At 37.3% G+C, this 144,179-nt stretch overlaps 1 protein-coding gene across 2 annotated transcripts; it reads left to right on the top strand.

Moving 5' to 3' along the window:
* The first annotated feature begins 77,982 nt into the window (after positions 1-77,982).
* Positions 77,983-98,226, top strand: DIO2 (iodothyronine deiodinase 2). 2 transcript variants are annotated; one of them, XM_053929009.1, is made up of 3 exons: positions 77,983-78,312; positions 78,582-78,856; positions 92,586-98,226. In XM_053929009.1, the coding sequence occupies exons 2-3, from the start codon at positions 78,635-78,637 to the stop codon at positions 93,171-93,173; spliced, it is 810 nt and encodes a 269-aa protein (XP_053784984.1). In that variant the 5' UTR covers positions 77,983-78,312; positions 78,582-78,634; the 3' UTR covers positions 93,174-98,226. The 2 variants fall into 2 exon arrangements, with proteins under 2 accessions (XP_053784984.1, XP_053784985.1); XM_053929010.1 differs by having other exon boundaries at positions 92,586-93,161.
* The last annotated feature ends 45,953 nt before the right edge of the window (positions 98,227-144,179 follow it).

Raw genomic sequence — 144,179 nt, 5'->3', positions numbered from 1 at the left:
ACAATTATGTCATCCATGTATTCTTTATTATGGAAACACTGATTTTTGGCTTGTCAAGTGTTTTTCTTTTTAGATTGCACAAAAATAATACTATGACCACTTATAATTAATATAATTATTCATGATTGTACTTAAATTTACCATCTCTCTATTGTTTTTACAAGAAACTGTAGAAAACAGTTTCTATCTTTTCTATTTTTTGTCCCTTATCTACTTTCTGTTGTGTTAATTAAATATTTTATTATTCTATTTTATCTTCACCATTGACTGAGTAGGTATACTCTTTTTTCAAAGTGTTTGTTCCTAGGGTATGTAATATACATCTTTAATTTATCAAGGACTTTCTTTAAATAGTAATATATCAATGCCCATATATTGAAGAGCCTCGCTCTAGTATACTTCCCTCTCCCTGTCTTTTATGCGATTGCCATACACTTTGCTTCTGCATATATTATGAAGTCCATACTACATTATTATTAATTTTATTTTAAACAGTGAATTATCATTGAAAGATATTTTTATTTTATTTTTAAAATATATTATGTATTTATTTTTACTTAGAGGAGATGGGAGGGAGAAACAGAGAGAGGGAAACATCGATGTGAGAGAGAAACATTGATCAGTTGCCTCTTGCATGCGCCCCAACTGGGGACCAGGCCCACAACCCAGGCAGGTGCCCTGACCAGGAATCAAACTGGCAACCTCTCACTTTGTGGGACAATACCCAACCACCTGAGCCATGTCAGCCAGGGCTGAAGATGTTTTTTAATATGTTTACTCATATGTTACTGCTTCTGATGTTCTTCATGTCTTTGTGTATAGATTCAAATTTCCATCAGTATCGTTTTAATGGATTTAATTTGATCTTTTTGAGGCTTTTTAAAAGTTTAACTAGGGCAGACCTAAACTATTTAGCCTAAGACAAATTCAGTCCTACTTCATAGGCAATGTTATACTGGGGAGTCTACCTATTTCCCCAAGAATTTGGAGGTATTTTCACTCAGTCTGGTTGAAAAAGAACTCTACTCACCCCTCTGGAAGCTTCAGGAATTGTTCACCTTCTTCTTCCCCCGGCCTTGGATCACTTCCTCTCATACACATGCACATTCATACTCAGACCAACTCAAGACCCCTGTCTTTGGACCACTGGGGGATATTTCTGTGTGGAACTCCATCCTCTACTGTACTCTGCCCCAATAACTCTAGCTGCTTTTGCCTTCTCAAATCCAAACTCTGTCTCCTTAATTCAGCCTGAAATTCCAAGTTCTGTCTCCTTCATTCAAAAAGACCTCTGATTCTATTTGGGTTTCCTTTTTCACACTGCAGCTGGACACTCTCCAGGAAGCAATCTGGGGCAATTATAGAGCTCACTTTGTTTCACTTCTCTTAGGGATCGCTGGCCTTTTCTGCCAGTTGTCAAATATTTGAATATCATTGTTTCACATCCTCCTTCCCAATCTTATTGTTGTTTGAGGTAGGAAGAGAAATTTGGTCTGCATTACTTTATCATGACTGGTATTAGAGGTCCCCTTAAGGGTAGCACTATTTAAACGTTAAGGTAATTTTATCTATTATTTAATATTATCACAATCCTTCCATTCTCACAGATTAGAAAACTACAGCTCAGATGAAGAAATGAAATAATACTGAGGAATGGTACAGCACAGATTAAGAGCATGGCTAAAGAGCTGGCACCATGGGTTCAAATACCGGCTTCGTCACTAATTAGCCATTATGTAGAATACATGGTTATATACATGTCAGGGGCTCAGACAGTGCCTTGCAAATACTACATTCTCAGTAAATGTTATTTCTAGTGCCAAATGGCCTGTGGTACGGCAGGGTCTAACATGGGGCCTCGGTAGCCCTTCAATTCATGTGCTTTCCACTATTTCATGCTGCTTCTGAAGAGTGAGGCTCGTGAACACTGTTCTCAAGGCTTGCTGATAGAATCTGGTAAAAAAAACAAACCAAAAGTCTTACCAAATGCATTGTTTTAGGTTTCCAAGTATTCAAACAATAGAACTAATTTTTTATGATATAAATTTACCCTCGCCCCTAATATAAGTACGTTCATGGGCAGTGACTTTGGTCTGGGAACGTAAAAATTGAAGCTGAAGGGTGCCAGGTGCCTCTGCTGCCTAAAGGAGACCAATACTTTGGTTACTGGGCGAGCAAATGGTGCACATATCTTTGATACATGGTTTTTCTCTCTGCTTTTCCACTTCAGGCCACTCTTTTGCCATATACCTACACTGTACCGATTCAACTCAAATTCAACTCAGAGCCCAGGCAAATATTTGGGATGGCACCCTGTTTGAATTACAATGCCCACGGGGGCTGGACTGTTTTCTGTAATTTCCTTTCAGGTTCAAAAATCTGTAAAAGACTATTTCAATGAAAGATTAATCTTTTTCAGGAGGCATGCTTCCAATTTAGATGTCTTGGGAACATAGTAAAAAAGACATTGGACCTTTTCTCTTTTATGCAAAGAGAGACAGAAAGAAGGAAAGAAAGGGAGGGAGAGGAAAGGAGGAAGAGGAGGAGAAGGAGCAGAGAGAGAGAGAGAGAGAGTAAAAATAAGTGAACCAATAGAAACTTTTATAACATCCAAACATTTATAAGAAACAGAAAATATCCAGGGTACCTCACAGTGATTCTACCTTGAACTTATTTGGTAGGACTAAGACTGTCTGGTGAACTCAGCGTTGGAAACTCCTATAAAAGTCCCCAGGGCCCTAAAGAAATTAAGTAGTGAGAGGATTTCGGAGCCCCCTTCCTTTTTCACCAGCTTATCTACATGGTTAAGCTTTTGAAATTATTGTTATTTTCATACCAATATCGTCTTTTTTTTTCCTTGGAATTCATTTCAGTTTATGTCGCTTTCCTATCAAAAAGATAATTCTTTCAAGGGCAAGCTGTTTTCCTTATAATCTGAGGTCACGTCAGGCCTTCAAGGGTTTAGTGGGTTTAATTTTTTTTTAATGTCTTCATTTCTTTTGTGTCTCTGTCATTTCCCTTTATGATCGCAGCTGAATGGAATTTCTTCTCTTTAATTATAAGTCACTGATGTTCTTCACACTCGCTTCCCAAGCAATGAGGAGCAGCTGGTGCTTCCAAGAGGTAGGGAGGCCCTGAGATGGCCTGTGTCCCCCATGCTGAGAAGTCCTGTTAGGAATGTACCATGTTTAAATGTAAGTTCCTTTGTTTGTTTATCTGCAATTGCATGACTGACCTTAGCTAAGTGAAACCTGATGAAAGAGAAGGGATACTCTCATCACCATCCACTGTTTTTGTTTTCTTGGCCCACTGAGAACATTTTCCCAAGTTTCTGGCATTTCATTTAAAAATTTATTTGGAACAATTTTTTTGTTGCATATTTAAAAACAGAGGCATTGTGAGCTCTTTGGGTTTTGCAAACAAAGCTTTACAAAATGGTTAACTTTGTGATAGAAGAACAAAAGTTGTGTGCCTTTATAACTCTTTTCCTTTTGGAATGGTGGAAGTGATGGTATTTTAAACTATCAAAGCTGTAATCTTGAATGAAAATTGCACCTCAGAAGCACTAGTGGACAATGATGGCTCTTGTATTGGAACTTGGAACACTGATAACCATTTTGCCTTGATTCACAAAGAAATTCCCATTTGATCATTTGAATGCCCTGGGGACCCAATCCGAAGTGGAGTAACTCATTCTCCACACACCGATCAATGCTTGGACAGATGGAGGTGGCCAAGCAAATCGAAGCAAAGTGTTAAATTATATAACATTACCCCCACCGCTGTAGAGAACATGACATGCTACATACATAAGTTACTTGCCCATCTCAGAGGTGTGCCTCTCCACACATTTGAAGTAGAAGTCACTGCATTACAAATGGCAAGATATAGACCCATGCAGGTGGTTAAAACCCTGAGCACATTTTAGAGGATGGGTTTATTTGTTTCCACGGTTTTTCTTATAGGGCACATCTTGGTTTTACAAATGAGTATAAATGTAGAGGAAGTTTCAGTAAATAGTTGCAGAAAATAAAAGACCTTGTAACTGTAGGTCTTAATTTGATAAAGAAGGCTACTGTGTTGAATATGTATTTATTTCCCTACCGATGTTTTGCACGGATTCAGGATAGTGGTGGGATGGAGGCTTACCCTGCCAGGATGTCCAACCTTACATAGTTGTTTTAACAGCAATTCCCAACCTTGTCTGGGCATCAGAAGTCCTATGGAACTTATACAACAATATAGGTGTGTGAGCCTTACACAAGACCTACTGAAAACAAATTTGAGGAGGTTAGGCCTGGGGAATTGATTTTTTGAAAAAGCTGCACAAGTGATTCTGATAAGCATCCAGGATTAAGAATCACTGTGCACACAAAAGAAATTTTCAATTTTTATTTTGGACAAATTTAACTTTCTATCCATTCATGATAAATTTATCAGAATAGCTCAATTAGTAGACAATTAAAAAAATTCTGGCATATCAAGATGGACTTTTTAAAATAGAAATTTCTTAAAAATCTTGTTTGAGAATGACATATCAGGGAGAACATCACTTTTTCCCTCTTTAACCTTTTACTCTAAAATAAACAACAATAATCACTACCACTTCTTTTATTAAGCTGCTCTGTCAAACTCCATGTTGGGTCATTTCATTTAATCTTCACACTTATTTTACAAAGTAAATATAATTACATCCACCATAGGGATAAGACAACTTGGACAAAGATACATGACAAAAGTCAGAATTTAAATCAATGCCCAGCTGGTATCAACACTTGTTCTCTTTTGTAACCAGCCATCCTCTATCCTCATTTCGTTTCATGTTTTCTACTCTTTTCCTCTCAGCTCCTGTGCCCTTTAATTCTTTTTTGTTTTGTTTTGTTTTCTTTATCTTTCCATGTCATAATATGTTTGCTTGGAATATGAGAGAGAAGGGTGCATATGTCTCACAAAAGTTTTTGGTAACAGTGATTGCCTCAGTCTTCTTATAAATATTTCCATTTGGAGAAGTTCTCACAGTCACTGATTTGATGAACTTTGGTTTGGTATCCTTTGACTAATGGAAATGTTTATATGTTTTGACTGCTTCATTTTAAAGAATGTCCTGGACTTGCTCAAGAGAATATAAAAACCTGCTGTCCCTCTTTCCACTTCCAGACCTAGACATGACCCCAGTACATTGAAGCATCTGCATTTAATTTCATATCTTTTCTATCTTAAGGGCCATCTCTCTGAACTAGGGTTTAAAGTAGTTCAACAAATAGTAAATGTAAGATACAGGTAGTGAGGGCAGTGGCTTTGGTTAGAAAGTGGCAGAAATTACAGAGCTATCCATGTAACCTGGGCTGTGATGGAGTCATTGGTACTGATGGGCTTCCACCTGCACTTGCTGTGGGCCCTGGTACATTTAGCTGCTCAGCCACCTGTGCATCTCTAATATCCCTTCTCCTCTAATCCACTCACTTTTCTCTCCAGGAGGCAGTATGGGAGAAAGGGGCTAGGGCTAAATACTACTATTGAAAATAAGAATAGAATTTAAAAATTGATATTAGTTTTGGAGAAATTTCGTACTCTTTCCGAGGCGCTAAAGTGAGCATGTACTTGAGAAGTTAGACTCCAAGTAAAAGTTTATAATATTTGTTTACGAATTGTGGAAGAGACTAGTGCTAAATTCAGGGAGCACAGAGATGAACAACTTTTTTTGATCAATTTCAGAATGGAAAAAATTGACCAAGTTGGCAAGGATGGAATACATCTGCCTGGCAAAATCGATCGCACGGAGTTGGTGCTCCGTAAATATCTGCTAACTGAATGTGCGACCAAAAACTAGAAGGAGATATTAGGGTTTATAACCGGAAGCCACAGTGCAGTGATGTGAAGTCAAATGCCATTTCTGCTCATACGATTATGTGTGATCTTGGGCAAGTCACACAGCATCTCTGAGGCTCGGCTGCTGCTTCGATAAAATGATGTTTATGACATCTACCTCACACATTGTTGTGAGGATTAAGCGAAATGCTACATGTGAAAGTACTTTGTAAATTACAGACTATGAAAAATCAATCAGGGAAATAGGATTAAACTAAGGGATTGATAGAGAGTCATGAAAGAGAAATTAATTGGCAAAACATTAGATTACATATGTTTGGACCTAAATGCTAGTGTTGTCCTTGAAGATAATAACTCTGGCTTAATGTTAGATAATTGAGTAAGGGCAAGGCCTGTGTCTTGTCAATACTTATAGCCACAGTTGTAGCGGAGTCTGCCCTGGACTAGGTGTCCAGTGTATGTCTGAGGGGGCAGATGGATAGGTGAGCATATGGGTATATGGCTATATAGCTCTGGATTTGTTTTTAGGTTCAGAAATGGAAAAGCAGTTTTTGATATTCTCTTTAGCTAGACAAATACAGGTTTTTTTAAAAGCAACATCACAACTTTTACTAAACATTTGGGTAAAATGTGCAGTGTTTTACCTTATTGTCTAGAAAGACAGATGATGGCATGAAATACTGCTGACAGAACAAGCCTTGTTCTGTGTGATTGGAAACCACTTTTCTGAATTAGTATTATAGTCAGCAGATGAGACCGAGCCAACTGTTAAATGTTTGTTTATGCAGAAAAGAGGTATAAAGACTGTGCCATCCTCCTGTTTTCACACATGCCATGGAGTGAGCACTTGGAGTGCCTCTGACAATGGGAACCAATATTCTTATTAGGCAAGGGGGGGAGGTGGGAAGAAGGGAATGATATTTGTTGGGGAGGCAGCTTCATACAGAATTAGGGGCAATTATGAATATGATATTTACACTAAATTCCAAGACTTATTTGAACTGGTCAGAATTTCAAGTGCACCAGTTTGGCAGATCTCACGATTTGTGTGTTCATTTTGTTGGGCGTGAGCTTTTGTGCCCTTACATTTTTCCCATTAACATTTTGCACAGAGAATTGTTTGTGTTTGTAGACAGGCATCCAAACTATTGGTGAATTCGACTGAGATAGCTCTTTGGTTGCACAAACTTCATTTGATAATTTGAAATACCCCATAAGGAAACAAGATACAAAAATTTGACCCATGAAGGCTGACAAGATGGACATGAAGCTGTATGAAAACAATCCAGTTCCTGTCACTGCTCCCGTGGGGAAACTTTATTGGGATGTGCAAATGCATCAGGTTTAAGTCTCCTCAGGAGAAACAGAAGGAGCAGGTGTAATGAAGGAGGCACAGTTATTGGGCTTATCTGTGTGCATAGGTCAACACACATCAGCGAAGGATGCTCCCTGATGACTGGAGAGCCAGTCTCCAGTCATAATATCATAGTTACAATGCCTAATCTGTCCTGGAGAGAAAACCTGGGATTGTGGGCAGTAGAGGATGGCTTCAGGCATGTGGGTAATACTTGCAGCCCACAGTAGTATATTTGAACTTAACAGGTAAAAACCCATTCCCTTATCTTTCCCATCTTGAAGAACTTAAAGAATCCCCAGGGCATTTGGGAGCAAATATGTAATCCTATGGTATTATTAGGTGAAATGTGGGTATGGGGAACCTCTCCACTATTTATTCATTTATTAACAAATGTTTACTGGCCAGATACTATATATCAAATATTATTCTAGGTGCTTGGGTTACAGCGATGAACACACAAAGTCACTGCATGCAGGAAGCTCATGTTCTGGTGGAGAAGACCAGTGGTGATCAACCAACCAGATAAACATATATTATAATGTCAGATAGGGATAAGTATGGTGCAAAAATACAAAGTAATCTATAAAGAAAGACGTAAACTATCACATATTGGGGTAGTCGTTTCAGAAGAAGTGATGAAGAAATGCTTCTTTGAGAAGTTGACATTGGAGGAGAAAGCAGAATGAAATAAGAAAATGTGTCATATGATGGTAGAGGGGAGAGTGCTACAAGATGAAGAGTCAGGTGCAGAAGAAGCCTGGAGGTGGGATCGAGCTTAGGTTCTTAGATTAGCACAAAGGAAGACAGTGTACCATACATGGAAGGATCACAGGAAAGAGAATGAAACTGGAGAAACAGGCAGCAGAGAACTAGGGACCCCCTACCTAGAGAACTAGGTAGATCATGGTTAGAATTTAGGTATCATTCTAAGTGTGATGAGAAGCTATCAAAGAGTTTCAAGGAGGTGAGCAATATGATTGTTTGGTATTTTCAATTCATTTTCGTGCTGCCATGTAGAGATTAAACTTCTTGGGTCAGCCACAGGGTGCAAGCAAGACTAATTATCTATTCCCTCTCATGAGGTCTAACCTACAAAGCTCCTTAAGAACAGAGAAGCCATCTCTACATATTATAGTTCCAAGTGCTTCGCCTTAACCTGATACTTCATAGGTACTTGGTAGATATGGAATATATGCTGGATGGGTGAAGAAGGAATATTTCTAATTTAGATTGGAACAGAAATACCTCAGCCTCACATGACTTAGGACACTTCTTACAGATGGGTCTATCCCCATGAAGAGTGAAATGGGTTCCCTCTGTTTTCTAGAGCCTAAGTGATTCCCTGGGATCATGGAAAGATAATTATAATAATGGCCATGTGGAACATACACAGTACACTGGGGAAGCTGTGACAGCATCATATGAAATGGGGGCAAGGAAGAGTTTGAGTCATACAGAAAGTTTGGCTTGAGGCTGGAAACCTAGACTAGACGGGACAGCTGGTTAATATTTTGTCATGACTTGAAAGGTACTTTGCAGAGTTAAACCATGGAATCATTAAAATTTTTCTTCACCCTTGTCAGTGTAAAATGTCCTTGATAAGATCAGTGAGCGCTGGAGAAGAAATAGGTCTTCTTCAATGGGCCCTTCTGGAGACTTGTCTTGACCTGTGTCCATAAAATCACCCTTTTCTAGCTAAATAAAAGAAACAAATCTGTGCAAGCCTCCTCATAATTTTGACTTGTGGGTGTCAGACAAGTCTGAGCTACTGCCCTTATTATAAACACCATCTCCAGAGGAGGTGAATGTCCCTAATTTTTACAGTCATGATGCAGTCATGCTTTGAGATCATCTGCGAAGTGCTGCAGAAGCACGAAGCATTATTACTATTATTACGGCCGTAATGACTATGATTATATAATGCAGTTTGGGGGAGCTGAGGAGGAATGACAGTTAAGAGCGAGTAAGTTTTACCCCCCCCTCCCCATGTATCAGTAAGATTTGCAGTACCAAAAACTTTGTGTGTTTTTGTATGCATCTGGGGGGGGGGGTGAGGTGGGCCCAGGGAGGCAGATGTGGGTATTGAGGTGTTACTACTGGAAGATACATACTCAAATCCATTTTAGTGAAATTGTGTTTAGAAAATATCATTCTGTTCCATTCACTTAAAACCTCGAGCACGGCTTTGCCTGGTTTCAGTAATAATGTGTTGGTGTGAAATGCGATTTCCCTGCATATCGCTTGGGATGTGATGGTGATCGCAGAAGGTCTGGGTGCAGCAGGAAGTTGTGACATGAAGTATGCATTTCACATATTACTCTAGCTACGCTGGGGAACAAGAAGATGTGGCAGAAGGTCTAAAGTTAGGCATCTCTGTTGTGGCCTCTGCTTTTGCCTTCCTTCATCTTCATTTTTGGGAATCTGTGATTCTGAAAAAGGAATACTTACTCATTCAACAAGCATTTACAGAGTGCCCATTAAATGCCATGCCTGGTGTTAGTTGCAGGCTTAATGGGATGAGTATGATTTGTTCCCTGCTTAAAGGTTTTATAGATTGGTGAGGGAGTCAGGCAAGAATATCAATGGGTCTGGTGTATTCAATTTCAGCTCTCCCATTGCCTGACTGCCATGATCAAATTTGCACCTTGGTTGTCTCCCTCTGGGGTCGTTGCATAGAATGGGCTTAAGTGGGTTGGACTAGAATCAGGAAGAGCCTGAGCAAGGCCATTACAGAAGTACAGGTAAGAGTTAGGTATCTAACTGTGAAGTCCTTTGAAGGATTTGGTTTTTCATCTCTGAAACCCAAACATTTGGCATTATTTATCATGAGACCAAGTGGAGGGAGCGACTGGTTTGCAGGATTCGAATCATGTATGGGGTTGGAATGTTCAGTTCCCTGATTGTGTGTCCTGGCTGTGAGGGGAAGAGGACAGGGATCATTTTGCAGGGGCGGGAGATACCTGGACATTTACTTTGACTTAAGGGACTCTGTGCAGTTGACTTACTCAGCAGTGGTTTGTGAGACATTTTTATAGATGGCCAGAGTTGCATGTGACATTTTGTATATGATCCTGAATGGTGCCTTAACAGTGTGTGCTCAGTGATAACGAATGACATTGCTATCTCTTTTCTACCAGAGTAGATCGCCAGGGGAAATGTCAGAGACCTTCTTTTGGGATTTGAGAATTAGTCCAATGGGGAGGGGACTGAGGCCGGGGTGGGGGCTATGTTTGCCTTGTCTAGGGTAGATACAGTAGGTTTGGGAGAAGATGCTGGTTGTTCATTTCAGGCATAGGATTCAACAAGTAAACAAACCCACAGGGCTACACGAGATGTACTCTATAAATTCTTCCCTATTGTGAGAAAGCTATAAAGCCCATGACTTTATGATTATAGAGTAAAGAAGCTCATTGTTTTGAGTTTATTATTTTGAAAGGCTGAGTGTGCGTTTGTGTCACTGGAAAGACTATAATCTCTATGAATTAATGATGCACAGTACATTTACAGGGGTCATGTTTTACCCACTTAGAGATCAAACAGCTTTTGAGGGACTTCTGGAACTTTGCTTGTGTGCAAATATTTTCTGTTAATTACAGAAGAAGTGTAATTGAAGTCAGTGTAACTTCACACCTGACCTGAGTTGTAAAGTTTGATAAGCTGTTTTCCATTCTCTCACGAGTATGGGAAAGAAGAATGACTTTAAATTGAACCAGGAAAGACAAAGCCAGGAAGCCTCTTTCTTGGTACCAGTAACATAACAGACAAACAGTAGAGGACTGATACCAAGTCGTCAAGAAAAATCTTGATGGCTATTGCTGTGTGACCTGAAAAAGCCTACCTCAGTTTTGCCGTACTCTTCATTTCCTAAGAGTTTCAATAAGAGTCTGCTACCTTTTAGGGAACCTTTCAGGTATGGCTCAGGGACTGGAAAAGCTCTTTAAATTCTGTATTATCCTAATATTATATTTAATTGGAAATTATCTTTGTAGCATTTACAGATGCTTGGGCCATTTTAAATTTAAAGGAGATATCTATTGTCTCTAAGTAAGAAAAGGCCTTCCAACGTTAGTGGCAGTAAACATCTGTAGCAGAGCAGAAATCATATGGATTGCATAGGGACATGCTCCATGATATGAAATCCCTCCCTCCTATGGCTACCTGAATGATCTTCTTTTTATACCTTTAGAAGAAGCAGAACATGGTCCCTCATTAAGATGCATAAGTGTAGTTCCATTGATATTTATTAAATGCTTCTTATAATAGGCACCGTGCTAAATATTTTCCTGTGCATGCTCTCATCACATCATGTTTCATTAAATGAAGAAACAGGTATAAGGGACTGGTGTTTGTTTTTTTCAGAAACAAAGAATGTGGGAGAACTGAGACTTGGAGCTTCTGACTCTGAGGTCCAAGGTACTTTCCTGTGCATGTGTGTCGTCTTCTATTTTACTGCCGCACTGCTGGTAACTCCCTGGCTGTCAGACAAACCGGCAACATTTGTATTCCACCCACCAGCACCTTCAACCCTCTCCCCAACCCCCCAGCTAAATTCTGGCCTACTTATTAAAAGCGTCCACCTTTGCTTTTAATTCCTCAACTGCAATTTTCATCCATGCCGATACTGAGAGATAAAAACTTCAGGATCCCCTTTACTTTCAGAAATGTTGGTTCCAGAGATCTTCTTCACACACTCACAGCTGGAAGGTTAAGAGCTACCCTATAGAGCGTCTGTTTGTTCTGACTCCCAATAAATTTCAAATCTGAATTTCCTTTATGACCACATTTTTCACCCTAGCTCAAGCCACCATCTTGAAGCAGGCAAAATTCTGGACTATTGTAAGAATATTCTCATATTTTACTAACCAGAGCATGGTCCATGGATCAGCATCACCGGGGAGCTCGTTGGAAATGCAGAATCTCTGTCCCACCCTGGACTTGGAGAATTAGAATCTGTATTTTAACAAGATCCCAGGGTATTTATGTGCACTTTAAAGTTAGAGATCTGGGGGGACAGATCTCCCACTCTTTCTTTGTCTTCTTCATTACATTCTCCCCTTTACACTCAATGTGATCCTTTAAAAATGTATGTTCGTACCATTTCTCCACTTTGAGTCCTTTGAAGGCTTCCCATCTCATGTAAAATAAGGCCCAAACTCTTTACAATAACCTACAAAGTCCTCCGAGATCTAATTTCTACCTACTCCCAGGCACGTTGACTTCCTTTCAGTACCTAGAACACACCAACAATACTTGTCTCGTTATTTCCTCTACTCAGAACACTCCCCTTTTGCTCTTGGCACAATCTTAGTTTTCTTAACCTTCCTCTCAGTTTAAATGTCACTTCTTGGAGAAAATTCACTCTTAGGTTCCTCTAGTTTTTCTCTATCATAAACATACTGGTTTCCTTCAGAACTTATATTTCAGTTTGTTGTTATATTATCTCTTTATGTCCTAATCATTGTTTACTTCCTTTCCCAGGCTATATGAGGGTAAAACCCAAACTATTTCCTTAGTACTTAGCATATTGAGCAGCACAAAGAAGATATTCTGTAAATATCTGTTGAATAATTGAGTAAACAGTTATGCTTCCTGCTTATTGAATTCTTTCAGGAGTATATAATTAAAGAGAAATTGTTAGCATATATAATTCTTGTAATTATTACTAGTTATTTGCAGTTTTGCCTGAATTATGTTCATTTAGCTATACAGATTCTGGAAAGCTCCTAATATAGACTTTCAGCTATTACCAGTGTACTACTTTTTGTTTCCAAGCTATTTGCAGATGTGAGCTAGTTCTCATTTATTTACTATAACTAACGAATGTTGCCCTTGTATCAAATATCCAGCCATCTTCATAATGGAAACCCCCAAAAAGGTTGTCTATAAGTATAATTGCTTTTGTCCAAAGTAAATGAAGGAACATATTGGATGAATTTCGTTCCGTTTTTTAAATCTTAAGGGAGAGTGGAGGAAAAAAAGAAGTGATAATGACTTCAAGGGCTGATGTCTGAAACTTCAGGCTACAACTGATGGCTAACCCAGGGTCAGAAAAAGGAAACTCCCTTGTGATGCATCATTGCACAATTGCATAAAGCAGATGTGTAACAGAGACTATATCTTTCCCTGAAACATCTGGCATTAGTCATTATGAGAAGCAGGTGCCTAGGTTGAACAGATCACATGTGTGTTCCAGGATGACACATTTCTGTTGTTTCTGGGTTGCATTTGAATTTTCTTTGGCTCCCGTCAACCCAAGCACATTAATTATCAAAATGATAATGCAGAGAAAGATTGCTCAAGAAAGGTAGTAAACAAGGTAGCTGCTTCTTCTAGCATGATGAGGTTCTGGGTTTCAGAAAAATTAGTATGTCTCCCAGTGATTGACAGCCCATGACAGTCCAGAAGTAATGTTTGTACGTGTATTGCAATAGGTGGAGTCACAGCCTCCATGGATGGGACTTGTTGCAGAAGACAGGGTTTGTCTGCTACTTAGCCAGAGTCTTTGTTAGGATTTAGCCAACCATGGGTCAAGGTGTCATAAAAGTTTACAGAATTGTACCCTTTCTTGTCACATCAGCCTTTGTGTCTCACAAAATAAAGTTCTGCAAAAGTACTGGAGCAAGGTCTACAAATGTACAAAACTTAAACCAGAGTACATCTGTAAAAATTCACTAAGAGGACATGGTGAAGTCACCTGTTCTGTTATGCCTTTTCCCCTTGCTTTCCTCCAGCATGGTGTTAATTCACTGATGGATTTCTGGGATGAAAACCATCTGGTTATTCAGGTCCATGCACATGGCTTGAATTGTGATCTCTCAGAGTCTCATGGAGAGTTTGGCAGGAACTTGTGAATAGTTGAGGTTCTAACAGTGGCCATATTTCTCAAGGTGTGATGTGCTGACGATGTGCTTCAGAATGATCTGGCATGCTGGCGGAAAGTGTGGATTCTTGGGATTGTCCCTTCACATCTACTGAAACAGTTTCTGACAAAGAGTTTAACAGTATGTGTTTTTAACAATGCTCAATGATCCTTATGAATTGAAAAATATGAGAACTATTAGCTTCTGTTGAAGGTAAGTGTGCAATTTTTAAATTATTTCTAAAAGGCATTAAATAGAATAGGGGATTAAAACAGTCAACTCTAAAAAATTTTATGGATCAGCAATAATCTTACAGCCCGTTTTTGGCTTGTCAACTATGATGCTACTGGAATACTCCTATAGTTAACACCAGGAGATTAGGTATATGAGTCCTCAGTAGTGACTCTTTATAGGACAAAGACTTGTTTTCAGAGACAGTTTATAGGAGTGGAGTGCATGTGTGTGTGTGTGTGTGTGCACATGGGCACATGTGTGTAGAAGAAAGGAGAGTTAACTGGGGGCCTGTTTTGTATGATTTTACATCGCTCCTTCTTATCCTTCATATGGACTATGAGGACAAAGAGGATTTGTCTTTTTTCCTTGAGTGAAGTGATTTTTAAGAGATTTTCTTTTGTCTTTTTCTTTTGCAAAAGAATAAATATCTACCATACCTAAGTTCTTCTCAAGAAAACTCTTACTTTTTAAAAAAAAAATCTGTAGTGCAAAGATGCAAACAAGCACATTTACATAACACTCAGTGTGTGTTAGTCCTCACTGTTAGAAATCATTTCTTACAAATACTTATCGAGCTGTAACAATAACAGAAAATACACAAACTGAGTGTCATCGCGTAACCAGTACTGAGAGCACTGACACCCAGAAAGTCCCTCTTTTTCCTAATTCCAGTCACGGAGCCTTTCCAAGAAGAAAGTATTTTCCTGATGTCTAGAATTCACTTTATTTCTAATAAATGTCTACTCACTTTACTTATTTTTCTGTAAACATTAGTCTTTCTGTATATATTGGAATCTTAACATCTTAATGATCAATGTTTATTCAATTTGAACTTTCCTGACTAAATGCTGACCTTTAAAAAATACTTTCTTTATGCTAATTTATAATTATAGAGTTTTTCTTTTATTGAGCGAAATTTTCTAGGTTCAACTTGAACATTTCTGTTTACTCTCTGTTTTGTTTCTAATCTAAAATGTGCAAATCAAAATTTCAGGATGGTATTAAGTGGTCAATATCAATTATGAAACACTCAGGGCAATTACTTGTACTACATTAGCTTAAAACAACTAGTTGACATTTTTTTCTATTTTATCCAGTGGGAAAATTTGGTCAACAAGCAAACCAACTGGTTGGATATAATGGATATGAAGCAGTAGTTTATTGGGACTAGGGAAAATCCAACAGGAATTGATACTTTGTATATTAGGGAGGTACAACTAAAAATAAATACGGAGCTATTGGGGACTTCACATAATGCTTTTCTATTTTAGTAATAAATCAGACTGGTATTGTCAGCAAGGGGTAAGCCTATTGTCTGCAGAATTAAAAAGAAAGGTGTCACATCAATGTGAAAAAAATATTTTATTTGGGGTCTGACACCTGGTTGCATGACCAAAAGAAAGTCACACAGCTCACTTTAAGACTCCGTTTTCAAATTCATAAAATGAGAATAACAATATTTTTTGAGAGGTTGTGCAGAGAAGTAAATGAGATTAATGTTTCTAACCATCTAACAAAATGCCTGAATGCAGTAACTGCTCAAGCACTGTGGGCTTCCCCAATCTTTCAGCATGGCCGCATAGCATTTTCAAGGGAGTTCCAAGGGAGGACTAGTCCAGTAGAATATAATGCAACATTGTACTATATTCTTTTTCATATATATTGTTTATTTGTCATTCCAAAAGAAATGCATGCTAATTCCATAAAATTTCAAAATAGAGATATGGAAAAAAACCCCAGACTCACATAATCTCACACTCTTGGAGATAAACATAGTAAATATTGATTTTTATAGGCATCTCACTTAACACGGTATTTCCTTAGTACCCCTCAGAACACCCTGCTCAGAGTAGGTGTATTCAACATTTTAGAAACTGAACATTTCCAAGAAGACAATAAAGTGGTTGTAAATCCTTTATAAATATTAATTACAGGCTTAGAATTGAATCTGGCAGACTTTTTGGTCTACCTGTTATTTTTTTAGTCCTCAAGGACAGATACTTGTCCTATTAACTTCTCAAATAGCTTCAGGGACAGAGATTACTACCTCTCTTTTTACAATAGGGTAGATCTAAGAGCAGATGTTCATACATTAAATCATTTAAAAACTCTTTTATTAGGCTTTCATTGTATTTTAAGATTAATGGTGGTTTTTTCTTTTTTTAAAGGAGAACAGCATGGTGGGAAAAACTGAATTAGGAATGTCAAGAGATGAGTTGTAGCCCCTGCTAATTCATTTATTCATTCCTTTGTTCATTTCCCTGCCCTGGGATCTAGGTAAGTAGTAGTACAACTCTGCCACCTTGTAGTAACAGGGGGAATAATGCCGGTGCTGCTTTGCTCACATGTGGCGATGGTGGAAATCAATTGTGATGATGTATGTGGTGATGTTTTTCATGTAATATAGAGCTATAAGCTTTTTGTATTGACATGGTAATAATAGGGAAATTAGTGTGTATAACATTAACATAAATATTCTGTTGGGCTCTACTTGAAAGCAATGAGCAGAATTGGCTTTATTTTCTGACTTTATTTCACAAAGCAGTTTATATGTAGGTCCTTAATCATTCTAGATGAGTGTAGCAGGTTGGGAGCTGTACCGAGAAGTACAAAATTCCCCAACTGCTGAGAACTTTTGTGGACTATCATGCCATCTCTTTACTGAGTTCCAGTCTAGAAATTCAGACAGCATGATTAGAACAACAACAAAAGGATAATACATTTTCCAGCCCTCATGGTATCCAGGACTAAAGGACCATTTATATTACCATTTCCCCCCAGTTTTTATCCTTAGATACCACATGATGATAATAATAACTTATTTAAAGCATTAAATGGGCTACATAACATTTGAAAAAAATAAAATTAACCCCCAAATATTATGATCATGCATCCTTGAAACTTGTGGTAAGGCTTCTCTGTTTCTGTGCAGAACGAACATACATTTTGAAGTTAGAACAAACTGGGTTGAAACAAGGCTCCATCTTCAGCTATGTGACTGTGGGGGTAAGTCCTTATCCTCTCTAAATCTCAGCTTGCTGAGGATTCAACGAAAGCCACAGGCAGTGCATCAGGACAGGGCTTAGCCCATTTTAGGCATTCTGTAAGTGTCACTTCCCTTTTCCTTCTCATCACAACACCAAAATGTTTACTTATTTTAGCAGATATTAATGTTTGATCATTTAGAGGAACATGAAATACCTATGTCATTTATTTTAGCTAGGAATAGTGTACAAATGCATGCTTTTATCTACATGAATTAAGATGCCAGGAGTTGCATTTTCAAAAAAATGTTTTATTGGAAACCTGCTTGCCTCGCATAACGTACAAACATAAGCTACAATTGGGTTGATGACTTAAATGTGAAACTGAAGCCACAGGAAGGAGAGGAGAAAGTATGGAGGGGTAGTTTAATGATCTTGCATTGGGAAAAGCCTTTCTTCTCCTGATAGCAACTCAGGTGTCATAAAAGAAAAATATGTCATGTTTTATTATACTAAAATTTAAGACCTCAGTTTGGCCAAAAAAAAAAAAAATAGTAACTATAAAACAAAAGGTAAACTGTGGAAATTTATTTACAATTCAAAAGCAAAGGCTAATATCCTTAGTATCCTGAAGGTGTTTTGTAAAGAACTTCTACAAATCTATAAGGAAAGATAAACAACATAGTACAGTAAGCAAAGGTTATGAAAGGGCAGGTATTTTGGTGACTCACTCTTTCCACCTGAGAGCTTACTTTGGTAGTCTTCAGTCCAAGTGTAGAAAGAAAGGGTTAAACTATCTTTATATGTGAATACAAAGACAGTGGCCCTATATTGGAGCGTTGCGATTAGCTCTGTTTTGAATGAGTGAGTTTTCTTGACTGGCTGAGTGGTTATGCCTACAAGGTGCCTGACAAAATTTGCTTAGAAATTCTAGTTCTTAAAATGGTGATCTTTCTAAACATTTGTGTTTACTTTGTCTTCTTTGTCAGAGCATTTGATAACATCCAAATAATCCTTTCTTGATGGCTTAGTTCATCATTAAGAACAGTGATGACTGTGTTTTGCTAGAACGCAGTGCAATGAGGTTAGGAAGGGCTGTTTATTCTCGTGCTGGTTAGGTTCAGAGTGCTATGCATTTTGAATTCTTAGGGAGATATCAATGCTAGTGACAAAGGACAACCAGATAAACTAAAGTTACCCTTGAAAATCCCCTAGGAAGCTTCCACTTGGGAGAGGAATGTGTAATCGATCTCTCCGGAATAGCCCAGAACTTCTGGAGAGTAAATCCAGAATAGCTCATTTTTCTTCTGCATTGGAGAGGAAAGGATTGCTCTTTCTTTGATTCAGGCTCAGATAAGGTAGTTGGTTCAAAATGTGGTACCAGGTTCTATATATGTATATATTAAAAAAATCTGTATTTAAACTCTGGGGTACTTGCTTTCTGTTTATACTTTACGTGAATGTGATTACATCTTCATACCTATCCTATGAAATATACCCATTTTGCAAGTGAGAAAATGGAGGTTTTGAAAAATTAAATCCCTTACCACCTAATACCTGGGAGCTAATAAATGGAAGAGCCTGTGATTTAGATTTAGGTTGATCCAACGCTATACCAACTTTCTTAGAATTGTATGTAAAATAAAAATAAAAATTCTCTGAGTGAGAGTCTGATGAACTCCTCACCAACTGATATATGGCAATTTGAGGTCTGAGCCTTGGGAGTGAATGTGTATGAGCTGGCCAGAAGCATGGCTGTCTTCTGCTTCTCATCAGCATTCCGTGTATCTGTCGAGATGATAACTACAGCATGAGGTGCCATAGTTTATAGTTTTTGATCACGTATGCAGCTTGCCACACTGTATTATATAGCACACATTGTGATTGAGCAATGAATGAAAATAATTTCATCTTCTCCTGGGGATTTCGCATTTCACACCTCTACCCTGGTGTTGTCCTCACGAATCTTACATTGCACCTCAGAGTTGGGTAATAGAGTTGAGCATATCAGGGGTGGAAGCTTTCCTGCAAGGCTGTGCATAATCAGCTGATGACTGAATACAATTCACTGTGCATGATGTAACTCCTTTCATATACACCCCACAGAAAACCCCGAGTAAGGAAAACAAAGTCACCACAGCATGCTCACTATTTATTCACGATTGCACAGTTTTCGGCTTCAATGCTCTAGACTCAAAAATGGTGATGTAAATAGCAAGAGTTATGGTGAGGCTCTGAGAAATAAGGAATTTTATATAAACCTCTCTTGTAATGATTATGATTGAATTACTTAATGTCCCTCTTTTTCTTCTAAAAAGAGATTAGCTAGGGAATCATTTTCCAAACCTTACCTTAAGCAATTGAGTCAACTACTTGCCCAAATGTTCTAGATTTTCATGATGTTTAAATTTTCCTGTTCTCTTTTCATTGCTCTCAGTGAGAATCCCTTGCATCACTCTTAGGATTAGCTGCTTTTCCTTTCTTCCCAGCCTTTATGTTCTCCCTCCTCATCTTTGGTCTCCTCCTCTCCTCTCTCTTCTTCCCTTCCACCTCCCAGCACCTAGCTGCTCCACAGAAAGAACCAACGAAAACACATTTGTTAAAGTATGCATTTTATCTACCTCATAAAGTTAATTTTATGCTTTTTATTGGCCCCATGTTGCTACAGAACTCCCTTAATTTTTAATTTATGAGCTTCAATGCATTACTCCAGTTTTTTCAACTTTTTACTTTGAATTGCCCTAATTTCTTTGTAAAATCCCATAGACTGACAGCTCTACATTTTATCCTTCTTCCCACTTTCTACCTTCCCTTCGTGTCTAAGAAAATGCGTCCAGTGGCCTCACATTGGAAACCTTGGCTGAAACCACTGGGTGACTTTGGGTTCTTACAGAACCTCTCTAAATCTGAATTTCTTATCTACAAAATGCAGATGGTAATAATAATAATACTTAGGAGTTGATGTGCATATTAAACAAGGTGATGCATATAAAGTTCTTGACACATTGTATGTGTTAAATACATATCAACTATTGTGATTGTCATCATTTTACTTCAGTTATTTTTTACTTGAAATACAATCTGTGTTTTGTAGTTCATATTTGCTTGATTATATATGTGTATATACACACACACACATATACACATATATACACAGTTGTTTTGATTTCAGTGTTCCTACACATTTTGATTGTTCTTCACTAATATCATTCTCTTAAAGCTGCCAATTTATTTTTCTCTTTTTGCTGCCATATAACTTGAAGGAATCTATATTATCAGTCCTGGATTCAGAATTTTAGGAGCCCTTAGCTCTGAAAAGACTGTGGTACTGCTAATGCCAATATCCACCCACATGCAAATTAAAATAAAATAGTATATTTTGAAATGACAAAATTTTGTAATAATTACTTCTCATTTAAAAATGAGAAATATGAACTTTAAGTGATGAAATTAAATTAGCTTTTTTAATTTTATGTTATAAATTTCTGAATCAATTCACTGTACCTGAACTTTTTACTTATTTAGAGGGGCAACTGTTGAGCTGATGTTAGTCTCTGTATTAAGTAATTCAACAATGTAAGCCATTTGCTATTTCTTTAAGAAATACACATACATGCACACATACTACTATATGTAAATGTAAACATATATATACGCATATTATATATATAATCGTGGTATATTTTAAAATACCTAAGTCTGGAAGGAAATGATAAGGACATAAAGACAATTCTTGCATCCATTATTTCCTAGCAGATTTTTTTTATAGGTTTCTCAAAATGTATGTCTCCTTTCCTTATCTGTGAAAATGGGGTCATAGCAATATTTGTTTCTCAATGTAGTTATGAAAATTAGGGAAGATTATGCAAGTGACCCCACTTGAGAAGTTACTAAGCAGTACGTAACTTCAGTGAATTAAAATTAAATATGCAATCCCCTCTTCCCACTTCCCACCCCACTCCCCCCTGGCCAGGTGGGTTCAGCTGGGGTGAGGGGGAGGGAAGGGGAGAAAAGGCATACAACTGTAATTGAATAACAATAAAAATTAAAAAAATAAATAAATAAAAGTAAAACCAAAAAAAAATTAAATATGGCATGCTTCCTTTTTCTCACTAAATCATTCAGATGTGAGATCAGGGTCCATACTGAATAATCCTTCCTTGCCTATCCCCAGCTGTTCAGCAACACATTCCTGGATGCTTAGTGAGCAGTCTCTTTCCCACCACAGTGTTGTTGCCAAGATAAAATGTTATTTCATGACAAGGGAAAGGCCAAGGGGCAGGTGTAAAAAGTTACATCAACATCATACATTTGCTGGGAGGTTTAAATGGGATTATTCTGAAAGTATTCACCATACTGCCAAGTGCAGAGGGAATGCTAAGTAAATGAGACTATGCTGGATTGTTACTGGTAACGTCTGTGGAAGCAGGATCCGTTCTGATTTTTGGTCTAAGTCCTACGTGAGGTATAAGAATTAAAGTGAGGATGAGAATCAAATTGAGGAGAGGACAGCCAGCATTAATATGGAAACAGGTACAATATATATAAACAGTAGTGTCAGTCTGCATAATTTTCATGGACAGTGATTTTTGGATAGCCAAACTTAATTTTTTTAAATACTGCAAGTTCTCATTGGCTGCTATGGAGGGTGGGGGGTATAAATTAGAAGGCCTTTATTTTTCTGAGTGTCATGGGGCCCGGGGTACAATCTTGGGGCAGTACCTGAGGCAGAGCTGGAGTTTTCAGCAATCTGGAGGGGAGAGGTCTATGCAGACCTTGAGAAAACTAGGGAAGGAATAGAAAAAAGTCAAGTTTGGGCAGCCTGTAGCAAAAAAGAAGAGAGAGAGAAATCCTGCTGGTAATTTGGAAAAGAAAATAAATATCCGATGGAAGCCTTCAAGACTTTTTGGAGAGATGTGTGATTTAGATCCCTTTCCCCTCCTTTGCTACACGATCTTTGGTAAAATCACTGCTCATGAATGCTTTGGTGTAGATGAATTCTTTAGAAGAACTATGAGATACCGAGGTTCCACTGACACAGAGCTAGCGCAGAGCTGGTGCATTTGAGAACATCTAAGTCACAGTCTGCCTTTCGCTGGTCCCTTTTACTCTAACACCCATTGTTCTCAGAGGCTTCCATTCTGCAGAGCAGGACTCCTCATTCATAGCTTTGAAGTCCTCAAGTTAGGCTCTGATCTCTGGAACCCCCAATTCTACTTTAAATTGCCCTAGGGTATGCATACTACTTTGATGTGAGGGTTTAGATCTGTAGTTTCAAGGATACAGAGGCAAGATCACAGGGATGGTGGTAGTGGTAGTAGCAATAATTGCTACTAGCTGTAGAGAAAATCATAATGATATAATGAAAAGATCCATGTAATTTTTGAGTTAGATCCACTTGAACTTGAATCAAGTTTCTGTCATTGTTTGCACTTTGACTTCAATTAACTTATATAACTTCTCTAAAACTTAGTTGTTCTCATCCATAAACCCTTTCTATATGGAATTGTAAAAGATGCACAAAGGCAGGTAAAAGTGGTAGGAGAGCAACAGGTTGGAAGAGTCCAATAGAAATTGGCACTGCCTATTAAAGCTAACGTTTTTTTTTTATTTTAATGAAGTGATATTTCTCCTGGCTTAATATTTTACAGAATATGTTTAGTTCTACAATACACCAAAAGAAACATGTACTTTGATAAGTGTTTATTTACTCTCTTTCATAAGAAATGCTTTAATGATCAATGAAGTATTTAGGTATTCTAATTTTTTTTTAATTGTGAATAGTCTGATAAGTTTACATAAGATTCAGATATTCATACTAATAGCTACTATTGACTGCCTATATATGAAATTCAATTTTTAAAAATTATCATTATTAAACTACCAAGAGGATAAACAACTTGCCAGTTTTTTTCAGCATAGTCTTTTAGATATTGGTAAATTTAACACTTCTAACACCAAATATATACACCAAAAAATAGCAATAACAATATACAAAAGAGCAGATAGCAATATATGCAAATGTAGTCTTAAGATTTTTATTATTCAGTTAACACATTGACTTAAGGTATAGTTTCAGTACTAAGGGGAGGACTACTGAACCATTTATTAGACAAAGAACATGAAATTATTCATTCTCCCCAGCCAGCTCTAGTGCATCTGGAGCTAGAAGATGCCAACCTATTTGAAAAGGAAATAATCACCATTTTTCTGCCAATATTTTCTGTCTTAATAGAACTAAGGATTATGGCTGACGTTTTTCATTTAGCTGTGGCTGAGCAAAAATTTACCTTCTATAAATCTTGCTCACATAACAAACAGAGGTTTTATTGAAGAAAATGATTGTTCTAGTATTTAAACATTTTTGGAATAACTAAGGGTGTAACAAAGAAAGTTAATTTACAAATTTCTCAAATCATGATACTCATTTGTCTCTCAGAATATCTTTAGTTTCTATTCCTATTAAAAGGGATAATAAAATACTGAACATAACTAGAGACTCCTCTGAGCAGCCAATATACAATCATTTAGTCAGTAAAATGGAAATTAGGAGACTTATACAATAAAGCACTTTTTTCTAAGTGGAATTTAAAAAATACTTTAACAGGGATGAGATAGCAATTAATAGAATCCATTGCTAAGAATAGATGCCCTGATCCAGTGTTTTTATAAGCATATTTATTCATCTTCAAAACCAAGGGAAAATGCTGTTGGAACTAGGTCAAAGGGAGAAATGGCTTTTCTTAGAGTATTGTATGATCTAATATTGATTGACTTTTATATTGTAGAGTAACAGACCACAACAAAGGTATCACATGATTTGTTTACATTTCAAAGAAACAAATAAAAGATTTTATTTCATTCTGCAGAGTTGAGAGATTATTTGATTCCTTTACAGTTGATTCCAGAGCTTGTTAAGGACTTTTAATGACAATAAGTTTTCTGATTTTTTTCAGGTCTTACCCCAAGTAATTTTTGATGTATTAAAATTAAAATGATCAAAAACACTGTCAAATTTTTAATCAAATAAGCAAAATCTTTGATATAACATTTTAAAATAATCTTGGTTCATCATGTATCAACTCGTATAATTACTATTTAATGTTGTGATATCGATACATAACCATTTCAAGAGTTACGCTGCAATTGACTACTTGTCATTGTAGGGGAGGGAAAATTTTTCCTCTACCCTTCTAGGTTTGTTGGCTGGCCTAAAAATCAAATTGACCTAAAACGGGTTAACAGGAGAAAAACAAGTTTAATTTCACATGTACGGGGGCCTTACAAAGACAATGAAACCCAAGGACAAGTAGAGCAGTGGAGCTTGTGTGCCATTCTGAGCTAAGGAATGGGATAGGGCCCTGGGCCTTCAAAGAGGAGGAGGGTGATTTACAAAATGGTAAGAACAGTATTTAGTAATTAAATGTTTGTTCTGCCATAAAGATAGCTCATTTAGAGAAAAAGTTCTCTCTCTTTCCAGGCCATGCTCCCTATCTAAATTCTTCTAGGTAATTAAGGGAGAGGGAATTTTTTTTCTTGATTCTGCTGGGTCTTGATTGCTTTCAGCTCCAAATAACCCACATGCCAAACTGTACATATTGGGGAGGCTGTTCTGATCCCCTTCAACATAAAATTATATTTTTTGCACATTAAATAGAGCATTTATAAATTTAAAAATTTCAGTTTCATTTTCATATTTTGGAATGAATAGATTTTTTAATATATTTAACATTTTTGTAGTCTATAAGTTTTGCACCCATAAATACATTTTTCAAAAAAATATAAGGTTATTTCCTTCTATCCCTCCTATGCTTCACAACTGATTGCTCTCTAACAAGTGTTTGTTATTGCTGATAACTGCTTATAATATGTAACCATATTTTTAACTTTTCATCAAATTTGCAATAATTAGTCATATACTGCATAATTTATCATGATAGTTTGTACTTAATGAAAGGTATTAGAGTTAACCTCCTACAGATTCAATGTAATTCCTATCAAAATCCCAGCTGCCCTTTTTGGAGAAATTGACAGCTGATTTTAAAATTCATATGGAAATACAAGGGGACCAGAATAATTAAAACAATCTTGAAACAGAAGAATAAAGTTGGAAGACTGCTTTTGAAGTTCATTAATGTTGTAGCATGTAGCGGTATTTCATTCCTTTTTAAATTTCAAAACCTACTACTTTCCAATTTCAAAACCTACCAAAGCTACAGTAATCAAGGCAATGTGTTACTGTCAGAGGACAAACATGTACATCAATGGAATAGAATTAAAAATCAAGAGAAGACTGTTTAAACTGTACTTCATGAAAATTAAAGATGTTTGTGCTTCAAAGGATACCATCAAGAAAGTGAAAAGACAACTCACAGAATATGTGAAAATACTTGCAAATCATATGTTGAATAAGGTATTGAATCTAGAATACATAAAATACTCTTACAGCTCAATAAGACAAGCAACCTAATTAAAAAATGGGCAAAGGATTTGCACAGGAAGTTCTCTAAAAAAGATATGAGTGTCTAATAAGCACATAAAAAATGCTTAACATTATTAGGCATTAGGGAAATTCAAATAAAAACCACAGTGAGATACCACTTTATCCTGACTGAATGGCTATAATGAAAAAGGGAGACAGTAATAATTGTAGACAATAGTTGTGAGACACTGGAACTCTCATATACGGCTGGTGGGGTTATAGAACATCTACTCTGAAAAACAATTGAGCAGTTCCTCAGAAAGTTAGGCATAGAGGTATAACACATGACACAGCAATTCCACTCCTAGATATCTACCCAAGAGAGATGAAAACATACCTTCACACAGAAATGTGTATATGAATGTTCATAGCAGCATTACTCATAATTACCAAAATAATGGAAACAACCCCAAATACCCAGCAACTGATGAATGGAAAACCAAATGTAATATAGCTGTACAATGGAATATTATTGTAATCTTGAAAAGGAATGAAATACTACTACATGCTACAACAATAGTGAACCGCAAAAACCGTACACTAAGTAAAAGAAGCTAGTGAGAAAAGATCGCATAGTGTGTGGCTCTATTTATATGACATGCTCAGGATAAGCTAATCTACACAGACAGAAAGGACATTAGTAATTGCCTAGGGATGGGAGAAGAGGTAAGAAGTAAGGAATGGGGAGTGACTGCTAAAGGGTGTGAAATTTCTTTATGGAGTGATGAAAATGTTCTAAAATAAGATAATGGTGGTGATTGTACAATTCTATTAATATACTAAAATCCTTTGAATTATATATTTTAAACAAGTGAACTTTCTGGTATGTAAATTATATATCAATAAAGCTGTTAAAAATGAGGTAATCTCTAATATATAATAAACTAAGTGGTATATGAGTATTTCTCACAGTAGTATTCATAACAATTTTTAGTATTTGTGTTTTATATTATCTCTAGAAATAGAATATATCTAATTTCATGATTTTCATCTCTGTTTCTATATCTGTTTTTATCTCTACCCCTTTCTTAACTCTGTCCCTATTTTTATGCCTCTCTATACAGTTCAGTCTCTAAAATTAAAACACTATAGTAAGACATGTCTTAAAATCTGACTAATATAGCTAGGTCTTCTTCTCCTGTTTTAATAAATATTGGTTTAGGTGATTTCAGTTTAATGTACACTAAACTAATAAAACCACTTTCTGTTTATGCTTAATATTAGCAGACACATTTGGCAATTATGGATCATACCTGATACTGAATAGCCTCAGATGAATCGTTACTTTCTCAGTGTTGACATTTCTTATTAAAGTATAAAAAATTTAGATTAATTTAGGAGACAGAACGAAAGACATTAGAATTATTTCACCTGGGGAAAGAAAGTGTATTGAGAATCTTCTACTATGTGAATGATAGTGGCTAGTTAGTCTCCATCTACTCTAAGAAGTACTCTTAAAGATCAGCAAGAATAATTTTGTTAATGTCTAGGAATTCCTGAGAACAAGGATTTCAAACACTGAAATAACTTACCAAATGTGAGCCTGGTATTTTTTTTTAATCCTTAGAGAAAAGCCATGCTTTAGAATCACTTTGGGCATAATAGCTAGAGGCGGAGGAATTCCCAAAATGATCCACACAGGCACTCCCCCCAAAACACATGTTTTTAATTGGGGAAGTTCAGTATGGACTGAATTCCTGAATTAATTTTGATGTGTGTCACATCAGTCATTTCATGATTAAGAACAGTTTGTAGTAAAATATATCTGTTGAATTAATAGCCTAGGCTAGCTTTGGATAAAATTAGAAAGTTGATAAGGCTATTCTTTGGTATTCTCCTTCTTTTTCTCATGAATTATATCTCTTCCTGGTAGGCAGCATGGTGGAGTAGAAAAGCATTAGACCTGGAAATGAAGCCCAGTTTCCCTCATTGAAGTTATTCATCTGGTCTCAGTTGCTGAGCCTGTCTGAGTCTCTGTGCCTTCACATTCAGGAGGAGGATTATCAGTCCTACTTTATGGAGCTGATATGAGCGTTAAATGACATAATGTCACAATGTACTAGAAACAGGAAAATGTTTCCTTTCCTTTTCTCTTAAGGTCTCTCCTGCCACAAAAGAAAGCAGTACATTTAAATCATCCTGAGATGGTATCATCTTAAGTTATTCTTTTTTCAGGAATATCTGAGTTTAAATATAGCTTGTCTAGAATTTTAAGTATGTCAGAGGTGAGGAAGGGAGACATTAGCAGGCACAGGGAACACTCTAAGTTCCCTTAAATAATGTTATGCAGGTGATCATGTACATCATCTAGACAAAATTTTGGCCAGCCTGTTCATGGTATTATACAAGTTATCAGCTGGTTGGCCAAGCTTTTGTCCTGATGGTTTTAAAGTAATATTACTTATACAATATTTTAAAATGATGACATACAGCTTCTGGCCAAGATGGAGGCACTGGTAGGTACCTTCACTTCCTGAACAACCAAAAGAAGGGTAACAACCAATTTAAAAACAACTGCAGGGGCTTTGTCTGCATGACCTGGTGCCCAAGGCTGCCCCAGCCCCCAGGGCCAGTGAGCGCTCGGACCCAGGTGCAGTCCGGGACCTTCTGTGCAGCATGGAAGACACTGCCCAGGCATGAGACTCAGCCTCATTTCGAGCTAGCCCCCCACCAGGTTTGAGCTAGTCCTCCCTCTGTTTAAATTTCCTGGCCCCAAATTCCTTGTGCTCCAGAAGCTTTTAGCTCCCCTAGCCAATCAGTCCTTCTGTCAAGCTAGACTGGCAGGTCTGCACCTCCCCCTGTCCACCATGCTCTGGAAGGGAGTAGGAGGGTTCTTACCCTCCATCAGTCACCCTCACCAACCTGCACAGACTCTGCCCTCAGCAGCCCCTCCCTCCATGTCTCAGCCCCGGGGTAGCTGCGCAGGTTGCATCTTGGCCACCTCCATTGTTTTCTGAAACCCTGCTGTCACTCAGGGGAATGCAGCCTTTTGTGCAATGCCTCGGGGCACCTCTCCTTACACTGCGGCTTCCTGTATCAACACCACTAGTTGTGCATGTGAGTTCTGATTGCTCTGAATCTCCACTAGCCTCAGCAATTTTGTTATTTTTCTGTCTTTTCAATTTAGCTGTTCTGGTAGGTAAGTGTAGCCATATCAAGTCGTATCATTTTGAAATGGCTTCTCGATCGCCTCAATCATACATAATCTAGATGTTTCTGTGTTTGGTTAGGTTGAGGCTCATGTTAAAAAAGAAACAACAACAATACAACTCCCTTTATTCTTTTACCTTGCAAGGAAATTCTTATTTTATATCTTTATTCATACATAAAATAGTGGAAATTTGGTCTAGATCCCACTTTGTTTTTCTGGCAAACACTTCTGGGTCTCTGGCAGCATCAAGATCCCCGGGTCCTGGTAGGAATAAATGAATGATTGTCTCTGCAGAGTTAAAAAGCTAGCTTAATCCTTTCAAGGTACTTTGACAACTGTTTTACTGATGTACGTGATTTGGACAGCCTGTTTTTATGGAGAGAGGAAATCAGAATAGCTTGAGATCTCATATGAGCGAAATTACTGATACTAACTGATAAAGGTTAATTGTATAAATAGTAGATTACAGGATGCATAGAAAAAATTGCTCCGAATCAACTAGCAGCTAAATAAGAATCATGCTAAATCTTACTAATTCAGATAATTGAGAGATAGTCAGATAAGGTTAAATTTAGTTCTATTAAAAATTTAGCTTTGTATCCTCCAAGTAGATACTATACAACTGGTCAAAAAAGTGTTTGTCTGAGGTAATTTAGGAATTTGCTAAATTTCTAAAAAGTGAATTGATAAGAAAAGTTTCATAATACATTATTTGTTTAAGCAGTGATAAAAATAATGTATCAAAATTTATTGTTTCTAGTCAGTTAAACATAAACTTTGTAGTACCATGAATATTAGTGATTTAATATACCATTTCTCTTTTGTTTTAGTCTTTTTCTGATCTATCACAGATTCCAAATGGGTAGTTTATGAATTAAATAATAAAGTGTTTTGTAATACTTTAATCTTCAGGGATTCCCAGGATTAAAATTACATGCTCCCAAACCAAACAATTATTTGTATATCAATTTATTTATGTAGGTCAATAACATGTGCAAATAAGTTTCTACAAACTAATTAACCATTATTATGCATTGTTATAGCTGCCAAACAGCATTATACTATTAGTAATGTGTTTCTAGATACTCACCATGTTACAAAATCCATTAACAGGTCTGTCAGTGTCTATCCTCAGCTGTCACTTTAAGAACAAGCAGTTTAAAGATTGAAGATGGCTTTTCATGTTTATATGAGAATTCAAGCCCAAGGCCATACCACTCTAGGATGGTTAAATCTCTCTGAATTTGAAAGGAGAACCATCACATCTTCTTATTTAGCTGTCCTTGAAGGGCACAAAAGGATGCCCTTCAGGTATTTAACTAGATGGATTCATTCTTTTGGTAAACTGCTCTAGGGTTACTGGGCGTTTACTAAAGGAGTCTATGCTTAATTGATACTACAAAAGGCTGTGTGCCAGTTGAAAAATTATGCTTTACAGGTTTCGATTGAGCAAGGAGTGAGCCAACATTCCCTGCCATTCCATTCGCCACAAAACTGCCAGAAGTGCCCATCAGTTGCTATTTCCATTTGTTATAAAGTCATCCTTGTTATTCTTTCCAGTGATTTTTGAGAAACTCAATTCCTATCCCTAATATGATTCTAGGAGATACTCTTTATTCTTTACTTCTTTCCATGTTAATTTTCTGACTTCCATAGATCATCTATTCACTTTTATTAGACTAGGATAATGCCGTTTCTCTTTTTGGCAGACATTGTATGCTAGAATGTAATCAGGGACTGCTGTCTGTTTCGTTCACTGCTATATGAGTCTAGATTAATGCCAGACAAATTATCTCCCAGTAAAATTCATTGAATAAATGAATGAATGATAAATGTCAATTTTAGCTTTCGGTAATTGTTGCAATTAAAAAATAAAATTAAAGTAGTAATTTAGATCCAGTTTTCTATATATTTTTGATAACAGGATACATTTATTTTACTTAAAGCTTCCAGATAATCACAGAAGGCAGAACTCATGAACTCTTCTCTTCTTTTTGTACCTAGTCCTCAAGCTGAGAGCCTACCTTTCTTATTTCCTTTATTACCAAACTCTTTGTAAGAGCAAAATACCTGTAGTTCTTTCCTGATGGATTAACCTCCTTACCCCCTTCTCCCATTGCACTCTGGCTTCTCCCCTCCCAATTTTCCTGGAGATCCTCTCACTAATGTCACCAAAGGTCTCCTATTTATGAGATTCAATGGACTCTCCCTAGTCTTTCTCTCTCTTCTTCCCCACCTCTCATCTTCTAATGCATTGGTTCTCTTAGTCTGCTCCTTTTTGTGAAACTCCCTTTTAGTGAGTTGGCACACTGGTGAATGCCGACATTGAAAAGTACTTAGGATCAACTGTACATGTAAAAGTCCCATTCCTTCAGCTCCATTGCTTATTTCAGACACCATTTTTTTCCTGAGTTATAGTATTTGCCTAACTATTATCATTATCTCAGGTCTTCATTGACTTTAATTCCTCCTTCCAATGTTTTCTAGAACTCATCACTTGTTTTGCCACATTGTAATGTAAAAACTTACAGTGTTAACTCCATTAGGAATATATTTAAATATATCAGCACAACATATAGATTAGCCCCAACCTATGTTTTCAGTCCCGTCCTTCATACCCAGTGTGGGACCTAAAAAACATAATTTTCTTCTCCTTTCTAAATTCTTGTAGCTGGGCTGAATGTCACATTAGCAGAGACAGATAAGCAGGAGAAAATGTCCAAGTTATTGTACAAAAGAACATTTTGGGGTCCATAAGAATATGAACACCCAAAGAAGCATTGGGCAGTTGAACAAAGGAGAAAGGAGGGAGATAGGGGTCTGGGAGTCCAAGGGGAAATAGGCAATTTAGAGAGCTGAACTTGTGTTAAACAAATTCCTGCTAGGCAACCCAGAAACAATGGGACAGAGGAGGCAACCTAACTAATTCATTCCTACTTGGATCCCTCCTAGCCTTCCTACCTAATGCTAAGGTGACTGTCCTAAGATTCCCTTCCTGGAACACACCTTTCCATCTTAATTTCTTAGGCAGGAAACAGGGAAGGTCAGAGGTTCTTTCCAAGCCTTCTGTTTCTTAATAACCAGCTTAAAAATCAATATCCCAAAAGGAACATTTGGAGGAGACAGAAGTTTGGTTCCCTTCACCACATACACCATTGTCTTTTTGAATTTAAGCATTTAGTGCTTAACAGAAACTACATTGTTATTTTATGCCTTTAGGCCTTTTCATGTTTTTAACATTCTCAGTAATAACCTCATCCCTCTTCATTGCTGGATAAAGATAGGCCTCAGGTGTCATCTCCTTTGAGTAGCCATTTTAATCTTTGTCAGGCAGGTAGTTATCCCATCACCTTGCTTTTATAGATTATTGTAATAAACCCGGACTCTACTGTTTGCTGTGTCTTCCTTAAAGATGGAACCATATATTATTCATATAATTTCTCTTTCCCCACTCATATCCAATTGGTTATTAAGTTTTATGAATTCAGCTTCTAAAATATCTAATAGTATCAGGCTTAACATCTAATTAACCCTTGTTAGCCTAACAATAGATGTTTGCAGATTAAATGAATGAATTAATTAATAAGCAATTAAATGTCAGTCAATTTATGAAGGATTGGTCAAAAACTTTTATGAATGGTTCATAAGAGAACATAAACTAATAGTCCAGAACTACTGTGTCCTAAAAGTAAAGCAACTAGAGTATATAAGCATTTGCTGACATTTCTTCCTAGTATAATCTGTCTTTATGATTGCATCACATTTCCTGTGAAATAAAAACAAGATGACAGACATTTTGAAATTCACTCTAAGCTGGTACTGCTTGTATTGAGTTGGTATGGGTCAATTACCAATTTTTTTTTTTTGCTAACAGAATTATTTAAAGAAACAATGAGAAAAGAAATGTGGTAAGAGTCTGAAGACTATTGACTTACACACATTATTTTATAGTTAGTTTCTCCAGGGGAAAATCATAAAACAGTAAATGACAATATCAAGAACAGTTCAGTGAAATAAATTGTGAATGATAGCATGAAAATGTTGACTTTAGTTTTTCCATGGTAAGTAATAACATTTGAAATCATGGATGTCTTTTGCTGTGATCCATCTTTACATCTAGAAAAGTCATTTATATGCTGATGAATTTAATACCTTTTGCCCTCATTTTTAGCTGAACATCATTGGGTTACTCGGATGTCAGTGAGAAAAATTAAACTTCTGAAACACTTCAATCAGGAATAAAAAGTGGGTGTTTTATTCTGTAATGAATGAAAAACTAGCAAGGATACATTTTTATCTGTGGGAATCTTGTTTTTATATCTCAAATGTGTTTTACTATTGCTCGGAAGCTATAAGAAAGCCTTTATCTCTCCCTGTGTTCATAAACGCTCGTGTTTATGTGTCTATGACAAGATAAACACCTCACATGTCTTACATTATGTGTGTTTATCTATTCATTTCTTTCGCCTTCTGGGATTGGGATTCGCAATCAAATACTGAGAAGGAGAAGTAAAACTGCACGCTATAATGGAAAGAGCTTTGCCCTTGACCTTGGCTGTAGTCTTGCCTCTGCCTTTACCAATAAAATTGTGTTACTTAGAGCAAGTCACTTAGTGTCTTTGGGTTTTATTTTCTTACCTGTACAAATGATTCCATTGGACAACATAGTTTCTAAGATTACTTTATTTTTTTAATTCTTTAATGAAAGATGAAAAGTCAGTGACTATGGGGATGTTGACAGAAAGATTTATACCAAGCATGGAATAGACATTTAATACATTGACTGAATATTTGTTAAATGAAAGAAGTCTGTGTAATGGGTAATTTTATGTGTCGCCTTGACTGGACCATAGGGCGCCCAGATATTTGGCCAAATATTCTGAGTGTGTCTGTGAGAATGTTGCTGAATGAGATTAACATTTGAATTGGTAGACTGAGTAAAGCAGATTGCCATCCCTATTGTGGGTGGAACTTCTCCCGGCCAAATCCTTGATCTGGACATTGGTCTTTACTGGCCTAAAAATCAGTTCTTCTTTGGTCTCAATCCCACTAACCTTTGGACTGGAGTTGTATGTTGGCTCCTTTGAGTTTCTAGCTTGTCAACTCCAGAGTTTGGGACTTCTCAGCTTCCATAGCTGCATGAGCTAGTTCCGTATAATATCCATCCACCCATTCATCCGTCCGTCCTTACTATTGCTTCTGTTCCTCTGGACAACCCTAATGCATCTTATATGTATTCCCCTTATGCTTTCCTTCTCTACCTATTTCCAATTCATCATCAATATTTGTGAATTCTGTTTCCAAAATATCTGGCATCTTCCCAAGCTAGATTTTACTGAAATGAAGCTCTTGTTGTTTTTTAAATCAATGCACAGTGTGTGTGTCTTCTTCATTCAATTTCTCTTTTTACAAACCTGTGTAAAAAGTAGACTAACAATTTTCTAAAGATACATTTCATTATAAATATACATAAGTTTTTGAGATTTTTTTTCATGGCATGTGCTCTAATGAAGTTAAAATACAGAACTACTGTACAGATTATTTCATTTATTTAAAAAAACAAGGGATTCATATTGTATTTAAAATAAGAGGATATTGGGGAAGAAATAGTGAATAGTCAAAACTATTGGTACCAGGGTGTTTACATGGAAGAGCCATGAAGATGTGTTAATAATAATGGGGATCTTTTCTAGAATCATAGCTTCCTTTTTCCAACAGCATGATTAATCAAGTAAGCAACATTCTAGTACTGCAGAAATATGAAAAAAATTTATAGTCCACATTTTTAAGGAGTTAAATCTAGTGGAAAAGAAACAGATAGGAGATATATATATATATCTTATGATATATATCATAAGTCCTGTTAAGTAGAGTTGGTTTTATACATTGTTAAATGGGATAATAATAATAGTACATACCTCATACCATCATGAGGTTTAGATTAAATGGCATTGTGTTAGCTTTTGCCCAATATCTCAGTGACTTTCTAGAATCAAGTTGTGTTTCTTTCTCTTGTTACGTGAGGTCTGCAGATTTTCTGTGATTTTGCTGGATTTGATTGGTCTCTGCTGGGCTTCATGTCCTCTCATACTGGGAGTCATGTTAAGGGAGCATGTTGAAACATCCTGTTCTCATGGTGAAGACGAGAGTAAGGGTGACAGAGCCAGACTATGTGTAGGCATGTAGATCTTCTGCTCGGGCATAGGTACATCTGGTTTACTCAGGTATTATTTTTGGGCTGGCCATATGCCTTGATTTGGCATAGGGAAATCAATGGATAAGGAAGAATACTTTGCCTTCTTGGAACATGACACAAGTGGGAAACAAATAAATATTTATAAACAAATGCAAATCTACCACAAGATATAATACATGTAAAACATGTCGAACAGTATAATATCAGGCACAGAGCTATGTGTATAATATTTGGTAAAGGTACAGTAATAACAACACTAACAATAGTGGCTAAATTCTATAGAAAACCCAGATAGTGGAGTAATTCCATTCTTGCAGGGGAATGTAAGACAGTGTTACAGAGGGGTATTGGGCCAGTAGTTTAGGGGAGAAAGGAAGGACATGCTAGAAAGAAAGAACACAATGGACAAAGACTAGTGATATAGAAAGGGATTCAGTTAGAGACTAAGTAGGTATAGAGTTTATGACCCTTCCTGCAAATGGTGTCTAGTGTTTAACCTGTTCTAACTTAAGATAACTTCCACTGCAAGTAACAGAACATTTAGTTAAAAGTATCTTAACAAAACAAAGCATGCTTTATATTACAAAACAGGAAGTCAAGGTGGTGAATTTCAGAATTCACTCAGTGTTATAAGGATGTCATCAGTAACAGGGTTTTACCTTTCCATCCTGCCACCCCTTGGTGTGATGGTTTTGTCCTTGGGTCTGCCTCTCTTCTTGTGTTTATAAGTTGGCTTTTGTAACTCAGGGTATCATGTCCTCCTCACTCAACAGCATCTATATGTAGGATGAGAGTTTCTTCTTTTGCATCTCTTTTATCAAGTTTGAAAATATTGTTTCAGAAGTCCCCTTCAGAGATGAATTCTTATGTCTAAATAATTACTGGAGAAAAGAGATAGGATCACCATGATTAATTTGGAATAATAATGAGTCTAAGGAAGTCCTTGGCTTCTCTGAACACATATTTTTCTCCTAGGCAAGAATAAAATCAGGATTCTCTTAGCAAAATAAATAAATAATAAATAAATAAATAAATAAATAAATAAACATAACTAACATCAATGATGTCTACTACACATAGATGCAAGATTTGTGTTTTCTATTCAAGATTAAATGTTTGAGATGGTGACTATCTCAGCAAATATTACCTTGAGTTTAATCATTTATATTGTATCTTTGAGTAACTTCTGGTTCTAAATTATAGTTGAGAACTGCAAAACAGTTAGTGATTCAGGAATGGGGCAAATAGATTTTTTGCAGACTGTCTGGATGTGTTGTTAACATAGACACGGTATTGGGTCCAGGGTTAAGGTGTGTCCTTTACCTTTACCTTTAAAACTTTCATGAAGTTTGCCAAGTGTATCATCTGATTTATATGCTAAAGTGAAGTAGACATCATTGGGAAACTGTTATGTTACCTGCCTCTATTTCTTAATAATCATTTAGAATAAATCCCTTATTCTAGTATTTTTTTGTTTACTGACGTACTGTGGTGAGCTTCATCAATATTGTCAACTGCTGCTACAACAAAAATATCATAGACTGGGTGGCTTAAAAATATTTATTTCTCACAGTTCTGGAGCCATATTGTGAAGGATAATTTTGCAGTGAACATTAAATGTTGACAAGATGATATGAGTCAGTATATACACTGTCAGAATTTTAAAAATGTTAAAGCTTAATTTATTTAAAATGGAAAAAAATTTCTCAAGCTAAAGGTAGAATTTCACTTATTTTCCTTTCTTGATCCATATTCTAATCTGAGACAGCATGGTTCTGTGACTCACTGGGCTAATCCCCCTGTTTATGACATATTTCAACGCCCACACATTTTTAGTTCTCATGACTTTCTTTTGTTCATATGTTTGAGTCAATTATGTTAGCTATTCATCAGTGTACTAGACAAGTGCATACCACTTTATCCTTCAGTGTCTCTCACTATAAGATTTTTGGCCCCCCACCTCAACTGCTTGGTGGAATTTAAATCACAAAATGGAGCAGACAGGAAGAAATCAGGGTGCATGGGCTCTATGGGAAAGATTATTCCTCAGAGAAGAGCTGAAAAAATATGACAACGATGAAAACAAAGATACAACACTGGCTGTATTAGTGGGTGGGTCCTTTGAGGAAAAGGGCTTCATAATCATAGAGATGTAGTGGAGAAAGAGGAACCATAAAAAGGTTTAGCCAACATAGTTAGTATTTGCTGGACAGATCCTGCTTTTACCCAGTTTGAATTGGTAATTTAAAAATTTTAAAACATTGAACAAATAAAGCTTTCTTTTAAATATTTATGTAAGGATTTATGACCTATCTCTTAATATTTCCTGCTGGAAGAAACCAAATTAACAATAACAAAAAAAGGCATAATGGTGTTTAGATTCATTCAACAACTTATGTTGAAAAGCCTAGAAAACCTAGGCTTCCTTCTTTTAATTATTATAATTTTATTGTTTTTACCCTCTTGTTTGGTTCTAGCTAGAAGCAGACACTGTTATGTTGCTTTGACTTACAGATTTATGTTTTGTTTTTTAATCAATGTAGATTTATTGTATGTTAGTGGAAAGACAAGTTGGTACAACCTTAATTGGCACAAGTTAGCAATATATATCACATCTTAAAAATGTTTGTGTCCTTCAGCCTAATAATTATCCATTTTTATACTTAGTCTAAAGAAATAATATGATATATTCCCAAAATTATGTCACAGATGCTTATTGCAACATTATTATAATTGTAAACAACTGAAATGACTTAACAGTGAGTTAATGATTGAGTAATTTTTAGGTATAGTAATATGAGGAGATTATATGCAACCATTAAAGAACATAATTTAGAAGAGTAATAACTCAGGTAACTCTTTAAGACTATGAAATGAAAGGTTAGTTTACAAAACAATGTATAAAGTATAATTCTAATTTTATTTAAGTTTACATACATCTATGAAAAATATAAACATACATGTTAAAAGGTTAATGATGATTACCTGGGTTGAATCACTATGGAAGATGTTAATTTTTTCTCAATTTTGTCTGAAGATCCCATTTAAACAATAAACATATATTACTTTGTGGTCTAAATAAGTAATTAAAAATATTAAAATTGAAAAATTTAAAAAACGTTTTCCAATTTAAAATCAACAAATAAACCACACAAGGAATCATATCATTTGGCATTTTTTAGCTCATCTTTTCCAACCTATTTCTAGTTTGGACTAGATGTTGTAATATACATATTTTCATTCTTTTAATTCAATTATTGTGCCCATGACTTGTATAAGATTTCCAAACTAACATGAAGAAAACTCATTCATTCCTTAAAAAATGTTTGAAGTTGACTGACATAAAGGCAACAGGAAGAGTGAGCTGAGGACTCTTTTCTCTAAGAAAACTGACACTCTAATTTTTTAAAAAAGATAATTCTAGGTATTGCTCTGCTCATTGCCATGCTGTTTGAGTCAGTCCACACTGTGCTTCTTGCCTGTACTTAAGACTTTCCCCCTTGGGTTACTGTTGTTGGGATTGTAAAACATCTCGTAAGGGATAGGTTCATTCCATGGAATGGTGCTTGAGTCCCTCCAAAACACTTTTTAAAATTCGAAACTATTTTAAATATGTAAAAATATATACTTACCATCTATTCTATTCATATTCCACGAACTAGAAATATATATATATCCCAAGAGAGCTGCAACTCTAGATTCCATTTCCACATTCCAAATATGAAGTTGAAATTGAAAAATTGGAGGGTGGACTTCCAAAGCACACAGAAGAGTTGTGTACCTTGACTTCTTATCAGTCAGTCTCTAGTCTCCCCCTTGCCTCATGCAGAGAGTGAGGTCAGGCTGGAGAGGGAATTGCCTCTCTCTGTTTTCCCAGCATCCTTCCCTCCTTGCCATTCTTTAAATCAATTTTTTGTTAGTTTATTTTGTTCATTAGATTCCATATATGAGTGAAATTATATGATACTTGTCTTTCTGTGACTGGCTTATTTCTCTTAGCATAATGCTCTCCAGGTCCATCCATGCTGTCACAAAGGGTAAGATTTCCTTCTTTTTTATGGCTGAGTAGTGTTCTGTTGTGTAAATGCATCATAGCTTTTCAATCTACTCGTCAACTGATGGACACTTGGGCTGCTTCTGAATCTCGGTGATTGTAAATAATACTCCAATGAACATAGGGGTTCATATATTCTTTCGAATTAGTGCTTTGGGTGTCCTCAAATATATTCCCAGAAGTGGAATCACAGTTCTATTTTTAATTTTTGAGGTAACTCCATACTGTTTTCCACAGTGGCTGGAAGTAAAATTTTGTCCATTGGTTTTTTAAGAGGGTGCCTGGGGACAATCATCCCGGACAGATTGAAACCTTTCTGCTTTTCACAGCCAGTCTTATGTGGGTACCTCATCCCAACTCTGGTGCTCTGGACTAGGGAGCCCAGCTTGGGGTTTAGACTCCACACTCCTTGGGGGCAACCACATGCAGCTCAGTTATCCCCCTGGAATCTCAGCTGCCATCTGTGGAAGTAGGGCCAACACTTTTCACATCTCTGCCCTTCCTACCAGTATCAATGCAGCTTCTTCTGAGAATTTTTGGTTACAAGACTTCTTCTCAGCTTTCAGTTGGTTATTCAGGATGATTGTTCTGTAAGTTATTTATAATCTAGTTTGGTCCTGGGAGGAGGTGAGTGTAGCTTCCACCTACTCTGCTACCATCTTGGATTTCTCTCTAAATCAATTTTTAACTGTAATATGTAAAAATTATGTTTTTGTGTTTAGTTGTGCATTATATTTTCCCCTCCCTTCCTCACAACAGCCCCCTCCCTCAATTAAAATTACCCTGGACACCTGGGCTAGATCTCAACATTTGGCAAAACATGGCAGCAATAAACTAAATGAGCTCATTCTACTTAAATAAGCAATGGATAGAGAGCCTTTCATTTGTTCAATGTAGGAATAGAATCAGGGAAGCCTTCTCCTCTGAGCTCCGCATTCTCTGTTGAAGGGATCAAGTGTGGAGGCCAGTTGTAATATTGTTTGGGTACCTTGTCTAGTATCTAGTCCAGAGTCTTTGAGGACTTACTGCCTTAGTGGGGTGTTCAATCTGACAGGGTCTCTCGGGTTTGTTTCTGTTCCTCATTGGTGGCTGTGAATTTGATCATCACCAGAAATCAAGTTGGTTACTGGACGACTTTTAAATCCTTCCAGCACCGTGTTGTCAAAAGTGGTGCTTTGAGGGGTACTTTCCAACAGAGTCTGGATGGAAACAGAGGCCACTTGCTTGGACTCTTCTACATCTCAGATAGGGACAGAAGGACAAAGGTGGTCGTGAAGCACCTGGCAGGCACAAGCTTTACCTATTGCAGTCGGAATATGAGGAAGCCTGTCTGTTTTGTTCTGGATACTTCTCCTTCAAAGGCCAGTATATTTATAAACAGTGATTACAAATGGATTACAATTTTTTTCCCTAAGGAACACCCTTAATAATGAATGCCTTCATAACTATTATGAAATAGATATGTTTTATACAGCATTTTCAGTATTAGTTCATTTAATCCTCACAACTATATGAGCTAAGTACTGTTATTATCACCATCTCCATTTTATAGATGAGAAAATGGGCTCAGAATTCCTAGCCTAGGGTTATACAGCTAATAAATGGTGATGTCAGATTTGGAATTTAGGCAATCAGGCTCTATCACCTTACACTGACTTTGGTTAGCTAAGGTGTGTTTCTAGTGAGCTGCAATACTGATGGGCCTGCTTTTTTAACAGCAGCAGCACCAAACCAAACACCTTGTTAAACCACAGTTGTCATTTGGGTGGATGATACTGAGTTGAAAGGCAGACAAGTCTGCCCTTGCTAAAGGCTCATGTAAAACGCACTCATCACTTGAAAGTCATAGGCAAAGAGAAAGTTAAGTCATTCAGGAGATTGTCAGCTAAATCTCTGAGTTTGAATAAAACCATCGGAATTTGAAGTGAGACCACCCAAAATCAAGCCAGGTGTGACCATGCCTTTCAGATTATGCTAATAGACTTGGACTGTGATTACAAACTTCCTGCAAATGGCACGCATCAGACCCAGTGTTTAACCTTCTGCTCTACCATTTATCAGCTGGGTGGCTTTATTTATTTAGTTTTTCTAATTTGTTTTAAATGTTAGTCTTATGTAACTCCACTGCTTAAAACCTCTCAATCTCTTCTAATTGCTTGGTGAGTAAAATCTAAACTCTTGAACATGGCTGACAAGGACATGCAAAATCTTGTCCGTGCCTCTTCCCAGGAGAGGTTATTTCATGTTCGGACAGAATCTACCACTTTCTTCTTTGTACGTCACTCCATTTTTGGTCCATACCCAGTGCCTAGCTCAGTGTCAAATATGTAACAGGTTTTTGAATAATGTTTACCAAAATAAAATGGCATGAAGATTAGAAACAGACCTGGAAATGGGTTTTACACAGGGAATGGGAGGAGAAAGCAGAGCCAGGAAAAGAGTGAGGACTGGTGGTAAAACAAAGAGAGAATAGCTGTTAAAATTAGAGAAGGCAATGATAGGCATTGGAATTAAATAAGAAAGACAAAAGTACTGAGTAATAAAATCAGTTTGCTTTTGGTTTTCAAAGAAGAGGAGAAACTTGAATATAGCAGAAGAATAAAAGAAGAGGAAGACAGAGAAAAGATATTTTATTTGGGTCATTAGGAAGCCATTAGTAGCTTTTGGGAGAAGAGTTTTAAGAAATTAGTGGGTGGAAGGTAGAAGCCACGTGATAAACACTGAGAAGTGTGAAGTAAGGAGGCTGAGGCAAGAAGTACCTTTGAGAATTTGAATCATAAAAGGAGGAGCAATATTGTGGAGTTCATGTGAGAAGCTGGAGGGCAGAAGAGAGGGGAATGGTGTCTCTTTACTCCCCACATAGTGTATACTGAAACAGTACCCTTTCCACTTGATTTGGGAAAGTTAAGGAATATGGTGATGTAATGACATTTTATACACTTCTTTCCACACCAACTACTTCTGAATCTTGGAGAGATTGTTAAGATAAATGTGGGGTATGGAAGGACCCGGGTGTGGATCAAAAAACGTCCCCCCTAAGAAAAGGTTTTATGTGAGCCAAACTGATGACAATTTTGGGGAAGCAAAATATCAATGAACTGAGCAAATGTTCCTGAGAATGGCAGGTTTGCAGCTTATTTTATTTCTATATCTATCTATTTATTTATTTTTATTTCGACCTTTTTTAGAATCAAAGGAAGAGAAGTTGGGGTGGTTCCATCAAATCCAGTGGTGGTAGATTAGGGCGGCGGGAGAAAGCCAAGTGGGGAAACTCTGAGAGTGGCTAAAAGGTAAAACAGAGACACCTTTTCCAGTGGTGGGTACAGGATAGTAGACGTTTCTAGTACATTGAGAAGGTTTGTGGGCAACAAGACAACAGTGTTGTCTGTGCTGGCGGTTGAGCCTTGGAAGGATCTAGAAAAGAAAATTACTCTGACGTTTCAAGGATATGTTGTCTTAGATGCACAAAGACAACAGAAAATTTCAAAGATAAAGATTGACCTTTGTCAAGGAAGCTACTGGCCTAGGACCTGACTGCCCACCATGATCTGCTTTCAGTTAGGAATTTCTATGTTCAGATCAACCCGTGTGATTACTGTAGGTCTCTGAGTATGTACGGGTGCCATGTGGGCCTCACCTGAGCTTGTCAGGTTTAGTGTATGGCCCCTTTTTCATCCACATGGGTCTGCCTGGGGAAGAGTGATACACACAGAGAAACACATATTGGACAAAAAGAAAGAGAGACCTTAGCATATAAGTTAGTTGCTTTTTTAATTTTTCAAGGCATTTGTGCAGATTTTTTAAGTAATTCACATTCATTATCATTATAATATAGTCCTATGAAAAGAAAAAAACCACAAATTCCTCTGCCCAGAGAAAACTATTAGCATATCCACATTATGTGTATGTGTATAATAAATATGCCTATTGCATCAATTTTAGCATCTTAACTCAAAGTTTTAAAGATTAGATGGGAGGGTAGTGGGTTGTTTTTTTTTATTGTGAAGTGCATTTGCTGGTAAACAGGCTGGAACTGCTTATAACTATATTTCTCCCTAGGTGGAAGCTCCCAGAATGCTTTTACATTTAATGATTATGCTGTTTGGATGTAGTCTAACAACACTGAGGAATTTATGACAAAGGATTCTGAATAGCAAGCTAAGGGCAGAGGTTCTGGGCTTAATGACCCCAAAAGAGATGGTCAGTCAATAATATGTTGTAAAAATTCTGTAGAATAAATAATTCAGGCTTTCTTCTTCTCCCCAAACAAACTCACCATCTCAGCAGTTCTTGGCGGACCTTTGATACCCTGAATGCTACCCTCCATGATGCCATAGCTGTTTTGTAACCAGGCCAAGGACTTTCGGATGGGGTTGTAACCAGGAGTGTCCTAAAACCCCCAGGGAGAGTCTGTCCTTATGGTCCTTGGCACTGGCACAGGAAGTGAAACTACTGGGATCAAAGCTCTTGCCATGTCCTGCCATATTTCTATTTGCCTGCTCTGGGACCTAAGCTTTGGCTGTCTGTTGAGACTTTTGGGGAAACTTGAACTCTGACCTTAAAGAGTCCCAGTAGACCCGAAGAAGAAAGAAAGCAATGCTGTTACATTTTGCTGGTCTTTTGTGAAAGCAGTAGCTTCAAGGCACCACTTTTTAGTGTTGTTTTGAAACCTCCGTATCATCTACAGGGATATGACACTGGCCTGACTTCTAATGCCAGCTACACTCGGATACCGCTCTTCTCTGGCTTTTACAATGTTCTTTACATGTCATGCCAGAAAAATAATAATTCTGTGAACCTTTTTACCCCTGATAAGTGCTCGCACAATGAATTTAATTAAATTCCCCTTTATCTCTTATGCTGAAAACAAGGAATTAACAATATCCATTAAAATGACTATTACATTCACATCAAATGGATTTCAACACATGACTGAAATGATATGAAGAAAGTCATAATGTGAGGCCCAATATGGTGTATAAATTTTCAACATTTTGAAACCCCAAATTATTTTAAACTCCAAATGTAATTATCATAAATGTCAGTCAAACTTTTTCAAGGCTTCTTTCTGTTGAACAAAGAGAAACAAATGAGACTGTGCAGTATTTAAGCTTTACAAACTCATAATTAACACTTCCAGGGCCAGTGGGCTCTCAGGCTCAGAAGAAAGAAGACATTTCTAAGCATGTCGTGGGGCCTGAAATATGTATAGTTTGCAGAAGCAATGGCAAGGAGGTTCCAATCAATGGGTTATAGCATCCCTTCAATTAGAGTTGGTTGGCTGCTGATGCCACTAAGTTTTTAACAATAGCTACGGATTCTGCTTTTTGCTACACATTTATAAAAATGACTATGTAATAGTTACTACATGATAGTATTTGACTTTCTATAATAGGTAATGTTGTTCCTCTCCTCGGCACCTTCACCAGGTAGCATTCCAGAGCCACATTTCAGGTTGAGACAAGAAGTAAATAAAGGTAGTGATCACCTCACTTATGACATCAAGAGGTATGTTTATCAAAAACAAATGCTATTGCTCAGGTAAAGTTTGTCTGAGGAAGGGAAGAAAACATACTATTTCTTGAGGAGAGAAAACCAACTTTCAATTGAGGCACCGGATTAAAAGATGATGTTAACAGATGAGACACGTTTATTTTAGTTTGTTCTTTACCACCATGTTCAGTGATACTTGCTACCCACATTCCACATTCCAAAGCTCAGCTAGGAAATAATGTCTCAGCCTCTCCTTCTAGAGGACCAATGACCACCTTTTTCCATGTCCCATCTTCCTTCTGACACCCGTTGTTACACAGTCCAAATTTCAATTAGAAAGAAAACAACTAATTCACCAACACTAGCCCAGAAAGTGTCTGGTGACCTGTGAGATATTTAGAATTAGCCTTATGTGCCAGAGGAGTGGGCTTGTTCAAGCCCTCCTCACTTCACTCCCACTTCATCACATCAACCCAGGCTCCATCTTTATTCATTTTCCCCTGATTATTTTATTGCCTTGTCTGCTTGCTACTTGTCCCTTCTCTATTGCTGGTGAGATCTGAAAGCCTGTCCTATTGAACCTGCTGCTACCCTATTATTTGCTTTGAACAAATGTTATTTCATTGCACTAATAACCACAGCTGTGCAAGCATCTATCAGTCTTTTGTATTGCAGTGTAATTTCTATGTACGAAAGTAATTCGCCCTCAGTGTCTGTTGACAATTTCCATTGTTTATATTGACACATCGTTCAACTCTCAACCCTTGGCTCTTGTTTGCCCTCTCTTTCCTTTCCTCCCACTGGAGCAATTTTAGCTTTTATTCTAAACCACTACTTTAACATTAATGAAATGAAAGTAACCTTAGCCCTTCAGTGACCAAAAGGGCGCATAAAGAGACTGACTTGCCAGATCTTGAAAAATGTCTCAGTTTGACGCTTCCCTTCTGAGATATCATTATCATCTGTATTTGTGGATTGCTATGCCAACAGTGTTATTACCCTCGAGAGTGCCAAGGACTTTAATGGGAACCTGAGACTGGAAGCTGTCTTTGGATTCTGTCACAGAGACAGCAAGCAGTCCCAGTAATGATCTTGTAGATGAGGATTGATCCAAATAAAAGGTCTTTGGAGCAGAAGCAGATTCTGACCTTAGACTTGGCTGTAAACATTGAACAGGTGTCCCTGTTGGGGGTTTTACCAGGGTACCCTTGATGTCATATTTTCCCACATAAGATTCTGATGGAGATCCAGAAGCACAGGAGGCAGGAGAAAGAAGAATAGCTGTTGCATATCTTCAAGTCTGTTAGATTTCTGCATTTCACAAATGCGTTCAGAGAGGGTAAGTAAGTCATCCAAGGTTACTCTGCCAGTAAGTGGCAGAATCAGGATTCAAACTCTTTCTATTATATGTATGTCTGAAGTGGAGCTTGGGGTAGCCCAGCCTCTCTGGGCAGATACCAAACCAGGGTTTTGTGATGGCAGAGGTGCAGAAGTAATTCCTCAGGGGCACACTAACATTCAGGCTAGATAGGGCAATCAGTGCATTTGTGAAGTAGGCTAGTGAGCTGGGGAGAGGCAGCCAGAGGTGGCTCATTTGGAGCAATTATTCAGCAGTTGTGAGGTGAAGCTTGAATCACCCATAGCATCTGAAAATAGTGCCTATGGCCTCAGACCAAACCAAACCAAGAGCTTTATGTCCTTTGTGTTGTTAGCTATATCTGTTTGGTGTGTGTGTTTATGTGTATATTTAGGGTTACCATTAGTGACAGGATTAACCCAATCCTAACTCACTTGTTTAAACTCGAAATGTCACTTCACCATACTCAGTGCTAGTTTTGAAGGCTCTGCCTTCAGATGTAATCTGAAATCTGACTACTTCCCACTATCTCCACTATCGTCGCCATCATCTCTTGCCCAGATGATGCTTCGGAATTTCCTAACAATTTTCCGTGTCCTCCTATGTTCTGTTTCTATTTAGCATCAGAATGCACTCTCTAAAACATAAATCAGACCACGTGTGTCCCTTGTCAAAGCCTCCTAATGGGCCCTCTTCACACTTGCATGATGTACAACCCATGCAAAGTCCAAACTCTGCCTGCCTGTAGACCCATCTCTTTCTTCTCTGCTCTCACTCCCTCTCCTCTAGCCACACTGCTCCTTGCAGCGCTCCACGCACATCTGCTATGTTCTTACATAGCAGATCCTTTGCACTTGCTGTTCCTCTAACTCAAACGCCCTTCCCTCAATGGCTTGCTCTCACTCATGGTTATTCAGGTCAGAAAAAGCTTCTCTGAGGACCCCCACTCTCTCCCTACCCCACGCCATGCATTCACTTTCTGTCCTTGGCCCTGAATGATTTTTCTTCATGGCACATAACACTGATTGACATCATATTGCAGATCTACTTTTGTTTGTTTTGTTTGCTTTGGTTTGCTTTATTGTATGTCTCTCCCTCTAGAATACAAGCTCTGAGAGAAGAGGGATCATTTTCAGCTTGTTTCCCACTGTTTTCTGCACCTAAAGTACCAGACACATAACAGTTTCTCAAAAAATACATTAATGGATTAATAAATAAGTACAGTTTGTTAACAGCTTTAAAAGAAAAGATCTATATTTGTTTTGTATCTCTGCCAAGTGCATGAAAAAGTAGTTTATCAGAGCTCCATTATGAACGTGTTAAAAAGTATTTATTAAACTTAAACTAGGTGCTTGGACTACAGGTACAAACAAGGTAGCCTGTACTTGAGGAATGTTCACTGGAGGAGAGAGACAGTTCAGTGGTATGACAAGAAGAATCAAAGTGACTGCAGAAGTCAGGGGAAGGTTCCTAATCTGGTCAAAGGAGAGAAGATTAAAGCGGGAGAAAGACAGAATTTCCGGAGCTTTCTGGAAGAAGTGATAGCTCAGCTTAATGCTAAGGGATTCTTAGGACCTATCTAAAAGGGAGTGTAGAGAAGGCTGACCAAAGCAGGGGGAGGAGGTACTCGTGTGCATAGAGCGAGATCAGAGGGGCTTTTTGGACACCTGCAACCATCCAATATGGAGTCACTGTCAGCCATGTCAGTTATGTCAGGTGCTACGTCAAGACTCAGGTAACGGAGTGTAAAAGAAAGTAATGGGAATGCCCTTAGGAGGGGCCCAGCACACCCCAAACCACAAGTCTGGACACTTGGATAAGGACTCCATCTGGACACCAATATGAGGGGGACTGACACCCCTGGTGGGTTGAAAGAACTCAGAGCTCCAACCAACGGATGCTCGAGCTTGGCTGTGCCACCATCCTGATCAGAGCCCTGCTGGACTTGCCCTCCACCAGACGTGTGCCTCCACTGCAGCCACCTCACTTTAGACCACCATGCACCTCTCCACCTGCTGACACCGCCAGTGACCCAGACTTCCCACCGGATGCTCGCTCTGCTCACTTCTGTCATGTAAGCTCTCCCGCTCTGTGTGTAACCTGTGTGTGACTCCACTGGCCTATTAGGAGGTATTCCCTAGTAAACCACACACTGTGGAAAGACACAAACATGTGTGAGTGACTCATGTTGGGGATGCTCCCTGGCTCGTGACAACATGAAAATGCAGAGAGACACCCATGGGCGTGTGCACACACACAGACACAAAATTAGAGAGACATAGAAAGAAAGGAAGACAGGGAGAGAGATTGACATCAGAGGCCTGCAGTTGTTCTCGTTCACATCCCATTCATTCCTGAATTAAAAAAGGAGAGTAGCAAGAGATGGATGGTGTTTTAAGGTGAACATACATAGGTCGTAGGTTTCTTGGTAAAACAAACAAAAGAAAAACTCTGTTTCCAAAAAGCTGTAAAGAACTTTATATTTACTGAAATTTTTTGGAAATGCTTCATGGTTCTATATAGAGTTCAGAGGTGAAAACTTGGCCATTGTAGATTTTTCTAGCTGTATTCAAGGGAGACATTTTTGAAGCACTTTGTTTACTCTAGATATAATTACATTTTGAGATTTTAAATAAAGAAATATGTCTTTTATTATTAATCTGAGATTACATATATATAGCCAAGTTCTCAATGGCTCCAAAATTCCAGCTGAGTCCCAAAAATTTTGGCTGAGAACATTAAGACAAGCCTCTCCTGATATCAAAAATTACATGGATCTTTAAAACCAACTTTCTGTGTGCTCTGTATTAATATAAAAGTTTCATCTCAAAGCGCCCTCCCGCCCCTTCCCAGAGCAGACAGTATTATACTCCATGAATGTACTTTGTAACGAAGGCTGAGTGGGCCTTGGGGCATTTAAATTTGTGATTTCAGGGCCTCTAAGTATTTTCGTGATGCTCAGAAAACCAAATAACTGTCCCCAGGGCTTCTCCATTCTATCAGTGGAGGGGCTCAACGTGAATAATCTATGGACAAATGCTGTCTCTTTTGGGTGGATTTGTTAGAATCCTGCTGGAACTTATACATTCCCAGAGTTGAACTCAAGGCTGCTGAACTGGCCTAAAACATTACTGTTGACCCTTCCAAAAAGATCATATTATGTAGCAAAATCTCAGACATTTTTATTACATCCAGTTGGAAAAACAAAAAACAAAAAACCCAGCTCACTGGAAAAAAACTTTACTGGGTTGAGTACAGTTTTTTTAAACTTCTGGGGAGAAAGCTCTTACAGCCTTTCCAGATACTTATTCCCTCAGAGTTCATCGTAACCAAATTCACGAAACTGTTTTCTGGCATGACTGATAATTACACAAGCAGATGTACCACTTAAGGCTTTGATCTTCATGGCTGTAAATTGAATAGTGTTGAGCCTTGTCAATATACAAGGCGTTTTAAAGGTCTGCAACCATAAATCTTGCTTTGTAATACAGTCAGGCTGAAGCATGACCTGGAGTACATTGGTTGTCCAAGAAGGCTCTCTGGGTTGTCCAGATGTTTATTCATGAGGCCATTATCCCTGATATCATTTTTTAAAATATGACAGTAATAAATTATGGTAATTTTTAATTTAAAAAATTTGGGCAAAAAAATGATACTTGTTTCAGAAACAGATATGTTTAAGAAACACAAAGCCTAGTCCAAAGATTCAACTATCCTATCTGTGCAAGTAGTCTCTATCATCATTGTAAAAATATTTTCATATCTGGACCTATCATTACTCCTATATTTCCACCTGTTTATTTAGAAACACCAGACGTTCTGCATGAAGAGAGAACTTATTATTTTCTCTTCTCCTCTAGGCCAACTACTGTTTCCCAACCCTGTTGGGAAACCGAAGACATAATGAAACTCTCAGGGTACTACAGACATAAATGAGGCAGTATCTTTGACTCTACAATTTTCTTCATCTCCAAAATCTATTATGTTATTTTGGTGCCATTTTCTCCATAAAGTGGCTCTTGACTCTACCTTTTCCTCTTCATTCCCATGAATGATCCAAGCTCTCAATAATTATCTAGGATTTGGAGCTCAAGGGCCCTTCTGAAGAGTCTTGTGTCCCTCTCCTCTTTGTGGCTCCTGAATGTCGCTAAAATCACAAGCTCCCTTAAATCCTATTTTGTCCTGACACCTTGTCATAAAATTCAAACTCTGTTGAATTTTCTGGCTTTAATTGTCCCTGCTGTTCCTCCATAGAAGTACCTGTTAGTCCCCATTTCTTCTGTGCTCCCGTCAAGCATTCCATTCTGGCTCCCGTGTGCTCTCTGCACCACATCATGCTCATTCGATTAGGAAACTTAGCAAGAGTATTGGACTGGGAGTCAAGAAGTCTGGGTCCTAGTCTCCTTCGGTGAACTATATGTGTGAAGTTGGGTTTGTCATTCAACTGTCCTGGACTTCAAATCAAATATGAACCAAAAGAATGATATTGCTCTAGCAATATCATTGTCATAAAGAGTAAATGCAAAGGCAAAAAGAATTGAGATTTTGAGAAAAATTGAAAATGATGAAAGGCTAAATTCATCTAGAAGGCAAAGCATTCTCAATTTGTGAGTTCATAATTACCTCTAAATTTTGAATGAAAACTTTACAAAAAGGCAAGGTGAAATATATATTGGATTGGCCAAAATGTTCATTTGGTTTTTTCTGTAAGATGGCTCTAGTAGCACTTAGTTGTCTTTAACTTAATTTGAAGCAAGGTTTTTAGATTGTATTGTGGCAGCTGTCATATCAGCGTGCATTAGAAGAAAGTCATCAAAATTGGTGAATTTTTGTGTAGCATTTTCATATTGAAGATGGAGGAAGATAAGCAATATTTTCAGCATATCATGCTTTATTTTTTCAAGAAAGGCAAAAATGCAACTAAAATGAAAAAAAAAAGATTTGTGCAGTATATGGAGAAGGTGCTGTGACTGATCGAGTATGTCAAAAGTGGTTTGCAAAGTTTTGTGCTGGAGATTTCTCACTGGATGATGCTCCACAGTCGGGTAGACCAATTGAAGTTGATAACGATCAAATTGAGACATTACCTGAGAATAATCAATGTTATACCATGTGGAAGATATACTCAAAATATCAAATCTATAAAGTTATTGTTGGAAATGAAAACTGTACCTTTATTTTATGGAAAAAACTAAATGGACTTTTTGGCCAACCCAATGTTAAACACCATACATTGTGGTGATGTATTTCTTAGTCTTTTGTAGTATAAGTTAAGTAAGACACTTTTATAGATTTGAACACTAAAATCTTGTTAAAATTTACCTATATGAAACATTATATCCAATAATTAGGTACCAAACATTCTTTTCAAGTGCATATAAAATATTATGAAAATTGATCATGTGTTGACTATGTTTTCAAAATGAACCATAAATTAGCCACAATAAATTTCAAAGAACTGGTAGCATAAATGTCACATTATCTGATTGCAGTGACATTAAGTTACAGATCATTAGCACTCTATAAAAGAATTATAACATTGAAAATTAAAATATATGTTACTAAATATACTCATGATCAAAGTGTAAGTCTTAAGTTTATAAAATACTTAAATTTAAAAAATAATGAAAATCTTACTGTCAAAATTTTGTTATGTAGATAAAGTAGTGTTAGAGAAAATTATTAACCTTAAAGAAGAAAAGCTCAAAATTAATGAGATAAGTTTCTTAAGCATTCATTTAAAAAAGATAGAACAGGAAAATCATACTGAACAGTAGAAGAAAACAGTAAGAACAGAAAGTAATAAAACAAAAAAAAGTAAGGAATGATAGTAAAAATCAACAAAACTAGAAGTTGTTTCTTTGAAAAATACTGATTAATTAGATAAAACTCTGACAATAGTAATTGAGAAAAATTTGGTGGAAATCACAAATAAATAATGTGTGGTATGTGCCATTGAGTCATTTCTGACTCCTGGAGACTTTATGAATGAGTGATATCTGCAAGGTCTTGTCCTCACTAGCCCCACTCAGCTCCTGTAGACTCCTGCCTATGGCTTCTTTTATGGAGCCAATCCATCTCCTCTTTGTTCTTCCTCTTCTTCTGCCACCTTCCATTTCCTAGCGTTATTGTCTTTTCCAAAGACCTGTGCTTTCTCATGATGTAACTGAATGAATTAGGACAACTTCAGTTCTGCTATTTTTGCTTCCAGTGATGCTTCAGGCTTAATTTGCCCTAATTTGCCCTAGGACCTACTTGTTCATTTTTCTGGTATGCCAAAATATCCATAGAGCTCTCCCGCAGTACCATATCTTAAATGAGTCATTTTTTTTCATATCAGCCTTCGTCACTGTCTGGCTTTCTCATCCGTACACATTACTGTGAATATGAGGCTGTGGATGATCCTAGCCTTGCTGCATCCACGCATCTTTGCTCTTGGTGGTCTTTCCTAATTCCTCCATTGCCATCCTTCTGAGTCTCAGCCTTCTCTTGATTTCTCGGCTGCAGCTTCTAGTTGGATTAATGACAGAATTAAGGTAAGCAAAATCTTTAACAATTTTAATGTCCGTATTGTCTATGTTTAAATTTTGTATTTCTTTTGTAGTCATAATTTTTGTCATTTTGATGTTCAAATGCAATCTTGCTTTGGTATTAGAAGTGAAAAAGGGGACAGGTGTTATGCAGATTAACAGGATACTATAAATAAGCTAATGCCAAAATATTTGAAAACCCAGGTAAAGTAAATAAATTCTAGAAAAATACAGCTTGTGAAACTGACTAAAAAAGGAATACAATATATGACTAATTATATAATCGTTAAGAAATTTGACTTAGATTATAAAAATCTCTCCATAAAGGAAGCACCAAGCTCTTATCTTTATAGATGGGAAAGTCACACTAAACTTTCAATGAAAAGATAATTTTAAACTTATACATACTCTTGAAGAGGAGAAAAATTCAATCTCCAGCTCATCCAATAAGGCTAATATTACCTTGATACTGAGTACCAGGAAAAACTAGCTAGACCAATCTCATTATTAAACATGGACACAAAATAATAGCAATTTAAATCAATCGATGCTTTAAGGAAATAATTATGGCCAAGGTGGGCTTACTCAATGATAGTCTAATATCATAAATTATTATATTAACACATTAGAGAAAAATCAAAGGTCAAGTTGCTAAATAGGCTTAAAATGCTTTTGGTAGAACTGAATATCCATTTAAAATTAAAAACTCTTAACAAACTGTCAATAATAAAAACTTTTCTTAATCTAATAATGTAAGAATCTAAAAAAATTCTATAAGCATCATATGTAACTGTGAAATCTTGGAAGCATTCCCTTTTACAGCAGGATAAAGTCAAAATTTGTTTTCATAGAAAAATTTTAAAAGTCTATTGAAATTTTATTATAATTAATATGATATTAGCAACATAGCTAGATCAAAAGTCAGAAAGTTTATTGTTAAGTATAATAAAAAATCCTAATAATGCTCTTGGATAGGAAGACTCAATGGTGTAAAGTTTTCAGTTTTCTCCAAGTTGATTTGCAGTTAAAAGGAATCCTCTACAAAACCTCAGTGAGATTTCTTATATTGTTTTGTTTTTATGGAATTTAATAAGCTGGTTCTAAAATGGATGTGGTAGAGTAAAGATCCAAGAACTTACAGCCCCCCACTTCTGAAGGGAAAAGCCAGATTGTCTGCATGAGGTTGTCTTGCTCTGCTTCATGTTAAGGCTAAAAAAAGCCATTAATGATTAAGAAAATATGATACATTTGCAGAGGTAGACTCATTGCACATGAAACAGGTAGTCCTCACACACTCCCATGTATATATGGAAACACTTTATTAAATAATAATCTTTTATATCAGTGACTACTATATGAAAATGATAAAATGAAATGAATTGCTACCATATACCATAAGCAAATAACAATTCAAGATTTAATAAAGACTTTAATGTCAAAGCCAAAACTAGAGAAAACTTTAGGAGACAAGAAGAATATATTATTAATCTCAGGGTGGAAAATAAAATTTTTTTAATATATATATATTTTTTAATTTTAATTTTGTATTGTTATTCAATTACAGTTGTGTGCCTTTTCTCCCCATCCCTTCACCCCACCCCAGCCAAACCCTCCTCCCTCCCCCACCTCTACCCTCCCCCTTGATTTTGTCCATGTGTCCTTTATAGAAAAGAAATTTTTTAAGTTATATTAAGTAAACCACAAAAAAAAGGACTGATGATTGGCACTAAATTAACATTTAAAGGTGTTAAATTAACATTAACAATTCTGTAAAGAATGCAAAATGACAAGACATATTTCAGGAGATTAGTACAGAAAAAAAAAACTATCTAAAAAAGATTAGTATCTAGGTCTCAATAAGAAAACAATAAAAAGTCCATAGGGAAATAGATAAAAAAAATAAAATTAAGTTAAAAAATAAAGAGGTGTTACACAGAGAATGAAACACAAATGGTTCGTAAACATCTAAAAGCCACTCCAACTCATTTCCACTAAGGGAGGAATAGATTAAAATCACAATTAGATACATTTCACAGACCTGATGGTCAGCTTTGAAAGTCTGAGAATACCACGGGATGACAGTAACTTGAAGCAATGGAACTCTAATGCTGACAGGAAGGCAAATTGGCTGAACCACATTGGAACTGTTCGATGTTACCTGTTCAACTTGTGTCTGTTCTCCTTGCTGCAGAACCCCAGGAAACTTCTCACTGTGCACCAGGACACATACAAAACAAGCATGTTCTTAGCAGGGCTGTGCATGTGAATAACTAGAAACAACTGAAATCTGCCTCAATGGACACAGTGTGATGTATCCACACAATCACACTGGGTTGTTCATTTACTGTAAAAAAAAACAAACAAAACCCCAAACCCTCCCTGGGCATCAGCATCATCTCAGATGAATAGCAAAACTTCAAACCGAGGGAAAGAAAACATGAGACAGAATAGCATATGCAACATAATTAATTCCTACAAAGTATAATGCCAACAATACACTATTTAGGGCATCCGCATAGGTGATAAAACTATCAGAAAAGCAAAGAAAAGACAAATGTGAATACAAGATATTTCTATCCCACAGTGGTTTCTAAAACCCTTCTGATATAATTTTTCTTAACCTCAGTGTTAATACATAGGATTTTATATTACTATTGTTCAAAATGTTAAGATTTGTTTAATGTACCACTTTATCAAATGTTTCAACATGACAATAATAAGAAAACTTTCTGTGTTAGAGCATTCTCACGAATAACCCATTCTAATTTTGGACATATCTACCTTATAATCTATTTCTTTACATTAAGCTGAATTATTCAGCACTCACCCTTTATTTGGTGTATAAAATTTTAGGGAAAATCAAATCCTTCTTACACATGACAATTTTTTAAGGACTCAAAGACAGTTGTCTTCTCTCTCTTTAAATTTCTTCATTTCCAAAAATCAACCATCCTTAATTCAGGTTTCAGACACCTCACTGTTTTAGCTGCCTTCCCCTGGACATGCAGCCAGAAGCGAGTGCAATATTCGAGATTTTTCTGGCCAGTGAAATGTCTGATGGGGCTATTAACTTTTCTGTTTGTGACACTCCATTTATTGACATAGCCTAAAACTGACCTAGAATTTTGTAGCTTTGAACACCCCATTAATTTATATTGGGCTCCTCATCGTTTTGAACCTCCAAGTCTTTTTCACATAAAGGTCTATGTAATAGGCTTTTTTCATCCTATACTTGTGAGCTTAATTGTTTTGAAATGACATTTGGAACTTTACATTTATTCCTGTTGTTTTATCTTGGAATTCATTTACATTGTTCTAACCTGTTCAGGTCTTTCAGTTCTGATTTTAACATCTATGTATTTATTTTATTTCTTAGATTTGTATCATTAGAAAATTTGGTAAGCACTTGTTTGATTAATTGAACATTTATTTAAAAACCACAGAGTGTGTGGCAATGTGCTGGGTAATGTATATCTGCTCCAGTAGTTAACAAAAATATTAAAATGAAGAAAATATTAAAAGTAAAGACTTCTCTCAAAATAGACAATCTACTTAAAGTCAAAATTTTTTGACTTTTGATGAACGTTAGCACGTATATATACAGTCCACATTTCCCTACCATTTTTCTTTAAACTTTCCCCCATTTACATTATTTGAAACATAGCTAGTCAGTACCTACAAAACAACAAGTAACAACAATAAAAAAAAAATCCCACTTTTTGAAGTTTGATGGCTAGAGATGTGAATGGAAAGATCAATTTGAGAAGAATCTTTATTATATCTTCATCACACATTAACATATTTAATTCTTCTGATTATTTAAATCAGAGGCTGGCAGATTATAGCCAAGTATGGTCCTCTTATGTTTGAAAATGAAGTTTTATTGGCACACAGGCATACCCATTTATTTACATGGTGTTTATTTCTGTACTGGCATAACAATGCAAGGTTTGGGTAGCTGTCAGAGGCCATCTAGGCTGTAAAGGCTAACATTTATTATTTGACCCTTTACAGAAAATATTTCCTGACCCCTCACTTGGACATTTGCTTTTTTCTTTCCACAATGTTTTTTATTTTTCTATGTGTAAGCTTTTTACAGATTTTTTGGATTAATTCCCAGAAATAAAATATATTTGGATGCTGTTATAGATGGTATCATTTAAAATTTCATTTTCTGGTCATTGATGTTTATAAAAATACTAGTGATTTTTATATATTGATGTTTTACCCAATCTGTACATTCTTTCTGATTTTTTATATACAAAATCTCATCCATTTTTATTTCTTGTTTTCTACTTAAACATTTCAACATTTTTTCTTTCTTTTAAATCCTCACCTGAGGGTATGTTTCTCTTTTATTGATTTTAAAGATAGAGGAAGGGGGAGGGAAACAGAGAGAGAGAGACAAACAGACAAATAGACATTGATGTGAGAGAGAAATATCAATTGGTTGCCTCCTATATGTGCCCTGATCATGGATCAAACCCATAATTTTGGTGCACTGGTTGATGCTCCAACCAACTGGACCACCTGACCAGGACCTTATTTAATACATTTTTATGAGACTGTAATAACGTGGATCCTTGTTTTGTTACTGATAGCAGAGAGAGTCTTTCATATCACTATTGTGTAAGGTGTAGGATATAACTATTTTTAGATAACTAAAGAAGTTTACCCTGGCTGGTGTGGCTCAGTGGATTGAGTGCCATCCTGCGAACCAAAGGGTCTCTGGTTAGATTCCCAGTCAGGGCACATGCCTGGGTTGTGGGCCAGGTCCTCAGTAGGGGGCATGCGAGAGGCAACCACACATCGATGTTTCTGCCTCTCATTCTCCTTCTCTTCCCCTCTCTCTAAAAATAAATAAATAAAAAATCTTTAAAAAAAAAGTTTACCTGAGCTTTTATGGTGAATGGGTGTTGAATTTTATTAAATATTTTCTCTACATATATTGAAATAGTCATATATTTTTTTTCTCCTTTACTCAATTCATATGAGAAATTATACTGAAGTTTTGAAATGATAAACCTCACATTACTGAAATAAGCCCATTTCATTGTGATGTATTATTCTTTAGGTATTTTTTGTAAATAATTCATTTAGAATTTTTTTTTTTGGTTTTGCAATTCTGATGATAAGAGAGGTTTGGGCTATAATTTTCCTTATAAGCTTTATCAAGTATATGCTGTCTCAAAAAATGTGTTGGAATTTTTTTCTTCATTTTCTATTCTCTTGAAGGGATTGTGTAAGATTGGCATTATAGTTTTTTAAAAATATTTGGCATAACTTATCTATGAGGTCATCTAGGCATAGAGTTTTCCAAAAAAAAAGTTTTTAATTGATTAGATTGTTTTATACTTATAGAAACTTCCACTTTCCTTTAAGATATACGCAAAGTAGTGACAAACCACTTTGAATTCTTCTTGCCAGTCCCGTATTTCTTGTGAAATTTCTTTTGAGAAATCAGCTGACAGTTATGGGAACTCCCCTGTAGGTAACGGATGTGGACTCCCGCCAGCAGTGTCTGCGGTGTTGTGGATGAGACAACAAAATCACAGGGACTGCAGAAGTCCATGGAGAAAAGGGACAGCATGGCCACCCTCTGAGTGAGAGAGCACCCCAACCCTTGCCTGGAAAGTCTTTTATTGCTTTCTGGGAGCATTGCATCAAGGAAGGTCCTCATTCATCATTGTCAGGCAGTAATGATCAAACAATAGATAACATTCAAAGAACCAGGAGGGCTTATTCTGAGTCAGGGCCAGTTAGCTAAAGGGCCATAAACTTTGGGAAACAACTCATTTCATGCCTAGACCCTTATCAGAAAACTGAGGACATTCTTAGCAAAGCAGGTTTCACAGGATTTTATGCATTCTTCCTTAGGCCTGATCACCCTGGGGAACTTCCTGTTCCTGCCCAGGACTGCACTGCCCTCTGTCATTGTTTCAGGCTTAAGTCAGGCAGGGGAAGTAAATCAGCCAAGAGATTAGGAGACTTCTCACAGACAGAATGAAGACTGAGGCCAAGTCAAAACTGAGGGGCAAGGGTCCATCACCCCCTTTTTCTATAGCCCCCCAAGTCCTTCCCTGAGGGTCCCTTCGAGACCATGCCTGTCTTAGGTCATTCCTCCCTTGAGGAATCTTTCCTGTTGTTGGCTAACCAGTCACCTGCCTGAGGCCAAGCAGGGTGAAGTAAAAGGGGGCTGAGTCAGTGCTCCTGCCAGGAAGATAAGCTCTGTCTCCTTAGTGGTTTATCGTCCCAAGGTCTTTTACTCAGCCTTAGCCACGAGGGGTTACAGCTTCTGAAACCAGGCAGGGTGGTTTCCAACAGGTAACTGCTTTTCTTTTGCTGCTTTTAAGATTCTCTCTACATTTTTAAGCTTTGGCATTTTAATTGTTATGTGTCTTGCTGTGATCCTCTTTGGGTCCAACTTGTTTGGGACTCTGTCATTTCTGGACTTGGATGTCTATTTTCTTCACCAAATTAGGGAAGTTTTCTTTCATTTTTTTTTCAAGTAAGTTTTCAATTTCTTACTCTTCCTCTTCTCCTTCTGGCACCCCTATTATTCAGATGCTTGTAAATTTAAAGTTGTCCCAGAGCTTCCTAAGCTTATTCTTATTTTTTAATTCTTTTTTCTTCTTGCTGTTCCGATTGAATGTTTTTTCTTCTTTGTGTTACAAGTCATTGGTTTGATTCTCAACTTCATCCTCTCCACTGTTGGTTCCCTGTAGATTTTTCTTTATTTCACTTAGAGTAACCTTCATTTCTTCCCTTATGTTTTTCCTGTACTCAGTGAGTTCTTTGAGCATCCTGATCACCAGTGTTTTCAACACTGCATCTGATAGGTTGGTTTTCTCCATTTTGTTTAGTTCTTTTTCTGGAGTTTAGTTCTATTCTTTTATTTGCACCATATTTCTTTGTCTCCTTAATTTGGCAGCCTCTCTGTGTTTGTTTCTGTGTATTAGATAAAGCTGCTTTGGCTCCTTTTAAAAGGCACAAGTCTGGGTGGATGTGACTTCTTTAAGTCCTTGGTTGTTGGACTTCCATAGAGCTCAATTTTCTGACAGTTTTGGATGTCATCTGTTTTGACAAATGGTTGTAATTCTCTCTTTGGTTGCATGACAAGGTGAAGTGTGTCTACCTCTGCCTCGATCTTGACCAGAGGTTCAAAAAAAAGTGTAGAATTTTGACAGATAAATATAATCTAAATTTTTTTCCAAGTGGATATTATGAATCTGAAAAGATAGACAGTATCTGAAATTAAGAACTTATTGAGAATGGCTTTTTATTAGACTATATACACTAGATAAAATACTGAATTCAAAGGCAAGTCAATAGAAATCAAAGTAAATTAGTAAGAAGAATTTAAGGTCCTTGACAGACACTGTGAAACATATATATACATTATATATATATATATATACACACACACACACACACATACATACACAGATTCATATATATTATGACTTTGACTTATGACTTTTTTGACTGTTCAATGGTATGAGAGAGGTATGGAGTCAGTAGAAATTGTATTTCAAAATTTGTTTCTTTTTCTAGGTTAGTAATATCTGGTGCGATACTAGTGGTGATGCTAGGTAGGAGCGCCGAGCTGCAGCTACCAGTCAACCACATAATCATGAGGGTAAACAACTAATATTCTATAAGGTATTCATTTTGTTGAATGATTTTGCCCAACTCTAGGCTAATATAAGTGTTCACAGCACATTTAAGGTTGGCTAGGCTAAGCTATGATGTTCAGTAAGTCAGGTGTATAAATGAATTTTCAACTTACAATATTTTCATTTTACAGTATGTTTATTGGGATATAAATCCATTGTAAGTTGAGAAGCATCTATACCTATTTTGGCAATATCACCACAGACAATTTTAAAATAAGTGTTGTGTTAGTTAAGTTAGTTAAGTTTGGATGCTTATAACAACAAACTCAAACCACTGGCTTAACAAGAGAGAGGTATATACCTATCACAATTAGAGGGGTCTAGAAATAATTCACTCAGTGCTTATTTGACATTTCCATGGTCATTTGGGAGCCAGGACATTTTAATATTTATGTTCTATCAGACTTTGCATGTGGTTTTCATCCTCAAGTTTGTCACAGTGTCTGAGGTGGCCACCATGTCCTCATCAGAAACATAAATGGAAGAATGGGGGGGCGGGAAATGTCTTAATCTTCCTGGTATCGTCTTTTAACAATTAATATAGTCATTCTAGCATTTGAAATTTCCCTGATGAAAGCTATATAACTCACTTTGTGGCCAATCACTTTGGAGAATAAGGGGTTGTGAAATATATAGGGAAAAATAAGGGAGGAACGGGAATGTATAGACAGAAGGTACAGTCTTCGCAGTTTGCCTCAAGGCAGATATATGGTATGCTAATATATTGTCACATGGTCATATGAATTTTCACAAAATGTACACAAATGAAGTGTTTTAACCACAATTACTTAAAACAACTGTCTCTTTAAATCCTGATTTTTATTTTTTTGTACTTCTTGTGTTTGGTGGTTGGAGAACAGCAGACATTCTTTTGTAGAAATGCACTTATTTCAGGTTTAATGGGATATATTTATGTTATTTGCAGTCATTTTTGCACAGTTAAGCTATTGCTAGCTGTCCTGCTGTGAGATTGCTTCTAGGAATGCTGCCCTCCATGACAAATCAACAGATGTTGTGACAGCAAGGCTCAGGACCAGAGGACTAAGAAATGTGATTGTGGAGGGAAAATAAAGTTGGAAAAGATAAAATCAGAAGTTCATTGCTGAAAAATCCAATCTTTAAACTCTCATATGAAGAAAAATTCGACGTCCTTCCTAAAATTTTACATTGACTTAAATGGGTTGTAAAGCTGAAAGTCTTATAAATAGCTAAAAGTCATAGGAATTTTATTCCTATTTGCAGATTTGTAGAAAAGACTATTATCTTTTTATTCTCTCCATAGAAAATTATATGACAATATCATTGGATTATGAAGAGGTGATAAAGGATATACAGTCACAAAATGTAAGAAATGTAGCAGGTAGTTAATTCAAAATTAATTTATTATGTTGTCTTTTCAACATTCTTAATAACTATACACTTTTGTACCTAGTAGTCTTGTATTTATAGCTATGTATTCTTATTTGTAAAGAGGTTTTAGAAAATTTGAGGTTTTTATAAAACCTGGGTTTGCCCCTGTGTTCTTCCTGATGCTGCATTACTCACTAAGAAGAGCTGGTGGGGGACTGTCCCAATTTGCAAGCCCAAGTCAACAAACTCAAGTCACATGAGCCTTCTGGTTTCAGGAACAGTTGTCTTCCTCTCTCTTTGGGGGCAGGGTAGGATTAGGGGGAGGGAGATCAGAATTTGGGCAGGTGAAACTGCTTACCTGATCCTGACAATGACAGAGATCGCCAGCCTCTCAGACTGGGACAGTGTCATCAATCACCCCGTGCTTGAACTATTAGCTCTGTCAGCTTCCTCAGAACAGATGACAATTCAAGGGTAGCTTTCCTCACTCACCGAGACTCCCTCAGTCAGAAGAGCAAAACACTTAATCAGAAGGAGGGGCAGGAATGCATATCTCTGGCAAGAACTGGCCCCAGTTACGTTCCATCCACAGAGCTTCTTGTACTCATTTCTGCATGACTGTGAAAGAGATCCTCAGCAGAAGCCCTTGGCTTGCTGGTACAGGAGTTGGGGCAGGGCTGGCGACCTTTGCCTTAAAAGGGAGTGGTTGTGATGCCAGGAACGGGAAAGTTAAAACAACTTTGCCCATATACTCTCACAAGTCATGTCTGATTAAAAAGAATAACAATAAACACATGCCAATATTTGTTTGTACATGCATTACCTTTGTGGGATGGGCAGAAGTGAATCACTGGCTGAGGTTGCTAGTAATGAGAGCCAGCCATTAAGATTTGCTCTCACTTGGTAACAGGGACAAGACAGTAGTGACCTCTCTTTTGGGTTGTGAGGATTATTTAAATCTGAAAACAGTTGGAATTTTTAGACCCGTAAGCAAATGGGCTAGATGTCTAAGAAGTATCATGTAACCCCTGGTGTTATTAAAAATATTAAGTATTTACATGATTTGAGGAGGAATCATAGCGCATGTATTGTAGAAGCTCCTAAGATACCAGCTAAACAGCTCAGATGGTGTCACTTCTACAAACATTCCTAAAATCTATTCTATTGAAGAAATTTTTTAAAAAAGTATCCTTATATATTTATTCTATCATTTTGAAAATAAATGGCTAAAAATTGTTTCACGAGCTTCTAGCTCTCTTAAAAATCATGTTATCTCTATTGGGAGCCTCATGATCAATATTACTTAGTTTTATATTTATCTGCTGTTTGGAGTGAAACAAGGGGAAGGCAACTCAGTCAGCCTTTGCCTAAGTCCTTTCTTCCTTACCTCTACTGCTAAATCTCTCAGGGAATTAAAATTATGCCTGCTGGCCACTTAAATTAATGAAACTGCTAATGTCTAAGGCAGGAACGTCTCCTCCATGTGCTCCAGATACATATGTGAGTAGAACTGCTGAGACCACACACCTGCCCTGAGTGTCAGTTAATCCATGCGTATTAAGCATTGACTTTAAAATCCTCATCCCCAGAAACCTGAAGTAAAAACTGTTGAAGAGCAAGGGAACATGAACAAGCTGTCCTTTGGCCTGATTAAAAAGGAACTCTCCACATTTCTTTGAAAAAGCTTATCTTGAGTGTTAAGAGGAGGGGACTTCATTGGACTGCCTCATAGCTTTATAATTTCCTTGAAAGCAAGACCATTGTAAAAAAAAAAAAGTATTAGTTCTGCTCTTTGTTTCTAACTTAGCCCAATTTAGCCAATTTGTTTTATTAGTTAGAAAGTATGCTTGCTCTAAAACAGTGGTTTTCATTTGGGGGTGATTTTGTTCCCCAAGGGACATTTGATAACATCTGTAGACATTTGATTGGGGAATCAGGTGAGGTGGTACAATTAGCATCTACTAGAAAAGAGACCAGGCACCTGCTAAACAAAGAATTATCTGATCCAAAATGTCAACAGTGCTGACTTTGAGAAACCCTGCTCTAAAACAGTGCATGTAAAGTAGAAAGAGTGAAGTTGTTTCAATGAAAATGTGTTGAAAAAGTTTTACAGGCAATTGAAAATGCATCCTTTCTACCATGAGCTCCCAAGTCTCTTATGTCGTTGTTAGTTATGACTAGCTATATCAGCAGGCCTGAGTGAAGCAGGTTCTGTTGCTGACCCCCATTTTTATTTTCACTGAGACAGAGAAGTGGGGTGGGGTGGACAGTTTCACCTATGTTGGCTGTCATTGGTGGAGTAATCTAGTTGCTGTTTCAGAGTAATCAGTCAGGTTGGTATAAAACCTGCCAGCGTTTACGGCAAGTAAGTGTATCTGTAATTTTTATAATTTTCATTAATAGACTAGAGATGATCATGTCCCCTATAATTGTTGGTATGTAAAAATCTTATCTACCATCACTAAGTAAATATTTGTTGTTTCGATCTGTTATACTGTATAGACTAAATTCTAAGTATAGCCCTAACTGATATGGCTCAGTTGGTTGGTCTACATCCCACAAAGCAAAACAAAGGTTGCTGGTTTGATCCCTGGTCCGAGCACATGCCCGGGTTGAGGGTTGGAGCTCATATAGGAAGCGACTGATCGCTGTTTCTCTCCCACATCGATGTTTCTTTCCCTCTCTTTCTCCCTTCCTTCCCCTCTCTCTAAAATAAATGAATAAAATCTTTTAAAAAAATCCTAAGTAAAAAAAGTCAGAGATGATATTATTTAACTATTGATAGTCTGTTTGGATGACTAAAATCAATGATGTGGAATTGATAAGAATGTCCATGGAATATATATCCACGGTTAGTATAAGAGAGGGGCGTTGACTGAATTAATATGTGTTTTTAAGTTAAAGTTTCATTGCTAATTTTTAAAATCACATAACTATACCTACCCCATTTCATATACCTCTTCACTGTACTTAGACCTTTAAAAAATCTAGTTTATTTGAACTCTGGAACCATTTCTGAGTTTTGCAACTGTAGTGGGATATCAAAGGAAAACTGGAAAAGAATTGTAGCATCTGAAATTGGTCTTCAAATGAGCAGACTAAATAAATGAGCATTATTCATCCTATGGAATTTAACGGTGATATGAATTCACTTAGAATAATGGAGAAAATGGGGGAGAATGGGGACAACTGTAACTGAACAACAATAAAAAAATTAAAAAAGAACATGGAGAACTATCATAAAGAACAAAAATCAACTAACATCTGTTTCTGTAGGAAGTGGAGCAAAATAAGTGGAAGTGAATAATTTATAAATTAGGAGGGATTATTTCTTAAAAGGAAGATGGTTGAATATAGTGTTTACAAAAGGATATTTTAAGTCTCTTCTTTAGTTTTAAAAAACATTTAACTTATGTTCAATGGTTTAAATATATATTTTTAATTGCAGCCTGTGTTAGTTTCCTGTGGCTGCTGCAATAGTTTACCACAAACTGGTTGGCTTTGGCCAGTGGAAATTTTTTTTCTCTCCCAGTTCTGGAGGCCAGAAGTCTGAAATTAATGTCCCTGGGACAAAGTCAAGGTGTCGGTAGGGTCCTGCTCCTTCTGCAGACTCTGTGGGGAGTCCTTTCCCTGCCTCTTCCAGCTGATATTCCTTGGCTTGTGACCGCATCATGCCAATCTTCAAGGCCAGCATTTCAAATCTCATTTTGCTCTGTCTTCTTGCGTGTGTGTGAAATATTCCTTTACCTACCCTTTATTTAATGTTTTTGGGGGTTTTTTCTTTAGCCTTACTCAAGGACATTGCTTTCAGACAAAGGGAAAGAGGGAGAGGGAGAGAGAGAATCTGAGAGTAAGAGACAGAGGGAGAGAGAAATATTGTTGTGAAAGAGAAACATTGATCAGTTGCCTTCTCATACACACCCTGACCAGCTACCAAACCTACAACCTAGGTATGTGCCCTATCTGGGAATCAAACCTGTGACCTTCCATCTACAGGACAACACTAACCAACTGAGCTACATCAGCCACCTCTATTTCCCTTTTAGGATACATGAAATGGCATTTAGGGTCGACTCAAATAATCCAGGGTAATTTTCCCATCTCAATATCATTAACATCATATCTGCAAAGACCCTTTTTCCAAATAAGGTAAGATTTTCCAGATAAGGTACGGGCTCCAGGGATTAGGATCTACTATCTTTTTAGGGGAAGAGGGATATTTTTTTTTAGCCTAAAACACAAATTGAAGGATTAACTGAGTTCTTCAAGGGTAGCTCCAGTGTTGGGATTTTGTGATTCAAAAATCATTATATTTGCAATTTGTTTCACCCCTCCCTAAACGTTTGGTTTCTTCACTTACAAAATAAGTCTAATAATGCATAATGTTGCTATGGGGAAACTGACTTAATGCAATTAAAAATAGAAGAGTAGCTGGTACATATGAAGTTCTTAATATGCATCAGCCATCGGTACTTGGTGCTGTTTGTGTTGATAATATCATTAACATAAAATAAAGATTATGTGACAAGATAATTGGGCACTTGCTTGGTGGTCTGTGATATAATCCACATTTTTTTACCATTACTTTACTTTGTTTTGACAAATTTAATGAAGGGAGGTCACAGAAGTAGTTAAAGTAGCGACTTGATGTCCAAAGAATATATTTGATCGGCTTTGTGGAGTTTATTTAACTTTGTCTACACCAGGGACAGACTAAGCTGACCCCCAAATTGAGTAGGCAACTGTAAAACCCAGTTTGAACAAAAGTTCCCTTTAAGAATAACAGCCTCAGGAATAGCAGATATGTACTATTTGCTTTTTACTCTAAAAATGTCTGAGTCTCCTTTTCAGCTTTTTATGAACATAAGTAAAATCACAAACTTTATATTTAACAGAATCCTTTCCTCCTAATTTAAGTACTGTCCTTACGTAACTTGACTTGTTTAATATGTCTCCTATTCAGATTGGTCTTTCTGCTTCTTAAATATTAAATTGTCTTTTTCCCAAATCTTTAGTGTAGTATAAGCATGTTCGTTAGTAACAAATCAACATCCTGTGTATAGACCCTCTTCAATCAAATGCTTTGCTGGGTTTTATAAATATTTACAGCCTGTGTTTTAACAAACATTTTAGGTGTCGTTATTTTGAAGAAACAACTATTGTCGCAATTGTGCACATTAATTGGTAGGGTGTGTAATTTCTTCAAGGGACTACATTAGACCAATGACAGAGGCATTGACAGGCCAGCCTAAAAAAATAATATTGATTTGTCTTTTATTATCAACATGACATGATTTCAGAACGATGACATTTCAAATTATCGTCATAGGTATCCTAGTGGAAATAGTACTTCCATTTTTCTCTTTACATTTCTCCAAACAATACCCATATGTAGCTCAAGTGCAATGACAATCTATTTGTAGACCTTTTAGTATTTGAAATACTATTAGGTTAAACAATATAAAATTACTGTTCTTGTAGGTTGGAAAAGGTTGACTGTGATGGTTTCATATAGCACAACATAAACAGGCAGTACCCCTGTGAAAAAGGAGCTCAATTTTGCAGACATTAAATTAAAGTGGCTAGATGAAACATTGACATATATAAGGAAAAGTTTGCATTTTCAAGTTACTTATATTTATGCCAGTAAATATAAACTGAGTCCTGTTTCACATCCTTAATGTCAATGATCATGGGAACATAACATTATTAAAAGAAGGGAAATGAGTGAAAGAAATTCATAGTGAGAAAAGCTAGGTAAACAGAAAACAATAAAAAATGCAGATTGCTACAAACTTTGTAATCATTTCTGCTTGACAATGTTTATCTCTTTAAATGTTTATCTTCTTACCCTTTTTTATGTGACTCATAAAGTTGGATATCACTCAATGTTTAGCTCTTTGGTGTCTGAACACGGAAAGCAGATTGCCCTGGCATTTTTATACACTGTAGAAAAGAAAGTCATTTTCATTTATTGAGATTTGTTATTTGAATGTTTTCCAATATAGCAAAGCACACCTACAAAATTTAATGTACATGCATTTGCAAGTACACTATTCTGAAGCAGCATCAGGTAAAATTTGATACTTTCTTTTGGAGAAAATGCAGAGAACTAAATAGATGCACATACTTTTCCCATCTTTCTCTCCACCCTCATTCCCTTAGTGATCAGTGATATTGGTAAACTTATTACATTGTCCATAAAACTGTCCCAAACATCCATTCATCACTTCTTGGGCTAGGGGTTGTTCTGGAATGGTAATAGTTGAGAGCATGCCAGATCTCCAATGGAAGGATTATTACCTTGGGGGGAAAGTTTGATGACTCAAGAAAGGAGAATGACTGTAGGGAATAGGCATAGAGACCTATTAGTATGGGTTTCACTAGGTAAGCTTTATATTCATATATTTGTTTTTATGGTAAATTTCATGAGTTTCTTATATCCGTGAAGTTTCCCTATGAGAAATTTTACATACAGAAACACATTAGCTTGTCATTGATCACCTCCATGAATTCTTATCAGGTTTTATTCTATCAGAACTGTCAGATTCTTATGACCTAGTTGCCTATTTCATGTAATATTTTGTAGAACATTGCATTTGGGGATGGATGGGAATGAGTAAACTGAGACCACCTCATAATTTAAAAAGTAATCTGATTCTAAGTCAGCGTGTGCATTATACACCAGTAAAAACAAATGAAAGTAAGGAAATGACTGTGGTTCAATAACTTATGGAAAATGTTACAGTTTTATTATCTATCCATGCATTTTTTGAAAACACCTTTGCCATAGCACAAGGTTCTTAGATGAAACATTGGATTCGAGCTCAGAAGTGGTGGGGAGACATGTCAATTTTCTATTTCTTTCTGTGTCGCTTGACAAATGAATCAAAAAGTAAGTAAAAAGGGAGATATAAGAGAATAAGTCAATTAGCTAGCTAATTTATACTACAACTTCTGTAGGCCAAAAACATTGTAGATATTTTGGAGAATCAAAAAACTTAACCAGAACTTCCTTCAAAATTACCTGGGAAGCAGGTGAGGGTGGTAGAGGTAAACCAAGACTGGACATGAGTTTATATATGTCGGAGCTGGCTGATGGGTACATGGGCTTTTACATTCATCGCTCTACTTCGCCGTATGTTTGAATTTTTCCATAGTAAACATTTTTTAAAACCCTCTAATTTAACTGTGTCCCAGTAAGAGTTTATACTCTAAATATGGAAACAAGAGTGTTCATTGTGCACTTATACAACAGGCTCTATATTTCATAAGTACATCCTATTTCTACAAAATCTTGATTTCTACCTTTTTCTTGAGCTAGCTCATAAAATTCCCTAACAAGTAAACATCCTCAATGTCTCTAACCATGCTTCCTTTTACTGTCAGGTGATTGTCAAGAGAGGACCAAGATAACAAAAATCACAAATAAAGAAGCAAGAGTGATGTCCTAAAGAATAGACTGAAGAGAACTGGAAGAATGCAAATTTGGATGAAAGTCATATTGTGTTAGTAGACCCATGGTTTCTCCTGTACCCGTATAAAGATTCCAGAGGCCACAGTATAGAGTGGGGCAAAAGTATGTTTAGAGGTGTGTGTACATGAAACAGTTTATTCTTGTAATATTATTTATTAATTTTTGCATTATTTTCTCTACGAAGAACTCTAAACCTAATTTGGCCCCACCGTGTAATAGTAACTCATTTGTGATCTCAATGTACTTTACCAGCTTACCCTGGTGAGGCTCCCGGAGAACCCAAAAATGGAATGCATGGCTCAAAATCACCCAAGTGTGGTCCTGAAGAATGAGAATTAATCTGATCATTGCTATCCCTGCCATCGATGTATTCTTTAACTAGAAGTGACCAGCGCTGCCAAGACTTACTTCCTTGCTTCCATTGTACATTTATAATATGAAAATATTAAGATGGAACTTGGACCTTTCTGTCAATTGAAAAGGAGAGAAAGGAAATATATATAGCCAGGTCTCTGTCTCTTGCTGTTACTGACAGTATCCGTCAAAGCAAAGCTTTAAGCAATTTATTTTTCATTGTGCATAACTATTACAACTTTGTTTATTGAGAGAAGGTTATATGTTCCCAAATGATTTATCTTCTGAGGTCAAAACAAACTATTTATCCTCTAATAGAGATGAATGATAAAATATTACGAACAGACATAAACGGGTGTATACAAAACCATTGTTTTAAACTTGTTCCACTATCAAGTACCACATTTCTAAATTTGATTTCGCAGCACTGTAATTAATGGGACCTGTGTATTTTCTTCATTAACTCTTTCTTGACTCTTATTACACATAGAATTGGCTAATCCTTCCTTTATACTATGCTGTACACTGCAACTCTGTTACAGCACCAATATCACTTTCTTTAGTTTCCATGTCTGCCTCCCTCTGTCGGACTCTACATTTTCTAGACCAGAGATCCTTTTCAATGCTCAGCACAATGACTGCCTCTTTGTAGGTTTCAGTAAATGTTTGTCATAAGCGGATGGCCCACTGAATAAATGTCTTATGATGGCTAATCTTTTGAGTTATTTCAAGCCAATTTTATAATGTAAGCAATGTCTTTAGCCTTCTACCTTCCCCTTTTCTGACCTCTCCCATGTCCTTTCACTGGGGCTACGTATAGAGAATGAAAGTGATTTACCTACTGACTTCCCATTTCATGTCCGCTCACCAAACTAATCCCTACATTCTCTGTATTTCTTGATGCCCCCAGTATTTAGCATCTATCACGATCAAGGTACTCAAATGCTGTTGGTTGTGCACCACCCCACCACAAATCCTTATCACATTCATTCTTCTACACTCAGTCCCGTCCTCTATCTTCCTGCTTTTCTTGTCACTCTTCTTTTTCCCCCATTGTCTGCTAGGCCATTCTGTCATACAAGAAAATAAATAGCTTTGATAGCTCTTTTGAGACCCGTAGTTCTGAGGTCCCATGGTAGGGGGAAAGTATTTCTGTGTAGGACAAATAAAACAATCTCTTAAAGAAGAGGCAAAATAGTACCACAAATACTGGGAGGCACTGAATTTTTTTGAGGCTTAAATTTGTCAAGCATATTGCCCATTTAAATGTCAGTGTTTTTTCTCCTTTGTTATTGAATGTTTTTCTGTCCCACTATGGCCCAGAATAATTAGGAGAATAATTTGTTTTGTAGGATCAGGGACACTTATGTAGCTTTTCTTTATATTCTCCCTGGGATCATGGAAGATGTGGAAGTGTTACATGGCGAATAATTTAGAATTAAGAAACATGCCTTTTGAGAGGGCTCTCACATAGGTTCAGTTCCGGGTTGAGTTTGGGCAAAGATTCAGACTGATTATTTTATTCTTTAGGCACAATTTGCCCATTCTTACTATCCCTAATTACTGGTAATCTTTCCTGTTTCCCACTCAGTAGCCAAAGTTTTCTTAAAGTCAGTAGAAGCAGGTTGGTAATTCACACTGTACTATCAGATCTGGCCTGCCAGAAACATTTTTTCCCAAAGAATGTTTTAAAAGAGGAAATTTATTGACTTAGGCAGATACAAATAAACTCATTAGCCAATATTGCTTTTTATTTTGAGCAGTTTTAGATCAAGACCACATTTCTTCAAAATGTGAATACATTAGCCACCAACATGAGATAAATATGGGAAGACATTTTAAGCTCTATTTTACAGGTAGAAATATCAGGTCAGAGGTTTGCTTCTGGTTATATGGGCCTGAATGATCCCAGAAATAGATTCTGTGTCTGGTAACTGAAGTCTGTCAGAACAAGACGATTCTTGATAAGAGATACATGCCCATTGCTGAGTGAGCTATATTATTTAATATTTATCAGGAAGCAATAGAGATTTTTTGCTGTGAGGAATCTGAGGTCTTAGATTTTATATAATTTAGCTCATTATTGATATAAAAATTAGTATTGTGGAAAGGTGGATTCTAAGTTTTTAATACATGATAGAAAAATTCCCCTGAGAAAACAAAATAAGACCATTCAGAAATTTATATGCTTCTTTTCTTTTCCTTTCTTTTCTTTTCTCTCCCTTCTTTCCTTCCCTCCTCCCATCCTTTTTCCTTCCTTCCTTCCTTTCTTTCTTTCTTCTCCTGTTTTATTTTTAAATTTTATTAAATTTATTGTGATAACCTTGGTTAATAAGATTGCATATGTTTTAAATTTTCAATACTACAAGTCTACAATACATTATTGTATATTGCATTGCGGGTTCAGTGGCCAAAGTTAGGTCGCCTTCTGTCACCATGTATCTTGCCCCCTTTATGCTCTTTTACCTCCCCCACCCCCCTTTCCCTCTGGTAACCAGCATACATTTGTCTGGATTTTTGTGTAGGAGTGTTTGTTTGTGTGGTTTGTTCACTTTTGCTTTCTGTTTTATATTCTACATGTGAGTGAAATTATATGATTCCTTAGTTTTCCATCATATTTTGCTTAACATGATATTCTTAGGATCCATCCATGTTGTTGCAAAAGACAGTATTTCATCTTTTCTTATGGCTGAGTAGTATTTCATTATATACACTACTAGTAGGAATATAAACTGATATAGCCACTATGGAAAACAGTATAGAGCTTCCTCAAAAAATTAAGATTAGAGTTACCACATGACCCAGCAATGCCTCTTCTTGGTATCTACCTGAAAAATTTGAAAAAATTTATTCATAAAAATATATGTACCCTTATGTTCATTGCAGCATTATTCATGGTGGCCAAGACATGGAAACAACTGATGTGCCCTTTGATAGATGATTGGATAGAGAAGATGTAATACACAAACACACACACACACACCTACTTTTAAAATAATCATTTAGCTAAGTGGTTGTGTGTTGATACAAGACTACCAGTATCCATCTAATGGATGAAGCATGACTTTAAACATAGATTTGAATTTCATGCATTATATTTTGTCCTTGGAAGACATGCTAATCCTTTTCTCTCTACCGCCTGTTAAGAAAGCATAAGGATTTACTTAATCGCACAAAAAAAATTAGTCTTCAGAATTGAAATGAGAACAGAGCAATAATTTGTGATTATGGTATTCTGCCATTAGCTCAGTTGGATGTTTTTATGTATGTGCTATATATTAACTTATTCTAAACTATTACTTTAATAGCACCACAGGCTTTAAAAGGTTTTGAGAGATTATCTTATTAGACTCCCTCCTTACCTTGAAAGCAGTTCCACTAATAACATTTTCATAACTTCCCTTGGTAACATATCTCTTTGCACAATCATCCTCATTGCAGGTATTTTATCCCCATATCAAATGTGGATTTTTTCCCTACAATTAATTCTATTAGCTCCACCATCTCCACTGAGGTTGGAAGAGAATGTCTAGCTTACTTTCTCTGTGTATTAGTATCTACTGATTCCTGAGAGAGGAGGTGTGGCATCCTTTGCTCTCAGTGGGAACAGACTACACTATTACCTCTGGATGGCAAGAATCAGCATGTATCTTAATGTATTCTGTCATGCCCTGTGTTCATGTACTCATTGTATGAGTGAGATGATATATAAGTGATTTTTTAAAAGTCCTGTAAAACAATTTATAAAGGATGACCTATTTTATTTTTAAGACAGTATCATCTGGTGGTTCCCTTTGAGCTGCAGAATGAAATAGAGGAAAGTTACTCCAAAGATGACGGCTGTTTTTGACCAATTTCTTTTGGTCTATTTCATTGGGCCAAATATTTGGGGGGAAGGAAGACATTGAGCCAAATTTTAGGAAACAAAGAGGTTGAGTTCAATTTGTTTTTCCTGGGGGGGGGGGATCTTCGTCCTGAAGGACTTCCCTGCATATAACTTTGTAGTGTTTTTCTCCTCTACTCCCCTTTCCTCCCCTCAAACTTAAGCATCTCTAGAGGCTGATAAACTATTTTCAAAACTGAATAACATTCAGAAAGTCTAATGGCACCTGAAGAGCTATGGGCAGATGGACGTGGGGACTGGCCATCAATTTAGATCTAGACCAGGTCAATAGCATATGAAGGCTGTTGTCTCCTAACAGCTGTTCAGTGGCCTCTGTGAAATGAGGTGGTGGCTTCCATCCAGGTTCTGGACAGCTGTCTTCCTCACAAAAATCATTGCCACAATTGGCATTAATCAGCTCTCCTGCTGGCAGCCTCTGCAGGCAATTCAGTGAATCCTTTTCTCCCTTCTTCTTTACCCTCCTCATCTTCCTTCTCCTCCTCATTTCTGCTTTCTTCCTCCTATTTTCCCTTTTTCTTTCCTCCTCTGTCTTACCAGTAGGTGGCCTGAGGAAAGAAAGAGCAGCAGCAGCTAGCTCCTGAGGGAAGAATGTGTCAACACCTCAGACTGTGCTCTCTGCCAGGGCTTGCAAAGGGACCTCAGACCAAGGCTGTTGGGACAGAAGGCTCATACCTCCCACAGCGTCTGCCTTTGCTGCTCCAGCCCCAAGTTGCTTTGCTCAGGGTGTGTCAGAGTTTACTCTGGGGTTGTCTATTTTATATATCAAGCTTCTCCTTTCATCACATGGCAGGGGACATGGCTATGTTTGTAGAATGGATGGGTCCAAGGGGAATTTCAAGTGATTCAGTAGTTATGGTATAAGCCCTACATTATAGGGCTTATAATTTCCTCTCAGGCACAACGAGGAGTTACTAGGGATAGAAAGTTGTACTGTTTGAGTTTCCCTTCTGTGATAATAGCTACATATTTTGGGGGGGGGGGGGTTATGTATGATGGTCATCTTCCAAAACCCTAAATCAACACACCTATCTCTTGACCAGACATTATTTTGGGTATAAAATCTATTTGACAAGTTTTTAATACAGTAAAAATGAAACTCCCTTTTTAATTATATTGAACAAATCACTTGAACTAGAATGAATAAAATTCTACAAAACTAAGACTCTTGAAAATCCGTGGCATGGATTATCAACTTCAATTTTTTTTTATTGTTGTTCTATTACAGTTGTCCCAATTTTCCCATTGCTCTCCCTCAACTTCGATTTTTTTTTTTTTTTAATGCTCTTTGGCTCCTTCAGGTAGTGATAAGGAAATAGTAGTGGTAGCTTCTATACTTGAAATGCCCAAGACTGCTTTCAAGTTATCCAACTTCATTTTCTCAGTCTCAATTTAAGAGTCCAGAAGTGAACTAAAGGAAGACTTATCACTCATATATGTGTTATTTTTCCAAACAGGAGGCAATGGTTGGATGTGATGCTCACACACTATGGAAAGAGAAAAAAAAATTAAACCATTTTGCACTGGTTCAGCCCTTATTTAGAAGCCCAAAGCATTTTGCCCTAGGCTGTCTTTCTTTGGAATTTAAAACCTGTGTGCAATGTTGTTGGGGAAATTCAGGCAACATACCACTTTAACTCATTGAAATGCTGATCCCTAAGAACATTTAACATGACCAACAAGATATCCAAGACTTTCAAATGATCATATGAAATCTAAATGAGGAGCTTGAATTGGGGCAATATTAACCAGATGTGAAATCCCAGATATCCTTTGCAATTTAGAAGGTAAAATTACTTAGCACAACCACTTTGGCAAAGGGTTTTGAGTCTCAGAGTAATGACCAGGACCCACAAAACAGTCATGTAGGGAAAAAGTGAGGTTTAGAGTTGGAAAAAATATCCTAACACCAGCTCTAACTCTGCAGTGCTAATGATCCACTTTCTCTCATTTATATAATGGGACAAATCATTCTCTGTCACCTTATGGGTTATTTTGTTGTTTAATAAGTATAAAGTTACTTGGAGATCAAAGTGCTAAATAGTATTACTAATTAAAACAAGCCACTGTGAACCAAATGTAAAAGGAGGAATAGCTTTGGGGAAATGTAATTTCTAGAATGGACAGGTTGTTTAGCAGGTAAAAGAATGAAACAGTTTTGTGATTCACTTATTTAATCATTTAGAAAAGATGATAGAAAAATATCTGAGAATGACACAATCAGGTTGGCTATGTGACTATTTGCTCTTCTATTAAAAAAAACTCTTCAAAACACTTCTGACTTCAAAACAATGTAAAAAAGAAGTAAAAAAGAAAAAAAAATGGCATTCTGATTTATAACCATTTGCAGTCTGGATGTGCCTTGAACTCTGTATTTAAAAAGAAAGCATTTTTCTGATTTTCTACCAATCCTTTTCCTTAGCTTACCATTTCCAAAAATACCTCTCTCCTTGAAAATGAATAACAAGTGAGGAAGAATTGGTTTATAGATGCTGAACTCTCCACCTCAAGGAAGCATTTTGGTTTAATTCAAACAGGGCAAAATGAGTGTATGAGAAGGGGTGAGATTATAAGACTTGAGCAGTCAGTGGAAGTATCATTTCCTGAGTCCACACCTCCTTCTGTCGTTGTTGGCTGGGACTTTGTCTAGCACTGTAACTTTCCCATCCACACTGGTTAAAATACCATGTTGTCACCTCCCTCACTTCATCCTATGTTTTCTTACATAAGGATATCAGAAGATTAGAGGGTGAATTGAGTATGTGTATATTATGTGTACGAACAATATTCTTTTGCTAACATTATATGCTTGTCATAGGAAAAATATTTTTGTATGTGGTTTATATTCATTTTTCTAAGCTCCGGAAGTCTTCTCTAAACATCTACTCCATGGGCTACACATCCAAAACTCATCATGGACTAAAGTGATGATAACAATTAAAGAATCAAGCTTTTCAGACCATGGGGGACAGTGAGGGTTGTGTCATTGGGGAGGGCCACACCCAAGTACATGAGGGTATATACAATTCTGGGGCACCCCAGTCATGTCATATTGTATGTGAATGGTGCCCCCTAGTGTGGAGCAATGCATACCCTGCCCATTTGTCCATTCAGTCCATCCTCCTTGAACTTGCTATGTGCCAGGCATGGTTTTAACTGCTGGGAGAGCAATGGACAAAGCAGACAAGAATACCTTGTCTTGTGGAACCCGAAGGCATTCTCATTCAATTATTTTTTAAAAAGCAAAAAGCACCATGTCATCCAAATAAAATGCATCTGCATGCAGAATTTGCCCCATGGGCCCACCAATTAATGACCCTGCTCTAGTCTTTTAAATTATTTCTGTGATCTTGCAGGTTTTAGCCACAGGGACAAAACACGGAAATGTCCTGCCCAAAGGTTAGCACCCACTGTATAGTGCATGCTTAATGACAGCTCTGCGTGCATAGCCAAGTCAGCTAATTAATTTTCAATTAAAATTCTCTATCCCCACTCCAGTGTCTATACTTGTCACTCCTTCTTCCAAGAAAACATAATTCCTAGAGGTTATCTGTTGGGTAAGTGAGGAAGGGAAACTAGAAAGAGATGGGGGTCATGGCATTCTGCTAAAGCATAGTCTGCCGTAGATACCTGTTGGTCCTGGAGACTGATGGGAGAGGTGGGCCGCAGGGCGGTGGTCAGTGTGGTTCCCTAGCCTATTCAAAATCTGCTCCTCACTGCCTACAGATTTAATACACTTTTTTCCCAAGCAAAAAGGAAGATTCCCTAGTGTGTCAGGTCTCTTAGGAGTTGTGCTCACAGAAGTGGGGGAAGTGCAGAATGCAAAGAGCTCTCTTATAAAGAATTTATTTCTCCGCCTTATGGCATCTTAATGCCATTTGATGGAAAGGTTTAATTTAACCTGCATATAGGCAAAGTAGAAGTAAATGGGGGTCTGGTCACCTAGCTTGCTTCGTGTCCGGAAGATTTTCTTTTTTCCTTCCTTTCTTTTTTTCCCCTATTGGAAACTTAGGTAAAACTGAAAAGAATACTTATAGTAATTTTCAGCAAGAAGCTTTAGAGAAATGCTGCCATGGTGCTCAAAGAGTTGAAAAGTTTTCCACCTTACAACTCTCTTTAAATTTTGTGAAAACCCTGATTCAAAAATATTTAAGGAACCTAGGTCAGAAATCTGATGAGAGGCAATCATTATATATAGGCATAAAAATCAAATTTAAACATTCACATCTTCCAAGAAATAGAGCAAAGATGGTCTATTCTTCCTTTACCTGTCTCCCAGGATCCCTTGTTTCTAACCCCTCTCATAAATGAAGAATAGTAACAATAATAATAATCAGAAGGGAGAGTGTTAACTTATCAAATCTACATTTTAGAGTAGTAAATTACTTTTCCCAAGGTTTGAAAGCATTTCCTGAAAACCGTCAGAGGTATTAATTTTTTTTCCCTCTCTCTCTCTTTAAATCACAAAGCAAAATTCCACTGTCCCTCCCCGCCTCCCCCGACACACACTTCTAAAAAAAAAAAGTTGTCGAGTTTTGCTTTTCTATTCACTGCAATCCTGGCCAAAGTAAAGCCCTCTTTCTCAATGACGTCAAGATCTTTACCAAGATTAGGCTTTCATTTCTCTATTGCAGCAATTAGCCAGGGGATGTATAAAAGGCTTCAGGGAGACTCACTGGGCTGCAGAGAGAGCACTTTGCACCACAGATAGCACCGAAGCAAAGCCAGAGGGAGTGAGGAGAGGAGAGGAGTCAGTCGCTCCAGGAGAAGGGAGTGAGACACGCTGGGGAGAAGGAGAACAGAAAGTGTGTGTAAAACGGAGTAAAGGAGGGGGAAAAAAAACTACCCTTAAGCACATTTTAAAAACTGGCAATTCAAGAAAGAAACAGGCTACGTATCTGAACATAGACAATGAAAAGCTAAAGAAAATTTTGCAGTCCGTGCCACAGTCTCATAGGTGCTTGGAAATGAAAGTGGAACTGCCTGTCTTTAACCGACTCTGAGAGGGGTTACTGGATTAGGGACGGGTACGCCAGGTTTTTTTTTTTTTTTTTTTAACATCTTAAATCCTGAAAAAAAAAAAAAAAAAAAAGCAGCAGCTCCGAATTGAATGAATTGATGGGCACACTCCAACTGCTGGGCTGGACAGACTGGACTTGGTCTTGCCATTTCTGCTTCTTTGAAAGAGGAGAGAGCCTGGGCTTCCTTTTAATTTGTTTTTTTTTCCTTCTTCCCCACCCCCAACCTTCCCCTTTACCTCCCCCACCCCCTCTATTACCACCCCCTTTTAAATAAGAGGGTGAAGGGGAACTGCGGTGCACACGGGAACTGACTCAGGAGGCAGAGAAGATGGGCATCCTCAGCGTAGACTTGCTGATCACACTGCAGATTCTGCCAGTTTTTTTCTCCAACTGCCTCTTCCTGGCGCTCTATGACTCGGTCATTCTCCTCAAGCACGTGGTGCTGCTCTTGAGCCGCTCCAAGTCCACTCGCGGGGAGTGGAGGCGCATGCTGACCTCAGAGGGAATGCGCTGCATCTGGAAGAGCTTCCTCCTCGATGCCTACAAACAGGTGAGCTCACCCAGAGGGGCCTCTTAGGTCAGCCTGGGAAGGGGCTGCAGTGTTGGGGACTGGAGGCCCCTGGGAGCGCTAGGGTGAGATCATGGAGCCCTATTTGGGGGCCGAGTTGTTCACATGAGCTCCTGCCTCGACTTCTTACACCCGTCACACAAGTTAAATTTGGGGGCGGCAGGTAGTAAACCATACTGACTCTGTGTGACCGAATAAGGGGCATTTAATGGCTTGCTGTGACTTCGAAGTAGAGGGTGTTTGTACTGGCAGGGTAACTTGGGGAAATGTCTGAAAATTTTGGGGGAGAGGGGACTGTTGAATTTCCTCTGCTCTTGTTATCAGCTGGGATGCTAAGTGAGCTGTGTCAGGAAAGACAGTTCAATGAGTGGGCATTGAAAAGCAAGGGGAAGAAAAGAAAATGCTACCCAAACTCTTAGAGAGATGACAAGACTTCACAAAATGGTGACACCGTAGGTGCGATTTGGCATAATATCATTTCTGGTAGAGGCAGGAGTTAACATAAGCAAGCCTGTGTGCGGTGTCATCCTCTCCACTGATTCCGACTGGAAGGAACCCTTCGGACAGGGTTATCAGGCCCTGCGTCCCAAGTTACTAGGTATCAATTTGCAGAAAGAAGATCGGAGCACTGGCTGTCAGAAATCCAGACTTTGTAAGAGAAACCACATTTGCTTTGCTTCTCAAAAGTAAAATAAGTTGTCTTAGAGCAGATAGGTCTGTAGTTCCTTAAATTTCAAAGTTGTAGCACCTGCCTTGCGCATGGAGCAGGGGCCTCACTCGCCTGCAGAAGTTGTATCGCAGGGGCTGCTCTCTCAGAGCCAGGAGTTGGGGTCTTGGTTTCTAAGCGAAGAATGCCAGCATTTTAATCTTTTTGCTGCTTGGAGCATGCTCAGCTCAGATCTTAAGGAGCAAAGTGTAGCATTTTGTCATTGGTTCTTAGTCAATTTGTCCCTATGCCCCTATAACTCCTGAAGGTCCCTGGGGAAGAAGAATTGACTCACTTGGCAAAAGTTGCTGTCAAAGCAGACAATCTTGGTTTTCCCTGTCAGTATCGGGGGACCTTGTCCAAGATGCCAGGGAAGGGAGTTTTAGAGGAATATAAACACCAATCAAGTGGTACCCCATAGTCATACAGCACCGCAGAAACAGATGAAACTCAGAATAAAAGAGGGGGAAGGGAATGAGTTCTCCATAACTAGACACTAGAAAGCTAAATCTATGCACCAGAAAAGGAAAGTAAGTCCCTTCTAGTCACAAAGAATCCAAAGTAGGTTTGTTCCATTAAAAACCAAACAAGTGTTCAGAAGAAAATACCCATTGTGAACTAGGGAAGTTTCACTATAATCCACGTGTTTTTTATTGAGAGGAACCTGCAGAAGGTTTGCATTTCTTCCTACCGACTAGAGAATAGTTGGAGCTCTTGTCTGTAAGTGAAAATTCTTTTACAATAATATAAAATGATGCTCAAATTTCTAACAGTAAAACTCATGTATATCAGTTATCTGGGGCCAGTGAAAAATGTGGTAAGAAGATCGAAGTGATCATTTCATTTCCACAAGTGTGTATACTGAATGTGACATTTTTATGTATTTGTTGTGTTCGTAGGTCTTAGGAGATGACATGGCAATATCATTGGCTTGGTCTCAGCATATTAAACTCTTACTTTTATGAAAGAGAATTAACTTTTGCCTATAAAAGAAAAATCACTGCCTGGGAGAATTTTACTTATACGCGTGCATACTTATATAAATATCTCTCACATAAAATATAGGGGTTACTCACATATATTAAGTGATATTGTTTCTCCTGTTAAGCAGCTTGTTGAAGTTAAAAGGGAAAAACAAACACTGTCTCTTTAATAGAATTTATTATTTATTTTTTTCACTAATGTATAATGTTCCGTTGTGTTGCAATATTTTGTTGTTCCTATTCCAGGAAACTAAGGAGAATGAGTGATTTGTTTTCTTTTTCTTCTATGGTTTGTGTATTCCTCCCCTGTATTGTTTCTGTCTACTGATTTGATTAGTGACCAAGTTCATGACCGGTGTTGTTAAGTTGGCTTGTAATGATTTATGTAATGCTACCACCATGAGAAGAAGCAACCCAAGAACCCACATGTCCAGAGACAAGACTGGACTGGGTGGCTAACACAACTTGCATTGAATTTAGCTCTCCCTCTGTCTCCAAGTATGGCAAGGGTGATGGTGATAGTGGTGGCCTGTTAGGGTCACTCAGAATCTATGAAACAGGTTGAATCCCTTTTCTGATTGCTGTTGTCATCTGTGCCACGGTCTCTGGGTGTGGCCATTTCTAGAGACACACTGGGGGAGGTTCTCTTTGAGGTGGCATCACAGTATTTCACAATCCTGACTTGCATTATTGTGAGGCTGCCATCCCAGAAGCAAAGTTTTCCAGCATGAATGTATGTATATGTGATAGGATTAGGCATGTCATTTCTAATTCTCCTTGTTGTTGAATGTCAAACACTTGGGAAGATTTTAAGAGAAAGGGCAGTGAAGTGTTATCCCTGGGATGGGCTGCTATAAGAGGCAACACAGAAATTGAAACAGAACAAAGCCAACCAACAAAAAAACACCCTTCTTCATTAACATATTGAATGGGATTTAAAATTAACTTTGCAGAGAAGCTTTTAAAGATAATTTGGGTTTAGTTAGAGGGAGTTGCAAGCACTGTTTTGATGAAAAAGTAAGTCTACAGAAACTTGTGAGAGATTGAGGTGAGTAATAGACATTTGTTATTTACGTGTCCCTAGTTAGTGTCATTGCGTCAAGCACTGCATCCTTCTGCTGGTGCTCAAAGACTAAAAATGCAGCCAATGAGCAAACTACCCTATCTGGGAGCCTACCTCCCACCTAAATGAAGTGTAAGAGCAAACACACGGTACAGACGCTGACAAGCAGTTTAGCTTCCTCACGGTTAAGATGGCAGCAGCATAGAAAACACATTCATTTGAACATATAATTTTGGTTTTGAAAAGGTCTCTTTAACATTCTCCTCCTCCTCTTCATTCACCTCAAGCCTTTTGACACTAGTTTGTACAATGGAAAATGGCTTTTTAAAAAGAGAAACATTCTCAAAAGAACATGAAGAGGGCCACAGCCAGAGCTTGTCTATCACTTGGATAAAACAGTGGGAAATGAGAGAGCTCAGAGCCACATTTTCAAGGTAGGAATCAAAAAGAGAATGGCTAGAAGGGAATTGAATTCAGAGGAAAGAGTAGGTAGCTCATTCTTCAACTCTGATTTATTTGGCCAATTTGAATGTTAATGGTTAAACCACTGCTTCATAATTGTTTGGCTACACTTGTAAGTACATTGATGTAGCCTGGTCATTATGTCAAAGAATTTGAAATTTCCTGATAGTGAATAAAGCCATTCCAGGGCTTTGAATAGCAAGAAGGATGTATAAAAACTATTCTGCCATATATCTACTGCTGATTTTTATCATTTGCTGTACTTTGTATCATGAGATTATGTGATATTTTGTCCAGAAGCCTTTCTCAGGCTGTAGAAAAGGAAAAAAAAAAAGGTTAGTAGTATATGCTCTATTTCCAGCTTCTCGTTGATGAATGGTCCTTTCTTTGTTCCTCTCGCCCTGCATTTCACAGTCCACAAGCTAAAGCAGCATTACCCTTTTCCTAGTGCACGGAACACTGTCAGTAAAAGGAATCTCATCATCAAAGGAATCAAATGTATAGATATGCCATGTATTTACACTCATGTTCATATTTGTAAACATGGCTATCACAACATTTGAACTTGGCCCAGAGATGTTCCCTGCTGTAAAAATGCACACCCTTTATTTACCTCTCATGTTGGTGTTATGTGGACGTTGATTACAAAAACATAAGAAAGGATGATTGTAATAGTTTAGATGAGAAAGACAAAAGTCAGTGATGACGATATTGCATTTTACGTATGTCCTTTCTGATCGTTGCAAAATAAAGGGACCCTTTGGGAACATCGGAACTTCAAGACCAATTAGTGGAAATGATGCTTCTTGTGTTTGGGCATTAAATATTGGGCAGCGTTCTCTTTAGAGCGGCTAATGCTGGCAGGGAAAGAGGTACCGACCTAATTACTCTTCCGCAAGAGTAAAAAATGCCTTTTGAATGCCTCTTTGGCAAATATGTCTCATTAAGGACAAAAACCAAACACAAACCCTCTAAGAAGGAGAAATTAAGATGATACGTAACTTGTGGCCAGGAGACTTTCTGTGCCACTGTGGGAAATTAAAACAAAGTTCGGGAGTATCAGGGGATAACTTGTTTTTGTTAAGCTTCTTTTGTTAGGCTTCTCTCCTGCAGCCTAAATGTTATTATTATGGGACCAACTTTATTTGCTTCATCATTTTGGCTCTTTGTCAAGGAATGGTTTGCTTCTGGGGAAAGCAAAGAATCTTCCATCATTGAAGACAATGGTGATTCTCCCATTCCATCTCAGCAGGGTGCATAACCAAGCAAACCAAGAAATTCTTCATTTACAACTCGAGTCATAATAGAATTTAATTTTCATGGTGATCAAATGGGAAAATGAGAAATGAACACAAATATCCTTTTAAAAGATTTTCTTTGTAGTTTAAAGCAAACTTTAATTTTTTAATTTCTAAACTTTTTTCTTTATTATTGCTATATTATCCTCTACCAGCAGATTTTTAGAAAGATGGGCTAATTTTATGATCAGTACATGATGCTTATAAAAGCAGATTACTAGTCTACTCACACTGGGGCTCACAAAGCACATGCGTTCCCCCCCCCCCATAGTATAATTAATAGCATTGGTCTTACTCATGCATTTCTCTTAGTTGGTCATTCTCGTGAACAGGGTATCTGTTTATGAATTCTAATCTGCAGTAGGGGCCCATAGATGCTCAACTAAATAAAGAGGATGCTCAACAAAATCAAGGACAGATCAACAGCATTAGGTGTTGTTGATTATAGCAGTTCTCTACAGTAGGGCTCCAGGAATTACATGTCTAAATTATCTATCTATCTCAGAGAGCTCATTAATTGCCCGAATATGACTATGTTCATTGCAGGTCAAGGTTATTATGAAGTGTAAAATTTTTGACTGATCCTTACCTAGGATTGTAACAACTCTCATTCATTCTATAACTCAATATATGTCTCCCAGCTTAACAAAATGCCAAATTCCCACACCAAAGAATATTATGTATTTGGTAACTTTCTTAATTCTTTTTTTAAATTTATTTTTAGAGATAGGGGAAAGGAAGGAGAAAGAGAGGGAGAGAAACATCAATGTGTGGTTGCTTCTCACACGCCCCAAACTGGAGACCTGGTCCACAACTCAGGCATGTGCCCTGACTGGGAATTGAACCAGCTACTCTTTGATTCCCAGGCTTGCACTCAATCTACTGAGCTACACCAGCCAGGGCTAACTTTCTTAATTCTTAATTTTAGAGTGAAGGTGTTGTACTTGTAGGTAAGGTAAACTAGTATGTCTATATTTTAGGAAGCATTTTGTGGCTGAATTTTACTTTGTCAATAGGAAGAAAGAGAAAGCACTTTAACTTTCCAAGAAAATTAACTATAGGTAATAAGAGAGTCACCTGTAACTGAGGCATCAGATTAGATTACTCAGTTGAATAATCAGGAATAAAGCAAGGATCAACAGTTCTGTTTGGGTGACAGCCAAGAGTGTCAGAGTTCCTTAACAAGACCACACAATTGTTGCTTGGTCTTAAAGATTACTCCAAAAGGTGGATGGATGTTTTCACCTACCAAGAACCTACAGGTCTATAGTCCAGAGATAATTTTTTCCTGTGCACGGATTACTTACTTAACATAAAGTACAACAGCTGTGGATTCAGACTGATCTGAATGCATTCAGATCTTTATTGTACATATGCTGAGGAACACAACACAAAAATATGGTTAAAAGCAACTGTACTAGAATTGTTACTGCTATTTTAAGTGGAAAAGGTCTAATGGTAAGGTGATGATAATGCTACCCATGACCTAAATCTACAAAGTACAAAAAGAACCCATAAATTGTAGGTCATAATATACTTAAAATGTATATCTTTAAATTTTAAGTATATTTTAATATCTCAGAGACAAGTGTGGCTTATACAAAATAACAAGACTGTCAGAGAAAGACAACTACCATCTGATTTCACTCATATGTGGAATCTAATGAATAAAATAAACTAACAAGGAAAATGGGGACAGACTTACAGGGAACAGACTGACAGCTGTCATAGGGGAGGGAGTATGGCAGGGCTGAGTGGAAAAGGTGAAGGGATTAAGCAAAAACAAACAAATAAACAAAACCCTCCTGGACACAGACAACAGCATGGTGATTACCAGAGGGAATGGAGTTGGGGGAGGGGGAAAGTAGAAGAGCATATAGGAAGGATAAATAGTGATGGAACAAGACTTGACTTAGGATGGTGAACACACAATGCAATATAGAGATAAGTTATAGTATTGTATACCTGAATCCTATATAATTTCATTAACCAATGTCAACCCAATAAATTCAATAAAAATGAAAAAAAGAAAAGAAAAGAATCCATCTGAAGGGATTGTGTCTCTTTATCTAGTGCCCCTTATAGATTAACCAAGAAAATTAATACAAATAAAATAACCTCCTCCCTGAGAGTGACCGAAAACAAGTGTACCTCTTTAAATCACACGGACAGCTTGCTTTTCTAAGAAATGTTATTCTAAGATTCTTTTTAAAAAACCAACAATACTTGTTTTAAACCTTCCCTGCTAAGATTTTTCAGAAGGGAGAGACAGGACTTCTTTAATTTTTTCTCTACAGTTAAAATGAGTTCATGCATTAACATTAGATAGAAGCTTCTGAATAAAAGCCCTTGAGTGTTTTATATCAGTTTGGATTGTTCAGTCTTTAGCAATTCACTTCTAAGTGACTTCAATTAACAGCAGTGTTGTATGAGGTTGTATTTATATGAGGAGAATAAGTTGATCCAGTGGAAGTGTTTTGTAATATTAAGGACATTGCATAAAAATCAATTGTACTTCCATAAGTTGTCCCTGATGTTATTGGCTTTGATTAAACCACCCTAGGGGAAGATCCAGTTGTGTTCATTCACCCTGAAGTAATTGGCTCTTTTATGTTGCCTGTTTTTTATTATCAATTTACAGATCCAAAGGCAAGCAAACTTCAGTCTGTGTTCAACTATTTAAACCACGTGAAAAGGGGGCTCATGGAACAATTTTCTTTTCTCTTTTGATTTAATCTTTATTATATTTTTTCCATTACCATTTAGTCCCCTTATACTCCAGTCCCCCAGCAATCACCACACTGTTGTCCATGAGTCCTTTTTCCTTTTTGCCCAATCCCTCCACCCCCTAACCACCCCCACACTAGCTGTCATCTGTTCTCCATCTATGAGTCTGTCTCTGTTTTGCTTGTTAGTTCCATTTGCTCATTAGATTCCACATATGAGTGAAATCATATGGTATTTGTTTTTCTCTGACTGGCTTATTTCACTTAGCATAATGTTCTCCATGTCCATTCATACTTTTGCAAAGGGAAAATTTTCTTCTTTTTTACAGCCAAGTAGAATTCCATTGTGCAATATCGCATAGTTGTTTTATTCACTCATCTGTTGATGGACACTTGAGCTGTTTCCATATCTTGGTGGTTGTAAATAACACTGCAGTGAACACAGGTGTGCTTATGTTCTCGAGAATTAGTGTTTTGGGTTCCTTTGGGTATATTCCCAGCAGTGGGATCACTGGGTCAAAAAGCATATCCATTCTTAATTGTTTGAAGTGTCTCCATACTGCTTTCTAGAGTGGCTGCACCAGTCTGTATTCACATCAACAGTGAAATAGGGCTCCCTTTTCTCCACATCCTCACCAGCATATGTTGTTTATTGATTTATTGATGATAACCATTCTGACAGGTGTGAGATGACATTTCATTGTGGTTTTAATTTGCATTTCTCTGATGATTAGTGATGTTGAGCATCTTTTCACATGTCTACTGGCCACCTGTATGTCCTCTTTGGAGAAGTGTCTATTTAGATCCTTTGCCCATTTTTTAAATTGGGTTGTTTGTTTTTTTGGTGTTGAGTTTTGTAAGTTCTTTATAAATTTTGGACATTAACCCCTTATCAGATGTATTGGTGAATATGTTCCCCATTCTGTGGGTTGTCTTTTTATTTTGTTGATGATTTCCTTTGCTGTGCAAAACCTTTTTAGTTTGATGTAGTCCCATTTGTTTTTTTTTCTTTTGTTTCCCTTGCCTGGGGAGATATACCCGATAAAAAATTTCTATGAGTAATGTCCAAGTTTTTGCTGCCTATTTTTCCTTCTAGGAGTTTTATGGTTTCAGGTCTAAGATTTAAGAGTTTGATCCACTTTGAATTTGTTCTTGTAGTTCTATGAATAGTGTCATTGGAATCTTGATAGGAATTGTGTTGAATTTATAGATTGCTTTGGGTAGCATGGACATTTTAATGAGGTTAATTCTTTCCATCCATGAACACGGTATATGTTTCCACTTATTTGTGTCTTCTTCATTTCTTTCTTCAGTGTCTTATACTTTTCTGAGTACAGGTCCTTTACATCCTTGGCTAGGTTTTTTCCTAGGTATTTATTCTTGAAGCAATTGTGAATGAGATTGTTTTCTTAATTTCCCTTTCTATTAGTTCATTATTGACATATAAAAATGCAGCTGATTTCTGAATATTTATTTTGTATCTTGTTACTCTGCTGAATTCATTTCTCAGTTCTAGTATTTCTTGGTGGAATCTTTGGGGTTCTCTATGTACAGTGTCATGTCATCTGCAAATAATGACAGTTTTACTTCTTCCTTTCTAACTTGGATGCCTTTTATTTATTCTTTTTGTCTGATTGTGATGGCTAGGACTTCCAGTGCTATGTTGAATAAGAGAAGTGAAAGCAGACATCCATGTCTTGTTCCTGATCTTAAGGGGAATGCTTGTAGTTTCTGCTTGTTGAGTATGATGCTGGCAGTGGGTTTGTCATATATGGCCTTTATTATGTTTAGGTATGTTCCCTCTATTCCCACTTTGCTGAGAGTTTTGATCATAAGTGGGTGCTAGATTTTATCAAAAGCTTTTTCTGCATCTCTTGATATGATCATGTGGCTTTTATCCTTCATTTTGTTTATATGGTGAATCACCTTTATTGATTTGTGAATGCTGTACCAACCTTGCATTCCTGGAATAAATCCCACTTGATCAAAGTGTGTGATCTTTTTGAAGCATTGCTGTATTCAGTTTTCTAAAAAATTTTTTGAGGATTTTAGCATTTATCTCATCAAGGATATTGGCCTAAAATTTTCTTTCTTTGTAGTGCTTTATCTGGTTTTGGAATTAGGATAATGCTGACCTTATAAAATAATTTTGGGAGCCTTCCCTCCTCCTGAATTTTATGAAATAGTTTGAGAAGGAGAGGTTTTAGTTCTCATAATATTTGGCAAAATTCACCTGTGAAGCCATCTTGTCCAGGGCATTTGTTTGTTGGAAGTTTTTTGATTACTGCTTCAATTTCCCTAGGTATAATCTGTCTATTCAGACTCTCTGATTCTTCCTGATTTAGTTTTGGAAGATTGTATGTCTCTAGGAATTTATCCATTTCATCCAGGTTGTCCAGTGTGTTGGCATATAGCTGTTCATAATATTTTCTTACAATCCTTTGTATTTTTTTGGTGTCAGTTGTTATTTCTCCTCTTTCATTTCTGATTTTATTTATATGGGTCCTTTCTCTTTTTTTCTTGATGAGTATGGTTAAAGGTTTGTCAATCTTGTTTATCTTTTCAAAGAGCCAGCTCTTGGATTCATTGATTTTTGTATCCTTTTTTTGACTCTATTTCATTTATTCTATTCTATTTCTTCTCTGATTTTTATTATTTCCTTCCTTCTATTCACTTTGGACTTTATTTGTTGTTCTTTTTCAAGTTCCTTTAAGTTTGAAGTTAGATTGTTTATTTGAGATTTTTCTTGTTTTTTAAAATAAGCCTGTAACACTATGAATTTCCCTCAGGATTGCTATTCCAGTGTCCCACAGATTTGGGATTGTTTGTCTTCATTTTCCTTTGTTTCAAGGTATCTTTTGATTTCTTCCTTGATCTTGTTGTTGACCCAGTCATCATTTAATAACATGTTATTTACCTTCCATGTCTTTGATTGTTTTTTAATGTTCTACTTCTGATTGATTTCTAGTTTCATAACATTGTGGTCAGAGATGATGCTTGATAGAATTTCAGTCTTGTTAAATTTATTGAGACTTGTTTTGTGTCCCAACATGTGGTTTATCCTAGAAAACATTCCATGTGCACTTGAAAAGTATGTATATTCTGCAGCTTTGGGGTGAAATGTTCTGAAGATATCAATTGAATCCATTTGATCTAGTATGTTGTTTAAAGCCACTCTCTCCTTTTTGATTTTCTGCCTGTAAGATCTACACACTGAAGTCTATGGGGTGTTAAAATCCCCAACTATGACTATATTTCTGTCGATGTCTCCTTTTATGTCCATCAAAATTTGCTTTACATATTTAGGTGCTCCTATGTCGGATGCTTAAATGTTTACTGGGGTCATATCCTCTTGTAGGATTGTTTCCTTTATCATTATGTAATGTCCTTCTTTGTCTCTTACTATAGCTTTGGTTTTAAAGTCTATTTCGTTGGATATAAGTACTGCTACCCCAGCTTTTTTTTTTTCCATTTTCATGAAGTATCATTTTCCTACCCTTTACTTTTAGTCTGTGTGTATCTTTCAATCTGAGATGGGTCTCTTGGAGGCAGCATATATATGAGTCTTGTTTACTTATCCATTCAGCTACCCTCTGTCTTTGGATGGAGTATTTAAGTCATTTACATTTAAGGTGATTATCGATAGATACATATGTAGTGCCATTTTATTGTTAGACTGTTTTCCTCTTTTTTTTTCTTTCTCTTTTTCTTCTTCTTCTTAAAACAAGGCCTTTAATGTTTGTTGCAGTACTGGTTTGGTGTTAACAAACTCCTTTAGCTTTTTCTTGTCTGGGTAGCTCCTTATTTCTCCTTCATTTTTAAATGATAATCTTACTGGTTAAAGTAGCCTTGGTTGTTGGTCCTTGCTTTTTATCATTCCTTGCTGGAATATTTCTCACCATTCCCTTCTGGCCTGAAATGTTTTTGTTGAGTAATCAGATGCCAGTCTAATTGGTGCTCCCTTATAGGTAACTACCTGCTTTTCTTTTACAGCTTTTAGGATTCTCTCCTTGTCTTTAAACCTTGTCACTTTAATTATGATGTGTCTCAGTGTAGGCCTGTTTGGGTCCAACTTGTTTTGGATTCTCTGAGCTTCCTGGACTCACGTAAATTTTTCCTTCACTAGATTAGGGAAGTTCTTGGTCATTATTTCTTCAAGTAGGTTTTCAATCCCTTGCTCACTCTCTTCTTCTTCTGATATTCACATGATGTGGATGTTATTCTGCTTCATGTTGTCCAAAATGTTTCTTAAGGTCTCTTCATTTTTTTTTATTCTTTTTTCTTTTTGGTGCTCTGCCTGGGTGTTTTTTTTCTATCGTGTCTTTCAAAACACTGATTTGATCCTCTGCTTCATTTAACCTTCTGTTTATTCCTTCCAGTGTATAATTTATCTCAGATACGGCATTCTTTATTTCTGACTGATCCTTTTTTATGGTTTCTATGTCTTTTTTCATGCTGTTGAGTATCCTTATAATCATTACTCTAAACTCTCTATCTGATAAATTGCTTGCCTCCATTTTATCTAGCTCTTCTGGATAATTCTCTTGTTCTTTCACTTGGGTTCTGTTTCTTTATCTTCCCATTTTGGCTGCTTCTTTGTATTTTCCTCCTTGGATGCTAAACTAATCAGCTGCTAAGCCTCAGTTTGTTAATCTAGTCAGGTTGTGATCAGCAATCTGCCTTAAGCACCACAGGAAGGAGCAGAGTAATTCCTGCAGGCAGGGATATTGCTTCCCATCAGGCTGATGCCACTCAGAGGGGAATGGTCTGCCTGAGAGAGATGACTTCTGCATTATGGGGAATGACTGAGCACAGGGATCTTGGTTGCTATTCCTTCAGATCTCTCCCCAAAGCCATCAGCCCCAGCCTCTCCTCAAGCATCCCTAATCCACTCTGCGCCCCCCCCCCCCCAGTTCCCCGCCTCTGCTGGAGCCCAGGGTAAGTGGCTGCAAACAAAATTTTGTGCATTGGCCCTTTAAGAGGCTCTCCAGCCATCTCTCCCTGGCAGACAGAACCCCTGTTGCTTTTCACAGCTGGATGTTATCTGGGTTCTTTTCTGACTCTGGTGCTATAGACTGGGGAGCCCAGCTTGGAGTTTAGACCCCACACTTCTCAGGGGGAACCCTTCAGCTGCTGAAATATCTCTCTGAAACTTCAGCTGCTGCCCATGGTAGCCCAGCCAGCCCTCTGGTGCCTCCTCTGCCAGTCACATTGTGCTGAAGTGGTTTCTTCTGTCTGTCCTTGGTTATGAGGCTTCTCTCCAGCTATGTTCAGTTGGTTATTCTGAATGATTTCTCTACAATTCAGTTGTAATTCCAGACTGGCCCTGGGAGGAGGTTAGTGTAGCTTCCACTTATTCCTCTGCCATCTTGGATTTCTTCCAGAATTTTCTTTTGCATCTGTTCTGCCTGAGTATTTCATAATTCAGAGGAGCTTGTTAATAAAATGGATGATAGAAAAGTAAATGTTTTGTGACTTCCTAGATAAAAAGATGAAATAAACAGATAAAAAACATGAAAACTGAGAAATTAAAAGTATAAATCTGAAATAGTTTTATGTTTTTAGTTGTTCATTTGTTTGTTTAATGAAATGATGAGGTTCTAGACATAAAAACCCAAAGTAGGCAGTAGCTATAGAAGCATCCAGGGAGGTCCTACTGACAAGAGTTCAATTCACTTCTAAGGATAATTAAAAAAAAAAAAGTATATATATATAGAATTACCCAGGAAAGGTGGCATTCTGTTTTACATGTTTCAGTAGCATCTGATAATGGCAACCAACATCTACACAGTGAGTTTTCATGTACAAAAAGATATTTCCCTCATGATATCCTTCTATAACTGTATGAGGAAGACAGGCATTATTATTATTGTCATTTTGCAGATGGGAAATGAAGTTATGAAGAGGTTATGTGGGATGCACTCTTTTTATAAATGGTGGGCCCCATGTTTTCTAGCTCTGGCCAGGATTAGAACCCATTGGTATCACTGTCCACTGAGTGAGATTAAATGACTTCACATCATGCAAGAAAATAAAGGTTTTTCCTGAATACTTTAGAATTTAGAAGTGGGAATTCAGAAAGAGGTACTTTATTCAATGACTATGATAATTTGTCTTAAGGTAGACCATTTAACTTTTTAAATGAAGTCAATTAATCATTTGTTATATAATGTGTGTTAAGCATTGACAGCCAAGTAAGGATAGTGAAGAATACCAGCCTCAACTTAATTATGTAGAGAGTTAACTGCAGTGCTGTCAATGATAAAAATAATTGCCTTCATTGACTACACAGAATGAAGAAGACTTTTATTTTCTTTAGGACCATTCTTTACATTACCTGCCATGATGCCTGTTTGCTCAAATCAACATATGTTTACCACATTTTATTAGAGCTAATTGTTTTTATATAGAGTAAATTGAAGTGACTGTGTTTAATGTAATATTCTCTCCCTCTTCCTTTTATTCACAATCAGGTGAAATTGGGTGAAAATGCCCCCAATTCTAGTGTGGTGCAACTCTCCAATCCTGAAGGAGGTGACAACAGTGAAAATGGTGCCCAGGAGAAGACAATTGTTGGAGCTGAGTGCCACCTTCTTGACTTTGCCAGCCCTGAGCGTCCACTTGTGGTCAATTTTGGCTCAGCCACTTGACCTCCTTTTACTAACCAGCTGCCAGCTTTCAACAAACTGGTAGAGGAGTTCTCATCTGTAGCTGACTTCCTGTTGGTCTACATTGATGAGGCTCATCCTTCAGATGGTTGGGCAGTACCCGGAGATTCTTCTTTATCTTTTGAGGTGAAGAAGCATCGGAACCAGGAAGACCGATGTGCCGCAGCCCACCAGCTTCTGGAGCGTTTCTCCTTGCCGCCCCAGTGCCGAGTTGTGGCTGACCGCATGGACAATAATGCCAATGTAGCTTATGGGGTAGCCTTCGAACGTGTGTGTATTGTGCAGAGACAGAAAATTGCTTACCTGGGAGGAAAGGGGCCCTTCTACTACAACCTTCAAGAAGTCCGGCGTTGGCTGGAAAAGAATTTCAACAAGAGATGAAATCTAGATTAACTGTTTAAAGGTATGATTGTAATAGAGCTTTTCAAAAAAAAGAAATATATATATATGTAAAGGAAAAGAAACTAAGAACTGAATCCACTATTTCAACGGAATCTCATTGCCTCGCTGAAAGACAGGAATTTACATGTGAGAAGAACATAAATCTCTAACATCTCAATACTTCGTTCACCACTCAAATGGCATTTGGCTAAATAGTAGTTCCATCACTTCTGTTTTTAAAAAAGAAACTTAAAAAAATTTCTGATTGAAAATATCCCAAGATTGATAGGAAGAAACCCTGTTTGCTGCAGCTGATGCTTTGGGACCTGAAGAAAAGACTTACCTGACTAACTACCATGTTAGGCAAACTACTGTTCTTGTCAGTATAGGGGGTATTGCCTAGGCTTTATTCAGCGTGGATAGAGCTCAACAAGAAAATTCTTAAATGTTTACTTATAAGGAGGCCTTGAACCCAGGCCATGTGGTTAGGACCTTGGCATTTAACATGTTAGTTTCTGATGTTTTAGTTTCTAGCTGTGTAGTGCTCAATGTCAGTCTGAACATCCCAGAACTTACAGGTGTATTTGTAAATATCAAGAATGATTCCTAGCTGGAGGGTAAGCATGATCATCTGAAATCTGAGGGTTACTTTTGAGGCAGGTGAAGAAAGCACTAAAAGAAAATCAAGTTAACTAGCTAGAAAAAAGGAGGCCGAAGGATTAGAAGGCTTCATAGAGTTTCACTTTGAGAATGGCACTAATTTCCTACCCACAGAAATACACACAAGACCAGAAAAAGAATAAGCACAACTAAAAGTAGCATAGAGAATATACATAGGAAATCGACAAATTTATCATATACTCCTAGATTGAGGGAGAAAAGGGGATGAAAGGGAAAAAACACACTCTAATATTTGTATTTCTGAGGGTTTTTTTGAGAAGTAATTACTTTTTGAAACCTGTCTGTGGTGCGTATATTATTAGTGGGTGAATTATACTCCATGATACTGATTAAAAGTAAAACCAGTGGGTCCAGTAGTGCTGGTCTGTCCCTCTCCATCTCTACAATTATGATGGGGCCCTACTCATTCTTGATCTGAGTCTCTAACGAAGTATTTTCTCAATGCTGAGCTCTTTAGCTCAAGATATGTATGCATTTCACTCTCAAATGTTGTGGGAGGTGCATACCCTAACCTTTCAGCAGCAGCACTGTTTGCCTTTCAGAGTAGGTGAACTATAATGAATGATTGGTACAGACCAACATGGTTTCTTCAGTTGCAAAGTAGGGGAAGAGAAAGTTAGTTTGAGACAATTCCCATCAGCAATTGTGGAGACTTTGATATAAGATAATCTTCACAAAGATGGAATTTTGTAAAATGAAATTCCCATTGACATTTGAATTTGGACTTGGCTCTTCCTCTGTTTCAATTAGCTGAGGTCTATAATCTCAGGCCTCTATAGTACATTAATATAAAGTTGTTTTAATATATAGGTATTATATTTCTCTTTAAAATGAAGACACGATAACTTTACCTATAAGTAACATAAGTAATATCTAAATATCATAACTTCAAAAGATTTTGTATTATATTGTGATACAAAATATGATACATTTTGTATCATAAAATTTTTATTATAAATTTAAGGATGCAGTCAAATCACAGTATATGATTATATTTATATGTACAGTCAAAGGTTCTTATGACCATTCCATCAATAATTGAACCATAAAATAGAAAAAATGGAAAAGATATCTAAAGTTGAAGATATCATTCTAAACTAGTTGCCTGAGATGAAAATGATGTGGGAACCGAGTGTGCAAAAACCAGAAGTCTATTTTTTTTTTTAATTTGGAGCAGCAGAGTAATCATATCACTCACTAGTCATTTTATTGTTTAGATATTAAAGGACCATTTTGTCTGATTTTTTTCGCAGCAACATTTAAACCTCTTAATATTTTAAATTCAACAAGCACACCCACAAAGAAACAAAGCAGATTTTGAAAATGTGTCGCTATCCAACAAATTCCTGGAAAATCACATTGAGAACAAATTATATCAGAGTTAAATAGTTAAGCTCTATGACACGAGGCTTATCAGTGGGCCCCACTGATTTTTGTCTTTGAAATGGTGTCGAGATTTATGTGGTACATAAAAGAACAGGTGGTTGCAGCACACCCGCACTGTTGTCCATAAACGTCCCCTTTGTTCTACATGTACAGCAATGGAACAGGATGTTGGAGAAGCTGGTGGGGGGATGCAGTTTGGCGAAGGTAGGCAGTGCGAGTTGTCTGGGGAAAAGGATGATGAAAGATCACCCAGTTGTGATACATTTTTAAAGAAAGAGAAAGTTGTGTGTGTGCAATTCCTCTCCCTGAGGATAATCCAATGGAGAAATGAAACAGTGGAAGTAGACATACAAAGGCATAGGCTGAATATCAGGGAAAAAGATATGTTCAATAGAACATAGAAGAGTCACTGGAAGAAAGACTGCTGGGGGCCAATGAAGAAAGGAAATTGACAAAGCTCAGGAATTCTACAATATACAGAATGGCTCAGTGTTATCAAAATTATGATAAGCCTGTAATTATGTAACCTATTTATCTCAACATGAAATTTTATGATTTCCTGTGATGTATCTTTTATGAACTTAAGAAAAACTCATTATTTGAGATAGAAGGGAATTGATGCTTAGTTGATATGCTCAGAGAAATTATTAGATTGTCAGTACCCACCCCCCTTGTCCTGTCTTTTATAAAGTATGTTCCTTTGAAGAATTGTAGTTCTATTCTCACAAGGCAAAAATTTTATATATGCATATTTATAATTTTATATATAAAACTTTGAGATGTCCTTCTCCGTACCCAAGCATCTTTACCCTCTCTGTTTACATGGGGCTATCACTTTAGCTTTTCAAACTGAATTAGCTTGTCTGTTATTTAAATAGTTTCCAAGCCATTTTAGATATCATTATAGCATCTGGATTCTCTCAAACGTGTAGTCTTTGAAAGACTTCTGTCTTGGAACTATTCAAAACTTACCTTATTTTATCTGATTTGAAAATAGTAGTGGAATCAACAATGACTCTCTTAAATGGGCATGAATGAAATGCCTGCACAGTAGTGTAGGCATATTGGATACAGATGTTAAAATGTAACTGACCTCTTTAGAAGCAGATTACAACCTCTGTTCTTGCTTTGTATAGCTAAAGTGACAGTCATTTAACTTATCTGACTTTTTATATTTATGTTTTGGATCTCCAGTCCTATGTCTTTACCTTGTTTATAGAATGTACCCCTGATTATTGGTGATGACAACTTCTAAATGGCGTATTGATTTAGTTAAATTCTGCCGTTAACCAGGAAATGCCTATTCTATGATCAAGGAGAAAAGACTCCTGCCTTTCATTTTGCCCAAGTGTATTTAACTAGTTGGGCTCTTGAATGAAAATTAGGAAATACGGTGAGGTCATGTGTGGGTACTGCCTGGCCGCATAAACACTAGAAGGGCAGGGGAAAGACAATATCTAGGCCTTTGGGATAATTCCCAGCTGGATACAGGGTAGCCTCAGCATGTCCTGTGGGCTATGTCCATAACAAGAGGAATGCACTGATGTACAGGACTTCCCATTCTGTAAATCCTAAAAGATAAACCTGGACATTTGTTCCACCTGACCTCTGCCTGATGGTTTGGAAAATAAGCTCATTTAGAATCACATGGCTATTGCAAAGGGGAAAATGTAGACACCCACTTCTGGAGGATTCATGAAAACCTTTACCTACATTCATAACTTTTCAGAACATGCCCAGTGTCATATCTGTCAGCAGTGGGGATTAACAATGAGCCTTTTAATTCTAGGAGCTTTTTTTAAAAAAAGATATTGCCAAAAATCAGAGCTAAAGTGTTTTTTGTTATATTCAAATCTCCTCCCTACTTCCTCCTTCATTTTAAAAATAGAAGCTAAACCTGGTCTTCATATTGAAGCTCAGAATGGGGCATAAGAACCAACCTCTGCTTGGTGATCAGCACTGTCTTGGTGGTATCCTGAAGTCCTTGAGGAAAGAAGGAGGCAGGGCATGGGAGAGTCAGGAAATTGCTGACTCGGAAGACCTGGGCTCTTCTTACTTGGTCTACTAATTTGAGAAGATTCTCAAAGAAACTTCACACCCCTGGATGAGGGCTGAGTGTCACTGAGCGACTTTAGGATGAGCCAAATATTAGGCCACTTCCTAATGCCTTACATTCTGCATAACACCAGAAGCAAAGCATGAGACTGAAGAGACCCAGCTCTTCAGTTCCCAGCTCTTAAGTTTCACAGTGAGGCTGAACCAACAGAAAGCAAACATGTACAGATATACAAACGAGACTGGTCATGCACGTTGGGGTTTGCTGCCTGTCTTGGACAGCAGCTCCAGAGCTCCAGGGAGGTTATTTAATATTTACTAAGGAGACTTTGAAGACCCAGGAGATGTTTAATGAAGTCATTATTTTGGCTCAAAATTCCCCTCCCCCCACCACTCCAAAATGAACAAGTAAACACACAAATGAAAGAAACCCACAGAAGGGGTTGGCAATAAATAACATTCTCTCAAAACTTCTCCAGATCACATCATTGGTGGGTGTGGTTTTTACCTGTGTTAGAATTGAAGGATGTGAAAACATAAGTGTCTAGTATTTTATAACCAAAGCAATGGGAAGATATTGGGAAGGGAATGTTGGCCAGTTTTGTTTAGTTTTGCATCACATTATCACCAGACTCCATCACTAGCCCAGGTAATCGGGCCCCCGAAGAGGGAGACTGAGATGTGTGGAGGTTACCAGTGTGCGAATGATAACTACTGACGAAAGAGTCATCGACTCAGTTAGTGGTTGGATGTAGTCACATTAGTTTGCCTCTGTCCATCTTTGTCTTCCTAGCAAGGAGAATATTCGGGGCATGATGCTATGAGTACTGGGTAACTGTGGTGAGGATGCATGTGTGTATCTCTGCTTCTTGGTTGCAGAAACAGAAATGCTTTGGAGACTATCAGTAGAAAGAGTGTTATTATATTGGTGCTGAGTGGTATGTGTGCTTTTACAATTTGTTCTTGTATTTTAATAAATTTTGAATAAAAGAATAAAGTTACTCTTTGGTTCTATTTGTTTATTTTTGAATTACTCTCTAGACCTTGCCCTTGGCTGGAACACATTCATGGTTGACAAGGGAAAGAGAATCCATCATTCTAATATTTATTCCTTGGTATTTGTGGGCAAAGTTGCCAGCAAGGCCAGGTTATTTTAATCTCATGCTGTGTGCCAGAGTCTTCAAGGAAATCAAGACAAGTTAAAAGAAAATCTTCAGATTCTTTCCATATTCATGAACAAGTTGCACACAGAATTCATGGAAAAGGGCCTGTTAAAGAGACTGTGGAGCAAACTTCTACTTGGTTATATTTACACCCAGGTTTTCTAAGTGCAATAAACAAACTTTCCAGGAAGTTAGTTAAAGCAACACGCACACCTGCATGTATTTGTGTGTGTTAACTATATATATAAAATACATATATATATAGATGCTTATATACATATAAATATAATTTGTTATACAATTGTCAGTACATTAACATGGGAAGAAAAAATATCAACATCTGAACACATTTATATTAAGCACTTTCCACTCTAAGGTATAAAGCATATGATGAATGGTTTACAGGGGCAATGGTCTGTTAATGACAAGGATATATTTGCAACATGATTAAATATGTGCATTTCGTTCCTGAAAAATGGATGACTCAACCAAACAGTATCTCTTGAGACTCTTGCTCATGATTGCCTACACATAATAATTTCATTAGTATTTGCAATGTCTTATATAATATTCCTGAATGTTAATGGAAATTTAAGTAATCATTACTTTGACAACTATTGATTGAGTTTCTATTCCTTGCAGGGTGCACCCTGTGCTAGGTGCAATGGGATGAGCAAAAGCAGTAAAACTAAACTCGTAAAGACATGATCTCCCCAAGGAACCTGTCATCGATCTGTGGAGACTATGCAAGTGACAGACTCAAATTAGTCTACAACAAAACAAAACAAAAGACCCGAATATACTGGTTGATATAACCAAACCCTGGAGATGACTGGGATGAAACTTGCCTCAGGGACCAATGGATCCAGGGACTTAGAAGCCTTCAGTGTTTAATAGGTCTTTTGTCTTGTCTCTTTTTTTGGGTGTCAGCTTTTGTGTTCAGACCTTTTTTTCCTTATGTTGGGTGACCTGGCTGGGGACTGCTCCTTACTTGCGTTCTTACTATAAGATGGCTCAGACAAAGTTTGACTCAAGTCCTGCAGGGAAGGACTCGAACTGGACTAATTTGTGTTACATGCGCACTCTGTTTCCCTGGGAGTAGGGTCTGTTACCAGAAGGAGACCAAGAAGTGCTGTGAATACACAAAGTATGAGAAGTTGACTTAGTGGTCATTACGTTTGTTTGTTTGTTTTACTGAAATAACATTGGTTGGTAACATTATATACATTTTAGATGTACAAGATCATAACACAATATTTATTTCATGCTCACTGAAAGTCTAGTTTCCTTTTGTTAGCATAGATTTGACCCCCTTTATCCAATTTTCCCTCCCCATCCTCCCTTCCCCTATGTAACCATCAATTCTATTTTCTGTAGCTGTAAGTTTGTTTTTGTTTTAGTTCATTTGTTACTGTTTTGTTTTGTATTCTGCATATCATGTGAAATCATGTTTTCTATCATTTTCCATCTGACTTATTTCACTTAGCATAATACCCCCAAGATCCATGCACATAGCACAGTGGTTAGACATTTATAAAACCTAAGAAGTTTTACAACTCCCCCTGGTAAGTCTAATACCTGCTTTACAACATGCTTAGTTACTCCATTATTTACTGTATTCCCTAATTATTCTGTCTTGTTTATTGCTGGGCAGTATTTCCCTCTCTCTCTCTTTCTCTCTCTCTGTACCACATTTTATTTTCTATTGATGGGCACTTAGGTTGTTTCCATGTCTGGGCTGTTATGAATAATGCTGCAATGAGCATAAGGGTACATATATCTTTTGGAATTAGTGTTTTCGTAGTCTTTGAACAAATAACTGGAAGAGGAATTGCTAGATCATATGGTAGTTTTATTCTTAATTTTTCTTTTTATTATTATTATTTTTTATTTTTAACATATTTATTGATTATGCTATTACAGTTGTCCCATTTCCCCCGCCGTCACTCCACTCCATCCTGCCCACCCCCACCCTCCCACATTCCCCCCCTATAGTTCATGTCCATTGGGTCATACTTATAAGTTCTTTGGCTTTTACATTTCCTACACCATTCTTACCCTCCCCCTGTCTATTTTACACCTATCATTTATGCTATTTATTCTCTGTACCTTTCCCCCCCTCTCTCCCTCCCACTCCCCTGTTGATAACCCTCCATGTGAGCTCCATTTCTGTGGTTCCATTCCTGTTCTAGTTGTTTGCTTAGTTTGCTTTTGTTTTTGTTTTAGGTGTAGTTGTTAATAACTGTGAGTTTGCTGTCATTCTTACTGTTCATATTTTTTTTATCTTCTTTTTCTTAGATAAGTCCCTTTAACATTTCATATAATAAGGGCTTGGTGATGATGAACTCCTTTAACTTGACCTTATCTGAGAAGCACTTTATCTTCCCTTCCATTCTGAATGATAGCTTTGCTGGATGGAGCAATCTTGGATGTAGGTCCTTGCCTTTCATGACTTGGAATACTTCTTTCCAGCCCCTTCTTGCCTGTAAGGTCTCTTTGGAGAAATCAGCTGACAGTCTTATGGGAACTCCTTTGTAGGTAACTGTGTTCTTTTCTCTTGCTGCTTCTAAGATTCTCTCCTTCTGTGTAATCTTGGGTAATGTAATTATGATGTGCCTTGGTGTGTTCCTCCTTGGGTCCAGCTTCTTTGGGACTCTTTGAGCTTCCTGGACTTCCTGGAAGTCTATTTCCTTTGCCAGACTGGGGAAGTTCTCCTTCATTATTTGTTCAAATAAGTTTTCAATCTTTTGTTCTTCCTCTTCTCCTTCTGGCACCCCTATAATTCGGATGTTGGAACGTTTCAAGATGTCCTGGAGGTTTCTAAGCCTCTCCTCATTTTTCCGAATTCTTGTTTCTTCATTCTTTTCTGGTTGGATGTTTCTTTCTTGCTTCTGGTCCACACCGTTGATTTGAGTCCCAGTTTCCTTCGCCTCACTATTGGTTCCTTGTACATTTTCCTTTGTTTCTCTTAGCATAGCCTTCATTTTTTCATCTAGTTTTTGACCAAATTCAACCAATTCTGTGAGCTTCTTGATTACCAGTGTTTTGAACTGTGCATCTGATAGGTTGGCTATCTCTTCCTCTCTTAGTTTTATTTTTTCTGGAGCTTTGAAGTGTTCTGTCATTTGGGCCATTTAAAAAATTTTTTTTTTGTCTTGGCGAGTCTGTTACTTAAAGGGGCAGAGCTTTAGGTGTTCCCGGGGCGGGGTAACGCTGGTCGCTGCGCTGTGACCCTGTATGTGGGGGAGGGGCCAAGAGGGAGTAATGGTGCCCGCTCCACTCTCTGCCAGATTTCAATCACTCCCTATGCTACCCACAATCAAATTGGGCCCCTCTGGTGCTAGTTCCCAAGTGGGTGGACTTGTGCACACTCTAGGCCCCTGTGGGTCTCTCCAACGACCTCTCCTGTGAAGCTGGGAGTTTCTCCTGCTGCTGCCCCAACCCCCATGGGTGTTTTCACTCAGAGGTTTGAGGCTTTATTTCCTGTCACTGGAGCCCTGGGTTGCAAGGTCTGCTTTGGTTTATCTATGAGCGAATGTGGGGCCACGGGGTGCTACCCGCTGCTCTGCCTGCCCTGTTCTCCACCACTCTGAGTCCGGCCCTCTTGGTTTATCTGTGCGCAAATGTGGGGCCACGGGGTCTGCTAGTGGTCAGACTGCCTGCCCTGTTGGTCCCACACTCCACCAGTCTCGGTTCCGCCACGGCAACGTGAGTCCTCTCCGCCCCGGTGACCGTCTCCACCCCTCCTATGGGCCTGGATGAATGTTTATTTTTTATCTCCTTGGTATCGGACTTCCTTGCCGTTCGATTTTCTGTCAATTCTGGTTGTGCGAGGAGGCGCAGTGTGTCTACCTACGCCGCCATCTTGGTTCTCCTTATTCTTAATTTTTCAATGAACTTTTATACTGTTTCCCATAGTGGCTGTACCAATTTAGAATTCATCCACTAGTATATGAGGCTTCACTTTTTTCCACATCCTCTCCAACACTTGTTATTTTTCATCTTTTTGATAATAGCCATCCTGACAGACATGAGGTGATATTTTATTGTGGTTTTGATTTGCATTTTCCTCATAATTAGTGGTATTTAACATATTTTAATATGCCTGTTGGCCATCTATATGTCTTCCTTGGAAATATGTTTATTCAGATCCTCTGAATGACCAGTATTTTTAACTTCCTTAATAATAAAGATTAAATAAAAATGCAAGGGCACCTCAATAAGTTATATGACAATAAATAATAACAAGTTCAGAGAAAGGAAGGTCCCTATGGATAGAGCTGTCAGAAGAGACCTTGTAGAGTTTTAAAAAAACATAAGATGAAGTAGGAGGAAGGTCAAGATTTAGATACGGAGGACGATGGCCTGTTTTTCACTTAGTAAGTCAATATGTATTTACTAAGTGACTATGAGTTGTAAATAAAGAGGCTATATCAGTAAAGAAATAAGACACTAAATATGTCCATCATCTTTAGAAAGGAGAATTCAATTCAATTCAGTAAAAGTTGAGAGAACTGAGGATAGAAGCTATGTTTTATATTTCTTTGTATTTCTTCCTCTCTTGGGTGAGCAGAGATTTAAGTAACTAAACTTCAATCATGAATGTTTTGAGCATCTATTAAATCATAAATAAAGCACTAGCCACCCAAACACTACATTCAGTGGGTATACATACAGTGATATAAAACATGGTTTCCCATACTATATGTGTTTACAAGCTAGTTGATAAGTGAGAAATCTAGCTAGAATAATATCTAACATACCAGATATCATCTCCAATTATACTGAGCCTTCAAACCTCGGAGTTGTGCGATTTCGCACAAACCTCGAGTTGTGGAGTTGTGTAACTCCCTCTAGAAGGACCTTTAGAAGACAGTGAAGGGAAAAAGGCATAGAAAAATGTATTTTAAAAGTAAGGGTGTCTTCCAGCAAGCATTGAGCCCTTAAAGATATTCTGGGAAATTTTTAAATAAAATTTCTATGTATAATGCATTGTACCAGGACATTTTGTAAAAGTGCTGAGAATACTTTTCTGATTTTCACGTGGGTTAAAATTCACTGTGGCTTAGTCATCTTAGGCAACTGCCATGTCCTAGATTTGTGCAATGGATGAAAGGAAGATATGCTAACATAAAAGGCATAGAATAAATCCCCAACATACACTAGGGCAAAAACTTGAAAACTTTTAACAAAAAAAAGTGCAAGTTCTATTACTGTGAAGTTAATGAGTTGTCCTGGGTGAGCTTGCACATCTAACCATCGGGAATGGAAGGGGTCTGTCTTCAGGAATGAAGGCTGGCTAGAGCTTCGCTACAGTTCGGCTCAATTGTATCTCATAGCTTAAATATTCAGGGGGAATGATTCTGGTCTTGCAGCTGCCTAGGTCTTCTAGCGTGGTGACAGAGATCCCAGGCACCTCTTGATAAATCGTGATCATTTTTACTGGTCCAAACCAAAGAGATTGGACTCAGAGAGTGCTAGGGATGCAGAAGCCCACTCATTCCCATTCCTGCTTCAGAAAAGGGACTTTAACTTCTCTTTCCTCTCCTGCCTTTGCTGTCCCCATCATATTTTTTCCATGTTTCTTCAAAAAAGGTAAGAACTTTAGCCTGAATACAGTAGGCATGGAGAGAACATAAGGTGGAGTAAGTTGTATAGTTAATAAAGTCTATGTAATTCTGGCAAAATCTGGATTTATGTATTTTAGACAACACATGTGAGGCAATTTACATAATTTATGAAGATGGACATGCCACAGTCCCAGGCCTCTTCACGGGCCACTCCCATAGGAGGTGGCATCTCTACTTAGCGCTGCAGGATGTTTGTTCCTCTGCTGCAGCCCCTGAGTTTTCATTGATTTTTCTGTTTCTGCTCATCCTGCTTCATAGGTGACCTTTGTGATGTTAACCTTTTCAGGTTTAGGTGCTCTACCAATTCTAATGGGGAAAGGAGTGCACTGTAGATGTTTGACATAGTAAAGTTTCTTTAAAGTGAGGGAAATCTGAAGGGAAATTCTAGAGTTTCCACTCACTGACCGTACTAGGAGGATCTAACCCCGCATTTCCAACTGTCATCTTATGGAGACACACCTTCCTGCTTTTGTAACACCTGCACTTTCCTTCATCAAACCCAGCACTAATTATTTGTTTTTGCCAATTCCATTACTGACTGTATCCATTTAAGTGTGCTCTTATGGAAAAATCTCTTTTGGCATGTGTATTTTCAGTTTGTGCACATTTCTTACAAGTACGTCCCTTGGGTACATCAAGGAATGCCTCCTTATATTTTGGAAAGTTCAAAGTTCTGGCTTGTATCCACTTCTCCCCTTATTCTGGTGCTCAGGCTTCCACATAGATGGGTGATTGATATCAGGTTCACATTTTAGTTACACCTTTAGAAGATTTGTCATTTTGTATTATTGGTCAACATTTACATACACATCTACAAGTATATTACTAATAGTAATATGTCTAGTTCATTCTATGGCATAAAATGGTTACCTTCTAAAGCCTAGGGAGAAAAGTGAATCCCTTTGTATGATTAAGGAGAGAGATTGGTTGAACCCCAATTGAACAGACAGTCGACATCCTAGTGACCAGGTTTAGAAGAGACCAGGCATGTTCCTGCTGGGTGTGCCATGATTATGGAAAAGACATCAAGAAATCATTCAGGATAGGGGCTCTTTCTGTTTCTTAATGATTCAGGTACATCTAGTTACACCTGTAGCCCAGAAACCCCAAATGTGTTTGTATGCTGGTTTTGTGTGGAGGTGGCAGGCTTCCAAATAACATGCAAGTGGCAATAATCCCTTGAGTGCTGGGTTGCTGCACTGGCTTCTTAGTCTCTGGAAACCATCCTGTAAAGTCACCAGTGACCTTCTAATATAGACAAGTCCAGGGGTCTTTTTTTTTCTGTCCTCCTTCTATAGTTGACACAATTTGGCACTTTTAACTCCCACAGCTTCTTCTCTCTCTTCCACTGTTCCCTCATCTCATTTAGTCTATTAAAAGTGGGTATTTCTTTAGGATTACTCTTATGCATTCTGTTTTCTCTCTTGTAGTCTTTCTGAAATAAAGAGAGAGGAAATGTCATTACCGATCGCACTAGAATTAGCATTAGGTTTGTCTGGGAGGAGCGAAGACCTAAATCCATAATGACTTAAACAAGACAGGTGCTTATTTTTCTCTCTCCTGTGAAAGGCCTGAGGTCAGTGATTTGTAGCTGGTATTGAAGCCTAGTTCCTAGTTCTTAGAGATATAGGTTCCTTCTGGCTTTCTGCTCCACTCTTCTGAAGCCTCACAGTGCTGATATACCCATATCCCAGCCAGAAGGGTAGAAAAAGGAAAAGAATAAAAAAATGGGCAAAATGTGTCTACTAGCCATCTTTTAAGGAGATTCTTAGAAACTGTTTTATGGACATTTCTATTTATATCCCATTGGCCAGGACTTTTGTCACAAGATGAACCTACCTGCAAAGAAGGTTAGAAAATGTAGTCTTTATATTGCATAGCCATGTGCCCATCTGAAAATTCTAATACAGTATAAGGGGAAAACATATTTGTAAAGATATTCACCTATATTTTCTTCTAGAAGTTTAATATTTCCTTTTCATAATTATGTTTTATCCACCTAGAGCTAATTTTGTTCATGACATTAGATAAGAAATCAACTTTACTTTTGACTAAATTGATTTTACTTTTCTATCAGATAATTAATTATTATAGCATCCTTTATTTCTTTTCTCCCAATGATCTATACTGCCAGTTCTAACAAGTTTCCATAGTATTTAGAAGATAATACTCTATGACTTGATGAGTAACTGGAAGATTTTTGTCCAATATAAATATTCTTGCCGCATAGATATGCCTTAAAATTCAACTTCAAAAAAGAATCAAATTATTTAGAAATATGAATTATTAAAAGTTAATATTTTTATCTAGCTCCAGAGAATTTATTTTTATCATTTGATCCATTAAATTACTGCCTTTATTTGAGTCTCTAATTCTAATTTTTCACTAATGATAATGAGCCTTAAAAATCATGGATTATGTGTGTTATATTTGTTCTACTTTCTCTATAAACTACTATAAAGAAATTCTACTTTAAGATATAGAGAAACACATATTTAGATTATTAGCTGTGGACATTTTTTTTGCAGATGGTATTGCTAATTTCTAACTGTGAAGGCAGAGATCTTATCTGCCTTGTTTATTATTTTTGTCCCCAGTGAGTGCCCAGTACAGTTCCTTGAACATGGTAGATGCTCAATAAATATTTGTTGAATAAATGAAAAAAACAATGTATATTTACAGTAAGGCTAATATAAGACTAACAGTTTTGTTTACACAACTGGACCTTCTACAGTATCTTATTTTCAGAACTATGTTGATATATTATCACTCAGATAAATTGGGATCCCTTTCTCAAAGGATTTATTTTTTCATTGAATAAAGTAGTATGCTAATACAAATAAAAAAGAGAGAAGGGGCTGTGGGAACATGGGAGCAACAGATAGGTGTTTTAAAATACACCTCAATTTTTAAGTACCAAATAATGTAATTTCATCAGAGGTCCTTATTGTATCATGAAGTTTGCCAATAAATAGTCTGGTGGCCCGAGTGGTCAGAATACCTGACTTCTTGTTGTATGGAACCAGCTATGTGGCCTTGGGTAATAATCACAGTCCCGGTTCAGTTTCCTTATTTGGAATTAAGAGGCTGGCTTTTTTTTGTTTGTTTTCTTTTTGCTAAGGTCCTTTCCAGCTCTAAATTCCTGTATTTTTTAGGTTTATTCCACATGTGTTGCGTCATCCAAATTCGCTGGTCCATGGTTGGAGGCCTGGCCATCCCTGCTGCTACTCAGCCTGAGTAGATGGTTTCCATGCAGGAATGCAAGTCTGGTGCAATGAGGCCTTCATATTTTTTAAAAAGAAACCATAATTTGACTTTTTTATGTAAAATTTCAAGCTCTTAAATAGTGGCCACAAAGTCCAATAGCTTTAAAACACTGTTTAATCCAAACTAAACACAACAGCTGTTTGGGTTTGGCCTATAGGCTGCCAGTTTATGCTTTAAAGGACTTTTTTTTGTCCTTCCCATTTTCAATAACTACTTTTCTTGTTAGTGCACAACAGCTACTGCATATTATTTTCCTGCTGCATCCACAAGGGATAGATCTAGTCCAGTAGACTTGGAGGATAATATGTGTAGGTTTAGTGTTCTAGCATGATATGGTAGTTATGACATAGAGAAAAACTATATCTTGGTCAAGTTTCACTTAATTTCAATGTGTGATATGGCTAGTTATTTTATACAGGTCCTAATCAGAGAATTGTCATATTATTTGGGAGAAGCAAAGAGGAGTCTACAAGGGCTTCAGAAGTACTACACCCATCAATTTAGTGGAAATCTTGGAGTCTGTTTCCCATTTTTGAGCAAAGAAAGAGGACATAAATTAGGCTCAGTGAAGGAGGGATGCTATTTCATATCTAGCCCATTATATTCCTTCTATGAGTTTTATGCCTGGTGGGGTCATCTAAACTTAATTAAAATCTAATTGAATCAGAATGGTGTTTCTGAAAATCACATGGGCATTGGAGTCAGATTTGGGTGTGAAAGTAATTTCAGTCACTAACTGTATGACCTTAAAGTTGTTAATCTTGTCAGTGCCCCAGATACTTCTTCTACAAAAAGGGAAAATAATACCTCTGACGCTCTTTGTGGGGAATAGAAAAAAACCATGTGCTTATCTGGAGTCAGCCTTCTAACACACCCAAGCTAGGCTGTCGATTTGGTCCCACCTGTGGCTTTGTCATTCCTGTCATGAAGCTGGGCTGTCTTGTGTGTGGTAAAAGGAGTCAGGACTTTGCTTCACTGGTTGGAGGTGTTGCCTTTCTCATAAGCACCCCACGGACTGCCCAAGAACAGGCCTCGCTCCTGTAGCCAGAAGCCCTTTTCTGGAGCTTGCTCTGTCAGCAACCCGTATCACTTGTCTGGCAAAAGGAGGTTCCAGCCTTTGTAAGAGGGTGGCCTGGAAAGAGGAAGCAGCCTCGGAGTTCTTGTGAAAAGGACACAGTCAAATCTCTATCTTCAATTATCACTGAGATAGTAAAAACAAACTGAAATGCCAAATAATCACCAAGTTAGTGAAAAAAATCCTAAAGGCCATAATAAAAAATAGCCAACCAAACTAAATTTAACGTAGTTCTTTTTGGAACCCCTCCTATATAAAAGTTTCTGTTTGTGCCGTATCTAGAAAAAATATGAACAAAGCATTAGTTCTGCCCTCAAAGACTAAATGCTCTAATTGGGAGAATACAGTATAACTATATATGGCTTTCACTCAGTGTAGGTTCTAAAGTATATTAACAGAGAGCATGAGAGCACATGTAACAACTCCTTTATGAACAATTTTATTCTTCTCTTCATTGAAAATTCCTCAAGTCTTAATTATTTCAGTAGAGAGAGGTGGATTGAGAAGAGATGCTAAGAAATACCTTCCAGGAGAAGAAAATAGCATAAGAAAAACATATTTTTCAGAAAGCATCAGACATATAGTGAACACATCGCTGGAAAGTATCATGGGAACAGAAAAGAGACAATATTGGAAACAGGTTTTAGACAGACAGGACCATTAGCAGAGGTATTCAACTCCCCCATCACCAGATTCCAACAGAAATGGTGATGCCATGCAAAAAATGTGGGAGAACAAGAAATTGTGAAATTGACCTTCTAAAAACTGCAGGAAAAGTCAGCTAAATAAAGTTTATAAGAAGGCAGCTTAAATAAAGCATAAAAGAGTGACCTACAACTTTTCCACCTATAACAGCCAGTGCTCTCAGCTTGGGAAAGTCGAGATTAGAGGAGGCTCTGGTAACTGTATTCATGGAATTCAAATTCAGAGAAAAGGTGGGTCTGGGGTAAGAAGTCACCAGAAACAAAAACTAGAGCACAAAAATTTTTATCATAGAGAAATAGAGGAAATTCACTGGATAGCTCCTGTTCTAGTAAAGACCAAATACAACTGAATTTTTGTCTTCATTTATGAGGACATGTAAATAAGGAATGTTACCAAACACATAAAAATGATGCTGTATTCAAGATGATGAGACCACCTTTTCATGGGTGGAAGAAAAAATCAGAAGTGTTTTTGTCCTTGTAATTAACATGATTAAAGAAATTATCACAGCTATGAAAATCGAGCAAGCAGTGGTGAAAAGAATATATTCTGAAATCATGAAAGATTTATGGAAATTTTTAAAAATGCTTAATTAAAAGAAAGCAGTAAAAAGTTAAATACACTGAAAACTGATGCTTGAAACTTTGCAAATATCTCCAAGAACCTATGGGATAAAAGAAATGGAATTCTTAAGAGCAAAAAAGTTGAACACGGATTTGGAAAAAAAAAACACTACATATAGTAGAATAGACATCAGTAAGAAACAGAACGGAGGAACAGAAAGAGTAAGTGAAGAAGTAAAACAAGAAATTGTTCTGAACTGAAGCAAAGATCCAAGTCTGAGTGGGAGGCCTTACCAATTATCAGCTGAGTTTAATGGAAGTATACAAACACCTAAAAATAACTGGTTGAATTTTTTAAAGTCAAGATAAATAAACTTAAAAGCATAGAAGCTAATTGAAACAGTTTGGGGGGAAAAAGAAACCTAAGGTGGGGCTGGCATTGTATTTCTCCAAAATACTAAAGACAATAAAAATAAAGAATGAGCAGAAGGGTATTGGATTCTTAAAGATTATCATGTAAGAATTCTGTACTCAGCAAAATCGTCATTAATGTGTTTGGGCAAGGGAAATGTGTTTCAGATTTTGTCATCGCCGTATCCTCCTAAAAAAAAAATGTACTTGACCCACATCCTAGGAGACAATTTACCATTAAAGCAAAATAATAATGAATTCAAGAATAATAAACTCAAGCTGTAGTTAAAAAAAACAAAATCTGGCTTTGAGTAATAAAACTATTTGAATATCATTAATTATATTTTGAGTAATAATGACATTTTGAATGTCAAAAATCTTTGAAGCAAAGTATTCATTATAAGAAAAGTAATTTGGTCTAAATATTCAGATTACATACAAAAAACAATGAAACTGATGAAGAAATAATAGTTATAAAATAAAATTATATGTCAACTGTGAAAATAAGTGGGTACTTTCATTGTTAATATTAATAACTAGAGAAAGTAGGTTATGATACTTTAAAAATAAAAGTTAATCTTTTTATCATTGCTAGAAAGAAAACGTGATGTAAAGCTAAATCCCTAGAGAAAAAAATCTCAGATAAATGTCATGATACAATAAGTAAATAAAATAAGCAGTAAGTATATTTACTAAAATGTCAACAATTGTTAGTTCTATATTGTCTAAGTACAAAATAAGTTTACTTGCTTATTTATTTATACTTGTCTATATTTTACACACATTTTACAATAAACACAAATTAATTACTTAATAAGAACAGATAGTTTATATTTTTGAGTCACTGCAGCAAATGATATTAAAGTAATTAACAATTATTTTCAAGTTTGGAAAAACATGTTTCACTTTTGTAAATAAGGACACATGTAGATAGACCAAAATATCTCTGAATAGTGAAATTAAGATAAAATTATATCATTTTTTATATTTTTTGCACAGGTTGTCTATAATTACCTGGGATTATTTTTATAACAAAACAAACAAACTAAATGCCACTGAGGGCTTGGCTGGGGCTGTGTTGTGGGGGATTTGTGTCAGATTAAGGGGTTTAGATGGACTCATGGTTAATGGGGAGCCACTGAAGCTTTTTAAGAAGGGAAGCGATATGAACAGATTTGTATTTTGAGAGATTAAGGCGAAGTATTGTTATTGTTTAAATTGGATTTAAGTGGAAAACTGACTGGAATTTATTTTAATGGTCTAGACAGGAAGTAATAGGGTCAGAAATACATTTCTGCAACACAAATAGATGAGAGGAGAGATGATTGATATAATAGAGAGGAACAGTCAAGGGGACTTGGTGATAGCATTTAATGTTAGAGTTTGGGAAAGAGAGAAACCAAAGAAATACAGAGACAGTGTTATTGGGAGAACAACGATGCTCTTAGCAGGGATAGGATAGTGAAGGGAGGCAGGAAGAGGAGAAGGTATAGAATAAAGGATGATGAATTTGACGTCAAATATGTCAAATTTCTGTTGCTGATGACACGTCATGGCTTTGGGATTTTATGGGATAATGGCTGCCCTCCATGTAGAAATACTCTTTTGGAGCTTTAATGATCTCATTGAATGATCCTTCCCTCCCTTGACAGCACATGGGGAAAAAACCCAGAGACCCCCAGCACCCTATGGCCACCCAAGTGCCAGCTTTTTCCCTGACTTGAGTTTGAAATCATAGCTCTATCTCCATTATCAAAGACCCCAGCTAGCTAGGTCAAAGAGTTTCTAACTGATTCCTTACATCCCCAGCCAGGTCTGCTCTTAGACCCTGGCAACTAATGTCGCCACATTGGACTGGGCACTTTATCAGTCAGCCTCTCCCCTAGGGCGAGAAGAGTCTGCAGAGCCCCTCCCCATTCTGACTGAGCTCTGGGAACCTGAGATGTTGTTCTCAGGTTTTCTCACTTCTCTTGCCTAATCTGTGAGTGAGTTACGTTGAAGAGGAATAAGGATTGTTTTGGAGGAGGAATACTCCATGTAGTTAAGGCTGTTTGTGGTGAAAGATGGAGTCAGATGTGCTCACGAAAGTGGGTGGGTCCCAGTGTGGGGCCTTCGTTTGTGTTTTGCCTTGAATCACTCACTGTACCTGGTAGAGGACAAGCAGAGACAATGAGCAGGGCAGTTAAAGGGCACTTAACATTTAGGAGCATATTAACATTTTGGTTACTGGTGCTAATCTGCTGAGTATAATGGCTGGTAAGGGGAAAATTAGACACACAGTTTTTATAAGGCGTTTCTTCTAAACCACAATTAGAGGCCCACTTGAAGAGTTTCCTTTCTCTTTATGAGTCACAGAAAACTGAAATCACCATTTCCTGTTGAGAGAAAACACGAGAAAAGAGAAGAGATGACCACACTTTGGTCTACCCTGGTTTTCTGCTTTATTGGCCTGGTTCCTGAATAAAGAAAACCATTTCCTTCAGGCTTCTTCTCAATCTATTCCTCCTTCCACATCCTTAGCATCATTCATAAGCCCCAAACTGCTCTCAAACAGTAGAGTTAGCCACTCAAATGACTTGTATATCTGATCCTATCCCCTTTTTAAAAACTCTGCCTCTACATGGAGACCTACTTCCTCTTCTGTCATGTGGCCCTGAATATAATTAGGATCAAAGCTGATTGGATCAAAGGGGAGGCACCTGTGCCAGTGTTCTTAGGTACTAAAAAGTAGTGATGGTAGATTGCCTAAGATGCCATGTCAGACCATATGCAACCACAGCAGGCCAATCAAGATAAAAAGGAGACAGAGAGAGGCCAAGATGCAAACATCTATGCTGCCCACGAGAAACAGAAAAGTTGCCCCACTCTTGGACGTCTCAGTTCCAGTTCTTGTCCTTACATGGCCCTGCTTTCATTTTCTTTTTTTTTCCTTCTGAACTGCCTGTAAAACTTCCTATGTTTTCTTATAGTGCAAATATTTTCTATAAGCGGGCTAGGTGTCTATTCCTCATCACAAAGAATCATAAACTATATTTGGAAGTATTTCAGGATCCTGAAGATTCAATGGTTGGCTGCTGGATTTGCTCGTGCTGACCTTTCATCTCACATAAGAATGTTGGGGCACAAGACATTAAACAGCTTCTCAAAGTCACTCAGAAAACTGCTAGCAGATTTGGGTGCGAAATCTTGGCTTGGTTTTCATTCTTTGGCATCCTCATACTAAGTTCTACTCTACAACTCAGTTCTACTTCATAAATACTGATAATTGAAATGGGATAAGCACCTTACATAAAATATTCACATGCCCCTTGGTACAATGGGCAAATTCAATCTTTCCTGGTTAACTAGTTTTTACTCTCCTTTGCCCTACAGTCTGTCCTTTGTCTTAGCTTATTCTAAATGTTACATTGAATTAAAAGGCTGGTGAGCAAATTTCCTGTATGCATCTCCTTCACCCTTCTGACTGCTAGTAACTGCTCCTTGGGAAGCAAGATAATATACTTCGTATGCAACCTAATCATTTGCCAAAGTTGTTAAAACACTGGACATTTGAACAGAACGATAGAGCTCTCCCTCTAATCTCAGGTCTCAAAATTCAGTTGATCCTCACCATGGACAGAGCCATAGGTGACGAGAAGCATGAGACCATTTTCTTTATGCCATGTCTGCTCCATTTCTGACTTCTAGGAACCTGTGAGCTGGGCTGCCTAAATTGCCCAGAGGAATTCTCTACATATCAGCCATGGAGTATGTGCAGGCCACTGTGGAATTACATTTAACAGAGCATATGGTTGGCAGGGTCCCTCCAACCTGCTTTCCAGATAATTTTGGCCCATGTGCTGAGATGTTGCATTATATTAACATTTCAACCCTCATAGCAAACTATGTAGAAAAAGGGGAAAAGGATGTTATAACTTCAGATCTTATAAAGCATTTCAGTTTATAAAATGCTTTCACACACATAAGCTTACTTGCTCTCAGAAAACTATATGAAGTAGATACTATTGTCTCTCTCTCTCTCTCTTAAAAACAAATGAGCAAACAAGCTTCAGAAAAGTTAATGACTTTGGTAAATGGCAGAGCTAGTACCTGACCTCAAAGTCAAGTATTTTTTTTGCCTGTTTTCTGCTACCATTCATTCCTTCAATCAACAAACATTTCCTTAGTATCTATGTGGCTTGGGCACTGTGCTGAGAACTGGACACATGGTAGTGAACTTCACTCTTCATCTTGGGAGATCAGAGTAGGGGTAATGTCCAAGCTGAGAAGGGAAGGAAGAAGTGGTAAATGTTATTCAGGCAAAGTAGGAGGGCTGGGAGCATTCCAGGCAGACCTAATTTTTATCTCTAAAGTATCCCAAAGGACCTGCAGTGTGGAAATTAGTCAAGGAAGCTAAGAACTAAATTTCCACAACTGTATAATCTCCCATTTAAACATAAAGATATGCATCAATTAGATTTTCTTTTTTCTTTAAGAATCACATTAAGTGTCTTGTCACTACCTTCTCAAGAGCTAAAAAATTTTAACACTTTTCAAATGGCCTTTAGGATTGTTTTTTTCACTAACTTGGTGATTATTTGGCATTTCAGTTTGTTTTTACTATCTCAGTGATAATTGAAGATAGAGATTTGACTGTGTCCTTTTCACAAGAACTCCGAGGCTGCTTCCTCTTTCCAGGCCACCCTCTTACAAAGGCTGGAACCTCCTTTTGCCAAAGACAAGTGATATGGGTTGCTCACAGAGCAAGCTCCAGAAAAGAGGGCTTCTGGCTACAGGAGCGAGGCCTGTTCTTGGGCAGTCCGTGGGGTGCTTATGAGAAAGGCAACACCTCCAACCAGTGAAGCAAAGTCCTGACTCCTTTTACCACACACAAGACAGCCCAGCTTCATGACAGGAATGACAAAGTCACAGGTGGGACCAAATCGACAGCCTAGCTTGGGTGTGTTAGAAGGCTGCCTTTGTCAGCTCTCAAATTGGTAGCTGTCAGAAAAGAAAGGATCATTAACTCTAGTTCCATCATCTTCCTAATGAATCCCCTATTCCAGTGGCTTTGAGAAGAGTCAACACCCAAACAATGTAACAAACATTGCATTTGGAAGCAGGAGAGCATTCACAGGGATCAGGTGAGGATATAGCTCTCAACCGAACCTTCAGAACAGCAAGAGCAGAGGACAAAGCTGGCCTAGATTGGATTATGTGTAACATGTATTGTACAAGGAGATAAACCTAGGTCACTTGCATAGGCAGTCAAAGGCCATGGTTAAACTCTGTGTTCAGTTATCATTGAGAAGGTTATTTCTAGCTGAATTCATTGGAAGTAGCCGGGTTGGCAATTCATGATGGGAAAACTCACTACTTTATAGCATATTTCAATTCAGGCTGACTGCATTTCAAATGCTTAATAGATGCATGTGGCTACTGGCTACTGTACTGGACAAGTTAGAAAGCTGACCTGTTAATTTTCAGGGTGGACTATTCCCCAGGAGGGCAAACCTGGAAAGGGTCACAGGGGTGGCAAGGAGAATAAAGGACAGGGTGCTTAGCAGGAGCTCAGATGATGAGCTTTTCTTGTTTCCTGATTTTATCCAAGGCTGGCCAGCAAGGTCAATGCTGGTGTCTACTGCTCCACCCACAGAAAGTATGCTCAAGTCAAGTTTTCCTGGGAAAATTCTCATTTTGCCTTTCCTTTTTAATTTTATTTAAAAAGCCCACTGGCTATTCTTCTCAGTGCTTAATAATGTTTTTTCCAGCTCTCTTAGGAAACAGGGCCCTGAAATTTCCCTCATATATTAGCCCCAGTGGACCCTGTCTCTGTTTCATAGAAACCTTGCCCAGAAATGAGCTCATGGACCGTCTCATCCTGACCAGAGGCAAGTAGTGCTGTCTGGGGCACCAGGAGCAGAGGTCAGAGGTGAACTCAATGTCCTGGAATAACGTGCTGCTATTTCCCTGCATAGAGACCAGTCATAGACGATGCCCAAAACTGACTCAGCTCTGTCCAAGGCATATGAGGTCCTGGCAGCTCCTTGAGCCCATTGTTTAGAATGGCCAAGCATGCCAGTCTTTGTGGATTTTCCCTCTTATGACCCAGCCTTCTGCTCCTGATTGATCCCCTGGCTTGCACCCAGACTTCTGTGCCTCGTATACTATCAATACCTGAAATAAAACAGTACCTCAGATGCCACTACACTTGACCGGGTATTTTTCTCTAAGGAAGGTTTGCAGCTTGCTTCTACAAGTTCAGGGAAGCTATCTAGCACATGGCTATAGCTGCCAGATCTGTACTGGGGACAATAGAACCAAGAGGCAATCAGTAGAAGAGATGCCATTTGCCTGAGTCCTGTGCTTTGCGTACTGCTTATGAGAGTTGCCTGTGTTGTGCATGGATGACAGTGGGCTATCTGAAGGATATAAACCATTTCTATTCATCCTTTTTATCAGTAGCTAACTGAGGATCTCTTCGAAAATTGCTGGGAGTGATTAAAAGGCTTGTACTCTAGGAAGATGCAACATATTTCTTGATGGAAATCCAAGACAAGTCAGAATGAATACCAAATATTTTCTGTTTGGATTGTATCATCATCATCATCTATTATTATGACCAATATTGTTGCTCTTGTTTTCCACAGTTTTATTCCCTTCTTGAATTGTGTATATTTTGATTATTTAAGTGTATTTACATTTTTTCTACTAAAGGCTTTTGGCAGCCTAGTCCACCAGAAGACAGTGTGTGTGCACGTATGTGCATATATGAAGCTGCAGCCTATTATTTGAGTACAGGTAAGTAGATAAGACAGGTCATTATTAAAATCATCGTAGTCCAGGTCATTACCCACAATACCATCTGCTGGTATTTTATCAAGCCTCTGTTAAAGAACCATTAAATTACTTCCTGTAGGAGGCTTGCAAAGTATCCCATATGACAGATAAGTACCACACCAAGTAACTTTGTTTTAATTGCCCCTGCTACCATGTAGTGTCACTCGGTCTATTTACTTACTGACAGCACTTTAATTAAAGATACCCTAAATGTGATCGTGTCTGTGGATTGGGGGGAATATTAGCATTGCCATAGTGGAATAAGAGGCTGAATTCCATATGGTTCCATTTATACAGCACAATTGATTCTGCTCTGTGATGGAAAATGATTTGTTTGTTAATAATTTGAGGAATTAAACAAGAGTGGAGAGGATGTTGTATTTATAACTCCTTATGATACATTACTCATAGAATCTCACTGAAAAACCATCTAAACACATTGTTATCCCAGGGTAAGGAATCTGTATTGTCTTTGGTATGTGTCAATGTATAATATGTACAAGGTCCGGCAGAAGTAACACCTGCTTGAGTGTGATTGGTAGGGTAATGATATGGATGTAATCATTTAATTTTTAATTCGAACATTTCACCTAAAAGTTCATATGGTGTGTTTGTGTGTGATATTGTTATGTTACAGAATTACATGCTTATGCTTTTGTAATAGAAGATTTTGTAATAAAAAGGGGTATTATTCATGCCAGACCCTGTATATGAAGCTCAATCCTCTTTGCTTTCCAAGACCTCTCCTGTGTCCTACCATTTGATATCAGTCCTATTCTAGCCCTTACTGCCTGTGGGAGTTGCCTGTGCTGTGTGTTTATGCTTTGGGGATAGCTGGGGCTGGCCTAGCCAAAGGACCAGCCTAATGGTTGAGTTATGCATTGCTGGAGCTAGACAAAAGTTCTCATCCAAGACAACAAAAACGCTGAGACCACAGGAGTTGGCTCAGTCAAAAACAGCAAGGATACAGCCAAAGACCAAATTTTAGTTGAGAATGAAAATGAACACTAAATCTGAAGGGACCAAAGTTGGAGACCAAAGTGGAGAATATAGAGTCAAGAATGGGTAGATTTACCACGTAACCAGTAAATGCAGGATTTGGACAACAAATCCTTATTTACCATGATTCCCCCTTCCTCTCTGTTAACAGAATCCTGCTTGTCCTTTACGACCCAGCCCAACTTCTGCTTTCTTCATGAAGCCTTTTTGGCTGTTCTAACCAAATGACTCTCCTTTTGGAATTTCCATAGCACTTTGAGCTCAGAGTGCACAGTTTAACATTTAGTTATGCTGCCTTGTACTTTTTCCTTCATTGTTTCTGCTCTAGCCACGTTGGGTCTGCATGTTATCACCTTCACTCTGCCTGGTGCTTTCTCAACTATGACTTTATTCCTCTGCTTCCACCTGTCTGAACTGGCCTCTCCTGACTTCTTCTTATCAGATTCTACCTCCTTACCAGGGTCCAGGTCAAATAACTTTGCCCTGTGAAGCTTGCCAGCCAGAGACATCTCTAAATTCAGAGTGGCTGTCATCTGTTTTATGGAAATTATTCTTATAGGTATTTTTGGATATCTTCCTTGTGGTCCTGTAACCCAATATTATAATGATTTAACTTGGAGAACTATGGGAAATATACAGTTGTTAGTAGGATAAAACTCACTTCTGCTCCTGTACTCTTTGACATTGGTTCTCCAAATTGGCTGTGCATTAGAATAACCTGTGGCATTAAATAAATACAGGCCCTGACCTAGACTGATGATTGATGATCTCTGGGGTTTGGCCTGGATATCCATGTTATTCTGATGCATGACCAAATCTAAGAACCATTGGCCTATGAGGAGACTTATGAAGAATAACTAGGGAGACTTTATAAAAATCACTGAATGCCTCAGTTAGACCTTGCTAGAAAGTAGTAATTCAGTCATTCCATGAGATAAAGCGTGCCAATGGTTAGAGAAAGTTTATCTTAAAAAATGACAGTTCCTTAATATTTTGCCAGATTTGTGACCTTTTCAAAGTATGTTTACCATCTCTTACTTTATGTTCTGAGTCTGTATTCTTATTTTTTTATATAACAAAAATGAACAATGGAATTTATACTATAATTACCTAAATGCTCATCTTGGGGATTTAGGACTCATTCTTGTCCAAGCTTACATTTCTGAATCTAAAATCTATATTAGTCTATACCCTGGGTTGCAAGTGACAACACATCATATCAAATGAGTTTAGGCAAAAATAGGAATCTATTAGACAGGAGCTCACTGGCTGCTGTAGAGACAGGTTGGCTGTTAGCAAGTCATCGTTTCACCCCTGTGGGCACTCAGCTGCATTCATTTCCCATTCTCCCTGCAGCTGGGCATGCCCATGTGACTGGGTTCTGCCAATTAAATGTCCTGACTTCTGAATCCCTTTCTTGTGAAATACTCCTTTCTCCCTCCTCCCCATTTTATCCCTGAGTGGAGAAAGCTCCAAAGACAAAGAAAAGTGGTAAATGAGATGGAAGGTACTCAAGTCCCAGAGTCACTGCTTGAAGAAAAGCCACCTAATGGAGAGACACAACCAGTACAGAATGTGTGAGTAAAATAAAAATATATTTATAATGTGCTAAGCAACCAAAGTTTTGGGATGGTATTAATCATTGAATACACTGCGGTAGCTCACATAATAGAAAGAAAAAAGGAACAACCAAGTCATGAGGAGGGCTGTTAAGCAATTGGGTTCCTTCAGCGACAACTAAAACTGGCATTAAAATGTCTTTATAAATGTCTGTTTACTTGTTTCTAGAGATCTATTGAACCACCTTCTCCCAATAGGTGGGGAGAGTGCGACCGATCAGGTGCCATAAATTGCACTCAGAGGAGAAAGATTTATTGGGACTTAGAAGCAAGTACGAAAGAATACAGAGAAAAGATGTTCTAGAGGCATTGAAAAAGAGCTGAGAGGGTCATACTGAAGCTTGGAGCTTTATCTATTGGGTCAGGTTTTCTACCTCCTTTGAAGGGAAAGGAAGATAACTCTATTAATACTTTGATAGAGCTTAGAATCTACAATGTTGCAGTGCCTTTCAGATATCCAGACCAAAGGGATACATGTATTTTCCTCATATAAATTATTACCGGTTTATATATTTGTGCCTGGACTGCAGTATACAATAGTCACTACCTTGTAGACTTTTATAACACTGTTTTTGACTCCTAAATCCAATTTTAATAAGTGCCTAATATGTTTTCTCATCAATAGTCTATTGACTTGTCACTTCTTCCTCACCCCTCCCAAGTTTTGTTTGGGTGTATGAATTCAAGAAATTCCATTAAATCACAGAAAGATGGCATACCATTGTTTTTAGACCAAACCTAAATTAGGAATGCCTCTCTTTTCTGGAATACAATACACCTCATTGTGTTGAGATGGGGATTTTAAAATACTGATAATTATATATTGATCAAACAGGGATTGTTTACTATCCCTTGTTTCCTATTGAATCCTTTATAATATCAAGGAATACTGGAATAGTATCTGCTTTGCTTTTACTTTTTTTGTTGAAGATGGGAAATTCCAATAATCAAAACATAGCCCTTCCCTAGGACCCAAGATGGAATACAAACAATAACAAATGAACCTTGCTGTCTTACTAATGAACCACATAACCACAATAAAGAAGATGAGGAAGGAAAGAGCTAAATAATTTTGGGAAACAGTATTACAACTGAGTACTGTAAGGCTAAAGACAGAAAGAACTATACACAGATCTTGTACTCTAGTTAGTAAATTTTTTGTTCAGAGATATGTGGATTAGCTTTTCTGCAACTTTTTTATTTGTATTCTAGGACTGAATAAATAAGTAAATATAATGGTATGATAATGAAAGCCAGTCTTCTTCTTATTAGAAAAAGAACTTTCAAATAAGTAAAAAGGGAAGGCTAGCAAGAATGCTCTATTTTTGGACTGGAATCGGAGGTATCAGTATGAACTTCTGGTTTTAATATACAGGGAAATAGATAAAGGTATATATGTATGTATGGGTTAGAATATATCCATATATATATTTCTAGCCCTGCCACTAGAAAACCTAGAAGTAATGACAACCCAGTACAAAAAGAACACCCAGGCCCCAGATATTGGTTTCTTTTTTTTCCTTAAATTTTATTTATTGATTTTAGAGGGAGGGGGGAAAGGAGAGGGAGAGACAGAGAGACATCAATTTGTTGTTCCACTTATTTATATATTCTTTTGTTGCTTCTTGTTTGTGCCCTGAGCGGAGACCATACCTACAACCCTTGGCATATTGGGATGATGCTCTAATCAACTGAGCTACCCAGCCAGGGGCAGATATTGGATTCTTTCTTTCTTTAAAAGATATTATTTATTTACTTATTTATTTTTAGAGAGGGGGGAAGGGAGAAAGTGAGAGAAACATCAATGTGTGGTTGCCTCTCACACACCCCTAGCCAGGGACCTGGCCCACAGCCCAAGCATGTGCCCTGACTGGGAATCGAACTGGTGACCCTGTGGTTCACAGATTGGCACTCAATCCACTGAGCCATACCAGCCAGGGCTCAGTTCTTAATACTATTCACCAGTTAGAAGATCCACACTCCTCAGAGAGATGGCTGATTCAAGGGCTGGGGTCAGAGAACGTGCCCAGTGAGCCTACACCATTTTATAATGCCACAACATGTTAAGCAGTGCTCAAAAGCTGATGGGAGCAAGTCAAGGAGTCAACCTAAAGGAACAGCTACTGATACATCTGAGACAACCTGTGTAGTCGAACAGGTAGTAATAATAATGGCTTAAAATACATGGCATGAAGTGAATATCCATGGGTCCATACAGACATAAATAATTAAATAAGTGGTAGAAGAGTGGCAGCTCTTGAAGTTGAATTCCAGTGAAGAAGTGAAGAAGGCCTGGTGGATATAAATGTTTGAGGAGCTGTCAAACCAAGAGGAGCCTGAAGAGACATGACCACTAAATGTAATGTGGCATCTTGGGTGGGATTCTGGAACAGAACAGGACAGTAGGTAGAACTAAGGAAATCTGAATAAACTGTGGAATTTAGTTAATAATAGATCAATGTTGGCTGATTAATTATAGGGGAAACTAGGTGTGGAATGTATGTATATTTTTAAATTATTCAAAAGTAGTCTATTAAAAATTTTAAAAATCACCATGTGGTAAATACTATAATAGCAATTGTTGCAGTTGAGTATCATCAATAGGTATAAAAATTAGTGGGCAAAAATATGAAGAGAAATACAACACTTAAGGGAGTTTAAAAGTATCCCAGAATAAAGTGCTTTTTCATGGCAAAGAGAAAACAACTAATTTTGTAGTAAAGAAACCTGGCTGACACCATCTTATCTAAGTGATTAAAGGTAACATCATCAGTAATACAACTTATTGACAGACTGTGCCTCAATACTACCCAATGTCCCTATAGGCAGTGCTTCTGAAGTTTTAACATTGACACGCATCCCATAGGGATCTTGTACGTGTGAAGATTCTGACTGAGGGATGGAGTCTGATGCTGCTATCAAGTGGACTACACTTTGCATATCAAGGTGTGAAGGAGAAACCTGTAACCTTTTCAGCAAAAGGGGGGCCAGGGGGGAGTCGGGTCACAGGAGAGGATTCTCATCCCTTTTATGAGCTTCCTCCGGATTTTCCTGTACCTTACTTGAGATGCAAAGGGATGGCTTTCTTGTCCCAATGCTTTTTTTTTTTTTTAGCATCACATATATCCAAAGCTTAAATAAGTGTTATTTCTAAGCAAAAAGGTTTAAGTGAGGGATTTTCATGTAACAAGAATTCTTCTTTCTCAGAGCAGATATATAGCCCATCTGTTTTGGAAGAGGCAAGAGATTCAAGCATACTTTACTTAATAGCAATAGTTGATAGTCCCCGCCTATTAATGTCTGGTGTCTGTGAGTAGCAAACTTTGTTACAATGCACATAGGAAGGGCACACTAAGGCACCATTTAGAGAATAATCCTGAAGGTCTGTAACAACTGCCATGAAAGACCAGGCAGTGCATCAGCACCAAAGCTGGAAAGAAATGTTCCAGCAGCACAGGACAGTACATAATGGAGTCACTGTATACTCATTTGCTGGTGTTGATTCAGATGGAATTTTGTGTCCTCATAGAGTTCTGCATTTGGTGGCTCTTCAGGCTTCTCAGCAGCCAGCTAGCTGCTGCTGGCCTGGCCAACATCCCTAACCTTCCCATTTCAGAGATAGCAGCTGTCTAACGATGTAGAACTAAAGGGCCCTCTTCAGCAGGATGATTTGAAAGAGCACTTGAGCTGTTTTGTCCTTGGCCTTAGTTGTTGGACTGAAAAGATCCTCAATTGTAAGCAGACAGGAATGGCTTTGCTCCCTGGTGTGACTGCATTTGATGTTTCAGGGTCATATAGGAATTCATGAGAGCTGAGCAGTCCTCATCTTAAAAAATAAAATTGGGCTGGGAGTGTCCAGGTGTCAAGATTTGGGTCAGCCCCTGGAGAGGCTCCCTCTCAGCCAGGGGCTGGTACCAGGTTGAAAATGGCTGGAGATAGCGCGGCTTTTTATTTTTATTTTTTGTCCCAGGACATTTTTTTTTCTGGCTCTACATCACAGTCTCTACTTTCATTCTTTTTGCTCTCAGCAGGCTTTTCTACTGTGTTCTGTCATCATTGAGTCAATGATTGCTTGCAAAATCTACCTGGCATTCTAGTCAACCCTGTTTTCCCCTTTCCCCACTCCAGGGTTGCCTCACCAATTTTCTTCCCTGACCTTGTGTCTTACATCCCATAGACAAGCGATATTTCACCTCTGACATAATCCTAGAGACCCTTTACCTGCTCACCATCAGAATCTCTTCAGGCAGGCGATGCCTTCCTAATTCTGTTGTAGTCATCTTCCACCTAGAATTCTATTCTAAGTCAAACTTCCAATCACTTTTTCAAAAAATAAAAAAAAGTCAATACTATTTCAGGTAAAAGATTTTTTTGAACAACTACTGAAGACATGATGCACTAAAGTAAGAAATCAAAATTCAAGAACCTGGAACCCAGGAAATATGGAAACCAACACAAGAGAAGACTAAAAATAGTCAACATGGTGACGAAGCAAGATTACCTGGATGGCAGCTGTAAAATAGACCTCACGATTGACAGTCCAGAATGAACAAGAGAGTAGAGGACCTGCAAGGAATCAAATTGTACTATACTGGGAGTTTGGAAGGAGGCAAAATATGTGTGGGGGAAGAGAAGGCATGTGAAAAGATCATTGTTCATATTTAATAACACAGGACGCGTTACGAAAGCACTGTACACGTGCTGTGAAACATGAAAAAGCAAAAAGTGGGAAGCAACAGCTAAAGGAGTTGCAAATGTTTGCCTCTGAGGGGAGACCTGGAAAGGAACACTAAAGAGATGATTTTTTTTTTTTTTTTGCTGAAAGCCTTGGAAAACTGACATTTTCATATATGTAATACATGTATTGTTTATTATTTTCAAATAAGTGAATGGAGTGATTTACTTCAAGAGATAGATAACACTGATAATGGTCTTAAGAGTCAGGTAAGAGAATGGCATTGCTTAAGTAATTCAATTCCAAAGCCAGTTATTAAGCATGTGCTATGTGCCAGATGCTATGGAGACAAAGATAAATAACATAACATTTCTTCCCTGTCACAATCTAGGCCACACAAGACTTTCACACAAATACTATGATGCAAAATATGATAAGAAATAATGCAAGTAATGCCCTGGGGAGTATGGAGGAAGGAGCAATGACGTCAGAGTGGCTGGACCTGGGAAGGAGGCAAGAGATGCTGCATGTGACTGGCATTGCCCAATATCCAATGTGAACTGGTTTCCTTTCCAGTTCTTATTTCTCTGTTTTCATTTGAATAGAATGTAAATGATAAGGCACCTCTTAATTAGCTCTAAAATATACTTTGGGTTAGGAGAGATTGGGGCCTGTAGAGATAGGAAAGGGGAGGAGCATGATCACAGATGAAGAAGGAACTATAGAGGGGAAAACTGCAGAGATCGGGTCACAAAAGGTGTCTGGTGAGAATGGCAAGCATTCTGTGAGAGTCTAGAGTGCATGAAAGAGATTTGGTCTGTGGTCAGTGAATGTGCAGAGAAAATTACTCTGTTCGGCCAAAATAAATGAATGAGCTCCTGAAAGTAAACTGGTTCATAGTGGGTCCTGGCAAGATTTGTGGTTGGCCTTGCCTTCCCAGTGCCTAGCTAGTGTCTGGCATAAGGTAGGCAGGTCAATTTAATAGAATGAAATAAGCTATCTGTCCTTTGAGGTAAATGCAAAGGGGCCATTTGCCAAAGGATCATTACTAATGATACTACAACTAGTACCATTAATGCTGATGCTCACGTTTACTGAGTATTTAACGTGTGCCCCTTTCAAGCGAGCACTTCATTGAATCATCCTGGTTTCTTTCTCTAGGTGGCAGGTTTGATTAGTAAGTTCATTATATAGGTAAGGAAAACTGAGACTTAGAGAAGTGAAGTGACCTGGGGATTTTGAAACAGATACCTTCTTCTAAGTTACATAGGTGCTTAGATCTACCCGTTTATAAAATTGCGTAACATTGAAGGATTATGACATTGTAACACTGCTTTATTTTATTCTACAAGGTGCTCAAATTGTTCCATTTCATTTAGAGTTGGCCACAGAATTATATAAATATGATCCCAAATGTGGTATAAAAGAGTACATATATCTGGGAGGAAATATACAACACTATGTGTCATTACATCTAAGATGGTATCAGTAGTATGATGAACCATAATTTCATATACCACTAAGAAAATATTCTGCTAGTTAAATTATGACATGCAACCAATGATAAGGCATTACCCCATTTTAGAGATGTTAAAATGTTAGAAAATGTCCATCTCTTAATGAATGAAATACATTGGGTGTACAGTAGTGAAATTATATGTGGTTTAAATTCTCTTTCTTATAATATATGTATGTTTTTATAATAAAAATGGACATATATTACTTTTATTCTTAGAAAAATTAAATTTGTAAGTATTGGAAATATTTAGAACATCCCCACAACCAGAAATATAGACATATAACATAGATAGTAGACATTAGTAATTCATACTCTTCTTACATTTTGAATTAAATTCAGTAACAGTCTTGTGATTGACATATGTGAGAATAAATTCCCTAAAACAAACTGATGTTTGTTTAAAAGGGAAAGGGAATTTCCTGAAAAACATGGTAAAGGTATCTTTTTTATTTTAATTCCTACCTTTGTCTTATGCCAGAAACCTAATAAACACAAAACGTTCCTTTGGAAATGTAAACTCTTATACGTATTGAAAGTTGGAAATGATTAACACCCCCAAACATAGTTCATGAATTGTAACCACCCACCGAATATAGTGGAACTTAGATCAAATGGATGGAAGACACTAGAAACCAATGGCCGCCTCTCTGAGTCGTAGGCTGAGTATAGATTCCGCTGAAAGTATAATACGTGAGGGTCCCACTGAGTTTCTCTAATGATTTTTTTTTAACTTTGAAAAGTTAGCAGTGAGGGTGTGGATATCATGCAAAAAGTGAAAAACATGATTGCTGGGCATGCACTGCAGATGAAAGATAAACACTCAATCTCCAAATAAAGACCTTTGTGATAAGATGCTTCCTTGCAAGCCACATGGACCTGCTGGGTGAGCTGCTGCAGAAAGATCTTCCCAGGTCAGAAGACAGAGCAGATTCACTAAGAAAAAGTTCATAGATGACAAGCCAGTTAATGCAGGTCAAACACCTGCCTGTTCAACTGCGCTTTAGGAAAAAGTAGGCCAGGTTCGAATTGCTAATGTGCAGAAGATGAATGATAAGCAGACGGGATCCAAAACAGGATCTTGGCACAGCTGCTGCAAAAACAAAAGGATGAAAGAACATAAATTATATTAAAGGGCAGATGAAAATACATTGTAGAAAAATGTAAACTTCCTAGGAAATAGAAGAATATTTCAGCCAAATATTTCTTTAGAGAATTAGAGAGACAAAGAGAAATTTTGGGAAAAAATGTAATGATTCAAAGACATCATTTAATCACTTTTAACTCATTACATTTTTTTAAATGAAAAATATTGAAAAACAACAAAACTTTGACAAAGCTCAGGAAAGAGGTTAAGAAAAAAATAACACTGTTGCATAACTAGAAACTATTCAATACATTAAAAGCAGCAGCAAAAAATTGAATGGATATTACTCAAAACATTTTAAACCTCAGAAGTATCATGCCAGTGACATCATATTCAGGCTTGAGGATGTCACAAAGGAAAATATAATTAGAGAGCTGATAGATCTAAAAGATAATGGAGATAACTGAGGTATAAAACTTAGAGAAATAAAAATATATTCAAAGATAAAGTAGAACAAAAATCTCTACAAATAAAAAAGCAAGAATTTCTAGGATGTAGGGATGGTATATGAACCCTGTAGAGAAAAAGCAGTTAACCTTTAAGTGTGGTCTGATCTTAGAGCTTCCTCATTACACACACACACACACACACACACTGAAAATTCTGTAGCTAGCTAAGATGTTGGTTTTGTATAAATGCCACAAAATGCCATTCCAAACAATCAAGGACTCATAAAATATGCCACTTATAAACTAAACTCCTCTTGAATAACAGGAAAAACCCTAAAAACATATATGGAGAAACTTTCTTAATGAATAAATCCAAACCTCCCAAGGGATATATCAAAAAATGAATATAGAAAGAGAGGCTTTTCTTTGAAAGAATTGTTGAGGAGCATAGAATCAATTTAAATATGAGCCATAGTTGGGACAACAATGGGATTATGATGACAAACAGAATGTAAATGTTAAAAACCTTGGCAACATAAAATTAAAATATGATGCATAAATATCTGACAGTAGGAAAATAGCAGTGGAAGAGAATGTAGGTGGAGGAATCTTGTCATATTTCATAGCTGGAAATATTGCATGGCATAAATACTGCCTGAAGTTGAAAAAATCAAGAAATAGAGCTTGTATTATAAGTAGAGTCACTAAGAAAACTCATAAGGAAGAGTAATAGCAAAGTAGATAAAGCACCATATAACAATAGATAGAAAACAAAGATATTTTGAGATTCATATAACATAAATGATTTTAAGATCCAAGTTACCTCTTATAACAAATGGCTATAATAAATAAAATTATCTTTTAAAAGAAAAAAGGATTTTCACCTTGGTTTTAAAACAGACTACAACAAAAACAAACAAATAATCCATATTGTTAGAATATAAAGACCCTAGAAAACACCTACATTTCAATTAGTATGAGGATAGTTAAATATATTTCAGTCCAACATGGACAAAACCAAGGTGGGGGAGGGAGGTGGGTTCACCTGGGGTGGGGTGGAAGGATGGGGAGAAAAGGCATACAACTGTAATTGAATAACAATAAATATATATATATATGTATATTTCAGTCCATCCATACCACAGAATATTCTAGAGATTAAAAAGAAGACAGATATCTATCATCTGCCTATCTATCTATCTATCTAATCTATGACCTAGTCTATCCATCCATCCATTCACCTACTCATACACCTAACACAGATATAAATATATAGGAATATATACTAATATGTAGACATGGGTAAAATATTTTATTATTTAAAAAGAACAAACTGTAGACAATTTCTAGTAGCAGGAAATTGATTTTAAAAGCTTATAGATAAATAGAAATTTCTGAAAGGATAACAAGAAACTATATTAGTTATATCTTGAGTAATGTAATCCATATTATATCTTTCTGACTGAATTTTTTAATCATGAGCACATTTTACTTTTAAAATTAACATTAAAAATGCTTTTCTTTTTAAAAAATATTTTCAGCCAATAATCCTGAGTTTTATCTTTTATTTTACTATAAAACCAAATGCTGTCATTTTATAACTAATTTAAAAAGTGGCTGAAAATAACATAAAACATCAGAATTCATTTTCTAATTAAGCTAGTTAAATTCATGACACTTTGAAGAGAACACAGCATGTGTTCATCATGTTAATATATTTTCCTATCAAAAAATACAGTCACAATTTAAAGTCAAATCATGGATGAATTTAGGATATGTTTTACAATTTGTTTTTTTAAATGAACAAATCTCAAAAAATAACAAAATTTTTATATCTTGTACAGAATCTTTTTAAATTACATAGAAAATTTAAAAGATCAAATAAAAAGACTATTAGATATAGTAAAGGGATTGCAGGTGATTGTCTTTCTTTAAAGTATATTAAAAATTCTACAATTAATATGTATCACTTTTGAAACTGGAAGAAAAAAAATTACAAGAAGAAGGCAAAAGCCAAGTAACGGTATGGAAATTTCATTAAAAAACATACGCTTCTCAACTGTAGGGTTTCTACTTCCTTTTTTAGCTCTTCCTTCAAGACTTCCAACTTCAGCCCTGGCAGGTGTGGCTCGGTGGATTGAGCGCTGGCCTGCAAACCAAAAGGCTGCCGGTTCGATTCCCAGTCAGGGCACATGCCTGGGTTTTGGGCCAGGTCCCCAGCTGGGGGGCACATGAGAGGCAACAGGTATCTCTCACACATCAATGTTTAAAAAAAAAAAAAGACTTCCAACTTCGAGCATTTGCTGAACCCCCAACACTTACTCGTTTCCCTGTGGTGTACATCTCAATGGTGGAGAGAGGCACTACTACAAATCACAATAGTGTGATCTAGTGTGCGCTAAGTAGAATATTTAGAAGCATAGAAAAGAATGTGATCAATTGAATAAATACATCTGGGAAGCTTAGAGATAATACATTGGAAGACATTTGAGCTGAATCTTGAAGAAAGGTGGTTTTCCCAGTCATTTAAAATCAAATATTTAGAGAGTCACAGCCTAAGAATCAACTTAGCATGAGTTAAAGATACACAGTAAACCATGCAGTTTGGCCAAAGGACATGCTCCGTTGTCTGGTGGGTGTGAAGATACTAGGCCTACAATGGAAGACTGGGGTCTACTTGTGAAGGACATTAATGTCACCCCAAGAAGTGTGAATTTGGTGGTCTGTGAGGTTGGCTGCAATAAAGGGAAGGACAAGAGAATTATTTCAATCACAGTGAAAGTGGTGGTGAGTCGTGAGATTTCTGTGTATCGCAAAAGAAACAAGTTTTTAACAGCTTGAGAAATACTGTAGTAGGCGATGAGAGGACACCACATGTTTCAAATCAGAAAAAAACATATGAAGATGAATTGACTGTGAAGTTAATGAAGCTTAAGCTTTAGATCTTCACTTTCCAAGACACAAAGAGGGCCCTCCTGGAAATCTGTGTATACTTCAGACACAGCAAAGCTTGGCTCTGCCCCTACTGACCAGGTCCATGCTCAGTAGGACAGACAGCATGTTTTGGAATTAAATAATGATGATATTCTACTGAGAAAATTATTTCTGCATGCTATCTTTCTCTACATTTCTCCTGAGGCTCTTGTTTCTGCCTTCTCAGTGAGCAGGGAAATACGGAGCAAGCAGTAATACCCTCAGTCAAAAATGACCACAGATGTTGACTTTCTGGGTTGAGTTCTCTTCCTTGCCCTTTGCAGTAGCAAGGAAACAGAATGAGTGGCCTCTGCAACACCTGGGCTGCTGCCACCTTCTTTCCAACCCTGTTCAAACTGAACTTCCATCTCTTCCTTGAATATTCCAGGCTCTTTACCTCTTTAAATCCTTTGTGTCAGCTGTTTCTTCAGTTTATTTTAAAATTACAGTTTATGTTTAAATCTTTTCCCTTTACTAAGCACGGGGCCTGCTTTTTCTTATCCTTACCATCAACTTCAATGTTACTATACTTACTTAGAAAGACGTACCTTTCTTTCCCTTTATTTTTATCATTGACACTATTGCAGATTTTCCTATTTTTTAGACCCACCTTGATCTGACCATTTGCAGTCATAACTGATAACCTCAAAATCTCAATGGCTTAAAACAACAAAGGTCTATTTTTCATTCACACTTCCAGACCAAATGGCTCAGTGGAACAGCTCTGTTCATTGCAGCCATTCAGGGGCCTAGGCTGACATTTGCCCCATTTCACTGCATGCTTCTATAATGTCCTTGGTAGAAGAGCACAGCAAAAGTGGAGAACTGGGCTGGCACCGCGGCTCCTAAATTTATCCATGTGAAAGGGACACACCTGTCCTCTACTTTTTGGCCAGTGCAAAAGCATGTGGCCAGATCTAATACTAAGCAGTTCCAAAGTGCAATTGACTTTTATGTTTGGGAGAGAGGAGGCCTAGAAGCATGGGTGGGTAGCTCTCAATTCTGCCATTCACCTCATCTAGATCCACTCCCTTCTCTCTTCTCTGTCTCAGTGTTGTATTTGAGGAAGCCCAATGAAGAGCTTTGCTTGAGTTTGGAACTACTAAGAGATAAGATGAAGAATTCAAAAATAATCCTGGAGACCAAAGTTTTAGCTTTATTACTGAATGGTGAACTGCAGGGAATGGCTTAGATATGTGTTTACAAGAGCTTCCTCGTAATTAATGCCACATTTAGACGGGCAACTTTTGGAGAGGCTTTCAGAGGATAGTTGGTGCCAGGAGGAAGAAAAACATTCAGGGCTTGAGGTATGCATGTTGAAGACCTACTCATAGACTCACCAATCAGATATGTCCCCCATCTCCCAAGAGGAGAAAAGAATTAGGTGGTAGAGGAATGTTTCCCTATATTGTTCTTATACCAGAGTGCAAGTTACATAGGGCTGGGTACTACCTTGTTCTAAATTGTGTCCTCTGTTTTAGCAAAATACAGGGCACAGAAAATAGTATTCAAAGTCTATTGAATTAATGAATAAATTAATTATTTAATAAATGGGTATCTGCTTGTGCCTGACTTAGATTTTCCAGGTCAGAAAATGGAACTGAACATAATATTAAAGGCTTTGCACCTGGAATTAACCATATAAATTAGGGAATTAATAGTATGAAAATATATAATATAAATAATATAAAACTATTAGACTATAATCATACCAATGATTTCAATTGTATCACACAAATCAATATTGATTGATATGTTAATATTATTTTGTATTACATATATAATTATATACTCTAATAGTATTTACTATATACTATTTGCATTAAATTATCTTGTGCTATTATATTAATATAAGTATATTATTATTATTATTATATATTATCATTTAAGATAAGGACTGTAAACTGACCTGAAGTAGCTTAAGTTTATCTATAGATCTCTAATATAGACCTTAGACTGCATTAAATCCATTTTTGTTGTTGTTTTTACATATCTTCTGTTTTTTGTCTTAATTTCACTCTATTGCATCTGCCTTAGTTGAAAGTTCAGAGATGAGTCACAAGTAAGTTTAAAGGGAAAATGGATGATAAGTTAAAAAGAATTTAAGGAGAAAGAAGCAAGAAAATGATATAAGGACAACCAACTTCAATGAAAACCCAGAAATGTGATACCATATAAAAATATCTAGCATAATTATGAAAGATGAAGGAAATAGGGGGAAAAAACAATGTAATTTAGCCTTAAAATAATTCAAAATGCAATGAGAGCTAACACACATACACACAAAATTTAAAAAGCTCAGATTAGAGAAAAAGAATCTTGAAGACTCAAAGATTGTCTTACTTCAGCCCCCAAATTCAATGTCAATAACAGAGAGGGATGTAAATAATATAACTTCACTTGGTAGCCAGGGGTTTTCCAGAGACCATAAGGGCATTGAAACCTACTAGGGCTACTTATTCAATAACCTAATTAGTATCCATTAATGTGGCCAGTTGGTTCCATTAATGAGTATGATCTCTTAGTGAAGTCAGGGTCAGGACCTCAGTAAGAACCAGTTAACTTTTCTCTATGGGAGATTACATGTTCTACTCTTATCCCGGTTTCCCCAGTCAGAAGTGTATTTGGTCATGAACAAAATGGAGTGAAGATTGCAGGGGTGGGGAAAGGCAGGGCAGGATTTGTTTAAAAAGAAGAGTGAAATAAGCCAAGCGCCAAAAGACAAATACCATATATATGATCTCACCTATAACAGGAACCTAATGAAAAAAACAAACAAATGAGCAAAATAGAACCAGAGCCATGGAAACAAGGAATAGACTGACAGTGAACAGAGGGGTGGGGGGAGGGGCAGAAAAGGGAAAAGTAGTGGGGGGAAGGTCTAGTCAAGGAACATGTATAAATGACCCATGGACATGGACAACAGGGTAGGGATTGACTGTGGGAGCAGGGTTCTAGGTGGGGCAGTGGAGAGCAATGGGGAAAAAGTTGGGACAACTCTAATAGAACAATAATATAATAAAAAAGATAATAAAAATAACTAGTATCAAAAGACATAAAACAGAAACCAATTTTTAAACATATATAAAATATTCTACAGTAAAAACTATAAAACAATATTGAAAGAAGTATTAAAAAATCTATGTGTATGGGGAAATATACCATCCTCACATTTATAAAGTCATTATCCACCCCCCCCCAAAAAAGAAGAATATCCAGTTATATAATCTATTACCACACTGGAAAAACTAACACCTGTGTTGTGAAATAAGTTGGTAGCATTATCTTTAATACAAAAGACAAAATATTATTATTTGTTGAACTTCAGTAGGTTACTCAACCTTATATTCCCTGTATGATCAAATACCAATGGTTAGCAACTTGCAAGTAATGGGATGCTTTCCTCTTCTTGAGTGATTTTCATATAACTTTAGCAAGAGAGTTTTGGTACTGTCCAAGGAAACACTGCTGGTCTTGGAAGTGACTTTGAAACATGATTAATATATTTGGAAATTGATGGGTTGGAGATGATTCTGAGAAGGTAATGCTTTTTCTGAAGTTTTGATAGGTAGTCCAGACTTAAACATAAAGTACTAAAAACTTCATACAGATAGTGGATTAAGAATATACATTGATAAGCATTTAAAAAACTTTTAGAAAACATTAGATCATAAAATTTGAGTTTCAATGAGAACACGGCCAATCCTGAGTTCAGAGAAGACTTAGTTAATACATCCTTCAAAAGAAAGATGTATTACATGGGTTCAAAAGAAGTTACAGGCCAATAATATATATGTTGTATATATAAATGCACATAGAAAGTATACATAGCAATCTAAATCTGTGTGTGTGCTTAGATGCAACTAAATATCTAAGGACAAGATCTAAGTAATATTTGTATTTAAAAAACAGTACATACATTATATTTTCATGTATTCCTTTATGAATGGAATAGTTGCTGAGGCTAATAATTTTCTATTTAAAGGCTTCTCTAAAAACCTCTGAGATTCTGCCCACCTCTGCAATTTTTATAGAATTATGAGCATTGAGAACTTACCATGTATAAGGTCCTTGACATTTATTTTAAATTATTTAATTTCCCACAATAATTCCACAAACTCTAAACTATTATTGTCTCTATATTAGAAATGAGGAAATTGAAGCTGTAAGAGAATTAGTAACATGCCTCATGACTAAGAAAAGAACTAAATTTTTTCTAATTTCAAAACCCATATTTTAATTCTATGCTATACTCTTCTTTTTGTACCTTTTATCAGAACTGATAGCAGGTAAAAATATATCCATGGATATAAGTTGTAACATTTTCAAAATTCAAAACATTTGTAAAATTTAAAACATAAACAAAATACTTATTCATATAAGTGATAAGGCAGATGAACTTATTTAAACAACTAAACAATTTGACTTGACAATGAAAGGTTAAGTGGAAATACAAGTGTGATTTTACTACTTAATATTACTAAGGCTAATAGCTGACTTTTTATCTTAGCAAAAATATGAATTCTCTATGATGAATTATGCATTACTTGAGCTAAGTTTGATTGTGAAATCTCTAAAGAATTTACCTAATCCTGTTTTTCCAGTTAGAGCTTTTACTTGCTTTAGGGAGAACTTGGTAGTGAGGGGAGACTCAAAGAAAAGGAGTAAATGAGAAAGAGATTTCTCTAAACCACCTCACTAGGGAATATTTGGAAATTTAAGGAGATACTACCATAAAAAGAAGGAGCAACGACAACAACACAACAAAAAAACAATAGCTGACATTTCTTGCGTGCTTACAACTTGTTCAATTCTGTCTGAAGGATTTCGCCTATGATAACTTGCTTAATCCTCACAAAACAAAGGCAGGAATAAACCTGATACAAAACCCTAGCATTACAGAATTTTTTTTTTCTGCTAAAAGTTGACTCAACTTCATGAAAAAAGTGACTATATCAATTATATACATGAGCCATCAATCATTTGCTATGTGGAATTGTAGAGTTACTTTAAATACAAAACTTTCCTAACACATTTTAACTAGGATTGGATTTATAAAATATGGATTTAGACAGAAACTTTCCAAAATTATGTACCTTGGGCTTCTCATGTTTGTCAACTCCTCTACTCAACTTGAAGATGCTAAACTTTAGAAAGATAAGATTAATAACAGTATTCCTTTTTTATTTTTGTTTTTGGAGGTGTTAGAGTCATTTACTAGTTCTGCACTAAATGGTGACTCAGGGTTCTCCTCTTTTCCTTCTACCCTTCTAGGTTCTTTGGCTGGTCTAACAATTGAACTAACTGACACAGCAGAGTAACAAGAGAAAACAAATTTAATTTCGTACATATAGGAACCCTGTAAAAATCTGAGTACCAAAGGTAGTCAGGCAATTGATGTTTATATGACACCCTGAGCTAAGGAATAGGATAGGGGCCTAGAGCTTCAAAGGGGAGGGGGGAAATTCACAGGAAGATGAGATGTTTGCTAATTAGATATTAGCCCTGCCACACAGGTAATTCTTTCAGATAAAAGGTTACCTCTGGTGATGGCTCCCTTTTTGGGCCAGGCCCCCTTTCTAAATTCTTTTAGGCAGTTAGGGAGAGTAAAAGTTTCTCTTGATTCTGCTGGGTCTTGATTGCCTTTGGCTCCAAATGTTCCACATGCCAAAGTGTCCATATTGGGGTGAAATATTATGCTCTCCTTCAAATCATAGAGTGCTTCAGTTGGAGGAACACCTTATATATCACATAGTAGTCTACCTCTCCTGTTTCTATCATCGATGCAAGAACAGCCAAACCTGTAGAGGATTTTTATAAAAATTTATTTGAGACAAACAGAGGATATATCTGGAAGCAAGATCTCAAAAGACTAAGAAAAATGCTTCCTTGAATGAAAGTTTACAGCTTTTTGTATACATTTCAAATTAATAAGGGAACATAAGAAAGATTGAATGAAGGTGGGTAAAAGCAGGGTGGGGATTACAAGATAGTTGGGATTACGTGCTTCCTTGTGGGTGGTTATGTATCCGGGGTGGTTAAGGTGTCTGAAAAAGGGGATTGCTCTGGCATTTCAAAACTGTTAACACAGATGTACAGGAACAATGGGCAGGGCTTGCTTAAGGCAAAGGTAAACCTTTTCATAGGCCCAGGCATGACTACCCACCATCAGATCACCCTGTGAGGTTACTTTCAGTAGAACCCTTTCTCATCAACACTGTATAGATGAGGAAGGAAAAGAAAAACAGACAACAACAACTAGAGAGTAGTAAAATGACATGACTTTTGCTGAGTAGCACTTTTTACTAATTCATTTTTTTCTGCTGTGACTGAATTGTCCCCATGTTTTAATAATGTTTAGTTTTGGCTGTTGTCTCAGATCATGCAAGTAAGTTGGTAAATTAAGTTCTTGGCTATGTGTCATAGCTGAATATCAGAGCCTATTACCTGGCATCTAGGTTCATATGTGTTCTCAACCTTTGTGTTTTTGCTCAATAATTCAATAAGTACAAAGTAATAAATATGTCACAGACAACACCCTATAAAATGCTAGGGTTTAACTTAATGACTTACTTACAGACCATCTCTTTCTCAAGAGTGGTATTGGGTCATCTGTCTAAGATACCAGAGGGGAAAGTATGTATGCCTGGCTGACAGTTTTTTAAATATGGACCAACCAGGGCAATTTGTCTCAATAAACACCTAATTTTGACTGCCCATGTGTGGAGTACAATGCTAGGTCATATGGAAACCTCAAAGAGGTAAAGAATGTGGCCTCTGCCTTCAAGGAGTTCTGAGGTACTATGAGTCAGGGTGAGCTGTTGGCATGATGTGGACCCTGGCCCATGGGGTTCGTGTGTTGTGGCTGCAATAAACAAATTCACAGGGACTACAGAAGTCCTGTGGAGAAAAAGGGACAGCATGGCCACTCTCTAAGTGAGAGAGAGGGCCAGAGGACCAGAGGGCTGACCCCTGCCTGGACAGGCTTTTATTGCTTTTCTGGGTACATTCCATTGAGGATGGTCCTCATTTACTATGGACAAGTTCGCTATAGGTGATTACCTTTTACAGATAACAAAGGAAAGAATGTTGCTAATTACTTCTAAGAGAAGAATGTTACAGATCAAGGGGAAAAGTGGTTGAACTGGTTACACTCCATACTTGGGAGGTCTAGCAAAGATTTTAGGAAGTTACTTTAGAGATACGCAGTAAACATTTGCTGCCTCAATCCAGGGTGAGGGAGTTTTAGCAAAAGCAAGTCTCAGAGCAGCCTAGGTACAGTGAGGCCTGATTCCCCATAGGAAAACCTATCCATGAGTGTGGGTCCTCTGTGCCGGACCTCACTCCCCACTGGTCTTTCTGAGTGGGGGCTGGGCTACATTCCCCACACCACACGGAATGGTTCCCTATATTGGCATGGGTAGATCAGAAGAGGAATTTAGCAGCAAGATGAAGTAGATGGAAAGTAAAAATGCCAAACTGAGGTGCATGAAGGTGAACTAGTTCCAAATGAAAAATAACTCTTGTTTATTGAGTTTCACTTTGTGCCAGGCACTATTCTAAGCACTTCACTTGTATTTATACAGTTATATATATTATAAAATAGCTTATTATAATTTGTCATAATCCAATCAGGTAGACACTACTTTTACTCCCATTTTGCAAAAGAGGAAACCTAGACAGAGAAGCTAGTTGACTTGCTTAAAACCAGTTGCCTGTAAGGTAAAGGAAGCAGACTTCTAGTCCAGGCAATATGGCTCCAGAAGTCACATGACAAATCAATAACCACAGATGTATGAAGACTGGGACTTGAAAAGCTGATTGATCCATGACAAACATGATTATTTAATTGACCCATAGACACAAATGTCTTGTTTCCTTAAATGCTACTATGGATTGCAATCCTATTGTCATTTTATTCAGCTTTATAGATGCTTTTAAGAGTTCTGCTGACCTCAGTGTAGGCAATTTTGGAAACCAGACATTTTGAAGAAGGGAATCATTATCCTGTTTATTTAGGATATTTTCAAAGATATTTAAAAGATATTTTAAATATTTTGTTTTAATATATATTTATATTTTAGCAAAATATATTTAAGGAAATATAACTAATTCAGATATATTTTAATAATTTTAAATATATTTTTGAATATCATACAAAAGGAATCAAAAAGACATTGCTCACTCATCCCTCTAGTCCAGGAGACTACCTAGCAGGACCATCACACTCTTCCTTATAGACTTTATGACAAAGGTGAAATTCCTAGTGATCTTTGGAGAGCAGTGAGAATATATAGTAGACTTGGAGGAAAGTGCTTTATTAGATGACAGGCAGAATGTAAGGTAGGAAGTCTTATGTGGCAATGTCAGTTTTGTTTTTGCTACTCAGTGAGACAATGTGCCATTTAAGGCATTCTCGCATTCTCTTTCTTAATAGCTTCATGCTTGTGATGGTTAGGAGAGGCATAAACTGATCTTTTAGGTAGATAAATAATCTTCCAGCTCCCCATTTTATATCTTCTCCAAGAAATTTGAAAGGAACCACTGTAATAAAATCTACCCATCTCTTCCAAAAATCACAGTCACTTTAGTTTGACTTTAGGTCCAATGATATCAAAGGCTGCTGATTGTTGAGATAATACCCAAGATAAACAATTACTGTCCAGCTTATTCAGAAGGCATCAACTTCTTGAACAAGGTTGCCTGGTTTATATTCCAAAACCATAAGTCAGTGAGAAGTTTCAAGGCTACTAGGGAGAATCTCAGTGGCATTTCAAATGTTTTTTTTCCTCCACATTTATTAGAATTCTTAGTCTGTAAATGTATATCACTCCATACTTTAAGAGAGCTAAACATATATAGATCTTGGATAGTGGTCCCGACACAATATGTAAGACACATTACTCTCTTGCTAATATCAAAATATCCAAGCAATATAATTCAGGTATACTTTAAGGACAATGCAACACTTGGGCCAAAATCCGAGGTAAAAATTGCTTAATAGTTTACTAACAGATATTTCCCAATGCGTTTGGTCTTTTACTGTTAAAATGATTATCTTAATCTCATATGGGCATAGCAACACAACATGCCCTCTCTCATCAGGGAACTTTAGATGGGGTCATGACTCCTGATGGGGCTGGATTTGACCTATAACTTTTCATGACCAGGCTGTCAAAGCACTGACACCATCGTCAGATTTGGTCACTAGAAACTTTCCAAACAGGCTGATTGGGAGTTCATGCTGTCCTTTGACAAACAACTTTGCACATTGAGATCATTCCTAATGCCATGAGGAAATAAGTTTTGGAAGCTGGGTCTCCCTGAGGCTCTAGGGTTGACCATCTGAGCTGAATTGAACAGTCACTGAAACATTTGGTCAATGCACTAACATTAAGTAAATAAATACATTAAGCCATAGTTTTAGTTAATTGATTATGTTTCAGAATGTGTTGAGAAATAGTTTGGTGCAGGGAGGCAAGTGGTATAAGAGAAACCACTTTGGATGCAACAAAGAGGAGCCTGGTTCTGATAAGCTGTGTAAAATGGGCAAGTCACTTCACTGTTCTGGGTCTCAGTTTTCTTATCTATTAAATATTGAAATTACTGTTGGATGATTTGTTTGATTAGAAAAGTTCAATGGAAAAACTTATTGAGATGGTTAAAAATTACTTATTTGAAACAGGTTTAAACTGTTTTTAACATTTGCTTTGGGGGTCGAGTTCTTCCCTCAGATTCCTCCTACTCTACTCCCTCCCCACACAAACCACAAATAATAGCTATATAGCGAGTTATTCGAAAGAAAGGACCACACTTTGGTTATCATTATAGATCCCACAGTCTCACAAAGTAAATAGTTTTCAATGAATTTTAGTTGAATGGAACTTTCATCCAAATTGGAAGATTGGAGGGCAAATATCTTTATGAGTCAGAATTATCATTTAGTTCCATTCCAAATCAATGCTTTTGGGATCCTATTAAAGGGGCTGTCTGCTTAATTCATACAGTTTTTCCACTGAAATAAACTCTTCTTACTGTCGTTTATGGAGAATATTTTGTCCCACTAACACTGCCTTCTATCTCACCCACTAACAAAGCCATCAGAGATCAGCTCGAGTTCAAAAGCTCTCCTCTGTCTAGGGTAAAGGAGAAAACTACCTGGTCTCTACATTTTATCATCCAGGTTAATCTCATTTAGTGTTGTTGGAAAGTAACCTAGTTTTTTATGTGTATGACTCCAAAATGAGACACTGCTAAGGACTTTTATTTCTCTTTGTAGGAAGGAGGTCATAGGATTATTGTGGCAATTTCCTAGTACCATGCCTGATACAGGATGGGTTATAAATAAATGTTAGTTCCCTCTCTCTCTTTCTCTTTGTTAACCACTAAGATATATGTTAAAAAAGAGAAAGAGAGAGAGAGAACTAACATTTATTTATATAAGATATATATATATATATCTTATATATATTAGATATATATATCATATATATCTTAGTTATATACAAAGTTAAGCTATATACATATAATGTATATAGGCATATATATACACACACACACACTTCAATTAAAAAAATGTTCTTTTTCAGGAGTTATGATGCCCAAGTTTTTGGCTTATTGGCTCTCTATGTATTGGGGAAGCAACTTCAGTTTCCTGAAGGGGTAAATATATAACTTTAAATTTCTGTGGTTCACCTAGTTTCTTTGACCTTTTTTTGGCTGATATTGGGAATGTTGCATACAGATTCCAACCTGAAGCTTTTTTGGACTGAATTCTTCTTCCTTCATCAACCTGACAGTTGAAATTCAAAAGGCTATTTGTCACTTCCTAGTGTCATCACCAGCCCATGATGTTAGCCAGCTGTGAGACAGCTGCCGCATTCCATCCCAGAAATAACTGAAAATCAGCTATTAGTGAAGGACCACAATATGAGGGCCTTTCAGCTACATCTCCGGAACAGAATCCTAATTTGTTGGGTTGAAGTTCTTACCCAGGCTTGGACTACATACGCAAAGCAGGTTAAGAATGAAACAGAGATTGAATTCAGTTTGTTCTTTTTAAGTGACTGACTAAAAGCATTTTATTAGTTTTCCTTTCCCAATATGACTAGTTTTATTTCCTCTTCAAATTATTGTGTCTAAATAGACAGGGCCTTGGAATGAGATCACCGAGTCAACATTCCATTATGAATCTTTTTTGCCTGGAAGGAATGGAAGAGTGAGAGCGGAGGGGAGGGAGGAAGGAGGTAGGGAACTAAGTGTGAAAACATCCCAGACAAGAGCAAACGCTGATGCTCAATGTCAGGACACATTTTCATTGCAGCTGTGTGGAACCAAGTACTCTCATTATTCAATTTGGGGATATTTAGTAAGGTCCACTTGACTTTACCAGAATAGTTTGTCTTGTGTCCATTCCCATGGTCAGTCTGTCCCTGGACTTCTTATAAAAGGCCTTTCCAGAGACATGTACTAAAAAGCAATTTTTGCAAGTTTCCTTGGAGAAATATCCGTACTGGTCTCTTCTTACACTGGTACTAATTTACTGGGTATGAATGAAAATTTCCCTTCTTCCTGTTTCTCTTTATTATTCGTATGAGCAGTCCTCAACTTAATGTTACTATGTAAAAGGAAAAAAAAATTTACTTGAAGAAAATTCAAACCTGTAGTGAAAAGAAACTGCTCGTTATTTCTTTTTTATTCCCATTTTCTTTATGTTTTTACAAATATGTAACTATATAGTAAGACCTATCTTGATTAACAGGGTGACTCCATAGTCTAATTCACTGACAGATTAACATGTAACAATTGTTCAGTTAATTAGGCCTCTGCTTCACTTAATGGGACTAGTACATATATTCTCAGAAAACAGAAGAACCTGTGAAGAAGTGACATTCACCAACAGGCAGAATTAGGAATAATATTATAGCCAATAGACACATGCATTGAACAGTATCACAAGCTTTTCGAATTAATGATACCACCCAGAGCTCAGATTCAAAATACCAGCTGTTGGAAAAGCATTGAAGACCAAATGTTTTATACATTTGTGTCATGGAAAACAACCATCTGCTGCTCTTTTTCTGCAAACAGACTTTCTCCAAGTTAAATAGGGCGATGCCCAAACAGTGTTCCATGGATTCTGCAACCAGGTCTTCTTTGCATCAAAACTCCCATTAGTTGGTCTCAAAAGTGGTGTCATATTTCTACCTAATTGGCTTCTTTTCTAAAACCAGTTAATTGACAAAGAAGCTTCACTCCTTCACAAGTTTGGTTTCTGAGTACTCTGAAAAATTCTACATCCAAAATCTCATCAAAGTTTGAGTTAGCCCTCAGTGGGGTGAAGGAGATGTGCCAGAAACACTAGTCTATTCCCAGGAGGGACTGTGTGTTAGGTCAGAGGAAACTTGCGAAGTAGCTGGATTACTAGGGCATTTTCCAAAGGGCTACTTAAAGGCACCTCCTCATTGACCGAGAGCATTAGAACAGGCTTGACAATGAAAAGGGCAGTTACCTGATTTTTTCAATCTAAATGCTACATTGGTGTAATGTGGGGGAAGGCTGTGGGAGCTATACAAGCTACTCTTCCCTTCACATTTTTTTTCCTCGTACATAGAGAAATCTTCCTCCCTCAAAAGGTTAATTGGTTTTCTTGGTATGAACCTAATTTAATACTGAAACTACTGTTAGCATAAATGTAAAGGAGGCACATGTATCATTAAGGATGCATGTCATGAACAACTGTAGGAAGTTACAATAGGAGTAGATAGTAGGATGATATTTATATAACATGCTAGCAATGCCACATGTTCTCTAGGAATGCATACATATGCAGTAAAAGTATAAACACACACATGGAAAGGATACAATAAATTTAGGTCAGTAGTTAACTACCAGTGAGAGAAGGGAATATGATAAGAAACTTGTGTAATCACTTTTACCTGTGATATTTTATTTCTTGCGCTGAGTGATTTCATTGTGTTCTGTAATATTATTTTTATGCTTTTCTGTACATCTTAAATATCTCAGCATTAAAAATGCCTCTCCCAGGTGAGTAGCTAAGGATTTTAGACTTTGGAATAATACAGACCTAACTTTAGTCTGTGTTTTTTGAGAAAGTCACTTAACCAAAGCTCAATTTCTTCTTTTTTGAAATGGAAATACAGTGGCACCTGCCTTCTAGAGTTGTTTTCTGGATTAAATGAATTAATGCATTTATAACATTTAGCATACTTCTTAACATGCTGCACCCAGGACATATTATGTATATGCTTACATGTAAAGTGCAGGTTTTCTCATTTGGTGTGTATAGTATTTGTAATTATGCCTTTTAAAACTTACTAGCCATAGGATTGTGGCTGTCATTTAAACATCTCAGAGTCTAACTCATCATCTTGTAAACTGGAAAAAATTAGATTACCTATTCTGTCTTCATCACAGGGTCTCTAAAAGTATTAAATGCAATAGTGTGTAAAAACACTTTTAAGTATTTGAAGTCACATGACAATTTTTTTACTTAAATCATCATTAATTAATTCATTTAACAATTTTTTGAGAGTCTATTGGAGTACTAGATACCTTGAAAGATTCTGTGAATACAGTAATGATATATATATACATGGTTTCTACCCTCATACCCCTTAGGGTTCACAGTCTAGCAAAGGGGATCAATAGTAGCCAAGTATCTTAGTCAAGTTGAACTACTATAACAAAATAGCATACATTGGGTGGATAAAACAACGGACATTTATTTATCACAGTTATGGAAGCTGAGAAGTGCAACATCACTGGCAGATTTGGTGAGGGCCCTCTTCCTGGTTTGTGGGTGGCTGCCTTCTTCTGCGTCTTAACATGGTGGAGAGAAGGCGTGGGGGGAGAGCAAACTCAGATGCTCTAGTCTCTTCTTCTTTATATAGGGGCCCTAATCCTGCCATGGGAGCCCTGCTCT

This window comes from Desmodus rotundus, chromosome 7, assembly GCF_022682495.2.
Source record: "Desmodus rotundus isolate HL8 chromosome 7, HLdesRot8A.1, whole genome shotgun sequence".
NCBI classification, from domain to species: Eukaryota; Metazoa; Chordata; class Mammalia; order Chiroptera; family Phyllostomidae; genus Desmodus; species Desmodus rotundus.
This window is presented reverse-complemented; position numbering and strand designations above follow the sequence as displayed.